The following is a 139,338-nucleotide window of genomic DNA, read 5'->3' on the forward strand; positions in this document are numbered from 1 at the left end:
AGAGAGAGAGAGAGAGAAGGAGAGAAGGAGGGTGGGAGTGAAGGAGGCAGAGAGCCCTTTATCCTGAGGATTTAAGCAAAGCTTTATGGAGGTGACAACCTTGAAGTAAGAGGATTTTACCAGGCACAGAGGAAGAGGGAACTACAGTTCAAGCCTAGAGGATGGACTGCGTGAATATAAAGAGGTGTGAGAGTGTAGATCAAAACAAAGGGCTAGCTTGTTGCCCAAATTTGGCTGGAATATGGAACGAGGAGAGGGAAATATTATGAAATAAGGTTGGAAAAATAGGTTTGTAGTTGAATTTCTAAGGGCTTTCAATGCTAAGCTAATTTTCTATTTGATCCTTGAGCCAATAAGAAACCCAAAAAGGCTTGTGAGTAGTGAGGCAACATAGTCAACGTCTTAGGAAGATTGCTTTGGCAGGGGCATGGTGGATGGATTGGAGGAAGGAGTGACTGGTGGCAGTGAAACCAATGAGGAGGCTAGCATTGATGCCCGTGTGAGAGATGATGAGGGTTTGCACTAGGGCTGTGTGAGTAAAGACAAAGGAGTATCAGATGCAAGAGGTATTGTGGAGGATAATCAAAAGGACTTGGAAACTGTTTGTATAGGGAGTTGGTAAGGGAGAATTAAGTATCCTAGGTAATTCCAGGATTTCAAACCTGTGTCATTGGGATAATTGTGGTACCATCAAAGGTCAGCCAACACTCATTTTTTAACACTCATTTTTTAACAACACTCATTTTACCTTGTGCCAGACACTGTGCTAAATTATTGTTGTTGCTGAGTTGTTTCAGTCATGTGTGACTCTTTGTGACCCTATTTTGGGGTTTTCTTGGCAAAGATACTGGAGTGGTGTGCCTCCAGCTCATTTTACAGATGAGGAAATTGAGGCAAACAGGATTGAGTGACCCAGGTTCACATAGCTAGTGACTGTCTGAGATCAGATTTGAGCTCATGAAGATAAGTCTTCCTGATTCCAAGCCCAGTGCCTTATCCACTGGGCCACCTAGCTGCCCCCATGCTAAGTTACTAGAATGTAAAGAAAGGCAAAATCATGATCTCAAGGAGCTCCCAATCTAATGGTGGAAGACGACATAGACAGAATCAACAAAAATAGGGAAGATGATAGTTTCAGTTTGGGACACATTGAGTTTGAGATGCAACGGGATATCTAAATAAACATCTGCAGGAAGCTACTGGTTGCAGAGCTGGGGTAGGTTGTAGATAAACAGAGATGGACCAAAGGCTGTCGCATAGGTCCCCAGGACTGATGGTTAAGGTGGGGGGGCAGGGAACTTGACTTGGTCCAAGAGATCTCCTATTTCAGTCCAACCCTCAATTTCCCCAAAATAAATTCTCAGAATTGATGCCTCTTGAGCTCCTAGAGGAATAATACTGCCCTGAAATCTACCCCAACCCAGCCAAATTCATTAAGTATCAATTAGAAGGAAGAAAGGGATTGCCCAGATTAACTTGGTTTGGCAAAATATCTTCAGATTGTTTTCCAAATGTTTGATGAAACCCAGGATGCATTTTTCCCATGCATATTTTCCCCCAAAGTTGGAAACCCATATACATTTAAAGGAAAACTTAATCCTTATGTTTGGAATTCACTTATGCTTAGCTCATCAAGATGGAACTCTATAAAAGCCATTAGATGGCCAAGATGTCTTAGTAGCCTTTTAAGTCTTAGAACCAGATACTTCCATGTTGCCCACATTTAACAGAACTGCTATTTAATGCTAAAGCTAGTTCTTGGATTTCAAGTAAAGTGGGTCTGTACTTAGCAGATTTTTCCCCCATCCCCAATAAGTAAAATCAATATAAATCCTTTCACTGTGTCAGGACCAAAGAGTGTTGAATTTATCAAAGACAATGATTCTGTGATCAATCCTGGATTTGGGACCAGAGGATCTGGTTTCAGATACTGACTCTGCTGTTTACTTGCTACTGGTGATTTTTTGGGCAAGGCTCTTAATCTCACTGGTCCTTTGTTTCCTCACATGCAAAATAAGAGTATTTGACTTTATGACCATCAAGGTCCCTTCCATATTTAAAACCATCAGACTATAAGGTTGAGACTGTAGAGAGACAGCTATGAAAATCATCTGTGAATGTTTTAAAATGCCTAATTCTAGGGATAGAGATAAGTATAAAATTCAGTCACAGAAATAACAAACCCATGCATGCAAAGGTGACCTGACTTAGGCTTATAAAGAATCCTACATACATTATTTCAGTTGATATTTATACAACCCTATGAGGTAGGTGGTTCGAATATCCCAACTCATAAATGAAGACCTGAAGGCTAGAGAGATTCAGTGATTTGTCTCAGGTCTCACATAGAACCCAGACATCCAACTACAAGTACAAAGCTCTTTCTATCATACTAGACTGACTCCTACTTATTTCAGTTAGGCTAATGTGATCTTGGATTGAGTCAAAAGAAGCATAACTTCTCAGAATAAGATGGGGATAGTCTCACTGTCCTTTGCCCTGATCAATAAAATGTTACGTTACTTGATGTCTAGGAACATTTCATTTTTTGTCTTCATATCCCAGTACCTCACATAGTGCCTGGCATATAGCAGACTGGTTTTTTTAATCTTTTTTTAATATATTTAATATTTTAATATTTTATTTCATATTTTAATATATTTTATTTAATGTATTTTATTTCTTTCCCAATTATATGTTAAAACCATTTTAAACATTTTTTTAAAGTTTTGAGTTCCAAATTCTATTTTTCCTTCCCTTTCTCTCCTCCCCCCTTCCTGAGACAGTAAGCAATCAGATATAGGTTACACATAAGCAATCATGTAAATCATTTCCATATTAGTGATTTCATACAGTAGATTCTTAATGAATATGTAGTGACATAATGAGACAAGCCCCCTGATCTGCTCAACTGGGGCTGTCCCTGCAGCATTTATGGGAATGGGCCCATAGTCTGGCCCCTTGCTAAAGTCCATTCATGATCAGAGTTCCTAGTAGTTGGTCACCAGGTGGTTGGAAACACTGGCAAGGAGGAATGATTGCATTCCTCTGGGCTTCATCAGAATCTCATCATTATTTGAGGTTGTATCAACCCTGAAACCCACCTCGTCAGTACCCTTTGCCCCTGGGACCTCTTCCTCACTCTGATTGGAGAGGCGACAGTGGATAGTATAGAGCTCTTTCCATATCCACCATTTAAGGGCTGGGGGTGGGGGTGGGTGTAACACCCAGGGCAGCCATTTCTTCATCTCCCACCCAGTTGCATTCCTCTGAACTTCATCACGTCATGATGTCCCTCCTGCACACCCCTCACCATGCCCAATCCCTACCCCACCCCTTTCCAGATTCTTTTTATGTGTTGTCTTCTCCCATCAGATTGTGAGCTCCTTGAGGGCAGGGACTGTCTTGTCTTTCCTTGTGTCCCCAGTGCTTGGCACATAGTACCTATTTAATAAATGTTTATTGACTGTTCAAAAGGAATGACTCTGTCCTCTTTTGCTCTCTTTCTTTCTCTTTTTGGAGCATAATGCTTGGGACTGTGGCAGCCTTTCCTTATGACTACCAGTGTGGGAGGGCAGACAGGTGAACTTTTTACCCTCCTTTTAGCAGTGATGACTAATTACAAATGGAAGCAAGACTATGTGCTTACCTAGAAACTGCCTAGCCTGAGACTAACCCTCAATTCTCTGCTTTTCGTTTCTTCCCTTGAGTACAGGTAATGAACAATGATCCCAAGATGGATGTTTCTAGCCTTGTGAACTAAAGAATCTGGGAGCTTCTGGATCTGGGAGCTGTTTATCCAGCAAGAGGTAGTTTCTATAATAATTCCTCAGGGGAGAAAAGATAACCACCATTAAAAGGATGTTACAGATAAAAGAACTAAGAAAACCCAAGCAGTATGGCACCTTCACAGAAACTGACCATGTATTTAGAGCATAGAAAATCTCACAAAGCAAATGCAGAAAAGAAGAAATATTAAATGAATTCTTTTAAGACCACAGTGCAATAAAAATTACATTCAAGAAAGAACCTTTGAAGCACAGATTAAAAATTAATTGGAAACTAAATAATCTAATACTAAAGAATGAGTGGTCAAAGAACAAATCATAGAACCAATCAATAATTTCATATAATAATAGTGAGACAACATATTTGTGGGCTACAGCCAAAGCAGTCCTAAGGGGAAACTTTCTATCTCCAAATAGACTATTACATTAATTAGTTACAAATGAATTACATTAATAAAAGAAAGAGCAGATAAATTAATTGGTATGCAATTGAAAAAACCTAGATAAACAACAAATTAAAAATCCTCAATCAAACATCTAAATAGAAATCCTTTAAAAATCAAAGGAGAGATTAATGTAATTGAAAAATAAAAAATTCAACTAATAAAACTAGGAACTAGTTTTATAAAAAAATAGAGAAACATTGGCTAATTTGATTTCAAAAAGGAAAGTAGAAAATTAAATTTCTAGTATCAAAAATAAAAAGGGTGAATGCACAACCAATAAAGATAAAATTAAAGCAATTATTAGGAGCTATTTTGCCTGACTTTAATCCAATAAAACTGAATGAAATGGATGAATATTTACAAACAATATAAATTGCCCAGATGGTCAGAAGAGAAAAATAGGAGACTTAAATAACCCTATCTTAGAAAAATAAATTGAACCAGTCATAAATGAGCTACCCAAGGGAGAAAAAACCCTAGGACTAGATGGATTAAAACATTAAAAGAACAATTAATTCTAATACTATATACACCGTCGGAAAAAACAGGTGATGAAGATTGTTGTTGTTCAGCCATGTCTGACTCTTCCTGACCCCATGGACCATATTGTCTAGGGGGTTTTCTTAGAAAAGATAATGGGGTGGTTTACCATTTCCTTCTCCAGTGGATTAAGATAAACGGAGGGTAAGTGAGTTGCCCAGGGTCACACAGGTAGTAAGTGTCTGAGGTCAGATTTGAACTTAGGTCTTCCTGACTCCAGGCCCAGCACTCTACCTCCAATAATGGAGCCCTACCAAATTTCTTCCCTGACACAAATATGGTTTTGATACCTAAACTAGAGACAGCAAAAATAGAGAAAGAAAACTACAGACCAATTTCCCTGATGAATGTTGATAAAAAAAAACTTTAAATAAAATTCTAGCAAGGAGATTACAACAATATATCACAAAGAGCATACACTATGACCAGGTTGAATGGCTACCAGGAATACAGGACTGGTTCAATATTAGGAAAACTATAAATACAATTGACCAAATCCATAACAAAAACAACAAAAATCACATGATTGTATCAATAGATATAGAAAAGCTTGTAACAAAATACAACCCATTCCTATTAAAAACATTAGAAAGCACAGGAGTCAATGGAGCTTTTATTAAAATGATAACTGGTATCTACCTAAAACCAAGAGTAAGTATTATCTGTAATGGTGATAAACTAGAAACCTTTCCAATAAGATAGGAATGAAGCAAAATGTTCATTACCACAATTATTATTCGATTTTGTACTAGAAATGCCAGCTATAGCAATAAGACAAGTAAAAGAATTTGAAGGAATAAGCAGAGGCAATGAGGAGACCAAGCTATTGCTTTTTGCAAATGATATAATGGCATACTTAGAGCGCCCTAGAGAATCAACTAAAAACTAGTCAAAACAATGAACAACTTTAGCAAAGTTGCAGGATACAAAATCAACCTGCACAAACCATAAACATTTCTATATATTACCAACAAAACCCAGTGGGAGAAGATAGAGAAAATTCACTTAAGACAATTTCTGGGTCATATAAAATATGTAGGAGTCTACCTGCCAACACACACACACAGAAAATGTATGAACACAATTATAAGACATTCTCCACACAAAGACAGATCTAAGCAATTAGATAAATATAACTTGCTCATGGGTAGGCTGAGCCAACATAATAAAAATTATAATCCTAAATTAATTTATTTATTCAGTACCATACCAATCAAACTACCAAGGAATTACTTTACAGAGCTAGAAAAAAATAATAACAAAATTCATCTGGAGGAACAGAAGGTCAAATATATCAAGGGAATCAATGAAAAAAAGAAATGAAGGAAAATGGCCCAACAGTACTAAATCTCAAACTATACTACAAAACAGTAATCATCAAAACAATCTGGAACTGGATAAGATATAAAGTTGTTGATCAATGGAATAGATTAGGTAGACAGTGTATAGAAATAAATGACTATAGTAATCTAGTACATTATAAATTCAAAGATCCCAGCTACTGGGGCAAGAACTCACTATTTGACAAAAAGTGCTGGTAAAACTGGAAAGTAGTATTGCAGAAACTAAGTAGAAACCAGAACCTCGCACCTGTAAAACAGCATAAGCTCAAAATAGGTACATGATTTAGAGATGAAGGATGATATCATAAGCAAATTAAAGGAGCTTAGAAAAAATTACCTGTTAGATCTATGGCTATGGGAAGAAGTTGTGACCAAACAAAAGATAGGATCATGAGAGGTAAGGATAATTTTTATTGCATTAATTTAAAAAGATTTTGCATAAACAAAATCAATGCAGCCAAAATTAGAAAGAAAGCAGGAAGCTGGGGGAAATTTTTATAGCCAGATTTTCTGGTAAAGCTCTAATTTCTCAAATATATTGGGAACTGAACCAAATTTATAAAAATAAAAACTATTCTCCACTTGGTAAATGATCAAAGGATATGAACTGGCAGTTTTCAGAGGAAGAAATCAAATCATATTTTAAAAATGCTCTAAATTACTAATAATTTAAAAAATGCAACTTAAAACAACTCTGAGGTACCACTTTCCACCCATCAAATTGGCTAAGATGACAGAAAAGAAAATGAGAAATACTGGAAAGACATGAGAAAATAGGTACTCTAATGCATGAATTAGTCTAACCATTCTGGAAAACAATTTGGAATTATGCCAAAGTGTCTATAAAACTGTGCATACCCTTTGATACAGCAATACTACTACCAGATCTGTACTCTCAAAGATATCAAAGAAAAAGAAAAAGGACATTTTTGTACATATGTATTTATAGCCGCTTAATTTATTTGTAGTGGCAAATAATTGGAAACCTAGAGGATGTCCATCAACTGGAGAATGTCTCAAGTTATGATATATGATTATGATGGACTATTGTACTGTAAGAAATGATGAAGGGCATGGTTTCAGAAAAACCTGGGAAGACTTATATGAACTGGTGAAAAGTGAAGTAAGCAGAACAAGGAGAACATTGTATTCAATAAGGACAATACTGTAATGATAATCAACTGTGAAAGATTTAGCTGTTCTAATCAATGCAATCCGAAGGACTCATGATGAAAAATTCTATCTACTTCCAGAGAGTGAACTGATATATTCTGAGTACAGATTGAAGCATATTTTTTTTTATTTTTCTTGTTCCCCCCCCCAACACACAACATGACTAATGTGGAAGTATGTTTTGCATGACTTCAAATGTATAATGGATATTGTATTTCTTGCCTTCTCAATTGAGAGGGAGAGAGGGTAAAGGGATGGAGATAATTTGGATTGAAAAATTTTAAAAACAAAAAACCAATAGTACCCTGGCATGCCAGGAGATTAGACTTCTGAGTTGGGCAGACAGCATGTGACAGACTTGAAAATAAATTATCTGTTCAGTAGTTCCATGAGTCTCCTTAGAGTCCACCCTACCAGGATAATAGGAGAGATGGGTCACATGTTTCATGTTTTGTCAATATGCTTATGAGTTTTTTGTATTTTGATGATTTGTTTTGTGGTAAGAGAAATAAATTACTGTTCTATACCTGGTATAGACTACTCTGTACATTGATTAACTTTCTAGAAGGGATATTTTTTAATTCTTTAAGATGAAAACCTAAACATGAAGCATAAGTAAGTTTCACTTAAAAGATTCCTCCCAGAGTTCTGATCTAGGGGGTAGGTCAAAATGCAAGAATATGATCTCAATGGTTTGTGATCAGGCTTCTTTTAGGAAATAAACTCAGTCTATGTGAGTCCATCACTTGGGACCTTTGGTGGGAAGGTGGCTCCCTCCCCAGGCTACTGCTGACAAAAGAATAGAATGGATTTTTTTTGGATCATTGCATTGCTTAAAATAATTAAGTCATTCACAGTTGATTATCATCACTGTATTGCCCTTTTTGCATACAATGTTCACCTGGTTCTGCTCACTTCACTTTTCACCAGTTCATATAAGTCTTCCCAGGTTTTTCTGAAACCATGCCCTTCATCATTTGTTCACATCTAGTGTATTCTATTCACTTCTGGGTACCAGATTTTCAGGAGGATATTGATAAACTGGAGAGCAACCAGGATGGTCAGTGGCTTCATGATTATATCATATGAGGGTCCATGAAAGAACTAAGGGAATTTAGATCAGAGAAAAGAAGGCTTAGGGAGAAAGTGATAGCTGTCATTCAGTATTTGAAGGACTGTCATGTAGAAGAGAAAGCAGACTTGATCCATTTGATCTCATTGTGTATGAAACACAATGGGCAGAAGTTGAAAAATTCAAATTTCAGCTTCATGTGAGGGAAAACTTATCTAACAGCGAGAATGATCCCAAAATGATTTCTTCTCATTTAAAGTTTTTAAGCAAAGTCTAGATGACTGCTCCTCAGGAATGTTGCAGAAGGGACTCTTGTTCAGTTACAGCTTTGATTAGTTGGCCACTGTGGTCCTTTCCAACCCTGAAATCCTCTCATTCTGCTTGCAAGTGGCAAAGACTAAAAGACCTGGAGATGTAGTGGTGGAGAATGAGTTCATTAGAGTAAATATTGTGAATAAAAATTGTTATAGACATAATGAGTAACTTGGTGCTTAGGACAAATAGTGAATACTGTGTTGGTCCTAATATAGGCCACACTTTTCCTCCAAAGTCTGGTTTGCATAAAACCTTAGTGTAGTCTATAATCAGAATTATCTTTCAGGACAAGTCTGTGCTTCTTTTTCCTTTCAAAGAGATCTTATTTTAGGGGTCTGAATTGTAATCAGACCAACATGGTAGCTTATTGGTCCCAATTTGGTTGCCCCTGAAGTCAGTCAATCAACAAAAATTTATTAAATGCCCACTATGTGCCAGGCACTGGGATACAAATATGAAAAATGAAACATTCCCTACTCTTACATAGCTTACATTCTAGTGCCCTTGTCTTTCTAACAATTTATTTAAGACTTGGTTTAAAAAGTACTTCTTCTATTTAACTATGAAGACTGTATTCCAAAAAAAACATTGGTGGGGGAGGGGAGAATAGGATAGAGGGCCTCTCTGTACCAAAGTATTAATGGTTGCTTTATTTGTAATGGCAGGAGAACTGGAGCAACAACCTCAAAGAGCATGAGTGGCCCAGTAGAGAGAGTCTTGAGTTTGAAGTCAGAAGATCTTCATCCAGAGCCTGTCCCTGCCACTTAACCCCATGTGGATTTAAAATATTCCATTGCATTGGTGATTTCATTAAAGGGAGACTTGAGCACTGAACTTGGATTCAGAGGACCTGAGTTCAGATCCCGTCTCTATTATTTACTGCCTTGGGCAAAGTCACTTAACCCTCTGAGAATATGAAAAATGAGAGAGTCAGACTACATGGTCTCAGAGATCTCTTTCAGCTCTTGATCTCTCTGTCTCTCTTACCCAGGGTAGATCACAAATCTGCTAATCCTAAACTGCTGTCCCCTTTTTGCAAATCATCTACAGGGGGTTTGACCAAAGCTTCAGTGACCTTCCTCTGATTCTTTTCATATTCTTATGGATACTCCTGAAATAAATCAATGGCTCAGGGGTCTGTGGTTTCTTCAGTGTGGGAACTCTCTACACTGACAAATTATAACCTTGCCATAATTCAAGAGATAGTGTTGGAGTGTTGCTGTGGCCAAAAGATTCATCACTGCCACTACCAAATTGGTGATGTGCTGAACTTGGCTAGGCAGACATTTGGAATATGGAAATATGGATACTGGGCTTCCAAGTTTATTCATTTTTTTTTTGTTAGGGGTAGGGAAGGAGAGAAGAGTCTGTTCTGTGCTCTCATCAGGAAACTCCTTCTACCAAAGCAGAGTAGCAATTCTTTGTAATTTATCATCTTAGTGTGTTTCCCCTGTGACACTGAGAGGTTGAGCCTCACCCATCATCATACAGCTAGAATCTATCAGAGACAGGTGAAGTCAGATCTTCCTTATTGCAAGGATGACCTTATATTTGGGTCCAATGGGAAAAGCAAAGCTTCTGGAGCCAGAGGACCAGGGTTCAAATTTCACCTCAAACTTTTATCACTTGTATGAACTTGGGTACGTTGCCATATGTCCCTGGGTCTCAGTTTCAACTGTAAAATGAAGGGTCTGGACAACCTGGTCTCAGAGGTACTTTCCAGTTCTAGAACCATGTTCCTCTAATCCTCTCCAAAAAGCCAGGCTCCTTCTGTAGTCTAGATAATAAACCTCTGGTCTGTCACTGGGTCTGTCCTAGATCCCTTAAATCCCCATTAAAAAAACTCACGTCAAGGGCCAAATTTTATATAAGGCCTTTCCAGACTTCCCTCCCAAGGTCCTAGAGCTTCCACCAAGCCCTCCCTCAAAAATCTCCTTCCATTTATTTAGTATATACCCACATACGTACATTTCACCTCCCTTTAGTCAGACTCTAAGAAGCTGGAGAGTCAACTACTTCATTTTTGTCTTTTTGTCTCTGGCACATGGTAGGTATTTAATAAATGATTATTTGTTGATTGTTCCTCCATGCCATGCTGCAAATGAAAAATAACTTGATTTGGGATTTTGAAAACAATTATATAATATTCAATTGGCCATCTTCCAGGATTAAAAATAGAAAGTCAAACCTCCTTTGATACTTGAATGGATCTCTGATATCATTGATATGGCTATTGCTTCCCACAATGCAGATACCAACCCATCCATGTTTGCCCATCCTACAACCCTAATTTGTGAGTTCACCAAAGGGTCCACCAAACTGAAGTTCTTCCATTTTTCTTAACATTGAAACACTGCTAATGGAGCTCACAAGACAGCTATTGTTTTATCCTTTGCTCTTGTGAGCCCATCTTTTTCACTCATGCATATGAATGAATAAAATTTGTTATAGACATAATGAGTAACTTGGTGCTTAGGACAAATAGTGAATACTGTGTTGGTCCTAATATAGGCTACACTTTTCCTCCAAAGTCTGGTTTGCAAAAAACCTGAGTGTAGTTTATAATCAGAATTATTTTTCAGGACAAGTCTGTGCTTCTTTTTCCTTTCAAAGAGATCTTATTTTAGGGGTCTGAATTGTAATCAGACCAACATGGTAACTTATTGGTCCCAATTTGGTTGCCCCTGAAATCAGTCAATCAACAAAAATTTATTAAATGCCCACTATGTGCCAGGCACTGGGATACAAATATAAAAAATGAAACATTCCCTACTCTCCAGTAGCTTACATTCTAGTGCCCTTGTTTTTCTAACAATTTATTTAAGACTTGGTTTAAAAAGTACCTCTTCTATTTAGCTATGAAGACTGTATCCCCCAAAAAAACATTGAATATGTTTCACATCTGTTTTGTTTGCTTCCTATTTGTTAGGGGGTTTATAAGGTTATACACATCTACCCGTTGATTGTTCATTGCCCTTTTAGTTAAATTCATTTTCAATTCTTCAGTGATTTTTCATAGGTACACACTCATTCAAAAATTAAAATAATTCTAAACGACTTCATTTCTATGGTATGGTCCATTAAAGGAGAGTGACTAGGAAAGGCAGTGAAAGGGAGAGAGGAGAGGAGACAACAAGGAAAGGGAGAGAGATTACGATGGGAAACAGAGGGAGTAGAAAAGGAGTCTAAAGGGGAGTGTCTTAGAAATAGACTCGTCACATTCCACTCGTCACTTGGGCTCATGGGCATCAAAGTCAGTTATTGCTTGTTACCATTCCCTTTTGAAATTCAGATTAGGATCCAGTAATTTAGAAGACTCCTTTTAGAAGACTAGGAAACAGCTTGTCTGCTTTGATTTCCAACTTCAGAGTTTATTTTTGAAATAAAGTTTGCTTGCTGGAAGTTTTTCCACTCTGTGATGGAGCGACAGATTTTAGAAATTAACTTTGGAACCTTGAAGGTGTCTGTCAATTTATAAGCTACGTCGAAAAATGTCTTTGACATCCAAAAACTGTCTGGTCGTCTTATTTTTGTTCTTGGGGAAATTTTGCCTTTTTCCAAAATGCCTTAAGGTTACCTTCAATTTTAGTATTTTATTCTTCTGAGGCTTTTTGTTCTTAACTCCAAATTATATTTTATTTAGTTGAATCCTGTTGGGCATAAAATATAATGGAAACCCCTGCCTCATCCCTCTAAAAATCAATAATGAAAAAAAATCTTCTGGATTTCATGGGTTAAGGACTGTTCATAACACTTCCATTGTCCTCACTAAACAAACTTTCAGAGGCTTACCTTAATAAGGTAAGATTTTCTGGTCCTCAGCATTGTGGCCAGAGACTACATCAAATTAAATCAAATTAAGAACTAGCCAAAGGGATAATTTTAGGAGCTGAGGTACTCTGGATAGACACACTATGGATCTGGAGTCATTCAGACTTCTGTTCAAATCCTGACTTTGCTGCTTACTAAATGCATAGCCTTGGACAAATCACTTAACCTTTCTGGACCTCAGCTTCCTCACCTACAAAAATAAGTGAGCTGGACCAGATGACCTCTAAAGTCCCTTCCAGTTTTAAGTTTGTGTGTGTATGTGACCAAGCAACTGATGGACTGGATCTTTTGAACACATTCCTGTCAACTCTCCATTCTTTTGAGACATTTGTTTTGGGTCGTGGCAAATTATGGATGTACTAGACTTTTTGCATATTTTCGGGAAAACGATTTTATTTTCTGAATCAGCATTGCCAAAGTAATAAAAGAAGATTTAGGGGAGCCCATAAACGCTAGGTGCTTGAGTCTGCTTGCTTGCAAACAGCAATGGTAGTGGTCTGGAAAATATTGTGAAAGAGACTGAGATGGCTACCATGAGTCGGCACGTTCATGTGTTTTATATTTGACTTGGAATATATAAAAACCAAAACCCCTTAATTTCACAAGTGATCCATTTACGAAAATGCTCTGTCCTACTTAACTGTGAGAGGCAGCAAAAAAGATGATGTCATCCCAAACATTGAGCAGGCATTTGGTTTGAGTATCATTCCTGATTTCAGTCTTTCTCTAGTGATAATGTTAATCTTATAAAATGCTTGATATGTATTCACTTGTAATTTAATAATAGCTTTAATAATAGCTCCACATTATAATAGCTCCTGCCTGGAGGCAGAGGTTGGAGGGTCATATAGAAAGAACACTAAGTTTAGCTGGCCATCTTCCTGAGTGGAGGAGACTGATGTCTAATAAGTTTGGAATGGTAGGTTGGGAACAGGTTGAGATAGACTTTAGAAGCCAGAGAGGAATTTTTATTTGAATCTAGAGGTAATGTCGGTCAACTGAGAAAGGGAATGATGTGGTAGCATATGCACTTTAGGAAACTCACGTTGGCAGTTGCGTGGAGGATCGGTCGAGACGGGGAGAGACTTGAGACGATGAGACAACAATTAAAAAGCTACTGCAATCATTGAGGCAAAAAGTGATGAGAGTGTGCACTAGGTTAGTAGCTGTGTGAGTGGAAAGAAGGGGCCAGATGTAAGAGGCACTATGGCAATGGAACTGAGAATATGTGAAGGTAGAGAGTTGAAGGTGATGCCAAGGTTGTGAAGAACCTGATTGACTGGGAAGATGGTGGTGTCCTCAGTGGAAAAAGGGAAATTCAGAAAAGTGGTGGGTTTGGGGCGGGGAAAAACAAAATGAATTCTGTTTTGGCTAGTTTGAGTTTGAGATGACTTCCAATTAGAAATATTAAGGAGACATATATATGTGTGTATATATAGAGAGATAGATGGATAGATATTAGACAGATAGGTATAAACATATATATGTATATGCATGTATATATACATATACACACATACCTATATATGAATTTTGTATATGTGTATACACACATACACTACTAGCATTTTTTGGTTATAGAAAAAAAAACTGGAAACTGGGGCAAGCAGGATTAAGTGATTTGCCAAGTAAGTAGACATTTGGTAATGGGCTATTGGAGCTCAGGACAGAGAAGAGGGAAGGAAATACAGCTCTGGGAGTCATCAGCATAGGAATGATCATTAAATCCATGGAAGCTGATGAAGTCACTGAGTGTTGAGAAAAAAGGGCTCTTGATAGAGGTTTTGGGGACACCCAAAGGTAGAGAATGTGATGTGGGTTTAGCAAACTGCCTTGGCAGATCAATTCTGGCTTTGAATCAGGCTATGGAGGATTGAAAAGAGAGTGATGCCAACTCTCAGTGCCCCTCAGGTGCTAGAACTCTGCATTACAGAAAATGGTAGAACTGCCTGCATGGATGAAACCACAGGTCTGCCCCACCCCACCCTGAATCCCACCCCCCAAAAAAGTGAGAGAAGAGAAAGTGAAGGCAAGGAGAATCAACAGGCTTGGGGTTTTGTTTGTTTGTTTTAGAAGTTTGGCTATGAAAAGGAAGAGACAAAGGATAATAGTTTGAGGGGACGGTAGGGTCCACTGAAGGTTTTACGTTTGTAGGCAATAAAAAAAGAAGTCGATAAAAGAGGAGAGACTGAAGATTAGAAAGGAGAGGAGTATGACTGAGGAGACAATCTACTGAAGAAGATGAGAGTAGGGATGCGACCATCAGTACATTGAAGATTCAGAATAATTCAGCTTGTCTCATACGTGACATTTCTCCATTAAAGAATGCAACTGAAAATTTAAAGACATAAACAGTTGTTTCCTTAACCTGTTTCTGAGAGATTGTGTGCAATAGTAGAGAGTAGCTGAATTTAGAGTTGGGATTTGATTCAAATTCTGGTTCTGTCACCCACGTGACCTTGAACAAGACAGTTAATCTCTCTAGGTCTCAATTTCCTCATAAATGAAGTAGAAGATTCCAACAAATGGATAAAGATAATAAAAGACAGAAATCATAAATCCCAAAAGGGCTATAGGCAAAGGCACTAAAACAGCTAGTGGAACTACGAATTTGTCCAACCTTGATAAAAGAACAATTAAAAATTGTGTGAGAAGTTAGTAAGTTGTTCTGACTCGGGGATTCTACTACTGGATATATATGCCATAGAGGATATCTATTTACATATACACATATATATGTATATGTGTATACACACACACAAATTTTTGGCTGTAGCAAAAAAAAAGCAACCCTGGAAACTGAGGCAAACAGAGTTAAGTGACTTGCCCAGGGTCACACAGCTAAATAGACAGCTAGATAGCTAGATATCCACACCCATACACACATACATACTACACACGCATAAGTATATGTATATATGTGTATGTGTATATGTGTGTGTGTGTGTGTGTATGTATTTATGTACGTGTATACACACAAATTCCTAGTGGCATTTTTTGGTTGTAGCAAAAAAAAATGGAAACACAGTAGGTGCTCATATTTTGGAAATGACTGAATAAGTGGAGCATGAATGTGATAGAGTGAGATTCTAGTGGAAGTAACAGTGACTATGAGGAATTTTTCAACACGGAAACATGTTTGAACCTCTACAGAATGAAATAACCACCTTCTTACCAAGTGTAACCCCCTGCACTTGTGTTCTGGATGTCATCACCTTGACAGCTCTTCCACCACCCCATGCCCACATCATTTCTTCTCTCTCCACTTTAGTCTTTTATTCATTAGCTCCTTCCTTGGTCACCCACAAATATTTCTGGGTCCCATATTTCATTCGTTGTTTGTCCTTTGTTCTCGAAGAGGACCATGACATCAAGAAAGTGATGCCATTGATGGGGATGAGATCTGAAGCCCTAAAAGGAAAAGACCATGTTTTGGGGATCTAGACCCCCAAAAGGAAAAGCCCCTGGGCTATCCCACACAGCCTAGATCCCTGGCGTTTGCCTGAGGCATCGCCCATTCCAGTAATTCTTTCAACTGTTCTTTCATTGTGGCCCCCCCACCCAGCTCAACCCTCAATTCTCTACTACCTCTGGACCACCCCAGGCTATTCACCACTCCTTAATCTTATCCAAATCTTCCCACAATACTTTTCCCTATAAAAACATCAGTATGATTCCTATTAAATGCACAGATTCACTAGGAATATCAGCCACCCCAATCAGTGTTTTAATAAACTACTTAGACTGAAAGAAGGCTTGAATGGTTGAATTCTTTCCAGACTGACTCATGCCCTTTGCCAACAGGAAGCAGTCTCAGAAGCCAAAACCTTCACCCTTTACCCCAAAAGATTTTTGGTTCCATTTGTTTGAGGGAAGAATGATGGGAATGGGATCTGAACCCCTAAAAAGACCATATTTGGGGGATCTGGACTCCAAAAAGGAAAAGTCCCTGGACTTTCCCACACAGCCCAGATTCCTGGTATTCACCTAAGGCATCTTTTTCCTTTTAGGGGTTCAGATCTCATCCCCATCACCATGACTTGCAAATGAATTGGATTTAAGTGAGAGAAGGCTGTGCAAAGTCACCAGTCTCACTTTCTCCTCTGGAGCCATCTGGGTCCAGTGGCAAGATAGAGATCAGGACCAACTGGAGTTGGTTCCAGATGCAGTGGGAGACTTTGGCCTTTTTAAGCTAAGGTCTTTCCCAGGTCTCAGTTTGACTGAAGCAACACCTATTCAGTGATTATGGCTAGGTAAGAAATGAGGCAAAGAATGGCCTCTTTTACTTAGTCAAAAAACAAAAAACAAAACAAATCTGTAAAGACAGGACCCTCAGGGTTTCAGGCCAAAACAGAAATTGTTGCAATTTTCACTCACCCTGAGCCAAGAAGACCAAACAATGCCCAAGTGAGGCTTGGGCAGGGACCCATGGTTGGCCAATCAATGACAGCCATCTTTAAAAACAGAACTGTGCTCCCCAAACTTTCACCTGATGCTGCCCTTCCCTTAAGCTATACCTCTACAGCCCTTCTTACCTTTCCTATCTGAAATCCCAGAAGAAGTTCTCTACAGAGCTCCTCAATCCTTTGTAGACTGGCTTCCTCCACAGTTACCAAAGATCTTTGTTATTAAATGTCCTTTCTCAGTCTTCAATCTACAGATTTTTTTCCTAGCTTTTGATCTTGTCAACACTTTCTCTGGGTTCTTCCTTCTGGAACACGGCTCTTTTATGTTCTCCTTGCTGTCTGGCCTCTCCTTTCTACTCTCCTTTGCTGGATCACCTTCTATCTTCCACTCATTAAGCGTGGGTTATTGTTCAATCTTATCCAACTCTTCGTGACCCCATTTGGGGTTTTCTTGGCAAAGATTCTGGAGTGGCTTGCCATTTCCTTCTCCAGTTCATTTAACAGATGAGGAAACTGAGGTAAGCAGGCTTAAGTGACTTGCCTAGGGTCACACAGCTAATGTTTAAGGCCAGATTTGAACTCAGGTCCTCCTGAATTCCAGGGCTGATGCTCTATTGAGCACACTACTTAGCTGCCCCAAGCATGGGTTATCTTCCCCCAGGTTCTGTTTATGACTTTCTTCATTTTCTCCCTTGATAACCTCATTAGCTTATGATTGAATTATCACATTTATGCTATTATCATCCTTGCGCAAATTTCTCTCAAATAGGTATCTGGTCTCATTCACTGCATCCTACCCACTCCAAACCATCCTCCACACAGTTGCCAAAATGATTTTCTTAAAGCACGAATCTGACCCCATCACTTTACTACTCAGACTCTAAGTGGTTCATTGTTCTATGGTTCAACACAAAGTCCTCAACCTGGCACTAAAAGACCTTCATTGACTGACTCCAACCAGTTTCTAGCCTTTGTTAATCCCCTTCACACTCTCTATAATCCAACCAAACTGGTCTTGCTTTCCTCATGCCCACAATCTCTCACCTTTGCACAAAACTTTGTCATGGCTTGAATGCACCCCTCTGCCTCAGTCTTTTAGAATCTACAGCATCATTCAAAGCAAATCTCAGGCTCATCTTCTATATGAGGCTTTTCCTGACTCCCACCTTCAACCAGTCTCATATTTATGTTTACTTTGCATATACTTATACATTGACATGTTTTCTCTCTGGAAAATAAAGTAACTTCCTCAAAGTCAGGGATTATTTCTTTTCTTCATATCCCTGAGTGCCTAGCATATAGTAGGCACTTAATAAATACTTAACAATTGATAGACTACATTATCTCCTCTCAGGAAAAGATTTTTTTTTAAAATGTCATGAAAACAATCATAGAACTACAGATTTAGAGCTAGAAGGAAATCTTAAAGAGGTCATGGAGTCCAATTCCCTCATTTTACAGGTAAGAAAACTGAGGTCAAGGCAGCTAGGTGGCGCAGTGGATAGAGCACTGCCCCTGAAGTCAGGAGGACCTGAGTTCAAATCTGGTCTCAGACCAAACACTTGACACTTACTAGCTATGTGACCTTCGGCAAGTCACTTAACCCCAATTGCCTAAAAATAAAAAAAGAAAAAAAAAAGAAAGAAAACTGAGGTCAAGAAACTAAACATCTTTGGACGGGAGACTTCATTGAAAAATAATTTGTATTGATGTCTTTTGTTTTGACATCCACCTACGCCCTTCCAGAGAACCACCATTCTTTATAAGAATAAAAAGAGGAAAGAAATAAAAACAGCAAAAACCTTTGAGCTTAACTAACATAAAAAAATTATTATATATATTTTTTCACATGGACCACCTCTGTAAAGGATTAGGTGTGGCAGAGGGAGGTGTTTTCTAATATTTCTTCTTAGGGTCATCATTTCAGAGCATTCACTTTCACTCATTTTTTCATCCTCATTTATTTTCTATTCACATTGTTGTAGACACTGCATATATTTTCCTGGTTCTGCCTACCTCATTTTGTAATAGTTCATCTAAGTTTTTCCATATTTCTCTTTATTAATCACCCTTGTCACTTTTATAGCACATTATTCCATTATATGTACATGTATCAATTTGTTCAGACACTCCCCTATCAATAGGCATTCATTTTGTTTCTTTGCTACTACAAAAGGGCCAGTACAGTTTGGTGTATATGGAAGATTTCTTACTGGCAGTGACATCGTTAAGGTATATGCCTAGCAGTGTAAATTCTGAGTCAAAGGATATAGATGTCTTAGTAATTTTGCTGGCTTAATTCCAGAATAGGCATACTAATTCTAAGCTCCATTCACAACAAATTCATGTACCTGTCTTTCCACAGACCCCCCCAACACTAACTATTCTTAACTTTTATCATCTTTCCCAATTTGCTGGGAAGTAAAACCTCAGGGTTTTCATGTGCATTTCCTTTATTATTAGTGATGTGGAACATTCTTTCACATGATTGATAATAGTTTGAAATTCTTCTAAGAACTAATTTTTCCTGTCCTTTGACCACCAATTTCCTGGGGAGTGATTTTCAGTCTTATTTGTTAGATGTCTCTAAGTCTAGGATATCAGAACCTTATCAGAGTTATTTAATACAAAGATCTTTTCCATTTGATTGATTCTTATTAGAACCACTGATTTTGAGTAAGAAAAAGCTTTAAAATTATATACCCTCAAAATTATCCAGTTTAGCTTTGGTAATTGTCCCTATCACTTGTTTGGTTAAGGATTCACTCCCTAAACCACAACTGTGAAAATATTTTTTAACATCTCCATTTCAGCCACCTTCTCAAGCTGGAAAGAGGTTTCAAGCATGGAAGGTCCATCCATGAACACTGACTTTCTCTTGCTATTTAAATTCTTTATTTCTTTAACAGGTGGGTGTTTCGTAATTGAACCTACAATGATACTGAGTGGACCTTGGTAAAAATGAATTCCCAATATTTTATTCATTGTTATTTTGAGTGGAACTTTCCTTTCTATTAATGCCTCTTGGATTTTATTATAAAGAAATGCTGTTGACTTTTAGCTGGTAGTCTGCAACTTTGCCAAAATTGTCTCGATTAGTTTCTTCACCAATATCCTAGGATTTTGTAATTAAGCCATGTATGTCATTAACAAATAGAATTGTTTTGCCTTCTCTTTGCTTATCTTTATGCCTTTCTTTGACTGTTTGTTATTACTAACATTTCTAGAACTCTATCAAATAGAGGTGTGAGAGTATATGCTTGTTTTATCCCTCCATTTATTGAGAAAGCTTTTGATATTTCTCTATTGCATATTGTGCTTGCTTTTGGTTTTAGATACTTTGTTAAAAAAATGATATGCCTGTAACTTAAATTTTTTTTAATAAAAAAATGAGTTATATTTTGGCAAAAGACTTTTTCCGCATTTATTGCAGAACCTAACTTGATAATGATTTTTGACAAATTACTAGTCTTTTTGCCAATATTTTATTTACAATATTTGTATATTCACCAATGATATTCATCTATACTTCTCTTTGCCTTATCCTTCACTAGTTTAGATATTAGAACCATGTGTCTCATTAAAGGTTATTAAAAATCTAAATTTTTTTTTGCGAGTAGTTTGTGTAGTACATACATGGATTCTTTGAAAGTTTAACAGAATTCTCCAAAAAAAAAAATCCATCTGGAGGGACACAGGTCTGACTCAGAGTTCAGTTACACCAATATGTTGGTGTTTATCATTATCATTACTATTTAATATACATCCATGTCAACTAAGTATTCAGTAGCTCCTAAGGATAATAGAAACAAATCATCTAAAAGGTGGCATATAATAAAATTAAGCATAGAAAACAAGACGATTTTTTTGGTAACATCTTTAAAATTTCCCCATTCTTAATTCTGATTAAAAAAAGCAAAGAAACCCAAAGGGAAAATTCTGATGGCAAAACTTTACAAATTGAATCATAATTCTTCGAAACTGTGGAAGGAACCTAAGAGACTAATTCTAGTCCACTAGTGTCAAACTCGGACAGCAAGTAACTCCTAAACTCCCCCATTCTGACCTGAACCAGATTAAAATGAAATTGGGAAATGTTTAACAAAATAAATAAAAAACGTAATACAACACAATGTTTCTTCAATACGCTACTGTAGGGATGCCTTTCTTTTTGAGTTTGACCCTACTGCTCTAAGCCATCCTTCCCCAAATTAAATCTCAGGTCTGACATTTACGAGTTGGGTAAGTCCTATGACAGATTAACAACTGGAAAGTCATATAATTCAGCCCCCTTATTTTGCAGATGAGAACACTGAGGCCTGGAGATGGTTAAGTGACTTGACAGAATCACAGGATCACAGATATGAAGCTGGAAAGGGCCTCAGAGGTCATGTGATCCAAACTCATTTTAAACTTGATGAAACTGAAGACCAAGGAGATAAATGATTTGCCCAAGGTCACAAAGGTACTAAGTGCCAGATTCAGATTTTTAATTTAGATTGTCTAACTCCAAACCCAGCATTCTATGCTGCCTCATCACTTCACCTTTGTAACCTTTACTTTCCTTGCTTGTAAAATGGGGATAACATTATTCAAACTACTTACCTCACTGGGTCAGTGTGAGGAAAGTACTTTATAAAGGGTATATGAATATAAGTACCGCCTCAGAAATTAAACAGCCCAGCAGCCAAGATAGTTTAAATTACCTTTAATGTAAATACAATGACTTAAAATATAACTTGGGAGTTGATTGCATGGACATTTTGAGCTGTAAAAGACCATTCTGACAAAATATCATCTTTAGCAAATAAGCATTTGGCTAGTTATCCTGAACCATGATCACAGCATACAAAAGGAGGAATTAAAACAGGAATATAACAATCTTGGACCTCAAATACAAACCAAAAGGCAAATTCAAAATTTATATTCCATACAAAATTAAGTACTTACCAGTGTTTTAAATAAATTCATCTTATAGACACGCATTTCATAGAGAGAAGGGTAGGGAGATGTTTAATTAATTATCTTACAGGATATTAAAAGAAAAGCACTGCAGTGATGGTGGCAAATTAGTTCTACAAAACAATTTATTTCCTTATAAATGGCCAGTCCCAAAAGATAGCCATGTTTTGTTTTGAAAGCTCTGGAAAGAAACTGTTTATAGTGCTATGCTTTAAGTAATATATATGTTGTGTGGTTAATTTTTTATGATTAGTTTTAATCAAATTAATTTGCTTTAAATGTCACAAAATAAATTACAAGATAGTTGATTATTAAATACTCTATCTTGGGCTAAGGATGAATTTTTAAAAATTAAAATATGAAAGTAACATCACTATCATTCATATCCATTATCTTATCAGTGCTTTTCAACGATAAGCAAATAGTCTCGAGATGTCACTTATGTTCTCAACATAATGATTTCAACTGGCATTTTAATCTTCATAGAGAACCAAGCACATGAGAATGCATCAGAGGAGGGGGTACAGTCATCCACTGTACAAAGGAGGAAACTGGGGACCAAGGAAGTGACTTGCCCAAGGTCACAGATAGAATTAATAATGAAGCTGGAATTTGAACTTAGGTCTACGGATGCCATATCCTATGGCCTCTTTCCACTATGTTACACTACTCCAGGCAATGAATACTATAAAGAGAACTGAACTGGAAATCAATAGACCTAGATAATCTGCTAGTAACTGGTGTAGCCTTGGGACTTTTACCTTTGAACCTCTATTTTTTCATCTGTAAATAGGGGTAAAAATTGTCTTATTAACTCCCAGCGTCATATGATAACCCACCCTAAATAAGAGTAATCACTACTTTTTGTCTCTGGGCCTCAATTTCATTGGTAAAATGAGGCTTTTGGACGGGATGATCTCTAAATACCTTTTGCTATGGCAAATTATCTGTTTCTCCCCTTATCCTCAGATAAATTGTTGCATTTTCCAGCCCACTTCTGATGTCATTTGCTGACAATCATATACTAATCCCTACTCAAGGAAATGTTAAATAATTATCTAGTTGATAACTAATGTGCCAAAACAGGCATAATTCACTTACCGGTAGGGATGGAAGTAAACTACACACTCTCCAAAATACATTCTTTTATTCAGTCAATTCAACAGAGAAAAATCCAACGGGCAAACCCATCTGCAGCCAACAAAGGTAAGTCAAAACCAAATCAAATCAAACCACCCGTTGATTGAATTTTTTTCCTTTTCAACTGGCTGAGCTGGTGTCAGGTAGAGGGAGCCTATATAGGAGTTACATATTTCAGTTTCGTTACAACTTCAATGATCTAAAGTTTCCTTCAGCTATTACAACGAGTAAATAGACTGATTTGAAACAGTTTAAATTAACTATAAAAGATTTTACTATCAACATCCTACCTTACTAGGCACACAGGTTTTTTCTTAAACCAATGAAAATACAAATCTGTGTCATTCATATTCACTAGTATCCATGTATCGTCCTAATACAGTCAGCAACTGATACAGAACGAAAAAGACAGCGTCCCCTTCTGTGGAAACAACAAAACACTCGATTCCATTAAACGTGACAGATAGAGAGAATAGAGGCCCCGTGCACAAGTGTGGAGATTAGCTTTCCCCTCACCCCCCTTTTTAAAAATAAAACTTCCAAGCCCAGTCTTTCCTGGACAGTAAATAAGATGTATCTTGTCTGTTTTATGAGCTGATAATCATTTCAACTTAGTTACCTCATCATATTCTTTCACTAGAGTAGGATTATATTTAAAAATGCACTAAAACGTCTTCTTTTCAGGAAAAGTTTAAATATTAAAGGAAAACAATCCAGTCACACACATTTTAAGATCCCTTTGCACTCATACTGGGAGTCAGGAGAAGGTTACAGTGTTAATTTACTACTATGGGAAGGCAACCTCACATTTTGAGTGCAAAACAAGAAATTGACCACTATGAAGAGGTCTACACTAGGTTAATAATTCACTTCTGGGATTCTGGAAATCTTTTGTCTAGACTTCCTGACAACAAGAATGAAATGCTGTCAAGTACTGGAATGTATAAACCAGCGGTTCTCAAACTTTTGGTCTCAGGACCTCTTTACAAATTTAAAAATTGAGGACCCCAAAAAGCTTTTACTTGTGTAGGTCCTATCAATAGTTATCATATTGCAAATGAAAATACTTCAGTATTAGTAAGAATAGTTTTAACCCGGAAGATCCCCTGAAAGGTTCCCACGGATCCCAGGTTCCCCCAGACCACACTTTGAGGAACTCTGGTATGAACTATAACAATCCATTGGGCAATCAATTCTCAATCATGTTAGCCAGTTACCCACTTTGGTAATCAATCATCTGTGGCTAATTCTTAATTCCAATCTACCCATTCAAGATATTTCTAAACTCTGTTTGCTTGTTAGCAATTGGTAGACATGTAGGGAATAAAAACTCATTTCACTTTCAGGGTGACCAGAAAAGCATATCCAATTCTAAATAACATATAAGGAATTCCAAAGTTAAGTAGCTTAAGATTATCAACCATTTTGCTGCCTCTATTGGTTGAAAAAATCCCAAATCAGCATTTAAAACAAAAAAATAGAGAACCTAAGGGATAGATACTAATACAATCCAGATCACTGGCAGGAAGGAAACACTTAATTCTGAAACTCTTATCAAATACTAGCCTTATTTCTCTTGTAAGAAGAGGCCCTCTATACGGGAAACTAGGGGAGAAAAGATAATCTACTGACTGCTAATTGGCTAACTTAATGCCCAGATGAATCAAATGATGGCAATAACTCTAAATACATTAATTAGAATTTGGTGGGAACACTTTTAAGTTTTTTTGTTTACTATTCTCAAATTCCTGACATTTTGCCATCATTTTTTTCTTCATAGAAAGTGATATTTAAGCTTCTAAAACAAAAAAGGAGGTAAGGGTTAATACCTTAGGGAATGACTTTTGCATTTAAATGTATTTCATAAAGCCTCATCCTAGATGTTTCCTAGCTGTGTGCACACATGCATGTACACATGCAGAGTGTATAAATAATGATTGATATGATTCACTAACAATTACTCAATAGCCAGCTGAAGTTTTGGAATTGTGGGAAGATAGTGGCATGAGTGAAAGCTGAAAAAGGACAAGGATAAAGCAAACCAGATAGACAGCTATAATGCTGAGGTTAAGGGACAAAAACCACCCTCAGATTACACAGGATGAAACAAGCTCTCCACCACCACATCCATGAGAAACAGATTTAACCCATATTACAAAAGAATTTATGGTTTAATGAAGTGCCTGAAAACTGGATTTTACATGATCTTTGGCGGAGCTATTACTATTATTGGCTTTCCCTACAAGTAATTTGACTTCTAAGCATCATTTAATTCTTAAGCTTTAAGGAACTGAATATGGCATAATTTATAATTCAGGGAAGAAAACCAGAGTTGGCCACAGGTGTTAAATTTGAAATGTAGTTACCCATATATTTTTTTTTCAATGAGGAACACAGGATCTTTAGGCCAGCGATGTCAAACTCAAATAGAAGTAGAAGCCACTAATCCATTCATAAGGATCCCTGCAGGCCACATATTGACTTAGTTTTAAAATATAATGTTATTGACATTTGATTATATTTTTGTTTTGCTAAATATTTCCCAATTACATTTTAATCTGGTTCGGGCCATACTTGGGAATGTTTGCAGGTCACATGTTTGATACCCCAGCTCTAGGCTGTCACCAGATCATAATTAGAAACCACAAGGAACTTTTACAGGCTCTTAAAATAAAGTTCGGGACGATGGTCCAACAAATTACTCAAGCCCCAAGTGGTATGGGAAGCCCAAGACGCTGGTGGCTAAGGGGGGAAGGGGTGTTCAGTCACAGCTGGTGACACGCCATTATTATGTTCACCTTCCTCTTTATTCCTTTGCTTCTCTGATAGTGACACCTCAAGATTTAATCCCACCTATGACACTCCAGGCTAAAGAAAAGTTCTCAACTTCTATAAGGTTTATTTTAAATAACACTGGCAGGTAAAAAAATGTAGATTTTATAATCACTTTATGAACACTCTCTTGTGCCTTTATTTATCCAAATCACTATAGCTGTAGTGAAAAGTACGGCTCAAGTTCTAGTCAGGCTTTCATAAACAAGAAATAGGATCTAACATTTAATACATGTGTGACCTTGGGAAAGCTAACCTCTTGGTCTCAGTTTTTCCATCTGTAAAATGGGAAGAGTACTAACCCTGTCTACTTTGTAAAGTATTATGGGGAAAGTATCTCATAAACATCAAAACATTGAAGGAGTTATCATTAGATTAAATAGGTGTTCATTTTAACATCAAGATACCCAATTCTCAAAATGAATCCCCTAACATTGAGGTAAGGCGCTTATATTCAAAGAAACACGCACCTTTTTAAACCAACTTTGTGATTTTTATTGATGGGTGGTAACTTCATATTCCTAGATATCACTAAACTGTGTACAATTAGAAACCCAACATTAGAGACGAGCAGACAGCAAAATTGAACAAAGCAGACAAAGAAATATCAACCTTCATTATCTTGCCCATTTTAAAATCTTGTGTACACAGAAGCATAAATGCAGTTCAAAATCTTTCATAGCAATAAAGTTACAATCACCCATCTATTTAGCCTAACATTTTAACTCCAAATATTTGATCTGCAATGTATACTCCAGCAGTTTCCCATCGCATAATTATTAAATTTTTTTTTCCTATTTAGAACCAGCAACTTATTTTTTGTTCTTTCTGTACATTTTCTTTTAAAGTAAAAACTCTTTCTCCTCTAAGAACTGGCTCATATTTTTATCCTTTATGAAAAACTAAAGGGGGTAGGGAGAAGAAGGTGTTGCATTTTAAAAAGTTTTTCACTTTTATAAGGAAAGATAAAATTCATTCTCACAGAAATTCACAAGTTGTGTTGCTGGTGCAGGATTTCTTCTATTAGGCAATTAAATTGGGAATCAGATGCAAATCCCCCTTTATCATCACAGGAATCAGCATTATTCAGAAATACAGGGGTTTTTATATATTTTTTTAAATCAAGCAATAGTCTTTCAACTAAATGATTTTGATTTGGAAGTTAAAAATCAACATAAACTATGCTGTGCACAAACTCCAAGGGAGTTAATTTCTTTTCCATTCTATCCCACAGGTGCAAAGGAGAAATAAAGTTTCACTCAACAGAGCCATTAGAGAGAGGAAAAAAAGTTAGTCAGAGTTGGTATCTAGAAAGTAGGGATCTTGCACACACAGCACAGAGAAAGAAGTTTTAGAGCAGGTCAACTCGGCGATAGTACAGGAGGTAGGCTGTGCGCTCAGCAGAAGGCTTCACCACCTGGTACTGGTTTATTACTTTGACTGCCTGGTCATCAATACGTAACCAGCCATTCAGACCAATCTGGAAGACATCTGTAGTATAATGACCACCAGTTGCACTGTTTCCGTGATGATAGACCACTGTAAAAAAGAGACAGAATGATAAGCTATAGCATTTCTGATTTCAATCGATCATATTTAAAACAGAAAACAAAGTGTGAGAAAAATTTCTCAATTTATAAATCCTTTATAGTGTATGAGAGAAGCAGACTAATAAAAATTTCTGTACTAGGATTTTTTGACTCAAAACCAAGAAACCTGAATTAATGAATTAAGATGTCTACTATTCATTGTAATACTTCATTACAACTTACAAGAGGAAATTCTCTTCCTCCTCCTCAAAATAAAACACACACAAACACACACACACACACACACACACAATAGTGGCTAGTCTGGAGTAGAAAAAATGCTGGACTTGGGATTCTGAAGACCAGTTCTTGTTATATGGCCACATAAACCTCTCTAGGTATTTGCTCATTTGGACAATAAAGGGGCTGGCCTAGATCACTTCTAACGTCTCCTCTAGCTTTAAATCTATAAGCCAAGGAGTCTTTTTTAACCAGAATATTTAATTAAGCAGACATTTTTATCCTCAAACATGAAACCTCAGGGAAAAACAGTCATACAAAATGTTAGGCTGTGACACAATTGGGGCTGAGAAAAGGACACACAGAACTCCGGCTTCATCTATCACTATTTAGTTAGCTGATAATGTTATTTTAGTAATACAAATCTTCACCTAACCAGATCTCACCTACAACTGTGGCTGCGACTAAATATTACTTACAAATTAAGCCTGGGACAGTAAGCTCAAACAGTAAAAAGCACAGCACTTGGGCGGTTATGGTTATGGTTTATTCATGGTACAAATCACTTTGACACACTTTGCCCTATGGCCTCACATCAGGTACATACATGAGTACTACACAGCTCTTTCACAAATAAGAACTGGTCCAAAGTGGGACTAGGCAAAAATATGGATGGCACAGTGAAATTCAGCAAAACATCAAAGAAAACAATTGTAAAGTACGCACGCGTGCGCGCACACACACACACACACACACACACACACACACACACACACAGAGCAACTTGTTTAAAAATCAAGCTGGCCTACAGAGCAGCAACTGCCACTCACTCCTCTGTGCTATGAAAGCATACTCAAATTCAGATTCACCTTTGTTTTTTTAAACACACACACACACACACACACACACACACACACACACACACACACACAGTTCAGTTTGGGAACTTTGGTGTTTTCTGGTGTTGTGTTTTTGTCTTAACCTGACAGTACATCCTGACATCAGATGTGGCAATGGGAACTACAGCTTAAGGCCAGGATGGGACAAGTTTTGCTCATTCTACCACTAACCAATGTGTATAACAAAAAGCTCTCATTCATTTCCCATACCATGCTGTCCACTATGTAACCATCATCCTCATACCTTCCTACCTTCACCACATCCCATGGTTGGGGTGTGTGTGTGTGTGTGTGTGTGTGTGTGTGTGTGTGTGCGTGCGTGCGTGTGTGTGTGTGTGTGTGTGCGTGTGTGTGTCTCTTTCTAGCACTTTTATGTCTTATCTCCCTTCACTGGAATGTAAGCTCTGTGAGGGTAGCAGCTGTTATACTTGCTGGTATTTGTATTCCCAGTGTTTAATACAGTTTGGCATGGATATCCTATCATATCAATCCATCCTACAGTTAAGCATTTGTGTCTTGCAATGTCCTCTCTAGAGATATCCATCACCTCATAAAAAACTGCAACTGCAATTACCATGTCACATAGCCAAATGACCAAAAAAATTAAAATTTTGAGATAGATCCTATTTTGAAACTAGCACGGGGCTAAGAATCATTTTCAAATTACAGAAACCTAGGTTTCCAGGTGAGGTAGACCTGATTTAGTGATTCCTTAACAAAATAATTATACAAGCTGTATTGTTGAATATATAACACAAATTTACATACCTGCAAAAAGTCGATAGTTTCTGTGGCCTTTAAAATTTTTATTTTTTACACCTGGAGAAAGCAGCTCTGAAAAACAAAACGCCAGCAGTTCTAAGGCGCTGGAAGATTTCCAGACACTGAATACATTAGAAAATTATCAAGATTTCAATATAATTTAAGAACACCAAGGACCACCCAAAAAACTAAAATATTTCAAGTGGCTTAACAATTGAGCCATGACCAAAGTACCCCTTCTTAATATAGTTATATTAGAGTTTTTTAAACTGTTTAAAAACTCTCACCAGTTAACTAAAACGCCAAGAAACCAGGCACCAGAATAAACTAAGAAGTCCATGTTAGATCTGTCTCCTCAAGAACAGCTGTTCAGACCGTCAAAGGAAAAGCAACTTTAGAAACTGTCCTCGTGTACTTTTAACTCAGAGGTCATAAAGCAAATCTACTGTCTGTGTCCACTCAGGCCGCCAGTAAAAGAAGTCTTAAATCTAAGATGCCAACTAGATTTATTGAGAATCAAAGTTAACTTATTTGCTGGACATCATGTAAGAAATTAAGTACTGAAACTTTCTACTACCTACTTCTATAATTGTGTTCTGAGGGGCATACTTATCAGTTCAGATCATGTCTCAGTTTGTCTGCCAGTTAAATGACCCCAAAGCAACTTCAGATTTATATTTGTTTGCTTTTTCAATTGCCTCAACATGTTACCAGGATTACCTTTACATTTACAATTTTTCTTCTGGGAAATACATATATTGTAGATTCTGCTGATGCCTCACGTTTTCTTCTAGGTGAGGACTCTTGGGGAAAGATTTTGTATTTCTGTCTAGATGTGTATTCGCCAACAAAGTCATCAGGACAACTCTGTTACTTTGTATTTTCTTATATACCTTTTAAAATGCATGGGAACATGACCAATATTCAATGACTATACTAATCTATGGTTTGAAAAATCCAAAGTCTCCAGCTTCTGGGATAAGAATTCATTATTTGACAAAAACTGCTGGGAAAACTGGAAAACAGTATGGCAGAAACCAGGCATAGTCCAACATCTTACACCTTATACCAAAATAAAGTCAAAATGGGCACATGATTTAGATATAAAGGCTGCCAGTTATATGACAAGCATAACTGGGAGGGCAAGGAATAGTTTACCCGTCAGATCTATGGAGAAGAGAAGAATTTATGGCCAAATAAGAGATAGAGAACATTATGAAATGCAAAATGAATGACTTTGATTACATTAAACTGAAAAGTTTTTGCACAAACAAAGCCAATGCAACCAAGATGAGAAGGAAGCAGAAAGCTGGGAAACAATTTTTATAGCCAGTGTCTCTGATTAAGGCCTCATTTCTAAAATATATATAGAACTGAGTCAAATTTATAAGAATACAAGTCATTCCCCAACTGATAAATGGTCAAAGGATATGAATAGGCAGTTTTCAGATGAAGAAATTAAAGTTAACCTATAGTCATATGAAAAAATGCTCTAAATCACTATTGATTAGAAAAATGCAAATTAAAGCAACTCTGAGGTACCACATCATACCTATCAGATTGGCTAATATGACAAAACAGGAAAATGACAAATGCTGGAGAAGATGTGGGAAAATTAGAACACTAATGCATTCTTGGTGGAGTTGTGAACTGATCTAACCATTCCAGAGAGCAATTTGGAACTATGCCCAAAGGACTACAAAACTGTGCATAACCTTTGACCCAGCAATACCCCTTCTAGGTCTGTATCCCAAAGAGATCATAAAATGGGAAAAGGACCCACATGTACAAAAATATTTACAGCAGCTCTTTTTGTGGTGGCCAAGAATTGGATACTGAGGGAATGCCCATCAACTGGGGAATGGCTGAACAAGTTGTGGTATCTGAAATGATGAGCAGGCAGACTGCAGAAAAACCTGGAAAGACTTATACGAACTGATGCTGAGTGAAGTGAGGAGAACACTGTGCACAGTAACACCTACACTGTGCGCTGACTAACTTTCACGGACTTGGCTCTTCTCAGCAGTATAGTGATCCAAGACAGTTCCAAAAGACTCATGATGGAAAATGCCGTCCACATCCAGAGAAAGAACTCTGGAGTCTGAGTGCACGTGGAAGCAGACTATGTGATCTTTTTCTTTTGTTGTTTTCTTTTGTTTTGTTTCTTCTTTCTTGTGGTTCCTCCCATTGGTTCTAATAGTTCTTTACAACATGACTAATATGAAAATATGTTTAATATGAATGTACATGGAGAACCTATATCAGATTGTATGCCATCTTGGGGAGGGGGAGAAAATTGAAAACTCAAAAGCTTATGGAAGTGAATGCTGAAAACCAAAAATAAATAAATTAATTTTAAAAATGCATGGGAACTAATGATTATTTTGGTTAATGGATTAAAAATGTCTCAATTCGTCACTATAGCTATAACTCCCACAAAAGAGCCCCAAGGACAGATTCCACTGAGTAATTAGCTGGCATTCACTTAGTCAGAACACCCCATCCCTCAGTCACGCTGTTTCACTTAAAACTGGATTTAGTGTATTTCAAACCACATGTGCTTTTACTGTTGTAGATACTTTCCCCTTTACTGACACAAACAGAAACACCTTAACAGGCTAGCTTTGTGAACAAGTATGACTAAATCTTCAGTGATGAGACTCTGAACTTGGATAGTCTGGTTTTCTCAGATGGCACACCCAAACTGGAAGCCTTTCCAGCTTGGTAGGGTAAGTAAAGCTTCAACCATTGGCACAGCTTTCAAGGACTCAGGATTACCCTAATCACAAGGCATCAGAATAGAACTTCACTGGAGGGCACTTAGATGTAGAATAATCAAATAGTTACTACTATCAGAAGTTATCCTAAAGTTGAAAATACTAAATTCTATCAAAATAAAAATAAAAACTAAGCAATGAATGATAATACACAAAGTTAAAGCACATTTACAACTTTCCCAATATCTGCCACTAGAATAAAATTAGGAAAATAAGAATAACAAGCTCTTCTCATAAAGTTTTCAGTTTTTTAAATGAAAAAAATGCAGGATTAGAGTAAAAATTAATATTGTATAATGGTGAACGATAACCAGACATTTTCCTAATCTAATTTTGTACTTTTTCAAAGCAAAAAAAAAAAAAAAAAAATGCAGACTGTGGTTTGCTAACTTAAAAAAATTTTCCTCTTTGATAAAACTTAGGACATACCCACTGATATTCCTCTACACAATATCCAGTATTCAATCAGAACGTTCATGTAAAACCTAACGGGATTTAAAAAAAAAAAATACAACTTTTTCCCAATGTTACCATGAAAGGGGCAAAACCAAGGTCTTAAATCAATACATCTTTAAAGTATCATATATTTTAAAAATATCTTTAAAAATTTTAAGAAAATATGTTTCTCATATTAAATATTACCTCTGCTAATTTCCAAGTCCACAGGATACTCGATATTCTTAATAAGCTTTTGACATCCACCAGTCTTCTCATACACAAACCGTTTGAGGTGTAGAACAAGAACAGGGGGGAGCTTTTCCAGGGTTACTCTCCGACTAATCTCAACCTAAGACACAAAGGGCACATGAACACATCATGCCTGTCTGAAAGCAAAAGACAACCTGTTTGCTAACTGATCCCTCATCTACAACTGTCCCCTTTAAAATGAGATGTGGAACAATCCCCCTGTGTGTTTGAGTAGCCTAGGGCAATAATGAATTTCAGAGAAGGAAAGTAACTGAAAACTGAAACCAAAAGGAATCACAGAGAGAATGACTGAAGATTCTCTTTGCTAATAAGAAGTCTGTCTACTTTAACAATCCCATGACCTGGCCTCTCCCTTAAGTCTACAGACATAGGGGGAAGTCTTCCAGCATTATTATGGCTGAAGAATTAGTCACCCTGCTGCCAATCCGGGGGTAGACAAGAAGTCTCGACAGAGCAACACAGGTTCTCACATGACACCCATTTGCTCTGTCACCAGTTGCACACGCTAAGCTTTTCCAGAAGTTCACATGCCACAAATGATTTGGACCCTGGCTTCTGCTACAGCTGAACGAGCAGCACAATTGGGAGAGAGGGTTTCCACAGAATAAAATACCAGGTGTGAATCTTTCTCTTTCCTGCTTTCTTTCTCTCTCTCTTTCTCTCTGTCTCTTTTGTTATTGGACCTGTGACTTCTTTGGTCTGGGGAACTGCCAGCAGGCTCCTGTCATCTAGTCTTAAACTTGTGGGGCTGGAGCTTTGATGGGGACTTAAGGAATTTCAGTGACTTGACTGGAGTCACGTGTCATGGGCAGGGTTTGACCTTCAAGACCAGTCTTCTGCATACCATGCCATGTTCCTTCTCATAAATAACTAAACTTGTTAATAAGAACAAAAGGTGACCGCAGAAGGGAACGGGGAGGAAATGGGACAGTGCACTGTGAGTTCCAGCTCTGCCACCAAATGCATGTGGTCACTTAAGCAGTCATTTCTCCGGCTTCAGTTTTTTTTCTCAGTAAAATGACAGTTGGACTGAATGATCTCTGAGGCCCCACCTGGACTAACCTTCTAGGTCTAGGTCTAACAATGACTGCCACTTTTATACTTGGCTGAGTTTCTATCACATTTCTCTTTAAGATACACCTTTTATATTCCAGTAACATTTCTGCACACCTACCAATTCAATAATTAAGTTTTTTGTATTTTAAATGATTTTACTGCTTTCTGATGTTTTATTTTGATCAAACCTTTACTCAAACTTTCAGATGGTACAATCTAAATAGAGAACAGAAATGGCTTTTCAGATGACTACAACACCAAACTCCAAACAAACAAACCAATAAAAAAAAAAAAGCCCTTTAAAAAGATTAGCTGCCAAGAGGAAAAGGCCTCTCATTTAACATTTACCACCAGTTTTCTTTATTGCTAATTGAATAATCTGTACATCTAATACCTACAACTAAAGTGGGAGGCTCTTGGAATCAAGCTTTTGTGTTTTCTCATTGTCGTAATGTCTTACACAAAGCAGGTGCTTAACACAGATATACTGACCAATGAAAAATATCGATGCATTTATTTTACCAGTTAGTAAAAGATACAGACTACAATAATTAAGTTATAAGAACTGAATAATGAATAACTCCCATATCAGTTACATCACCTGAAAGGCTGGTTTGAAAATGTTTAAATGTCTATTTCATATCTTAGAACTTCTTTTTACTGAAATATGTTTGTACCCTATAATTCAAATTATTTTATACTGAACTTTTTCTCATTTTCTTATTGAGTTTTTCATGTTTCCTTAAGTCTCATGAATTTCAGACAGCAGCCAGGTGGTGCAGTGGGTAGAATGCCAGGCCTGGAATGAGGAGGACTCATCTTCTTGAGTTCAAATCTGGCCATGAACACTTCCTAGCTGTGTGACTCTGGACAATCACTTAACCCTGTTTGCCTCAGTTTCTTCATCTCTAAAATTAGGTGGAGAAGGAAATGGCAAAGCACTCCACTATCTTTGCCAAGAAAACTCCAAATAGGGTTACAAAGAGTTGGACATGACTGAAAAACCATTCAACAACAACAATACGAATTTCAAGTTAGAGTAAACAATTTGTAACTAAAGTGAAAATGGTCTTTTCGGACGCAATACTAATCATAGTATGTAATCATATAATCATATATAATCATATATGTAATCATATAATCAATATACTAATACATAATCTTACACTGGGTCCCAGATTCTCACATTTATGAGATAATTGTTTTAGAGTGTAAAGTATACTATCTATTCAGTTCTCAGCTAGATTGAGTGCAGTTTGTACCAGATTAAAACATAAATGGGAAATGTTTAACAAAATAAATAAAAATACAATATATCATAGATAATGTTAACCTGTGGTTTTCTAAGTCAATATGTGGCCTGCAGTAACCTATTTCTATTTGACCCTACTCTAGGCACTAGAGACAAAAAGATACCATAAAGGACCTTACAGTCTACTGATGGAGAATATGACATGGCAACAAATAGCATGGGAAAGAACCAAAGTGCTACAGAAAAACTGACAAGGGACAAAACAGTTTCATAAACACATGTGTAAGTTTCAGGTATGTATATGTGTGTAGCGCATACATGTAGATATAACAATATATAGCATATTATATGTATGCATATGTGCCTATATACATATACTCATACAGATATACAGACATATATGCATGTGTGTATCATCCCCACCCCCATTTCTGCTGGGAGCATCTAGAAAGGTTTCATGTAAAAAATTAGACCTGAGCAAGGCTTTCAAAAAAAGAGGATTTTAATAGGTAGAGATAATGCACCTGGGCAAGGCCTCTAGGATAACAGGGATATTAATGATGATACTAATAGTTAGCACTGTTTTATTTCTAAGGTTTGCAAAGTGTTTTGCAAATATTATCTCACTTGATTCCCACAATCTTGGAAAGGAGGCACCATTATTATCCCCATTTTACAGATAGGGAAACTGAGGCAAACAGCAGTTAAATGAGTTGTCCAGGGTCACACAGCTACTAAGTGTCTGGGGACAGATTTGAACTCAGGTCTCCCTCACTGCAGGTCCAGCACTTTATTCACCACATCAGCAGCTGTCTTTTGAATACACAAGATTCAAGAAAGCATTAATACAGAGAAAGGACATCAAAGGATGATACTATAGAACAACTAATAGTTCACTTTGACTAGAACATAAGCATTAATGAAGGGAATAGTATGAAATAAGGCAGGAAAGATGGCTTGGAATCAGTGTAAAGAATCTTGAAGGTCGGGCTAAGGAGTTTGTAGTTTTATCTTGCAAGTACTAAATAAGAAGCTATTTAAAGCAATTATTGCGTAAACAATTAACTATAGGCCACATCACATTGAAACCACTATAAAAAGTAGCAGCATCTTATTCTTGTTCAGCAGTACAGATTAAATTATAAATTTCTTTTTCCCTCACTTTCCATTTTTCATACTTTGAAGTAGTCTTCTCTCCCAAAACTGTTACAACTTTAGAGAACCTTAATGATGGAAACATCAATTTCTTCACGTGGGTTAACTAGAACGAATCACCAGGTTTGCAGAACTTTTTAAAAAAAATCAAGGATTTGTTTTAAAGGATTACCTAGCTCAATCCTCTCCTTTTAGAAAAGAGAAAATTCTCCCTATTTCCTCTGGGATAAAGTATAAATTCTTCTGTTTGGTTGTCAAAGCCTCCTACAATCTCGCCCCCATCTGTCTTTCTAGTTTGATTACACGATAAGCCAGCCCCTCCTTGTGTTCTCTGGCGACGCCATGCTGACCTTTTCTGTCCTTCACACAGGGACAGCACTCTATCTCCATCTCTGTGTTCCTGCACTGACCATTCCCCAAACCAGGAATGCCCTCCCTCCTTACCCATCATCTTAGAATCCCTTTACTCTTTTAAGACATAGCTCAAGCAATCCCTTCTTTCTACCTGAAGCCTTTACTGATCTCTCCCAACTCTAACACCTTCAGTAATCACCCTATATTTATTTGTATAGCTTTAATCTGTATATACTTATGTAGTTTTATCTCTGATAGTATGTAAACTTCTTGAGTAGGAATTAACTCATCTTTTGTATCTGTACTTCGACGGGTACCACACTGCCTGGAACATAGTATGAGCTTAATAAATGCTTGTTGATTGACTGAAATACAGAAAGGGAAGGTAATTTAGCCAATGTCTCATAATACCATGGGATCACTGAATGCTAGGAGTCTAAAACTGAATGCACGTTTAATTCATATTAAGGAAAATATTAAATGGCATTTTAATGAATCCAAGGGAACCTGAATCTATTGGGTTCAATTATCTTAGTTTAGGCTAAATTAGTAAGATAATGATTAAATAACTGACAAATTATCATTAGTCTTAGGAGGGAAAAGTGAACTCAGACATTTATCTTGGATAGAAGAATTAATTCTTTCGCATTCTCTCTCCTGGGGATCTGATTTTTAAATTTCAACACCAATGGAACTGCTTTAAACAATCTAGTGTGTGAAGCAAAAAATCAATCAGGAGTTGGATTCGGGGACTTTGGTTCAAATTCTTGCTCTGCCATCTTCCCGTGGCTAGCCTGGGGCTCTCTTCCTCATAGCCTGTTGTCTCTATGAAAATACCTCTTGCTTGGTTTTTGTGGTATATCCTTGGACAGACTCTCTTGCCACCAGACTTTCCAATGCATCCTGGACTGTGTGGATCTTCTCAGACTGGATATCCAATTGTAAGGTAAAAAATGGCTGCAAAGTGGCAGATTCCTTTGAACTCTGCTGGTAAACTACAGATCTAAAAGAATAGAAAAACAAAGATTATAGAAAATATAACTTCTGCCACTACCTCCTGAAGCTAATCATTAGGGTGGACAGAAGATAAAAGTTATTTATTTCAAAAGACCAGATGACAAAGATAATCTGAAATACAGCATGTCATTTCCTCCAAATTGAATGTTATATGACTCTGCCAAGCACTTTTAACATACTTCATCACTAGTTTGCAACTCTTTCCAGTTAAGTTTAACTTTGTCAAAATGTTTTGAAAGAAAGTAAATTTCCTGCAGACAGTATGAAATACTTGGGAGTCTATCCATCAAGATATACCCAGGAATTATATGAACACAATTACAAAACACTCTTCACACAAATAATGACAGATCTGAACAACTGGAGAAATATTACTTGCTTGTGGGTAGCCTAAGCCAATATAATAAAAATGACATTTCTGTATAATAATAATAATTACTCATTCAGTGCTTATATCAATTAAACTATGAAAGAATTACTTTATAGAGCTAAAAAAAATAAACAAATAAAAATTCATCTGGAAGTAAAAAAAGGTCAAGAATATGAAAGGAATCAATGAAAAAAAAGTAAAGGAAGGTAGTCTAACAGTACTAGATTTCAAACTGTATTATAAAGTGGTAATCACTAAAACAAGCTGGTACCGGTGAAGAAATACAGTGGTTGATTAGTGGAATAGATTAGGCACACAGTACACAGTACTAAATGACAACAGTAATCTAGTGTTTGATAAACAAAAAGATCCAGGTTTTTGGGACGAGAACTCACTATCTGACAAAAATTGCTGGGAAAGCTAGAGAGCAGTTTGGCCGAAACTAGGCATAGACCAACATCTCACACTGTATACCAAGACAGAGTCAAAATAGATACATGGTTTAGACACAAAGAGTAATGATATAAACAAATTAGAGGATGATGGAAAAATCTGCCTATCAAATATACTAACTAGGGAAGAGCTTTATGACCAAACAAGAGCCATAAAGGATCATGAGAAGTAAAATGGATAATTTTGATTACATTAAATTTAAATGTTTTTGCACAAACAAAACCAACGCAGCCAAAAATCAAAAGGAAAGCAGGAAACTGGGGGAAATTTTTACAGCGAGTTTCTCTGATAAAGATATTTTGATATTTCTCAAATATATTGGGAACTGAGCCTAATTTATAAACAAAAGCCATTCCCTAATTGATAAATGGTCAAAGGACAGGAACAGTTCAGAAAAAGAAACCAAAGCTATCAATAGTTACAAGAAAAAATGCTCTAAATCATTATTGATTAGAGAAATGTAAATTAAAACAATTCTCAAAGGTATCCCCTTCTACCTATCAGATTGGCTTACATGATAGAAAAGGAAAATTATAAATGTTGGAGGGGATGAGGAAAAACAGGGACGTTAATACATTATTGTTGGAGTTGTGAACTGATCCAACCATTCTGCAGAACAATTTGGAATTATGCCCAAAAAGCTATAAAACTGTGCATACCCTTTGATCCAGCACTACCATTTTTAGGTCTATATTCCAAAGAGATCAAAGGAAAAGGAAAAGGACCCATAAATATAAAAATATTTGTAGCAGCTCTTTTTGCGGTGGCAAAGAATTGCAATTGGGAGGAATGTCCATCAATTGGGGAATGGTTGAATAAGTTGTGGTAAATGATTAAGATGAATACTATTGTGCTATGAAAAATGATGAGGAGGATGGTTTCAGAAAAACCTGGGAAGATTTATGTGAATTAATGCAAAATAAAGTGAGCAGAACCAGAACATTGTATATACTAACAGCAATATTGTAAGGATGATCAACTGTGAAAGACTTAGATAATCTGATCAAGACAAAGATCTATGACAATTCCAAAGGAACCATGATAAAAGATGCTTTCCATCTCCACCGAGAGAACTGAACTCTTGAGTGCAGATTGCAGAATTTTTTCTCCTTATTTTTCAAATTTTTTTGCAACATGGCTAATATAGAAATATGTTTTACATGACTTCACATTCCAGGAGGGTAGATGAACACACTCCTATCCTTCAAGTAAAGAAGTGCCGATTCTACCATGTTTTCTTAGCTGTTTTCTCCATTATATTTTTTCCATTTCTGATGGTTGAGGTGGCAGTGGAGGGGCAAGGATGGGTGCCAGCAGTTGACTTGATTTTAGATGCTCCCTATCTCTTATCTTGCCTCAGAGAAAGAAACATTCTGGTAGTTCACCATGTAATACTGTTTCTGTGGTCTGCTGGGTGACTAAACAGAGCATGGTTTTATGTACAGATATCTCTCCCTTTATAAAACAAACATGATGATGAGATAAATTAATTATTTTCTTTGATTTGTTTGACATTTAAAAGTGCCTTGTTCATTTGAGATTAGTGTGAGAGAATAAGCTAACTTGGTTCCATCGTGTACAAAAAAGTTTAAGCAATAGCTGGTCTCTCACATCTGAGCTACTTAGCTAAAGCCACGAGGACAGCTTTGACTTTGTATTTTCTAATAATTCTATAAAAATGCACTGACATTACTGATGCTTGTCTTGGTTCCGAGATTGGATTATAGAATTTTGACCTAGTAAAGGGTTTAGAGGTCTTCTAGTTCAAACTTCTTATCTAGATAGAGAAACTGAAGTTCTGATAAGAAAGTGACTTGCCCAAGGTGACATAACTAGTAAGTAGCAAAGCAAGAATTTGAACATATGTCTTCTCATTATAAATCTACTACTCTTTCTGAATCAGCTACATCTCTGGGTCTTGTCATACACTGTAAAATCAGAGTTCAGCTAAACTCTACACTCCTTTCCAGTCTAAATCCTAGAGTGCCTAGTGAGACAGAATTTGATTTCAACCTAGAGGGCCCATTGGCATGCCCCAAGGAACCATGTTTAGGCCTGTGCTATTTAATATTTCTATCAATGGTCAGCACTCTTAATGTTTACAAATTGCTTTACAGACATCATGACCTACCCAACCACCCTGGAAAGTTTCCTCATTGTACAGACGGGTAAACTGGTTCTGAAAAAGTACATTGTGCAGGGTGGCACATTTAGTGTCTGAGGAGGGGCAGAGACTCAGATCTTCTTGACTGCTATGCCCATAGGTCTACCAACTTTGCCAGAATGCCCCCCTAAATGGCAAATTTCCAGGTGACACCAAGCTAGCAGGGAGAGTTAACACACTGAAGCAGAGCCAGGATTTAAAGTTGATGGGGATAAATGTAAAATTTGGGTTCAAAAGAATAAAATCCCCAAACTTAAAGGGGTGTGGGGTTGGTATAGTTGCCTGAAATGTGTATGAACAAGGCCTCAACTGCAAGCCTCCCAGAAGCCCACAATGCTACACTCGCGGGGGCAGATCTTCTAAGATGAGGTGGCAATGTCTGCCCAATCTTCCTGATCAGGTCACACCCAGAATACGGTACTCTATCCCACACACCACATTTTTTAAGGAGCACATTGATGAGATGGGCAACATTCAGGAGATGGAGCAACCAGGCCAGTGGAAGGCCTTGCCTCATGAGGACTGGCTAGAGACTCAGGGGAGACAGGGCATTTGTGGAACAGGAATTAGACTTGTTCAGTTTGGCCCAGACAGAAGACACAGGAACAATAAGTGGAAGCTCCAGAGGTCTGACACTGCAGGGAAATATTCCCCAAGAATTAGAGCTCCGCTGAGCAGAAGGCCAAGCCATTGAGGTCCCTTTCAAATCTGCAATTCTGAAGAGCAACAAGAGGACTTTGGAGCCAAATAATACTAAGAAGGCAAAGTAGTGAAGTAGCTATATAAATGGTAAAGCTTTTAAAAAGATGACATCCAAAAAAAAAGAAAAAGACGCACCTTATGTGTCCCCCAAAGATGCCGGTAATTGGGGTCTGAATAAAGTCAGCCTGCCGAGTCACTGAGGTTTTGTTCCGGGGTCCAACTTGTTCCCATTCATCTTCACTACCTTCTCCTTGTCCTTGTTCATCTTCAGGTATAGACTGTGTTTCAGGTCCATTGGAAACTGAAAATTCTGAAAGGGAAATATAGCTTATATTTTCATCTATAAAAAATGTTAGCAAAATTTTTAGCTACTTAAAGGTTTCTAATTTAAATCTTTTAAAACTTTAGTCAATACACAAACTACTCAGGTAATCAAAATGAAAAAAAATACAGTTGATGTTTCTCCTTGAATTTATTTTGGGTGCATATATTATTTTTAAGGTAGAGGTGCTAGAATTCAAAAGATAATCATGTGGAATATGTACTTAGTTTGGTGGAAAAACATCAAAATTCAACTTTAAAAATTTTGTACATTAACTAAAACTGGTTTAAAAATACAAATATTTTTATAAAAGCTCTGGAAAGTATTAATACAAAATTGGTGTTCAGATTTTACTGACCTATGATATTACCTAACGTTAATACCTTACATGTGGCATGTACTTCAAGTCTGTCAATAATGATGACAGCATCTTTATGTTTCTTGAATATAATATTTCTTCTCCAGAAATAACATCCCTTTTGAATACCCTGTAAGACAATTTTCTAGAAGTAGGCCCATAGCTAGGATCACCAGACATTTAATAAGTAAATTACTGTTTTTTTAGGGAGGGAAAGAATGGTGGGAAAAACAGCCACTAAACATTTATTTCAAACAATTCTTAGGAACTTTCTCAACACAGTTTTGTGGCCAAGTAAAGCAATTCAGATAGCCTACTTTCGTTATTTGGTAAAAGAAGTTTCTTTAGGTTCAACATTTCTTCGTGTAGTCCATTTAGAATAAATCCTAGATATTCTTCAGCATCTTCCTGTCGACCCTAAAAAGGAAAAAAGCAAACTTATCATTCTCAAAATATTTGCAAGGTATACAGCAAACTATTCACCTTCCCATCTCTCCTTTTTGATATCTCTTTTGGAGAAACAAGGTCACCTATCTTTAGATTTTGAGTACCCCTTTGGGAACTGATATCTCTATCACAACAGAGTATGGGGAAAGTATGCAGACCTTGTGTCAAGGATTCAGGATTATAAAGTTAGAGATGGAAGGAACCTCTAGTCCAACTTCTTTATCTTTTTTCTTTTAAACAAATGAGGTAACAGAAAAATGGAGAGGTAAATGGGTTGCCGAAGGTCTTACAGGTAATAAATAGTAAAAGCTGAGATTTTAATATAGTTTGACTCCATTTCCATCACTCTTCCTATGGCCCCATTGTAAGAATATAGAAGGAATAGAAAGGATACAAAAAGGTGGTGAATGGTGATAATCAGCTCCATTTGAGGTCAAATATCTATGAAGCAATGTGGCTTAGTGGAAAAAGTACTGGACCTGGGTTTCACCTCTGACACTTACTGGCTACATGAGTAAGGGAGCACACATTCTGAGCCTCACTTTCCTCAACTTTAAAATAACAATATATCTGTAATATTTATCTCACAACATCAGTATATAGCTCTAACAAGATAACTTATGTAACCAGCTTTGTAAGTGCTATGTAAATATTAGCTATTAGAAACCTAAAAATAAATGCAGATATAATGTGTTCAAAAACTGATTTCAAATGCCACCATAGTTCCTTACATAATTAGGTTTTTAAAATTAAATTCTGAGCAATCCTAAAGCACTAAGTTCTACACTGCGCCAGGTGCCTATTAGGGTCCTGTTACGTTACTATGAACTGTACCTCCATCTTTCTATATCACTGCATACCCTGATCCAACCTCAGACTGGAGGAATAAATCTGTTTTTCTTTTCCTGTGAATAAATTCTCCTTAAGTGTCACTGATACCACACTGGTGACTCTAGGCTACACTTGAATCTAATCCAAATTCCTGGTATTCCTAGTATTTTATACAGTGCCAAAAAGTACTGTTTATACAGTAGACTGACAATCAGACTGGTAATAAATACAATTAATAATCATAATGGTTGGCATTTACAGGGCACTTTAAGGTTTGCAAAGAGCTTTACAAATGGCTCGTTTTATTCTCAGACACCCCTGGGACATAGATGCCATTATTATCTCCATTTTACAGATGAGGAAACTGAGGTAGACAGAGGTTCAGTGACTTGACTAGGGTCATAGAGCTGATAAGTGTCTAAGGCTGGATTTGAACTCAAGTCTGCATTACTCCAGGTCTAGGTTCTATCCACTGAAGCACCTAGCCGCCATAACTTAATAGTAAATACACTAGAGAAATCTCCAACCTTTTCAGAGATGCTTGACTTGATAACGGTCAGTAGTCTATATATATAAGTGGGTTCAAAGGCAGCTCCAGGGCGGATATCCCTCACTATCTTGTCACCAAGAGCTACAAGAGAAATAAGACACAAGATACAAAAATTAAAGCATATTCAGAAGTAGAAAGAAACAGTTATAACATGTGTTTTTAAAACTTTGGGTTGCAAATTTTCTCCCTTCCTCCCTCCCCACCCACCCTCATTGAAAAGACAAGCATCTCGGTACAGGTTATAGATGTTTAGTCATGCAAAACACTTCCACAGTAGTCCTATTGTGAAAAACTAAGTATATTTCCCTTCATCCTATCCTACCCCCCATTTATTCTATTCTCAGAAAGAAACAGTTATAACAAAAGAAGCTTGGTGTGCCTATTTCTAAACTGGGCATGTAACAGATACTTAATAATTGTTGACTGATATGTACCTAGATCTCTTGATCTAAAATGAAATATTTTAAATAAAATGAGAATATTCTGTTTTATAAGAAGTTTAAATTAAGCCAATTTAGTCCTTATCCATCTCTATTATTTATTTTGTATAGTGGTAAGAGGACCACTTAACTAAGGGACTTACCTTGTTTGGCTTTTGGAGGTATTGGCATATTGGTGAACTCATTCATTAGTCGAACACTAGAAGTAAATGAAAATGATGCAAAAGTGCAATGGAAATAGTTTGTTTTTCTTGATGAAGTTTAACTCTAGATCACAGAATATCATATTAAATGATATTTACAACCAAAATATTCTTTAAAAGACCAAAACCAAAAGAAACATGGCCTTCAATTGCTAATTCTTCAGAACCATCTCCCCTTTATGGCTATTTCTGAACATGCCACTTTTTTCCATAATGGCTTCAAACACTTAAACTCTGGACACATTAGCCAAAATTAATCCATAAGCTCATAAAACAGGCATCACAATACTCAAAAGAAACACATATTCATTTTCAGAAAGCACATAAGCCTGTTAAATTACTTGGTCTCTTAGTATAAAAGACAGACCACAACAATAAACACTCCTCAGGATACTACTTACAAACTGTCTATCATGGGTGTAGATGTGCATGGCCGCTGCACTTTGGAATACAATGGAATGAACTTCATTAGATGATACATTGGGGGGCAAGCCACCAATGCCTGCAGAGTCTAGATAACAGCATTAAGGAAGAATAAAGGAAAAACAAGAAACGATTTTTCCTTAAGACAAATCAAACACACAATCACTTAAAACTTCTGTAAAATAAGAAAATCATAATGGTTCCATTTTTGGGCACACATAAGGAATTAACCAATCACATAATCTTTTCCCTTTCTCATTCAAATCTATGTAGGAATTTATTATGAAAACAAGATTGTACATACAAAATGTTCTTAATCAAAATCCTAGCTGATAAAAAAGTTTTAATTCCATTTCAACCTGATAAATCCACTCTGATTACACATAACTACTGAATAGTAAATCAGACTTTGAGTGGACTCCAAGCGGAAGGAACCTCAAAATTTTGGTTCAACTCATCAGTCTTGGTTTATTATCATTTACAAGGTAAAGGAAATCAAATTACATTGAAATAGTTAACAAAAATTTTTTAAAAATAAGTTCATAGTCCTCAAGTTAAGAGCTCCTGGATTAAACTGAATAGAATGATGACTTAAAAAAAAGGTAAGTAAACTTTGGGAAAGGATACAGCATTGATGTAGCACCAGTTTCCTTTATTGATCAGCCCCCGGGGTTGCAGAGATACTGGTTTATGTATTAGCGTTACATTTTCTAGTAATTCTGTAAATTTAAAGATAACACATATTTAATAATGAGGACAAGTGCCATGTAAGTCAATTCTTTCATTCCATTTTCCAAAGTCTTACCTTTAATAAATACATAAACAAAAAGAAAAATATTAGTTGAGTTGCAATTATTTTTCCCTATAAATTTTTTAAAATACCAATTTTTTTGGTAGAAAAAAATTGGAGTTAACTAAAAGCAGAATGAGATTACCCATCTTTATAATCTTTGTAACTATCCTACACTAATTCAATTTTATTTTCCTAATGAAAGGTATCTTTTTTCTTTTTCATAAATGCCTAGTTATGTCTGTGGTGACAAACTCAAATAGAAACAACAGGGACCACTAAACCACACATAAGGATCCCTGTGAACTGCATACTGACTTAGAAAATCAAATATTAATGTTATCTATGTCCTATTTTGTTTTTATTTATTTTGTTAACTGTGTCTCTATTACATTTTAAAATAGTTTCCCCCCACACTTCTGGTCTATATCACAATAACATGCCTAACAAGATTTCAGATGTTCAAAGAGCAAGCATCAAAACTGCTAAAAAACAATCAAAAACTATCAAGCCCTTATTATTTCCCCTCAAAAATCTAGGATCACAGGACTTTACGCTATCAGGGATCTTACAGATCCTTCAGTAGAACTCCCTGAAAAACTGGAGCCCAGAAAGGTTAAAATCATTTACCCAAGGTCACACAGATGGTCATAATTCAAACCAAAGTTAGGACTCCATGATCAATGGTATTTCCATTAAACCATGCTGCCTCCCTGTTTTAAAACTGATTTAGAAAAAAGTTTAAATAGAAATATTCCTGACACAGCCATACACAGAATATTATGGAATTAAAGATCAACCTTTTTTTCTAAGGACAAACCACTCATGTAAGGCAGCCCACAATTTAGAAACAACTGGCTTTCAGATCCCATCATACAAAATTTTGAGTCCAAAGTTACCATCATTTATAGCAGTAACTTTTCCTCACTCCTCAATTCAGAATGCATAGAGAGTGCCTAACCTAGAGAGATTAGTTCTACCCTACAGATGTTGGGAATATAACACCTTCTCTCATACAGATGTATAAAAAATTTATTGGTTCTTCCTCCACAGTCTCTACAACCTAACCCTAACTCTCAACAGGGTAGATTGAGTAGTGGTGTTTTGAATTTGAACTCAGAATGCAAACAGAAGATCAATATAAACTACTTTGAAATGTAGAGAAACAAATATAACTTAAAAGTTTTATTAAGCAATTCCCTTGAAAGTCTGTAGCTTTTTAATGCTGGGAATATGGGTTAATTATACATCTTCCCTTGACTCCTCCCACTCTAAGACTAAGTATAAACAAATATACAAATGTAAAATTTCAGTTATGGCAAATTTTAGAATTTCCATTACTAACATAATGCTTTACATTTTTCCAAAGCACTTTCACATGTACTTTGTCACTTGATTCTCAATGCTACAAAGCAGGCAGAGCAAATATCAGTATCCTTGGGAAGTTGACTTGATCTACATGGTAGCTAATAAGTGGAAGAGGTTAAAACACATGTTTAGCTTTTCTGATTTTAGCCCAATAACCCTTCCATTATGCCATATTTAACATGGGCTTTCATATTCTGCTGGGGACTGTAAAGGAATGCTTTCCCTATAATAAATATGCTTATATAAATTTTCCTGTGGTTACTAAGTCTGTGAAACTAACAAAGTAATACCACACAAGATGGTATCCAGGAAATGGAGTAAATGAGTAGGTGATGTGTTCGTGACACCTGCCACTTCCACTTAAATGAGGATGAAGCATTTTTCACTTGTTACTTTACAACTGGGAACTTGTAGGGTCAGTTCTATTGTACTCCCTGAGTCCTCCTCATTCCCTGGAAATTTTCTTTCCTTCTTTAGACCTTGGACAGAAATTTGTCTATCTCAGTAAACATTGAGTCAAACTAATTAAGAAGAAATTTAATAGGCAGAAATGCAAAGTCTTACGGTTTACATATCTATAAAAATCAACTTCAAACATATAAGACAGGGTAGCCAGGGTTAAATAATATTTGCCTGGAAAAGATCTGAAAGTTTCAGGGGACTGAAAATTCAATGACTCAACAGTGTGACATGGCAAACAATAAAGCTCATGCAATCCTAGGGTGCATGAAGAGGAGCTTAATGTCCAGGATTAGGGACATGATATTTCTTGCTATACTCAGGCCTAGACAGACCACATCTGTAATATTATGTTCAGTTCTTGGTACCACATCTGAGGAAGGAAAGCGATAAACTCAGAATATGTCCAGAGATGGGTGCCCAGGATGGTGAAAGGCTTTAAGATAATCCCACATGAGGGTTAGTTTTAGGAACTAGGGATTTTTAGCTTGTAGAAAGGAACAGTGAAGAGGGATATGACTTCTATCTGTAAGTACTTGAAGGGCCATCTCGTACAAGACTTGTGTAGACATGTTGCCTCTGGCCTCACAGAGTAGAACTAGAAACAACTGGTAGAAGTTGCAGAGATAAGGAACAACTTCTAGTAATGAGAACTACCAAAAAATGAACGGATGGCCTCAGAAAGCAATGGTTTCCCTCTCATTATATATCTTCAAAGACTAGATAAGCACTTGTCAAAAAAACAGTAAAGAGAATCCTTGGTTCAAGTATGGGTTAAACTACATGGCCTTCTGAAGTCCCTTCCAACTGTTAGGTTCAGTGGTAATTCCTGTATTTCAGTCTATTCTGCTTTATAACAATGCTAATTTTATGTGGAGTTACATATAAAATACAGATCTCTGAAAGCATTAAAACTACATTATGCAATTATGGTATAGGTTTTCTATAACCATACATGGGCCATAGATTTACCTTAACCCCACTCCCATTAGATGGAGTTCCATGAAGGCAGACAGGCTTTAACTTCTATCTTTCCCAGAGTCTAACACAACACTCTGGACATAGAAGGTATTTTGCAAATGGATACTGAATTTATCTGAAACTTCTATTAACTAAATGTGACTTTTAGAAGCATAGGTCAAAATATTCTACTATAATCTAACAACTGGATATCCCATTCTCAGAAGAGGTATTTATCAATGAAACACACTCAATAAATGATAACTTCACAACCTACTTCTCTCTCTACAACAGGCTTAGTCCAATTGCAGTCTAAAAAAAAATTTCCATCTTTGTCCTAACTCAATCCCTTTTAATTCTCATTGGAGCATTAGACTAGAATAAATTTTGCTTTGACTAGACCAGCATTAGACTAGAAGATATACTACACATGAAAGTAACAAAGCCTATGTTCTTAAATTCTATTGATTCAAACTTAACAATTTAGACTCTTCTCTCTTACTGCCTATTAATGAAATTTCACTTTTTTAAATAAATGATCACGTGGTCATTCTTTGATATATCCTTTTATATTGTCTTAGTAACAAAATTCTCCATAGAAGTCAATCTAGACATTATCTTCTATACTCCCCTTACTTGAGAAGGCTGAGGAGACATGATACTCTCAACTTCCCTCCAATACACGAAACTTCAAGAGTCAAGAAACAACTCTCATTCCCTCTAGTTTCAGACAAGAGGTGCCCTCCCTGCCAAAGCTAACTCCTCTATCCCCTCAATGGCCTTGGCTCTACCAATCAAGCCCTTTCTGATGTTTCTTAAAGTCTGAACCCAGGGCAGCTAGGTGGTGCGGCGCATAGAGCTCCAGTCTTGGAGTCAGGAGGACCTGAGTTCAAATCTGACCTCAGATACTTGACACTTAACTAGCTGTGTGACCCTGGGCAAGTCACTTAACCCCGACTGCCTCAGCAAAAAAAAAAAAAAAAACCGTCTGAACCCAACTTTCAAAGAATAGGAAGCACTAAAAAATTATTGTATAAACAAACATGCAACTTTTCTACACATAGTTAGATCATGTTACACTTTCTTCACAAAAGTAAAGTTCTTGAGATGATGTATGATAAGATTGAAATCTTACCAATTGTGTCCTAAATGGAGATAATAATATCCAGGATTAGTTATTTCAAATAGGATCCCAGTCTCCAGAAATATAAAAATTTTAATGTATATATGGAAAATTCCAAAGGCAAAAAGGCAATTTCTAGTTAAAATAAGATTTTTTTAAAAATCATCTGCATCGAAGAATACTATTCATTATTTTTCTTCTTCTGTTGAGTTTTGTTTCCTCTTTCTGGTAGTTCCCCCTATTGGTTCTAACTCTTCCTTACAACATCACTAATGTGAAAATATGTTTAATAGGAATGTATATGTATAGTCTATATCAGATTGCACGTCATCTTTGGGGACAAAGGGGTAAAGGAAGGAGGAGAAAAATTTAAAACTCCAAAGCTTATGGAAGCGATTGTTGATAAATCAAAATAAATAAATTAATAAAAAAAAAAGCTAAAAAAAAATTATCTGCAAACGCCTCAATTCTTCACAAAATATCTAAATGCAATAAAATGTCTATTTGGGAAGCATTACTTTTAGGTCCTAAGGGGAATGACAAGATGTAAATTCAATGGTTCTACAACATTAAAATCAAGTCTCTGGCATCCCCTTGTGGTTGCTTTACTAACTGCAAACATTTCATCCATTTCAAGAAGATGGTGTTAACGTACAATCTGACATAAAAAGATCATAAAATCATAGATTTATGATAACCAGAAAGAACTTTAGAAGTTATCTAGACAAAATCTAGAGATTAAGAGACATATCCAAGGTCACACAGGTAGTAAGTGACAGAGTAAGGATTTAATTGGACTACTCCAAGACAGATTTTTAAAACACTGGTTCATTTATTACAGTTATATAGCAAATGACTAACAACTCTAGTTTTTTTTTCATTTAGAAGAATCTTCAAAAAGAGAAAATTTGCTTCATGTAAATACCATATGAATCAATGTAAAGAGGTGTTTTGTAAAATGTCAAGAGCCACAGGAATGTGACTGTTACAATCACCTAATTTCTTAAATCACAGGACTCAAATAAGGAATATCTATCAGTTACTATTTATATAAGGCAGCATGACATAGAAGAAAGTTCTCTGGTTTTGGAGATTAAGGATCTGAAATGATTCCAAGTTCTGCAATTCATTGGTTGTGTGACCCTGGGCAAATCACTTCCCCTCCCCAAGTTTCTTCGACTTTTAAAATCAGGATAATGCTGCCTATTTCCCAGGAATATTGGGGAGGATTGTGTATACCTTAGAAGTTAATAGAAATGTAAATTAATTAAAACAGAGAAGAGATTGTCCCTACTCAACTTTAAAGCACAAATTCAACTTAATCACTGTACTATGTACTCTGAAATAACATATAGGACATACCTACCCTTACAGAAGCTTAGAGATTCTCAACTACTGATGTCTTATTTAGAGCATTTGTTTCTTTACATTTCTTATTGAACTTTGTCTCAAAGTAAAAATACAACTACTCATATATCGGAAACAAAACTCCTTATACACCATTTATCTTTCAATGGAATATTTCTACTTCAAATTGTATGAACCCTTAAATTTTTCCTTCCTTCCTCAAAGCAAGTAATCAAATAATAAATGCTCATTTGCACGGGAGGAAGGGCAACTATAGAAGCAAATTTCTTTAAAGTAAATGGAAACATAAGGGAATACAGTTTACAAAAGGTTTTCATTTATAATGTAATCAAAGAAATGTAAGATATGAAAAAAGAATGGACTAATCATGTAGGAAGAGCATAAATCACCTAGTTCAGTCCATATGTTCTCCTGGTAACGTCAAAGGACATAGAGGAAAGCCTCCACTATATCTGATGAATATGGACGAGAATCATAGAGAGCAGGATGGGATTGGTGGAAGGGATGTCTTCATTGATAAAATCATAGTATCAAAGTTCATTTATACCATAATTTTTATTTGGTTCTCATAACAACCCTGTGGCAATGGCAGAGCAAATAATAACAAATAATATTCCACTTTAGAAAGGTAAGCTTGAAACTTTAAACAAATAATTTGTTCAACTTCACAGAAGCCTAGAATAACTCTCTGACCAGCGCTCTTTTCATCAATTTTCAAAAGTTTAAAGAATAAAATGTCTACTTAATGAAATATCACAGGAGAAATATCAACTTCAATTCTTTAAAATTAAGCTTTTAATTTCTATAGCTTTCTTATGGATCTATATAATTTCCCTTTCAACAAAAAGTAAAGATTTAAGAGTAGGCCAAAAGTTACTAACCTATTTAAATAGTATTTTAAAAGGTAAGACCATTCAGAAGATATTATGGTCTAATTACACTTATGATGTCCACTTATTAGACATTTGCTTGGCAAAATAATTACAAAGGCCATGAAATAAACAAGCTATGGATTAATATTTTACAGTGTTCACTAATGAATGTCTTCTTCCACCTTGTGGTCAAAAACTACTACTGCACAAAAAGATTAAACATTCTCATGTTACCATTCAAAATACTCCATTACTGATTAGAGGCAAACTAAGGTAAATTTTGCTTAAAGTTTGCAGTATTATTGTTTACTCTGCTTAAATGAAGCTTACTGTTTTACTGTGTTGAGCTTGTAGTTCAGGGAAAGATATCATGAGTCTGAACATACAGCTAGAAACAGAAGGCTGAGTGACACAGGCTAGGAAGTCAGAAGAGAATTAGTCCATAGCAATCAGGTGGGAAAAACATGAGAAAAGGCAGAGGACACAGGAGAGGGACTGAGGAGCACTGGCATCAGAGTCAAAGAAAAAAACAGGTAAGAATAGGAGACTTAATGGAGCAAGAATAGGGCAAAAGAGTGGGGAAAAAAAAGTAAGGGTAAGAACAATTCCATACAACAAACATTTATTAAACACCTAACCACGTCTAAGACGTGGTTCTAGGTGCTAGAAGAAAGTCAGGGAAAGGGATGTGGGACAGAAGACATGGGAAACATCAGTGATTATGAAAAGGCAAGGAAATAGGAGGGAGAAGAAATTAGAAAAAGAACCCTAGGTCTGAAGTTAGAAAAGGCTTATAAACCTTCAAATTTAAAATGAGCAGCTCTCAAAAGAGAAATTTTCCTCAATTGTCCCCTGACAAGTGGCTGCTTGGTTGGTAATCTTATTGATAGGGGAAGAATAAACTGTGATATGGCTTACTGTATGACTATGAGACTTCTGGCATGATAATCTGATATAGTTTACATTTGTATAGCACTTGACAGTTTATAAAATGCTTTCTTAACAGCCTTGTGAGGCAGGTAATTCAAGTATTATTGTCCTCATCTGTAAAATGAGGAAATGGTAGCTCAGAGAGATGAACTGACCTATACAAGGTTACAGAACCCAAGTACCTCAACATCAAGTCAAGGTTGTTTCAGCAGGCTCTGATGTGTGTTCTTATTCAAAGATGATGCAATCATTTGTGTCTAAAAAGTAATGCATTCCTCCAGCCATCACTACCCCCTTTCACCCAACTCTGCTCAAATAAAGAGACTACAATACATTAACTTCTGTGTGGAATTACATACTTTGTATGCATCTTTTGGCAACTCAGAGTCAAGCTACTTGGGGAATATATTTAAGGTAACAAAGTATCCCCTCATATCCCTAAGTCAACTATAAACCCTAAGCTATGCCACATGATTTGTACCTGACTTTGACCAATGCAAGCAATCAGGAGTTGACTGTATTGACTTTTTATTTTGTTTCATTTGAGAAGTAGCATTCTTCCATTAGTACGCATTTCTAATACTTACTGGTAACCCACACTACAATTTTAATCAACAACTCTATGTAGATGATGCCCCACATCTGTCCAGCCTTTTTGTGTGCAATACTACCTAGCTGCAGAGGATTTCAGAATAAACTATAATTAATAGAATTACTTTATACTATATAAGCAAAGAAAATGAGAACTTAAAAATAATCAGGAACACAAGTGCTGCCTCAAACTATACTCAGTGAATGAAAGAGTTCAAACTCTGAAATCTGCTGAAGCATAAAAAAAATGCAGTCACTTAATGACCTATTTTTTTAATGTATACCATACACAACTGGTATATATTAGATTTCTATATATCATTTAACTAGTTACAATGAACTCTGTATCACTTCTCAAGCACTGTACATTTTCTTATACAAATAGTAACATTTTGTTATTATGCATATTTTATGCATCTAAAATTGGCTTCCCCATCAAAATTAGGATTTAAAGGTCATATTACCATTTAAAAATCCATGCAAACTTCAGATGAAGAACTTTCATCGATTCATAAGACTCATTAATTGACAGGTAACCGACATTCAGATGTTCTTGACCTGCTTTTCTGTGATCTTCCTAACTGTCCAGATAATGCTCCAAGTCTCTTTCTTTTCCTCATTAACACACATTTGGTAGAACATGCTATCTTGGTCACCTGATCTGGTGAAGGACAGCAAAGTGACCAACATTTACTACTACCTATTGGCTACAGAAATAGCTTATGTCTTACGAGTGGGAGAGCTGAATTTTAGTTCCCACAGAATAGAGACACATTGCATAATTATCTTTTTGGGCAGTTTTCAGCAAAAGAACACAGTATGGCTTTGGTAATGTCTTGAACTACTATGACCTCAAATCTACAAGTGATTTTTTCTAAAAACCACTGAAGCACTTTGGCAATGTAATGCCAAATTACCAAATTACTTCACTGTAAACAACCTATTCAAGTTGAAGATTTAAAATGAATTTGAACTGCTTTACTTCTTCATTTTTAAGCCAAGAAGATAAAAAAATCTGTTTACTTTTGAGGCTATATAGGTTTTTGAAACTTATACCAATGTGTAACACACGCGAGTAGGTTTTACCAAGGTGCAAAGGCTTTTAGTCTGTCCTCATGGACAGACTATGGACTGTCCAAGGGCAAGCTTTAGCTAAAGTGGAAATAGAGCATGGCATTTTCATCTCTAATGATACAAATAAAGATAGGACATCAAAGGCATCATTTAGTGAAAAGGTACCCTTTATTAATTTCCTTCTCTGAGACTTCACTAACTTACTTGTAGGTGGATAGCCTCTAGCCCAAGATAGTCAGACTGAACAGTCTCTAAGGTCCCCCCTCACTCTGACATTCTAAGACTGCATGAGCTTTATTAGGGAATTCTGGTCTCAAAGATATACAAATGGGCTTTAGTTAATGATGTACTGTCAGCACTCTACCTCACATTATAAATGACATACAGAATAACAAAAACTAAATGATCAGTTATATTTCTTTACTGAACAAGTAGAATCATCATTTTTTTTTTTAACATCAAGAGGGACCTTGCGAGACCATCCAGTTCAACTCATTTTTAAGATGAAAAGATCACAGCCCAGAGAAGTGCCTTGTCCAGAAGTCATGTGGATAGTTAAATAAGGGGCAGAGGCAGGGCCAGAACCACAGAGTTAGCCAGACACTTTTCCTCCCAATTTTGTTCTATTTCATTTAAACATTTACCAAATTATAGGTTTCCTGTTGGCTACACAGTTGACAACAATTCTTTTAAAATAATCCTGAGCAAATTTTCGTCTAAAGAAATGTAAATTACAAAAGAATACCCTTAACAAGGTTAAGACACTTTACAGACTTGCTATGGGATGATGTGTCACGCCACCCTCCCCCCACCGAAAAAGTTCACCTCTATGGTTATAAATAAAGCAAAGCTTTAAAGAAAAAGCCAATTTTGAAAAAAAAAAACTTAATAAAAAATCAAACTCTAGTAAATATATCAAAGGTATAGCAAAATCTTCATTATGCCAATGGAAGAATCAGTAATCTAAATAATACATTTTAATTATATGGTTTACTTATATATCAACATAAGTGATACAAAATAATTGACTTGGGACTGTATTAAGTTCATCTGGCTTCTCTACACTGAACACATGTTCAGCTGCTTCCTATTCCCTGCTGACAAAAATACAAGTGATTACCCTCTGAAGCTCTATCCTTTCCTACCTTTCCCCATTTCTCTTCTTACTGGCTCACACCTTCCCTGCATATAAGGGGGAAACCTGGTGTTGTGCTTTCTAAAAACCTTCTCTTCCAGATGCTGCTTCAATGCAGACTGCATAAAGAAAGTAACAGTAAACAGACATAGTTGGTAGTGTTAAGGAAGGACCTAAGAAGAATGAATGACGTCAACAAAAAGATGAAAGCAATACTTGGCAAGAAAAAAAACTATCAAAAGTTGATTGTAGCTGGCTTCAGGACACTTTGTGTGGTTCTTATTTCTTTTCCAAATAGTATACCTTTTTATTTCGCCTTTATCTGGCCTCTGGTGATTTTAAAATTAGACTGTATTCCTTCCTAAGCACATACCACATAATGTCAGAATGGTGCTTACTAGACAGTGGGGAGGAGTAATGGACTGTAGAAAACTTACAAAAAGGATAGCCCACAAAGATAGTTCACTCTTTACTTCAAACTAAATATATACAACAATAAACATAAAATTACAATGCAAGTGGCATATCCATCTTAATAATTTAATACAGGTCAAATCTCATTACAACAAAGTGCAACAAACTTTCTAAGTAATTAGAATTCAATATATTATTTTAGATAAGTGGACCTGAAAATCTTACACAGATTTTTGATGTTATGACCTTTACCTAAAACAACTTAAAATTCTGTTATAAAAATTGGACCGTATAAAATTTTAATGAAATATGGGGAAATTTTAATGAAATATGTTCATGCTTTTCATGTCACTAGGGGAGAATTTAACATAATGGGATAGCCATAACAGGCCTTACTTTAAGAGAAATTAGGAGAATATTTTGAAAATTGCCGTCAAGTCATTACATGTATTTCTAATAACTGACACTGAAAGACAAAGCCAGGGGTCTATGTGAAAAAGGAACTGTACTTTTTAAAACACATTAGAGTTTTGTTGTCATATGGCTTCCACAATTTGCATTACTTTGAATGAAGCTGAGTAAATTTTTGTAAATTGCTACCAAGTATTTTTAATATCTGACAGAAGTATCAAATCAAATATATATACACATGTATATGGCTCTTCTCAAGAAGTATGTTACAGAATTAGTTCACAGGAGTAATCTACTTTATCATAAAAGTTATTTAGGTTAAGTAATTTCCCTTGGCAAAGGAGTGACAAGGGTGCAGGTCCAAAGATCTCCATGGGGTTTCCAGTGTATTTCTTCATCATGACAATCTCTTAGTGGACTCATTTCAAAAGAGGAAGCACCATTAGTCTATTTCTTAATTATCTGAATGTAGTGAACTCTGGACTGGCAATACATATATTAAATGAAAATTTTTAAATCTCAAGCTGACTTCCCCTATATGTGCTCATGCTTCAGGGGTTGTCTTCTTCAATTGCTGGTGTATATCCAAGCATTAAAAAAAATTCTAATATTGGTCTAAGCAAAACATGAGAAAAGAAGTCAATTAAGAACTGTTAAGAGAAAGGAAGGGGAAAAAATTAAATACATGCCAAATCCCACAGTGAACTTTAATAGGGATATCTGATGATGTTTTTGACTCTCAACCATGGATAACCAACATAGATAATATGGATCACAGCATTATAATAAGATTTACAGATGGAAAGGACTTGAGAAATCATTTAACCCAACCTCATTCATTTTAGAGATGAAGAAATTGAGGCAAAGGAAAGGTTAAATGACCAGCCCAGGATCAGAAAGGTAATAAAAGTAGCTAAGCCAGAATTTAAACCCAGTTCTTCTAACTCCGAAGGTCACATAAAAAATTTAAGACTGAATATAAAGCATTAAAAATTGAATGCTTCCACAACTAAACAAAAAAATGCAAAACAGAAAAATGAAAGTTTATTTCACCTCAAAGGCACCTAGTTATGGAAATAACATTTGTAAAAAGTGATAAAAATAATAATTTTTTAAAAGTAAAAGTAAAATATGCTTGGGAACAGGTTTTTTCCCCAGGACCAACAATTCTGCTATAGGTAATAATTTTTACTTTGGTATCAGAAAGTCTTCCCTGGTTTTAAAGGATTTTTTAAATATTTGATTCTAAGAATGCCACTGTGAAAACCAATGCCCTTCTAAGTTTTACAAGGAGAAAAAATAAACTTTTTTTTGTTTCATGTGTAATGACTGACACTGTGTTAACTCAGAAGTATAATTCCTTTACTGATTTGGCAATGAAAAACCTCACATTCACGTCAGTATTCTCTGCAACTCAATAATGCTAAAAGAAGGGATGATATGCAGGTTGTTGTTGTTGTTGTTGTTTTTAAATAAAGTTTTACAGCTAAACTAAACAGAATTAGTTGACTGAAAATGAGGGATCTTTTTAACAGAAGTCTAAAATACCAAAAAGAAGCAAGTAGCTTTTGTATATAAGGTAAAATGCCCTAAAAAAATTTTTTTGGGGGAAAAACCTGATTTTTCTCTTTTCACAAAAACTTGTTTCAACCAACTGTTACATGAAGAATCTCCTTTTTAAGAAGATAAATTCTTTGTTGCTTTCATTGTTACTCTGATATAAAACTAAACTTTTGAAATTCTGGATCAAAAGAAATTTACTTAAGGCACAATAATTTGATTTTGGGGGGGGGAAGGGGAAGCGATCGAGATTAAGTGACTTCCCTGGGGTCACACAGCTAGTTAAGTGTCTGAGGTCAAATTTGAATTCAGGTCTGACGTCAGAGCTAGTTCTCAATCCCCTGTACCACTTCGCTGCCCCAGAGTTCAATATAACAATGGTGCACCAAATGCAAATTTATTTGATAGGGGCAGTTACATAACAAGGCAGACTCAATTTTGGATACAATGGAATTCTTAAAAGAATTATCTTTCATTTTGTGTGTATATATGCCCTCAAAACACAGTAAATTTTGAATATTTAAACAGAAAGGAGCCTTGAAAATGAATTGTGTCATTACTATAATCACATAAAATCTAAGCTCTGATTTTTTTGTATATTGGAGATTTAAAATAAAAAGTTACCACTGGACAAAAATTTCCCACATTTTTTTTTTCCTGTCCAAATCTGATCTTTGGTTTGTTGAAATTCTGAAGAAAATCAATTTCAATTTCTCATATGTAGGTATTCCAAAAGAGGTACTTTTAAAAAGCCAACTACTTGCTTCATGAAACTTTCTTACAATTAAAAAAAAAATGGAAACAGACTAAAATGATACAGTACAAACTAGAGAAAGAATATATTAAGTGTACATAACCCTTATAGCCTAACACAACAAGGCTACTTCACTACACTACCACAAAACCACTAGGCAACAGAACAGGAACACTCAATAAAAACTAGAGAAAGAATTTGTTTGCTTTAGTAATAAATGCAACTTTAAACATTTAACACTGAATTGTAATTATTTCTTTGTGCTTAGTATATATTATTTCATTTTCATCATGTGACTTATAAGTATTCTTCATAAATTCCCATAAAATAGGTATATGATTTAAAATTGCAATATTCCAGAATTTCAACAACTTCATTTTGGCCCTTCGATCCCAGCCTCAATGTTTAAAATATGATGCTGCATTTTATTTATAAAAACTTTAAAATCCTTAATCAAAGGTCAATCACAATTGCTCACGTCTTCACTTTCAGTTGTAATCTTTGTTAACTATACCTGCAATCTTTATGGCTACAGGATCTTCTGAAACTGGAACAAGCCCTTCTTTGACTTCAACCTGTTTTTCAGGGACCAGAGCAGATGTGGCAGGAGGGGAATATTTAGTTTCAACATAAGCCACAGGTGTGGAAGCAGAGGGCTTAGAATTGTGAAAAAGGCTAGCCCAAGATTTAGCAGGTTGATTAATAGAAACTGATCCTGTAACAGGGGTTGTGACTTCAGCAGTAGGCGAAGCATTGTCATGCTTAGCTGGATCTGAGTCAGTGCTTTCCACAGTGTACAATTCTACCCCATTGGCAGCTGGGCCCTCGACAGAGGATTCAAGTGTTTGTCCATTAGCAACTCCAAGATTTTCAGTAGTACCAGTAAAAGGCTGTGCAACAGCTGTCCTTAATGGGCTACTCCTGCCAGCCTCCGAAGGGATGCAAGACTGTTCAAAATTAGTAAGATGGCATACCTCAGGCTGCCCTGCAGTCCTGATATTGTCTAGTGCTCTAGGAAAAGAATCATCAGTCACAGTGTCACCGATGAAGTCCACAGAATTTTCAGGGCTATTACAAGTCCTTGGTATAGCTGATGGTGGTATATTTCTCATAAATTCTGTTTCCTCTGTGCTTATATTGTTCAGTACTGATGAATTTGCATGACCATTTACAAGGGTTTCTGTAGGGATAAGGTCATTGCCATCTTTCAAATAACTGTAGTATCCAGGTGGCCTTTTTTTCTTCTTTTTACGTTCTCTTTGTCCAAGGCCACCAGACAGGCTGTCATTTTCTACATTTTCGGCTTCGGCATTAGAACCATTATCCAAAGCAAGCACAGGGCTTGTAAACTGGCAGTCGATGGAGTTATAGTTGGTTTCATTGTGTATATCATCATGGTTCTTTTTGGAAGTTGTGCAACCAAGAATAAATTCAGGGGCCTGAGGATTCAGTGTGCTTGAAATACTGTAGTCAGTGTTATTCAGTAAAGATTCATCTTGTTCAATAACTTCGGTAACACCAAACTCAATTCGCTGATACTCTTCCCCTATTTTAAAAAAAAAAGGATAATAATGCCCCTAGTTAAGCTCAATCTTTAATTAAAAATCAAAATTAGTTATCCTTCATATTATTCTTCTTTCCTATCTTTTCTGAACATTTATAGTATGTTCTTTTTTTAATTAACAAAAATTTATGTGATCCATCATTACTGCAAGAAATGCATCTTTTGTAACTAAACAAAATTATTTATAAAGTGTTATGGTATCATGAAAAGCACAATCTTGTGTTTTGATTCTCAATTACCATGCTATCATAAATTTATATTTTTAGAAAACATAAATCAAAATGAATTTCTAGTCAAATTAGCCAATTGGTATCATGCTAGTTTCTTTCATATATACATACCTTCAAATAAATTCCTATCTTCACTACACTATTCTATGTAGTAGTAAATGTGAATTTGTACAATTTATTTTTTAAGCATTCAAAGTAAATAACCTAGGAAAATTCAAATCACTATTAACAGAAACCAAACCAAACCCCCACTTACCACAATCAACACTACTTCTGTAAAAAATTTATAGACTCTGTGCCCCCAAAAAAGTTTTAAAATTTTAAGAAACTACATAGCTTTTATAAAAATGAATAATATTTTGTTCTTTCACAGGTCCAGACCAAAAATCTTTTTTAAAAATGAAAAGGAATCAATTTTAAAAGGCATACTTCTGATAGAACAACATGAATTGCATAGAGGATTCAAAGCCCTAATCTCATCCACTAAATTCCTCAGTGTGGAACTGACCTCTATAAAGTACTGAGCAAAATTATTCTGAGAAGAACCTTATTTGAGTCACTCAGTCTTCATGCCATGTGATCATCATCTATATACATGCACAATTTAGACACATTAAAATTTATAAGATTTGTTCAGTTAGCCTTTATGATAAAAGACTATTCCTTTGAAAATCTGTATCTACTCAGATCACTAACTGAATAAAAAAAGTTATTTCCCCCACTCTTTTTTACCTTGAAATACACTAAATTTAAAGTAATGAAACCTGTTTCATTAACTGTCACAGTAGTTCACACAAAAATCAAACTATTCAAATAAACTAACATAATCAATGATGCAAAGTACCATAATTCAGCTTACACCCACCTAATTGTACTTAACCATCCCTTTTCACTAATATAAACTTACACGGGAGATGTGAAAGCTTAGATGTAAAAATGCACTTGGTAATTAATCGACAATTATTTTGAGTGCCCAACAAAGGCAATAAAATATATACAAATCCTCACAGCTGACATAATTTACTACATTATCTTCTTTATTTTAATACCTCCATCAAACTCAACAAATAACTTTTAAAAATACACAATCAATTCCCTCCCTTCAACCCAGGTATAGTGTAAGTCACTGTCTGGTTCTTTCTAGACTAAGGAGTTCTTCACTTGGGGTCCATGGACTTCCAAGGTGGGGGGGGGGGATGTCTGTCAATCATCAATTCAGGGGGTCAATGAACTTAGGAGAAAAAAATGCTGCTTTATTTCAGTATAATTGCTCTCCTTTGTAATCTTATTTTATGCATTTAAAACCATGATTGTGAAAATGGGTCCATAAGTTTCATCATTCTGCCAAAGGGTTCCACAACACAAAAGGTTAAAGACACCTGTTTTAAGGTGATGTCAGCTCCCGTATGGATGTGTGACAGGATGGGGAAAATGGGTAACATAAGTAGATTCTTCCTGAGGCAGGCTTCTTTATTTTAACTGCTATCAATACTGAGGTTACCATATAGATAGTATTCAAATGGAACACCAAAGTAGCCTAATCCAATCCTCTTTTCACACAATGGAAAACTGACAAGAGTGTTGCCTATATGCACACACATATATGTATGCAGATGTGTTCATGCATGTATGTGTATGTATTTACCTATATACACACACATACAAATATACTTGTAAACATTTTATAAACATGCAGCTCTCAAATGATGACTGAATGATTTAATTTGGATCAACTTCATGAAAAGACAAGGCTATTTCCTAATGGGCTATAGTACTGAAAACAAAATGTCTCCTCTGTAATTTTTTGTTGTTGTTCAGTCATTCAGTTGTGTCCAACTCTTCATGACCCCATGTACCATAGCTAGCCAGGCCCTTCTATCCTTCATACACTTTAAACAAATATGCTCTGTAAACCTATGACAAATTCCTTGTCCTTAGCATATATAACCTATTACTTAAATCCAGAAGTTGCCTAAGAATGTATGTCTTCCCCCATTTCACTTTTAATACCTAATTCTGAAGAAAGAGGTGGATGCTAAATTCTATACTTTTTCTAAGTCTACTTATGAAACAGTACTATAATGTCAAAGGAAATGTGTCTCAACATATACTGCGATGTAATTTGTTTATAATACATCAAACGCTGAAACACCCGATGACTCGTTATTTCTCTCCCTAACACCCAAAATGTACCAAAATAAATATTCATGCCTATACAGATAAAGTTTAAATATAAAGCAGTCACTCTGATTTCACTGCCAGTGTTCATCACTTCGGTATTTAGTTGCTTTTTTAAAATGGATACTAAAGGAATGACTATTCAATGAAATCAACTTTTCATTATTGTACCTATAAGTTGACAGTCCACTTTGCTTCCACGCATCTTTGTTTCAACCCATTCCGTGGTGTTTCGAGGATGCAATGTTGCATGGACTGAAATGGATGTACCTGAAGGTATGAAGAATACTACACATTGACAAGATACCCCTTGGAATGGTTATAATGTATCCTGTCAATGCATTATGGTGTATGCTGCGAATGTATATTAAGAATTAGTATGCACTGTCATGCAGCTTGAGCAGGATTTGGATTATTCACAAGAGGCAGAAATAGCTCCTTTAGCATGTGTATTCTCAATTTTAAAAGTGGCTACTGTATAGGAAATACAGATGTACAATGTGGTCTAATATTAATGGAACTTTGTGACCATTTCAATATGCTGGTGCATCATTAAATATTGACTGAGCACTAAAAGTGTTTAGATTATTAACACTAGAAGGGAACAAGACACACCTGTCCTGCCTAGTTAGCTTGAATTGCTCATCATGTTTCTATCACAATGGACATACTCATGCACACTGAAGGGCAGGAAAGTTAAGACAAAGCCCAATTTATCAATCCAGTATTGGACTGGAAAGAAGGAAAGGCGGCTAAGAAAAATCTTTCTAAAAACCCACATTTTGGGTAAAAGTTAAATGAGCAAACAAGATAGTTAGGCAGTCAGTTTTCTAGAAAATAGAAAGACACCTCAAGTACTGACAAAAACATTTAAGTTTTAGTGAAGTCAACTTTGATGGTTTATCTAGTACTAACTTCTTGTAAAATGATTTTTTATTGAAAATTTTTTTCTCTCTGGAGGAATTAAATGTAACAAATTCATAGTAACGAATTTCAAATGGGGTTACAAAACAGCAGTTTTCTTTCTTTTCAAAAAAAAGTCTTAGAGCACTTTCAAAATACTAGAAAATTTAACCAAAAGCTGATTTAAAATTTCAGAATAAGAATTGTACCATGCTTGAATATAACACAATTTCAAACAGTGCTATATTTAACTCACCACTAGAAATTACGTATCAATATACAAGGTACCCCAAAAGTCTTAGCGCATTTTAAAGTTACTAAAGTTCAGAGGTTCCCAAACTTATTTAGCCTACTGCCCCTCTTTAAAAAAAAAGAAAAGTTACTTAGTGACCCCCTGGAAATCTACTTTCTTTAACCGTTTAATTTTTTTTTAAATATACATTTCAAAAATATAGAAAATATTTTTAATGACACCTAAAATTTAATAATTTATTGTAAATTTGTGGGTTTTTTCCTGCATTGAAATTTTGATGACACAATATTGCATCATGCAACCATTTATATATGGTATCGAATTATAAACAAGTCATTGCATACGTATATTTCTGCCAATGCATGCTGGACTTTCCTACAACGTGCACCACACTTGCCTACCAACACTTGCTTGGTGAGACCTGCTGGCAGACTTGACCACTGATCAGCTATAATTTGCCTTTTGTATGTTTATCTGGAAAATAACATAATCACTACAACTTTAACTCTGTTACACAACAGATGAAACATGTATGAATGGTTTTTCAAAATTTTCTTATCTTCTCTTTCCTTATGCTTCCACCACTTCGTTATTTATTCAACATTCTCCAATTTCACCCAAGGCTACTACTGCACCCCTGGATCATCCCAGTGCTGTCCAGGAAGTGGTATCACCCACTTTGGGAACCTCTGCTAAAACTGTGTAATACATTTAAGCTACTAAAACTTAAAAACACACTGAGAATTTTGGAGTACTCTGTAAATGTACCATTTCCTTGAGTCCACTGACAACAGACTCATTACTTTTGTAGAGAATATTAAGACAGCTGAAAGCCAATAAACCTGGCTTACTACAATATTACAGGATCTTTAAAAAGGACAAAAAGATCTATATAAAAAGTCAGTTTGGGCTTATCTATGTTCTTTTAAAAATATGACTTTTAAACTGTGTAAGAAGTAATGTTTTAAAGAGTACCATGTTAAAATGTACAAAATAGGAGAGTTCCCCCTCTCTCTTCTTCCCTAAGCTTGAGACCAAACTGCTAAAGGCCTCAAAGAATTTCACATAAGTGATGCCATTGTAAGGAAGCCATTTATACCTGTATTTGGAAAAATCCATTTAGTCACATGAAGCTTCAAAAGGTAGTGATGTCCAAGCAAGTTATTTAAAAAAAAAAAAACAAAACCTAAGTTTGGTTTTTAATTAGGAGAACCTTCTCCTTTACCGATATGTCTTTTGATTGACATTCCCACAGTGTAGGGGGATGAGATAGGAAACTTACAAACTGAACAGTTTAGTCAGTGACTATATTATAGCAATTTAATGTCTCTTGGCACTCCAGTTTTATTTTTTTGATTTATCAACGAGTAGAATGTCTCTTATAACTCTGACTTCCTAGAACTTCATACAAGCCAAGTAGATATCAATAAATTTGCTTTTCCTTTTTCTTTCATCTCATTTCTTGCTTCTTATAAGGTTGAATGACTTTTTAAGATGGAGTCACTTTCAAATTTTATTTTAGCCCAAGAATTTGACCTGACTTAAAAATGTACACATCAAGAGTTGGATAGTATACATTTATATCCCATAACTCTGAAAACTCCATATAAGTGTAAATTCCTGGTTGACACTTTTTTTTGGAGGTCAATAGGAAAGTTAAAAGTGATCCAAACTAAAAACACTAGAAAAATTAGAACTATCTGCCAGCCTCAAAAGGGACACCAGGCCTACATCACCTACTTAATGGCGTACTATAAAGGCAACAAGGTGTTCCTATCTCAATAAACAAGGTCTACAAAAATCAGCTCAGGTAAAGAAACGAAAGACCCACACTTAAGTGACAAGACAGCAACAAACTGGCAGGCCAACAAGGTACCAAAATTCCCAACATGGCAGTAACAGGTTCAGAATGACTTTAATCTATGAGAACAGCCAACCCAAGCTACCACTCACCAGCAATATGAACACATACATGCTCCAAGATTAGCAAGCCCCTGCACCTGGCAACATCACCATCAATGCAATAAACCCTGTGGCAAACCTTGGAGGAAGAGGAAAGGTGGCAATGAGAGATGATACATACCTGTGACACCGAGAACTGTTAAGGGAAAAAGAAAGAATTAACCACTACATGCTTTATTCTAAAGCAAAAGTTGTTTTTAAAATGGAACGAACAGTAATAAGACATCAAATCTGCCCAGGTACACAATAAAAATAGAATACTGATAAGTAAGAAATATTTCTGAAGCAACCTGCCAAGCAAGAGTGCAGAGTATGTAAGTGGGGAAAACTTTGAATGAGTTAAAAAATAAAAAGTAAGCAATTAACTTACCATCACGTAGTTCCTCTGGGGTTTCAGTGTCACACAAAATTGTTTCGTTATACGGTGGAAGCTGCAGACATATTTGAAATATTTTTAAATTCAAGAAATTTCAACACTTTTTTATAACATAATTATTTTATCACAACTAGAAAACCTGGGTTGGCTCCCATGTACATTCCTATATAACAGCTGCATTTACAATTGCACAATCATTTAAGGAAGCAATTTTATAGGACTACTCAATGCTTTAATGTTTTTATCAAATAAAATCTTGTACTATTAGAATACCACTAGATACACAAGCTGCTTGTTACTGAATTTTGACTAGCTACTACTACTTATATGAATATATATATATATATATATGCCATAACCAACCCACCACCAGTAGGATATGTAGTCATTTTTTTGTTACAAAGTGTTATTCTGAAGCTGATGCAGTCATACTTTCCTTCCCAGTCCTGCACCTTCAAGACCAAGAGTACAAAGTCACAGAACAGCTAGCAGGGGACTGGAAGTAAGAGAAGAAGTTAAGCAGCAATCTGGAAGAGGCAGTGGAGTGGGAGTTACAGGGCCTGGGACTGGACCCTGAGGCTGCTACTAATGTGTGGTCTTGGGCAAGTCATTGAACTTCTCTGCGTCTGAGTTCCCTCATAAAATGAGGGTGCTGGACAAGTATGGGGAGCTTTATTTAGGTGGTTACAATGTCTGAGGTGGAAACAAATGAGGAAAACCAAAAGAAAATTGCTTCCCATAAATAAGGCACTCAATGTACACAAATAAAAAGATCTATTGGATAAAAAATAAAATGTAGGTGGAAAAGTACAAATCTGTACACATCAGTGTGATTCTGTTTATAACCTAAGTGTCTTTTTTTTTTAAAATGAAGAGGTAATAAGGTACTACATGTACTACATATAAGGGATACTACTCTCAATTTATTGCTCAATTCTCATTCTAACAGGATAAAAAACACACATGGAAGGTAAATGATACATGAAATGAAGGAATCTGCAATAAGGGACTAAAGTGAATCCTACATAATTTGTTCACAAACACATGTAGTAAGTTTGCTCTGCTGGGCTGCCACTCTTGTCTTTGAAGAAGTAACACCAGCTGACATTCATCCAGTGCTTTGTTTACAAATTATTTCTGCACACATTATCTTACTACTTGAATCTCATTACAACAAGTATTATCCTCATTTTAGAGAAGAGGAAATGGAAGCTGAAAGAGGTTAAGTGGATTGCCCAGGGTCACAGCAGCTAAGTCTCTGAGGCAGAATTCAAACCCAGGTCTTCAGGACCGCAAGCTCAACAATCTATCCACTTCCCAACATGTTTTATTTAGAATCAAATTGTCTAATTAATGCTAGCTCCAGTTAAGTGGGTATTAATTCTAAAAGGCCATGTGATTACAGAAACCAAGATTTCAAGGAGAATTTTCTTTTTAATTAAAATTTTCCTACACAAGAATTTTAGGACACAAAACCAAAGGGGAAATGTGTTTTCACTGTTAGACTATCTTATATTTTTAAGCCAACTGCAAATATTAGAATTATGCAAATATTAAAATGTATGATAATTTTACTTTTTTTATATTAGTTTAAAATTTTTTAATTAAAATATCTTAGTCTAACTTAATTATTTTATATTCTTTAGTTTCTATCATTCTAACTTATAAAAACCTGAGTTTGACCAAATTTTTAAAAAGTGTTCCTAGATAAAAGGTGAAACCTGTTTTTTTTTTCCATTTAAAAAAATTATGCTAATAGTTATCATAGAGGACGTTAAGATAATAATGATAGTATGTTGGTGAATACAACTATCTCTTGCTGAAATAAAGAGAAAATTGTTTATTAAATATGTTTAAGTTTAAGAATGTGAGGTAAAACCTTAACCAACCAAAATCCTTGGGGAATTAATGCTCTATATGATTATAATCAATAGTTAACTAACAATCTATAAATGTATCTTCTTTATTTCAGGTACTATAAATCTTTCCATGTATAGGTTCATTTTCCCACTTTATATACACAAATTTAATCTTCCCTGATTCAACTTCCTGAAATCTCTCTGGGTCATTACCATAACCACCATTACTGTAGAAGACTGCAGATTGTAGAAGATCACCATAATTGTAGAAGACTTTAAGAACCTAGACTAAACTGAATGTGTACTGATACTCAGGCATTCAATCAAGTTTTGACTAAATCCTTCATGTTAGTTTGTCTATAGAGGATTTCCTTCTTTTTCCTTAAAGGAGAAAATACTACTGCATGTGTGTCTATGTATATGTCTGTTTGTATGTGTATATGCACACACAAATGTGAATACATACACACACACACACACACACCCACACCTGTTTTCATCCAAAAACAGATCATGTCACCTCCATTCACCAAATGAAATTTCTTTGGAAAACAAAAAAAACAAACAGCTAGCTATACAAATGAAGGGGAAAGAAGTACATAGCTAATAAAACACAATGGTTTTCTATAAGCCAAATTGAACAAAAAAAGTATCCATGCTCAGACTACGACTAAGATAGGTATTTGTACACATATTATATATACAAGTTCCATGAGTAGAATATATTGTGTATTTTTTTATTATGATTTATCCAGTTTTTCTTCTTTTTTGTCCAAATTTCAACCAGTTTTCATGTTTGGAAAATAAATTAAAATATTTTCAGACACTTTTAACCAAAAAAGTAAAAACTGAAAATAAGATCATTAAACATGCCTAATATACAAAATAGAGATCTTACCTCAACAGAAGAACGAGGAGTCACAAAAAATTGATTGAACTCATCAGGAGTAAAATCTCCAAAAACATACTGAGAAGGAAAAAAAAAACTGATTACATAAAATGTAAAAGTTTAAAATGTTCGCAAAATTATGAGATAAGCTTTGGTAACCAAATTCTTGATTTGGTTACCAAATCATTTCAGCAGGCTAAACCATGGAAAGGTCTGAGACCTAGGATCTCTTAAATAGTCATTGTGCTGCTAAATTCTCCCAATTTATAAAACATCAATAAGAATATTTAACAAATTAAATGAGGAATTCTCCAAAACTGAGGTCTACTAATAACAATTTTGAAAACATACTAAAACTTTATACAACAAATTCACTAAAGGTGTTTCCTAAACTAACCCTATTTCTAAACTAAATCACCAACTAAAGACTATTGTTTAGCTTATTAATTTCTGACTCTCTTCTTTACTCTTCTGGTTCTCTATGTTCACCTTTGCTTCCAATTTTCTCTAGCAGATAACATAGGGAGTCTATGGCAACACATGATAACTGTAAAAAGCCATGAAATAAATCTTTAAGCAGTAGCAAAAAAAAAAAAAAAAAAGCAAATTTTTAGATAAAAAAGGAACAAATAAAAGTTATTAAAATAAAAAATTCTTATAGAATCATAAAGGCATTCATCTAGCAAAGCTTCTTCATGAAACAGTTAGGAAATTAAAATCCATGAAACATTAAGTAAATGTCTTGCTCAAGGTAACACAAAATATGTAGGATTAGAGCACATCCAGAGAAAGAACTGATAAATATTCATATATATAGGGTGATTGTACAAATATGTGTATGTGTATACACACACACACATACACATACATTTGTGACTAACGGCAGCCATGGCGGGAGGGAGGAGGGGGAAACGGAAAGAAAGAAAGTTACATGATAACTTTATTATATATTTAAAAGGAATAACAAGTTATACACAATAGATTTGCAGTTTCATGTGCAATTAACTTTTTAAATTCTACTATGTTGTGGAAATGTTTGTTCCACTTAGTATAAACACCTTAAGTATTTATATAAAAGATAAACCACAAGATTCTAAAAGAAATGAAATACGTAAATTGGGAAAGTAGAAAGCAATTTAACTATTTACAGTTTCATGCATATATATGAGTGAAATATCTTGTGTAACCAAAAGATGTTATGTTTGATTTTAACAAAGTCAAATCAAACAAGAATTTATTAAACTGTATGTATTGATCCAGAAAATATTGGCATTAGCTCTGACTCCTCCTTCTTCCTAACATCTCATACTCAGTCACCAACTCCTGACTATTTCACCTAAGTAACATCTCCATACTCCTTCACCCCTACTGCAAGCACAGGCCCTCATTACCACTCACCCAGGCTAATTGAAACAGACTTTAAATCTCTCATCTCCAACTGATTCTTTAGATTACTACCAAATTATATTCCCATGACATGCCATATCTCTACTCAAAAGTCATCTTGCCTACAAGGTAGGCACTTCTCTAGAGCTCCTGCCCCGGGCCACTGTTCCTTGACTAGTGACAGTTCTCCATTGTTGATCTATCACAATTCTGTTCTGCCATCATCATTCCAATGCTTCCTGCCTCCAACTCAGCTCCCACCCTGAGAGACTTCTCCATTACTAAGTCACCCAGATAGGCCTCCCACCACTGGCCTTTCTGCCTCTTTTGGGGCCTCTAGATATCTTCAGGACATATAGCCCTGAGTAACCCCCCACTCCCCGGCTGCCTTTTTGATCTCTAGCTTTGGTAACAGTAATCAAATCAACACTGTCATTTTACAGATGAAGAAACTGAGGCTGAGAAGTTAAGGGACTTGCCCCGAATCACACAGCTAGTATTTGAGGCTAGATTTTAACTCTAGGCTTCCTAACTCCAGGCTCCACTTTTTACTCACTTTGATATCTAGCTGCTTTTCTTTGTATCCCCAGTACACAGCACCCGACACAGTAGTTGCTTAATAAACTCTTAGTCACTGACTGACCTTCTCCAAACCTTAAGACCAAAGCACTCCTCCCTTTGTGTGTGGTCTCCCCCATTAGAAAGTAAGCTCCTTGAGACTAGGTGATTGCTTTTGTATTTGTATCTTCATTCACTATCGCAGTGCTAGGCATAAAATAAGTCCTTTTTGATTCTTTTGTTCTTTCAAGGTCCTTCACAATCTGGGGCCAGTTTGTTTCTCTACCTTACTGCCTAGCACAGTATTCTGCTTAATAATTAATTTTTGGACTTGAGCTCATTGCTACCTACTGTAAAGCAAAAAGTGTAAAAGTTCTTACACTCAGTATCTTGAAACAAAATACTTTATATACTCTCATTATTCATTATTATCTAAAGCAATGTATATGTCCCCAACCTATGTGTGGGAAATTTAGAGACAATTGTCAAAGTTCACAGAACAAGTGGTAGTTAGTTGCTTTAAAGAAAAAGCTCCAATACTAACACACACAATTAACAAAATATAGTTCACTTTGTCACACAACATAAAACCTTCAAAAAGGACCAAATCAATTTTAAGCTAATTTTAAACTCTAAGTCTTTAACAGTTAAAGAGAACTTAGAAGGCAGGTAGCTCACGTATTAATAGCCCACTTTAAAGATGAAGGAAGAGGCTCAAAGAGCCTGTCGAAGTGACATATGAAGTATATGAAGTAAAATAAAACAGGAAGATCTGGCTGGAACATGTGTGGAATGATATTCAATAAGCCTGAAAAGGTAGGGCAGAAAAAGAATGTGAAGGACTTCAAATACCAAACAACGTATCGGTTAGCAGAGGTAAGAGGTATCGATTGGACTTTTATGAGTATGGAAGTGAAATAGTCAGACCTATGTTTACAGTCAGCCCTGCTATGTGTTTCAAAAATGATTTTTTTTCTTCAACACAATCGACATATTAGGGAATATTTTGGACATAATGCAAATTGTGAGTTTGCTTCTATGCTATTTCTTCCTTGTGAAACAATGAGAATGCAGAAAACTGCACCATTTCACAATAACTCACAAGCTATAACCCTTACAAACAACCACTTCCACAAGTAAACTTCAGATCTGTATCAAGGTAAAGTGACATATTTATTGTATATTTTTTGGTGCAGGAGGAGTTGTGAAGGAGGAACTGGTCTGAACTACACAATAACCACTCCCACTTACCATAGACTTTAGCCTGTCCAGGACCCAGCCTGGTCATGGTGGAAGAGTGAGGGATACTTCTTGCTCACCATTGCCACATCCAGATTTTACCTCTAACTTCTTCACTTAGTAACTCATCCTCTTTCAAAAGTTATTCAAAGAGCAGCTAGATGGAGCAGTGGAGAGAGCACTGGCTCTGCAGTCAGGCAGACTGAGTTCAAAACTGGCCTAAGACATTTCACACTTACTAGCTGTGTGACCCTGGGCAAGTCACTTAACCCCACTGCCTAGGTCCCCGCCAAAAAAGTTATTTAAATCCAAATTTATTACTCAATCAAGACTCTAGCAGCTGTTATTTACTGCCCTCTCTTTCCCCCTTCTCCCCCAGAATACTATCTTTCCTTTCTCAATAAGTCTAGTGCCTGGCTCAGTCTCTCCACCATAATTCCTGAACTAATAAGGGACTTCAACATACATACTGATACTGCCTCAAGTATTCTAACTTCTAAATTCCTCAATTTACTCAATTTCCTCGAGACTATTCCACCTCATATTATTTTATTTCATCCCAGCTACACAGTGATAGAAGGTCATACTCTTGATCTTGCCATCACTTCATAAGTATTCCATCCACTTCAATGCTTAGGAACTCCAAAAGTTTTTTTTATCTGATCATAACCTTTTAATATCCCATCTTTTCTTATAACCCTGACTCACTGTGACCTCTAATCCCTCCCTCTCCCAGTTCTTTCCTAGGCCATCACCTCTTATTGACTATACTTTCCTCTCTTTCCCATCTTGACCCTTTGTGAATCAGTTCAACTATAAATTATCATCTACATTTGGTACTTTCTCTTCCTGTCCTATTGCTGATCATGCCTTGTTAAACCTCCATCATCCACTAATTCTGCTGCTATTCACACACTGCTGAACATCATGAAACCATGTTCATTAGGTCTGTTATTAATGCATACATAATTTCAGCTGGGCCCTCACTGTACTCCACCTCCTGATTCTGTGCTTTTTCACTAGCAATCTCCTATGCTCATCTCTGCCTCTTCACTTCCTTCAAGACTCTGCTTAAATCCCACATTCTGCAGGAGATTTTTTCTGGTCCAGCTCCCTCACTCCACTGTTGCTCTTTTCCTCTGAAATGACCTTCCATTTACACAACATAAATCTTATACATTCAATTTTTTTTGCATGTTGTCTCCCTCCATTAGAATATGTGCTCTACAGCAGGGACCACGTTTTTGCCTTTCCTTGTGACCCTAGAATTGAGCAGTGTCTAGCATATAGTAAAGGCTTAATAAATTCTTGCTGACTGACATTTCCTTTAGCATGATACTAGATTTGACCAATGAGTATTTCCTCTAACTTCCAGACAAGAAACTTTTGGCTACTTGGCATGCCAACATTCAATTTTTATTAAACAAACATTAAGTGTCTAATATTAATACTTACAAGGAAACATAAGCTGTATATAACAGAGATTCACAGTTTCATGTACCATTGCCTTTTTCTGTTCAACTTTGCATAAGGAAATACTCAATTTCTTACGTGCTGAACTTAAGTTCAGAATACAAGAAGTGTCTAATATGAAATCCAGTATACTTTGAGTTGGGGGCAGTGTAAAGATAAACATGACATGGTCACTTTCCTTAATGAGTTTACCAACAACTACAAAATATGTTTAATAAAACTATATGCGTATACTGTGCTAAGAAACCACATAAGGGGAAAACCGTTCCCAATTGAGGAAAACAGGAAAGGGTTCCAAAGGAGATGGGGAGGAGGGTAACATGTGTATTTGTGCTGAGTCTTGATTCCAGGCACAAGAGGTACCTATGAAGTATGCCTCCATGAAACAGCAAGAAATATTAAAAGAAAAATCAAAAGACCGGGGGTGGGGGGGAAGAGAGAGAGAAGAAAGTATAAAACAACTGACCTGGAAAACAGAGCAAGGAGAAAAAAAAGTCAATGGACTACCTGACCACAAAAAAAGAGCCTAGACATTGTATTTCAAGAAATCAGAGAAGAAAACTGCTCAGCTCTCTTAGAACCAGAGAGTAAAGTAGAAATACAAAGAACCCACAGTCACTTGCTGAAAGAAACACCAAAATGAAAACTCCCAATAATATCACAGTCAAAATCCAGAGCTCCCAGGTCAAAGAAAAGATACATCCAAGAAGCCAGAAAGAAAGAATTCAAGTACAAAGGAACCACAGCCAGGATCACACAAGATTGAGCAGTTACCACTATAAAGGAGCATACAGCTTGGAATATGATATCCCAGAAGACAAAAGATCTAGGCTTACAGTCAAAAAACTTAAACAGAAACACCGAGTATAATCCCACAGGAGAAAAAATAGCCCTGTAATAAAATTGAAGATTTGCAAGCATTCCTAATGAAAAGATCAAAGCTAAGTAGAGAATCTGACACATAGAGGAGTTAAAGGTAAAGCAGAAGTCTATACAGAAAAGAAGGCGGGAGTAGGGGACATACGGAGACATTTGCACCTCATTCTTATCTAAAGTGATTAAAGGAAGGAAAAATACATATACACATACACATTGAATACAGAAATCTCTTTCACCCAAAAGGGTAACAGGAGGGAAAGAAGAGAGTGGGAATAAGAATTAGGAAAAAGGAAAGATTAGTCAGAAGCAAAATAAATGAAAAGTAGAGGGAAAAGAAGAGAAGGAAAAATATAAGAAAATAGGATGGAAGGAAATATACACAGAAGAGTTCATGACCAAACAAGAAACAGGAAGTAAAATACAGTTTTGATTATGTAAAATTAAACAGTTTTCCATAAACATAACCAAATGCAACTAAAATTAGAAAAGAATAAATTGCGAAGAAATATTTACAGCCCTCACACCTATCAAACCGGCTAATATAACAGAAAGGGAAAATGATAAATGTTGGAGATGATGTGGGCAAACTGGGACACTAATGCATTGTTGGTAGAGTTGTGAACTGATCAACCATTCCAGAGAGCAATTTGGAACTCTGCTCAAAGAGCAATCAAACTGTGCATACCCTTTGATCCAGCAATACCCTACTAGGTCTATATCCTGAAGAGATCATAAAAAAAAAATGGAAAATGACCCACATTACAAAAATATTTGTAGCAGCTCTTTTTGTGGTGGCAAAGAACTGGAAACTGAGAAAATGCCCATCAACTGGGGAATGGCTGAACAAGTTATGGCATATGAATGTAATGGAATATAAGCTAGCAGATTTCAGAAAAAGTTGGACTTACATGAACTGATGCTGAGGGAAGTGAGCAGAACCAGAAAAACATTGTACACAGTAACAGCAACATTGTGTGATAATCAACTATGTTAGACTTAGCTCGTCTCAACAATACAATGATCCAAGACAACTACAAAAGACTCATGATAGAAAATGCTATCTACGTGAAAAGAAAGAACTAGGGAGTCTGAATGCAGATCGAAGTATACTATTTTCACTTTTTCTTGTTGCTTTTCATGGCTTTTCCCTTTTGTTCTGTTTCTTCTTTCACAACATGATACTTTATAAAATGATATGCCACTGTTCTAAACATTTTATTATCTTACCTACAGATAAATTCTTAAAACTTAGAGCAGTGGTAGACTAAGTAGGTCCTAACCACAAAACAAACATAGTCTCTCTTTCCAAAGAGATGGATGCCATAGATGACACAATGACGTACTTACTGCTTGTCATTCTACAAAACAGTCAAGAGTAGAGTCATAGACAAACCTTTAACTCCAAGTACAGGCATGGCTCCTCTTCCAAGAATGTGGCAGTATAAATAATTTTATATAATCACAAGAAATAAGTGTGACCTCATTTCCAGGAATCAGGAAAATGTTGTTAGTAGCCCACAGGTGGTAATGAAAGGAACTATAAGGAGGATCTTCTGGAGGGAGAGGAGAAATGCCCACTAGGGGGTGTGGGATATAAAGAATACAATACACAACATACCTAAGAACCAAAGAACCTTTTGAGAAATTAATATTTATCAATAAACATTTATTAAGCCCCTGCTATGTACCAGGCACTGTACTAAGCTAAATCAAAGAGATATATATCCAAAGTGGTCACTAAGGCTTTCTTTACAAAAAGGGAAATCATTGTAGCAGTTTAGACCCAGATAAAATCAAGAAGTTTTTTTTACACTATTTAAAGCACTTACACAAAAGTATTCAACTGAATTTATCTCATTTGATTTTTTTCCCCATGAATAAGACCTTTGATTTGGTATAAGGAACTCCCTGGATGGGAAAACTCCCTCTTACCAACCAGTGTAGGTCAGGTCCTCACCTTCTCTGCAATTTAGAATCTTGGAGAGTTGTCTAAAGCTATGAGAGGTTAAGGGTCAAATAAGGTGGACTGTTTCCTATTTTAGTTTATTCACTAGCTTGTAAAACACAGATTTGACTTAATACAAAATTGTCTATTTGGTGCTCGTGTTCTCTAGAACACCAATCTGGAAATGCCAGCAGCAGAAAATAGGTCTGGATATAACCTTCATCAGTCTGACCACGGCCTTTGATAGTGTCGGTCACAAGGGCACGTGGAAAATCACTGCAAAATCTGGTTCCCTGGAGAAGTTCATCAGTATTGCACGTCAGCTTCACGACAGCACGCTTGCTCAGGTATCGGATAATGGCCAACGCTCTCGTGTTTTCCAGGTCACCAATGGAGTAAAACAGGAGAGCTTGCTCCTATGCTTTTTAGCATGATGTTTTCAGTGATACTGTCAGATGCCTTTATCAAGTACAAAAAAAGGCATCAAGGTCAGCTACTGCACTGATGGTAAACTCTTCAACTTGAAAAGGCTAGCCAAGACTAAAGTGGAGGGAGAGTTAGTGTGTGGCTTTTTGTCCACAGATAAGGAACTCCTGATAAACAACTCCTTGCACCAATGGCGAACAGCAGCTGTTCATAACCTGGAATCTTAAAGTTACCTGGAATGAGAGGGAAAGTGACTCTCCCACAAGCACATCATCAATCAATCACTCAATCATCAAGCATTTACTAAGTGCCTACTATGTGCAAGGTACTAGATAAAAGTGTTAGATTTATTCCAAAGAAAATTGGTTAACTGAGAATAGGGGATTGGGAGGGGGAAGGAGGCACTGCTCCCAAGAATAAAGATGACTTCTAAAGACCCTTCTAGTCCTAAATCTATGATCCTAAACAAATACTGCATAAAACATAACCATTCCTACCACCAAGTATTTGGGATACAAAGACAAAATTAACTACATTTGCAAAATGAATGGATAAGCAAAGCTGAAGGAGAGTGAGTAAGAAAATTCCCAGTACATGAAAGGGATAAGACAACTTTCTTTGGAATAAATCTAACACAGGGTTTCTTAACCTGGGGTCCATGAACTTTTTTTTTTAAATATTCTGATAACTCTATTTCAATATAATTAGTTTGCTTTGTAATCCTATTTCTTTTCATGTAATTAGAAACATTATTCTGAGAAGGGATCTGGAAACTTCACCAGATTGCCAAAGAAGTCTACGATACTAAAAAAGGTTAGGAACATCTGGTCTAAGGGAATAGGAGGGAAATAAATTCAGGAAGGGTGTTTGGGAGAAGAATCTGGAGGGCCTTGCATTTAAGGCTTAGTAATCTTATGAAAGCTGTCACCAAGTCAAGTCAATTCTTTCCTCAAAAGCTTCCTTGGAAGGAGTCCTGAAGACTGGCTAGGATGGAAAAACAAAAGGAGACCAGGTTGATGGCTATTAGTAATACAGACAGGAACTAAATTCCTGGTACCTATGGAATGGAAAAGAGATGAATTAAAAGAGACAGTAAGAGGGTGGAGCCAAGATGGTGCAGAAAGGCAGCTATCGGCCAGAACTCTCCCCAAAACCTCTCCAAACACCTTTAAATAATGCCATAAAACAATTCCTGGAGCAGCAGAAACCACAAAAGGCCATGGTGAAATAATTTTCCAGCCAAAGACAACTTAGGAAGTCAGCAGGAAAGGTCTGTTGCACCTGGTTGAGAGAGTGGAGTACAGTCTAGCAACAGGCCATACCTGCTCAGGCCATGAGTGGGCCTTGGGAAGAGGAAGAAGTGGAGGAGGAGGAAGAGCAGCAACAGCTTCCACAGCTCTGAGCCCACACACTATTAAGAGGGCCAAACTACTGGTCAGAATGAGATTACAGGGTCCCTTTGCTAGCACTGAGGACAGGACTGTTGCTCTGCCCATACTCGGATCCGGGTCACAGTCCTGGGTGGCAGTCCCAGGATGAAGAAGAGCGCTAACACACCAGACCTTGTGGCTACAGTGGAACAGGGATTCTCCTCACAGTTCCAGGGCAGAAAAGAGCGCTAGTGGTCGCTCATAGACCAGAACACAGGCCAGAAGAACAGTAAACACACCTCTCCTTAAATCATACTACTTTGGAAGAACTGAAAACTTACAGGTCCCTAGAAATATCTCTGAAAAACAGCTGCACAAAACCCCTGAAGCTTGGGACAATGTGCCCTCTACCCTGGAAACAGAGCATCACTTTAAACAAAGAGTTAAAAGTCAAGAAATAGGCTGGAAAAATGAGCAAACAGAAAAAAAAAAATTCTGACCATACAAAGTTACTATGGTGACAAGGAAAACACACTCCCAAGAAGATAACAAAGTCAAAGCTGCTATATCCAAAGCCTCCAAGAAAAATATAAATTGGTCTCAAGGATTTTGAAAATCAAGTAAAAAAGGTAGAGGAAAAATTGGGAAGAGAAATAAGAATGATGCAAGACAATCATGAAAAAAGAGTCAATCGCTTGGCAAAGGAGACACAAAAAAATACTGAAGAAAATAACACCTTAAAAAACAGATGAGCCAAATGGTAAAAGAGGTTCAAAAAGCCAATTCGGAGAAGAATGTCTTGAAAAGAAGAAATGGTCAAATGGAAAAAGAGGCATAAAAATTCACTGAAGGAAAAAACTCCTTAAAAGTAGAACCAGCCAAATGGAAAAAGTACAAAAGCTCACTGAAGAAAATAATTCCTTAAAAAATTAGAATTGAGAAAATGGAAGCAAATGACTTTATGAGAAATCAAAAGAATGAAAAAATAGAAGACAATGTAAAATATCTCACTGAAAAAATAACGGACCTTGAAAATATATCCAGGAGAAATAATTTAACAATTACTGGAGTACCTGAAAGCCATGATCAAAAAAAGAGCCTAGAGATCATTTTTTTTTTTTTGGTTGCAAGGCAATTGGGGTTAAGTGACTTGTCCAGAGTCACACAGCTAGTAAGTGTTATGTGTCTGAGGCTGGATTTGAACTCAGGTCTTCCTGACTCCAGGGCCAGTGCTCTATCCACTGCACCACCTAGCTGCTCCTAGAGGTCATTTTAAAAGAAATTACCAAGGAAAACTGTCCTGATATTCTAGAACCAGAGAGTAAAACAAAAATTGAAAGAATCTACCAATCACTTCCTGAAAGAAATCCCAATGCACATTCTATCAAAAATTTAATGAATGAGTAATCCTAAAAGGCAACAAACATGGCACAGTAGAAAAAGCTGAATCTGGCACCGAAAAACCCGGATTCAGATTATAGCTCTGTCACTTATCTCTGTGAGACCTTAGGCAAGTCATTACCCTCTCAAGACCTCAGTTTCTTTCATCAATAAAAATAAGGCAAATGGTCTAAGTGACCTTATAGATTCCTCCCACCTCTAAATACAGACTTACAAAAGTAAGATACTGTACCAAATTCCTTGTGATTCCTAAGCCAAAAAGGAATGAAGCAGATAAAGAAAACCATCAATCAATATTGATGCAAAACTATTGAAGAAAATACTGGCAAAATAACATGCAAAAAAATTACACATTAAAACAAAGTTGCATTTACATTAGGAATGCAAGGATGCTTCAACATTAGGAAAACAGGATTAAAAAAAAACAAAAAACTATGATTTTTATCAATAAATGCATAAAGCCTTTGATGGAATATGGCATTCATTTAAATTAAAAATATAAAGAATAAAAAGACCTTTCCATAATATCATAATTAAAAATTATCTGAAACCAAGAGCTTGCATTATTTGTAACAGGAAAACACCAGAAACTATCCAAATAAGGTCAGAAGTGAGACATACACTGTCACCATTATTATTTGACATAGTAACAGAAAAGCTATCTATTGCGATAAGACAAGAAAAAGAAAAACAATGAATAAGGACAAAGGGACAAAATTATTTTCTAAGTATCAAAAAAATTAATCAAGGTACCAAATAGCTTCAATAAAGCAGGAGGAAATTTTAAAAAATCCACAAATCATTAGGTTTTCTATACTTACCAACAAAGAACAGGGAACAGATATAGATAGAATCGTTATTGAAAATTATGACCAAAAAAACCCACAATGAATATGTCTGGGAATTAATATACCAAGACAAACAGAGAATTTATGTAACTGAAATTCCCAAACAATTTTCACAAAAATAAAGACCCAAGTAAACAGAAAGACATTCAATAATAATGACAAGAATGTATCAATATACACATATACATAGCACATAAAGAGTTCGGTACAGAAATACATTTCACTAAACATTCCACTTTCTTCTATAACTCTCACTTCTTTTCCAGTTTTTTTTTTCTAGTGTTCTCATTTCATTGGTTAAAAATTTTTTTTACTTTTTTTTAAAACTCCGGCTTCATCTCTTCTAGAAATTCTGGTTTAATTTGTACCCAAGCTATGTTGTTCTTTCAGCCTACTTCCTAACTTCAGACCTGATGTTAGGAACAGGCTCTGAGCACTTGTGGAGGGAAAATCTGGGCTGATCCCATTGCTGTTTTCTTTGGGTGTTGTTTCCTGTGTTATTCCAGGATCTCAGGGAAACAGGAGGGAAAGAGAAGGAAGAATTAGAGGGAGGTAGACTAAGTCTCAAAACAAACTCATAACTAAGGACATAAAAAAAATTTATAACTTTTTTTAAAGGGGGCTAACAATAATAATAGTAATAGCACTCATCTAGCGCCAACTATATGGCAGGCATTGTGCTAAATACTTTACAAATATTATCTCTCATTTGATCCTCACAATAACCTTGGGGAAAAGGTGTTATCCCTATTTTACAGTTGAAGAAAATGAGGCAAACAAAGGTTAAATAACTTGCCAAAGATCAAATAGCTAGTAAGGGTCTGGGGCAGGACTTGATATCAAGTCTTCCTCCCCCCAGGCCCAGTGCTCTATCCACTGTACCACTTAGCTGCCTCATTAAGTTAAAGGGGTGCCCCATAAATTGGAGAATGGCTGAACAAGTTAAGAGTATATAAATATAATGGCATACTATTGTGCTGTAAAAAAGTACAAAGGGAATGGTTTCAGAGAAACCTGGGAAGATTTAAATGAACTAACGAAAAGCGAAGTAGACAGAACCAGGAGAATAATTTAGACAATGACAACCATAAAGACCAAAACTTCGAAAACTTTAGGAACTTCTAATCAGTGTAATGACCAATAAGGATTATGTAGGACTAATGATGAAACATGCTATCCTCCTCCTCATAGAAAAGTGAATGACTCAAGAATACAGAATGAAACATATATTTTTAGACACAGCCAATGGAGAAATTTATTTTGCTTGATTATTCATGTTTCTAACGAGAAGATTCATCTTCATGAGTTCAAATCTGACCTCAGACACTTATTACCTGTGTGACCCTGGACAAGTCACTTAACCCAGTCTGCCTCAGTTTCCTCATCCGTAAAATGATCTGGAGAAAGAAGTGGTAAGCCACTCCAGTATTTTTGCCAAGAAAATCCTAAATGGGGTCACAAAGGATCAAACAGGACTGAAAGAACTGATCAATAATGATTATAGAAGAAACCAATAAATGGCTATTCACCAGTAAGTGAATATAAAAGAGAAGATTATTAAGTGGGAAAGCTTTTAGAGGCAATGAGATAAAGGACACACACAGAAGAGTTGGACTTAGCAAGAAGAAAGGCCAAATGATTATCAGAGACAAATAAAGGAAAGAGTAAATAACCAAGTCAAGCGGTTTTGATGAAGAATTAAGAGAAGTAAGATCTCATGGCAAACATCTTCTATTTTCTCAGTAAAGTATTAGGTCCTGAGCTGAGAGGACACAGAAGAAAAAAGTTTAAGAAGAGAAGGTTCAGACTCAGAAGTGGGGATCCTGCAGCCTCGAGGCCACATTTGGCCCTCTACCTCAAGTGCGGGCCTTCGACTGAATCCAAACTTCACAGAATAAATCCCCTTCATAAAAGGATTTGTTCTGTAAAACCTGGACTTAGTGGAGGCCACAGGTTCCCCATCCCTGGTTCAGAGAACAGCTTCTGTGGAGAGTGGGATAAAGAATCAATTACAAAGTAAAGGGATTGCCTTATTTCAATGTTTAAATTGAGATTTAACAACAAATTTGTAGTGGATCCAAGTCAGTTCAGTTTCTCAAGCTCCTCCAACTCCATTAAAGCATATGAATAGGTGAAGCAGTAATAGATGGTGGGAGTAATTCAGGGTTGGGGTTTGGCAAATCCTGGACAAGGCATAAAGGAATTCTAAAGTAGAGGGCAGTGTGGGGCTAAATTGGTAAATTATAGGGTTGATAGCAGAAATGGAAATCACAGCAGCAGTAATGAGAAAGTACTAAAAGGGGAGGGACAACAAGCGAGATGTTTCTAAAAAGAGAATACTCTCCACTATTATTTCTTTAAAGAAAGTGATAGCTACCTAAAGTTTTTAGAAATGAAAAGCCAACGAAAACAGTTAAGATATAAAACTCTCTAGCTCATATATCTAGACTAAATTTAAATGGACAAAATGAAAATAAAAACATACTACTTATGTATTGCAAAGGATAATGCCATAGTTTTACACAAGAAAACCTAAAACAAGATGTAAATGCACAACACTGACAACCAGTTTTAAAAAGTAACAAAAAGAGTTTATTTCACTTAAAGACAACAAATGTGTTCATGAAAAAGCTGTACAAATCTATCTTTTTTTTAACAGACTATTTCACATGCTCCAAGGCTATGTGGTCCATAAGAAGATGCATAATGCAAGCTACAACAAATACCAACCCCCCAAAAAGGGGGGGAAGGGAGAAAAGTATAAGGTAAAGTAAGTCTGGAATGGTCAAATGGTCAATAAGCATTTTGTAAGTGCTTACTAGGTGCCAAGTGCTATTCTAAACACTAGGAACACAAATATAAGCAGAAAGACAGTCCTGCCCTTAAGGAGCTTACATTCTTTTTTTTTTTTTTTAATTTTTTTTGGCAATTGGGGTTAAGTGACTTGCCCAAGGTCACACAGCTAATAAGTGTCAAGTGTTTGGTTGGAGGCCGGATTTGAACTCAGGTCTTCCTGACTTCAGGGCTGTGCTCTATCCACTGGGAGGAGCTTACATTCTAATGAGGGGAACTCAACACATAGGAAACAAAGAAGAGATGAAGATGGAAGGGGTGTGGTTGCAAGAATATTTGTGAAAATAAAGAGTGCAGCTGGGAGGGGAATGAAGAAAACTATGGCTAGCTTAGACCTCCTTAAAATAGAAGTTCTGAGAGGAACCAGTCAATCAAAGAGCCTTCTTGCAGAAAGTAAGATTTTACCTAGGAACCTGAAGGAAGTCAGGAGGCAGAGTTAAGGCAGGAGAGTTACAGATATGGGAGATGGTCAAGGACAATCCCACGCCCAGAGCTGTGAGATAGTGGTCTTGCGTGAGGAATAACAAGGAGGACAGTACATGGAGGGGAGCAAGGTGTAAGAAGACTGAAAAATTGGGGGGAAGGAGGATTAGGGCACCAGGTTATAAAGAGCTCTGAATCCCAGAGGATCTTGGTTCTAGAAATAATATGGAGTTTACTGAACAAGGAGAGATGGGGATAATATGAGCAAACCTGTGCTTTTTAGGAAAATCACTTTGACTGCTTAGTACAGGGTAGACTACAGTGGGGAGAGACTTGAGGTAGTAAAACCATTTAGGAGGCTATTGCAATAGTACAAGCTTGGGATGATGAATGATGAGGGTCCACACAAGAGTGGTAGCAGTGTCACCTGACAGAATAGGTAATGTGAGAGATGTTAAGAAAGGTAGAATTGACAGGACCTCATAGCTGATTAGATGACACCTAGGTTGAATGTCCCTCTCAAAATATCCCCCCCAAATGCTAATGTTATCATAAAAATGGTTATTTCTCTCATGAAATCCTCTTTTTTTAGTAGAGGAAAGATGGCACACAAAGCCTCACTTGTATTTCAGTTTTATTGCTAAGTAACTGATTTTTCTGCTAGTCATTTCACCTTCTCCTTCAGTTTATCTCACAAGTGCTAGATTAGAACAGGGATTCTCTAACTTTGGGATTCATAAACCCCCAAGGGGTCTATAGATATATAGATTTCAAGGATTCCATGAACTTGGATGGGGAAAATAATTATTTTCATCTACTCCTACTTCATGAACTTATGGGAGTGAGTTGATAAGCAGCCTTTTTTGAAGCATTATGATCTGGAGGACATAAGAGTCATTAACAAATATGTATATCATTTTTTTAAAAATATAATGTCAACCAGTATTACTCCAATCCATTTGACTCCACATAACACAGGAAGCAAAACAATACTTGCTCCTTAACTAAGCAGAGGCAAACCAGAATCAGCTACCACTAGTCAAGGAATAATGATGCCAGATAAATGTGGAGGAGACCAGTTGAGCAAGCTACCCTGAGAGGGAACTAGAAAACTTACAAAGAACTGAAAGCGAATTACTCAAACCTAACTGTTGATCACCTCCTTTTGGATACTCTCTCCTCACTCGGTTTTCATGACCCTGCTTTCTCCTGGCTCTCCTCTATCCTTTGCTGCTTCATCTCCATCTTGGGCCCTCTTGTCTTCTCCATCTATGTCACTTGGTAATTTCATTGACTTCCATGGTTTTATCATCTCTATACAGATGATTTTCAGATCTACAAATCTAGCCCTAATCTCTCTCCTAAGTCCCATTCCCATATCATAAACCAACCTCTTTTTAGGCATCTACAAATCTCAAAACCCTCTCTACTTCCTAACTTCCCTACCAATGTCGAGGGTATCACCAATCATCCTCCCAGTTACCCATGCTCAAAATTTTAGTGTTAACCTCAATTCCTCACTGTTACTTCCCCCAAAATACAACCCATCACCAAATCATGTCATTTCTACCACTATAACATCTCATATATATATATATATATATATATATACATATATATATATATACCCTTCTCTCAACTAATACAACCACAACCCTAGTTCAGGTTATCACCTTTCACTGAACTACTCCAACAGTCTTATAACTGATTCTCCCCGACTTCAAGTCTCCCTCCACTCAACTGCCAAAGTGATTTTTCAAAAGCATAGGTCTGACTTTATACCACTCTGTCCATACATTCAATAACTTCCAGGGGCTCCCATTACCTTCAGGATAAAGAGCCCTTTGTTTGGTATTTTAAACCTCTTCATAACCTGGCCCCTTCATATCTTTTCAATCAACTTACAACTTATTCTCCTCTACACACTCTGCAACTGGCTTACTTGTAGTCCCTTGTAGTTTGTGTCTTTATACAAACTGTCCCCCATGCCTGGAATTCTCTGCTCCTTCATCTCAGCCTCTTACTTTCCCTGACTTCCTTCAAGACTCAGCTCAAATTTCACCTACTCTGAGAGGCCTTTCCAGATTACAACAGATGTCAATGCCTTTCCCTCTCAAAACGTCTATTTGTTCAGTATATACCTAGTTATGTGGTACAATGGATAGAGTATTGGGCTTGGTGTCAAGAATAATTCAGTTCAATCTGGCCTCACACACTTACTAGCTGGGTGACCCTAGGCAAGAAACTCAACTTGTCTGCCTCAGTTTCCTCAACTGTAAGATGAGAAAAATATTAGCATCTACCTCCCAGGGTTGTTATGTGGATCAAGTAAGATATTTATAAAGTGCTTAGATAGCACATAGTAGGCATTTAATAAGTGCTTGTTCCCTTCCCCTCTTTCCTTATTTATATATTGACTATCCCATTATAATTTAAGCTCCTTGAGGACAGAGACTATCTTTCTGCCTTTCTTTTGACAGTTGACACAGCACTGTGACTGGCATAAAATAAGCACTAAATGCTTGTTGACATGTCTTGACCCTAGGGAAGACTTCAGGAAATATAAGGCTGGCATAGAACTAGACCCAGAAGAATAGACTGAGGAAACCCTGAAACGGGGCCAGCAGTAATAAGCAAAAACCAAAGAGAGGGATCTAGGAATATTCATATAAAAACTAGAAAGGAAAGGTAGAAGAAAAACACCTCCCAAAGCCTCCATCTAAAAATTAGTTCACATCCAGCTAGCTGTTCTCCTTGGATTTGACTCCACTATCTTCATTTACCTATGAAAAGCTCATCGCCAGGAAATTCATCATCCCTGAGATTACATCAGCTTTGGTACTCACAGCTCCTCTGTACCCTAAGTAGCCTGAACCCTTTTGATTTCACATCCGGAGGGCAGAGCAAATAACTCCTACTTTCCATTTAAAGAAGGCTCACAGTCCAACTATTTCCCACCAGTTGCACTTCTTGGGACTCCACCTTCACTGGACTGAACTGAATTGAACTGGCCCCAAGAGAGAAGAATAGGACTACTTCAACCACTCATATCCCTAAACTCACACACATACTCATCTATGGAGGCAGGCTGATTTTGAAAAATAGCAGAAGGGACAGGGCTCATCAGCTGTGATTGAGATCAAATCACTCTCTACATCTCGGTTTAAGAACAAAAATACTTTGTAAACTATAAGGTACCACATAGGGTATCCCAAAAGTCTTAGTGCAGTTTTCAGCTCTAAATCAATATTGGAGCTATTCAAACTTATCATTAGAGACAAATAGCTTTTAAATAGCTCCAATATTGATTAGAGCTTAAAACTGTACTAAGAATTTTGGTACACCCTGTATAAATGTGAGCTATTATGTACCCATTCTACTACCTACATTCCCCATGCTTTTTCTCCTCACCCAAACACTCCAATTGGCTATTATCTCAGCAGTGTTCCCTCCAACAATATACATCACAATCCAGCCATGACTGATCATCCGTGCTCATCCATGTCCTCTGATAAATTCGACACAAGGTGTCCACCTAACATTATGGAGAGCCTATTTTCTCATTACCTGACTGGCCCATTATTTTTACAATTATATATTTCTCTGATGATACTCTTTACACCAGTAGCATCAAACTGAAATAGAAAGAGGGTCACTAAACTGTACATAGGGGAACTGAGGGCTGATATACTTAGAAAACCACATATTAACACTATCTCTATTCTTATGCATTTTCATTTATTTTGTTAAATATTTTACAATTATATTTTAATCTGGTTTTGCGAAAGTGTTGTAGGCTGTGTGCTTTACACCACTTTTCCAGAATAATTCTCCCTTTGTAATTGTTTTTAGCTTATTTACACTCACCACACACTGCTCTCTTCAAAGTTATCAATGATCTCTTAATTATTAAATGTCTTTTCTTAAGCCTCCTCCTTCTTGACCTCTCTGCAGCCTGGTGACATTATCAATCATCTACTCCTCTTCGATAAATCTCTTTTTCCTAGGTTTCTATGACATGGCTCCCTCTTGGTTCTCCTATAACCTGTCTGACCACTACTTCTCTGTCTCTTTTGCTGGATCTTCATCTAAGTCACACTCACTAATGGTGGGTGTCCCCCAGGACTGACTTGGGCCCTCTTCTTCTATGTACTATTTCACTCAGTGTTCCCATAAGCTCCCAAAGTTTCAATTATCATGTCTCTATGCAGCTGACTCTCAAATCTACTTAGCCAGACCTAACCTCTCTACTGACCTCCAGTCTTGCATATCCAATTGCCTACTAGACATTTCAAAGTGGATGTTCTGTATACACGTTAAATTCAAAATGTCAAAAAACTGAACTCATTGTCTTTCTCCCCAAACCCTCCTCTCTTTCTAATTTTCCTATTACTGTCCAGGGTGCCATCATCCTCCCAGTCATCTAGAAACTAGGCTAGAAACATAGATGTCATTCTCAACTCCTCACTGTCTCACTCCATCCTCTACCAATTAGTTGTCAAATACTGCCAACTCGACCTTTATAACCTATTTTGCATATGCCCCCTTCTCTCCTGATACTGCCACATCATACCTGGACTACTACAATAGCCTGCTGCCTGCTGTCCCAGCTGCAAGTCCCTCCTCATTATGGTCTAGCCTCCACTCTTCTGCCAAATGGATCTTCCTAATGTGTACGTCTGACCATAATACCGCCTTGCCTAAAGCATGGGGAGTGGGGTATGTTAGCTCTCTATTACCTCCAGGCACAAACATAAAATCCTCTGTTTGATTTTTAAAAGCCCCATCATACCTTTCCAGTCTGCCTGTGATCCAGTGACATTAGCCTTCTTACTGTTCCATGCATAAGATACTCTACCCCAGGACCCCCTTTCCAAGAACTCTCTCACTCCTCTCCACCTCCTACCTTTCCTGGTTTCCTTCCATTTCCAGCTGCAAGTAGCCTTTCTGGGTCCTCCTTAATTTTAATTACTTCCCTCTGAGATCACCACCAAGTTATCCTGTATATATCTTGTTTGTAATATAGTTCTTTGCATGTCATCTCCTCCATTAGTCAAAGAGTTTCTTTAGAGCAGGGACGGGCTTTTGTCTTTCTTTGTACCACCAGCACTTAGCACAGTGCCTGGAACAAAGTAGAAACTTAATAAATGCAAGATGATTGCTTAATTGATTATCTTCTAGACAGCCCCTTCGAAGATTGTAGTATTCTATGAGTTACTGCCATCCAATATCACTAGAAGAATACCAGTGTTAAAAAGATGGATCTTTGTTTTAGTTGAAAACTTGAGGTCCTTTCCCAACCTACTCTCTTCCTCCTGTCTAATTCTGGATTCAGCTCAGTCTACCTGCACTGTCTGCTGAAGATATGTATACTAAAGATCAAGCTCTTCAGATTGTCCACCAATCCAAATGCATAGCTTACTCTAGACTAGAGGTGTCAAACTCATGGCCCACAACACTCCCGAGTGTGGCCTGAAGCAGATTAAAATGTAGTTCCTATCTGATTTTAATGGGTTGATGTATTAATAAAAAAAGAAATATTTAAACATGTGTGGTTCTCTAAGTCAACATGCTCTAAGTCAACATATGGCCTGCAGGGGATACTTATGTACAGTTTAGAAGTCCATTTCTATTTGAATCTGCCACCACTGTTCTAGACTAGAGGTGTTGAACACGTGCCCACAACATTCTCACAACACTCCTGAGTACAGCTCTAACCAGATTAAGCTATAATTGGGAAATATTTAACAAAATAAATAAAAATACAATAAAACATAAATAACATTACATTTTAAAACATATATGGCTCACAGGAACTCTTATGTATGAGATTAGTGTGCCTCATTTCTATTTCAGTTTGACACAGACAACAGACTTTTTTTATCTATTTGTTTTTAACTGTATGGAAAATCAGGGATCTCATTTAGGAGGCAATGTTCCAGGGTTTGAGGCAACCAGCACAATGTCATGCCCAAACAGCAGCAATGAAATGGCTTCACTATCTATAAGAAATCCTTTGACTTAGACTGAAACACAAAAATTCAAGATGGATACAATACAATTTCAAGGGAAGAGTATTCAAGGTACATGATGAGGGATCAATTCTCTCTCCTATGCAAGGATGGATTCTACCTTTATCCTTTAAAAAAGGAGAGAATATTTAAATCATGGGAAAAGTATCAGATATTAAAAAGAAGGTACAACAAAGAAAATATCAATAACTACTGGCCCATAAATCTTTCCATTCCCAGATACACAAAATTTTTATGAGAATTATCTACATACACAGAGATAACCTTGGTGAGGTGATTAAAAGAAATGGACATGCTTTCACAAAAGAGAGTCCACAGACCACATCTTTAGAATCATACAAATGACTGTAAGAAATAAAGAATAAAAGATCTTACTGCAACGTTTGTTGACTGCCAAAGGCACCCAAATGCTACAACCAAAAGTCCTAAAAAAGGGATATGTGCTGTATGCATATGATACAGAAGAATATCTGTGTTCTCTAGCTTACTTGTCCATTAATCTTTATAACATTATCACCATATGAAACAAATTCCCCCCCATAAAATCTATATTCTAAAGATCTTTGCTTCATATACTATTCAGTAATGACCCATCCACCCCCATGTGTATGTTCACACAAAGTCCCAATAAAAAGGAAAACTGCAATACAAGCATATGTAATTCTTTGGAAACTAACATCCATACTGCTGAAGTGGCACTAAAGTGACAAAAGACTGTAATCCAATGGTCCAGGGCCAGCAAATTCTATTATAGATTTATCTGTTTTTCACAAAACAGAATGTTGCATATGTGGTAGGCAACAGAAATATACCAATAGAGTTAAAAAACTTATAACCAAAATTCCTCTGGTTGCTTTTCAATTCTTTAATATATTAATGTAAGAAACAAGAATTTGGCAAAATATTTAACATACAACTCTAAAAGCTCATGCATAACAAAATCCTCACTATACAATAAAGATTGGTTAATGAACCAAATCCAAAGACAATTGACAACTTTCCTCAACTATAAAATCTGAGAATTTACAGAGTTTGAAGGGCTTAGCAATAGTCTAGATCAAAAGAAATATCCACTATAACATACTGGTCATCCAGTCTCTGCTTGAAGATCTCTAACTAGGAGAAATCCATTATCTTCTGAGGCAATCCATTTCACTTTTGGATGGCTCTAATTGTTAAGAAATTTTCCTAAAATTGAGCCTAAGCTTGCCTCTAAATTTCTACTCTTTGCTCCTGGTTTTGCCCTCTAGGGCCAAATAAAATAAATTTAATCCCTCCTTCCAAGACAGTACTTCAAATACTTGAACACAGCTATCATGTCTCACAAGTCTTCTCATCTAGGGACTCAAGGCTCTTCATCATGTGACCTCTATGCTCACTCAATTCAAATGGCTTCCTGATGGTTTTAGGAAGAAATATAAACTCTCTTTAGCTATCTTTCCCAACCTATCTTTCCAGCCTCATCAGACATTACTCCTCTCTCACACTCTGTGATCTAGCCAAAGCAGCCTTCTTTCTGCTCCTCACATGGGACACTCTACCGCCTTTCTTCAAGACTTTGAGTTGGCCATCGGAAATAGCTGAAATGTGTTCCCTCTTCTCACCTCAGCCTCACACTCTCCACCTTCTTTTAAGAATAAACTCAAGCACTATTTTCTGCGTGACCTGACCCAACTGTCAGCTTCCCTCCCTCTCAAATTATGTTGTATTTTACTTTGTATACATTTGTATCTGTTGACTTTATATTTATGTAGTTGTCTCTCCCATTAGAATGTAAGCTCCTTGAAAGCAGAAATTGTCTCATTTTTTGTACTTGTGTTCTTGGCATGTAGTAAGTGCTTAAAACTTATTGACTGATTGATCGTTACTCTACTCTGAACTATCTCCAGCTAATCAATATTCCTCTTAAACCACAGTGTCCAGAACTGAACATAATTTTTAATACTTAAGCCACATCTAGGGTTTTGCTTTTACTCTTCCATCACTTAGCAATAAATGTGCAGAATAAATCATCCCTTCTTTGATATTTTTCCCTCTAAGGTCCTTTATATGAAACATTTAAAATTCAATCAATTTTAAATAAAATACATACAGACTCAAGGAAGTACTTAGGAACCCCACTACAAGACTACATGTAGCAGAGTTGAATTTAGAATAGGGCCAGGTCAATATTGGACCCCATTCCAAGGGGTTCCAATTACCTAAAGAATGGATCTCATCTCATCATGTGACAGGCACAAAAGTTTACACTTATAATAAAGATCCAGTTTAATCTACTGTGAAATTTCATAGAAACTATTTTTAAAGTAGTTAAAATGGCCAACTTCATAAATTTAATATCTAGGTCTTTTCTCAGAACATGTCTAAATTATGGTTAATATTAAAAGAAAAATATATACCAAATATTCCAGAACGTGACTGTTCACTATGTCTGAGAAGCCAACAAAGGTTTATAAACGATATGTATAAAGAATACATCAATAAAAACAGTTGTTAATCATAAATCAAGGACATTAACTAATGTCTGGCTTCAGTGAGAGGCAGTATGATGTAGTGACCTAAAAGCCAAGAAGACCTAGGTTTCCATCCCACCAGACAGTCATTTAACTTTTTAGCACTTTAGAAACTGCAAAACTTAAGTTGTAGAGAAAGTACTAAGTTACCTGCAGTAATTTCTTCACCCACCAATCATAAGTCTAGTCCCTATCCCTATCCTTGACTTCAATGATTACACAATCTTTACACTGTATAAACATACAACTTTGGGGGTGGGGGTTGAGGAGGAGTGGAAGTAGGGAGTACAGAGAAGTTTTTCCAACTTAAGAGCAAGAAAAATAAAATTTTTAATTAGTGGTTAATTTATATTTCCAATTATAGAAGCTAACCATTTTATGTACTTTCATATTAGCGTCCAGAAGTAAATTTAAAATGTTTTAAAATTCCACATTAGAACTTATTTTATAGTTTGCACCTGGGCTCATGTCAACACTTTCCTATTATCAAAGCACAGGTTCTAACCAATTTAAATTCGAACAGCTCTCCAGCCATCTTCATGCCATACCCCCTGGTTCCACTCTCTGCCTCAGTTCCAAAGTGAAACAGAACTCTAGTTCCTTACCCTAGGGCCACAGGCTCCAGGTTGGTTAGAATTTTCCATATTTAGCCCTACCCAGGCATAGCATCTTCATACTGCCCTTCCACCCCTACTCCCTGTTTTCCACCTGTAGCTCTGAATAAGTAATCAAATCAATACTACCTTTTGTGGAAAAGATATGCCAGATTAATTGCCTCTTCCTCTACTTGCCATCCCTGTGACTTCCCCAACAAAACCCACTCCCTGTCTCAACACTTTATGAGTGTTGGTCTTCTCCAATTAGAATGAAAGCTCTTTGAGGGCAGGGACCCTGATGCTTTCATAAATCTGCATTCAAGGTGCCAAGAACATAGTCAATGCTTATTAAGTGCTTTATCATTAATTCAGAACTTGTTATTCTTCAAAGTTGAAGTACAAATAGCAAATGTATTTGTTCTTTTTTCAATCTCTAGTTTAAATAACTATTAATATTAGGCATCTATTAAGTAAATCATTAGATACTTAAAAAAAAAAACCCAACAACCACCTTGATTTGCAAAGGTTAGTAAACTTTGACAGAATCTTGAATTCAGGACTTAAGTGTTCAAATTACCACTTAATAAGTAGCTTTATTTTAATAAGATGAGTTATCTAGTAAAACTCCGGATAACAAAAAAATAAAATCATGAGGAATATACTAAAGATTTCCCTTTACTGCATTCTCTATAAGTTTAATATTTTGTTTCTTCAACTATTCTTAAAGCAAAATGTTGTAAATATTTTAACAAATATTTCCTTTATAAATGATGTAACCATATACCAAAGACAAGATGAGCCAATTAATTCAAATTAAATGATAAAAGTAATTAATCAACTTTTATTTTCTCACAAACTTACTGAAGATGCATTAAAGAGGACTCTATTTGGGGCAGGAAAACTCAGTTTACTTCTTGTATAATCTTAGGCAAGCCACAAACTCCTGGGGCATAGGTTTCCTCATGTGTAAAATGAGAGATTTGGACCGGGTAACTTCCAATTCTAAAACTATGAATCTAATCATGTCTAGCACAGGGCATAGACAGAACCAATCTATGCCTAATAATGCTTTCCCATTTTAAATTATGTTAGGTGAACAGAAATGTGAATTACTACTAATAGTATCATACAAGAAAACACGCTCACTGTTCCATTAGGAAAAATAAGCTGTAATATTTTTGCAAGAACTGTGGAAAAAACAAATGTGTTAAAATGAAAGCAAAAAAGGCTTTTTGAAAGAGAAAAAAATCTTATGCCATAAGATTTCACAGAATTTCAGAATCCCATAAATGTTACCTCCTATAAAAATTTTTTTTCTACTTAAAAAAAAAAAGCAAAGAATATAAAGAAGATAAGATGTCCATGTTTTCCAGTTTCACACTACATACAACTTCATTATTGCCAACAGGTATTAAAATCATTATCATATAAAGAAAACATATAAACACTCCGGATTAACTTCATACTTTTAAAAAGAGGTCCTATCATTAATAAAAACTTATTCCCCTTGTTATTGGCTTCATAGTTTGATTTTTAAATGTTTGATATAAAATAAAATTAAACATTTCAGAAACTGCAATCCCTTCAAGGGTGCATGGCAATAAATCAGGCTCCAGAAGTAATACCTATTACATGCTGCTTTTTATCTAGTGCAATTTTAATTTTTAAAAAATATAAAACGTCAGGTAAACATTTCCTCTTTCACAACGAAAAAACACCCTCTTCTAGCCTTAGCAAGGAAAATAGGTAACATTTTAGTCTTTCCATTATTTTTTTTTTCATTGTATCACTGAACTACGTAATTAAGCTTCTAAAACTTAAAAGCTTACAAGGTACTCTTACAGGTAGGTTCTTATTGGAAGGGACCGAAGATCATCCAGTCCAAAGCCGTCATTTCAAAGGTGAGAAAAGGAGGGGGCAGTGACTCATACAAGGTCACACACTTTAAGATTTGGGGCCCCCTTTCCTGACAGCAAATCCCGGGAGCTCTCTTCCATGACTTCATTAGTGTCACTCAACTACTACTTATTAAGCGCCCACTATGTGCCAGAAGTGATGAGTAAGCTTAATAAGGAGAGCTGGAGGGCAATAGATGAAAACTCAAAACCAAGTTGCACTACACGACCTATGCCCTCTATCAGTGAGGGTCCTTAACCTGTAAACTTAGGTCGGGGAGGATTTGCCTCTGAGATGTCACTCACGATTCAGTTAGTGCTGGGGACTTCTAATAGTATCCTTACAAGAGACGCAGAAAGATAAACTTAGTTGGGAAAAAAAAAAAAAGAAAAAAAGACGTGGGGGAAAAGTAGCAGCTCCCCAGGTGGCCATGCCCCAACGAGCTAGGGGCTCCCCTGCTCGGGGACGATCTAGAGCCCCCCAGGCAGAATCCTAGACACCCTACACGCCCCCTCCCCTCCCCTTGCTGGGAAGGCGGCTGCGGCTGCTCTTGGGGGGATGATGGATTCCCGGGTCGCCCAAATCTCGTGGGCTTTCATGCAACCTCTGGGGCGCCCCAAAGGAGAGACTTGCAGAGGAGTCCGGGGGTGGGGGTGGAAGGCGACGCGACCCTCCCCTCCCCCCCCCCCCCGCCCCCGCGGGAAGGGCGGATGCTCTTTCCCTTCGGCCCCGCCCCAGCCTCCCCCCCCGCCCCCCCGCCCCCCCCATCCTCCTCCTCGCCCCCCGCCCCCCAGGCCCGGCGCCCGGGGCTCCTCCCTCCTCCCCCTCGGCCGGCTGGGCCGCCCGGGAGCGTGGCCGGCCCGAGAGTGGGGGCCCGGGCCTGCGGCGGCGGGTCGGAATCCATGGGGCCTAGCCCGGGCCCCCCTCTGGGAGGACGAGGACGCGCCCCCGGCCCTCGGTCCCCCCGTCCCCCCCGCGGCCCGGCCGCAGCCCGCTCCGTCCGCCAGCTCCCTCACACGCTCCCTCACACGCCGCCCGCCCTCCTCGCCGGGCCCGGCGCCCCCGGCCCCCAGCCCGCCCCCACCACCGCCGGCCCCCCGCCCCCGCCCCGGCAGGCGCCCTGAGTCACCTGGGGGCCGCGGAGGGCCATGTCGCCCCCGCCTCAGGGAGACCCCGCTCGCCTCCCGGGCTCCTCACGCCGCTTCCCCCGCCGCCGCCATCTTCTCCTCTCGCTCTCATGCAGGCACACTCGCATCGGCCGCCGCGCCTGCGCACCGGCGAGGCGGGGGAAGAGGAGAGCCGGTGCGCAGGCGCGGCAGTGGTGGGGCGGGGGGGCAGGGAAGGCACTCAAGGCACTCCTGGGCTCGCCTGGCTCTCAGTGGGGAAGGAAAGGTTGCAGTATGAGCTACCAGTTCTGACAAGCTGTCGGGTATTGCAGATAGCAAGGGAACGAGATCCCCAGCATCGCGCCGGAAGGAGAAAGGCAGGGAGAGATAAGAGGAAGAAGTCCTTTCTGTTAGCGCGGGACTTTGGAGTGCCAGGACCTGGGTGCGAATCCAGTGGGGCAGAAGGCGTTGGGCTGGATCTCTCTGGACCTCTGTTTTATTAGCCCTGTTGTCTAATAAGGGGTTGAATCAGATCTATAAAGTGACGGAAGCCGAACCGGAGAGAGGTGACTCCCTTGGTTATACAAGTCCCCTTTTTGCCTAGACCTCACGTGTTCTGTCTAGACTACTTGTTGCCTGAATCGTAGCAACTTCGAGGAGTTCATTGCAGCCTGGCCCCGGGGGTGAAGGTATGCCCCACGTCTTTATCTGTGCACACTCAGACACAACCAATTCCGAGCACCCTTTCTCCACCCCACCCACCGCCACCTCGATACGTTTTACCATCTCCAAACCATCTCCAAAAGAGGGGAAACAAGGTTTCAAACAAGGTTTGAGAGTAATCTCAAAGGTTTCCTCCAGGGCTCCCCCAGTGATTCATTGAAACAGACTGGCTACCGAAATTAAGCGTGGGCAGCTAAGAGGGCACCAGGAAGGGGTCGAAAAGGAGAAACGAGGGCAGCAAAAATTGGAACCGATGCCTAAAGTTAAAGAGGGAATGAAGAAACTAAGAAATACGTCGAAGGAGAAAAAGTCTGGTTCTAAAATAATTTTTTAATTCAGAGAGTAGTGGGAATTTAGACGTAGAAAGTGAAAGGAGAAAGACTAGCACGAGGAAATGCCAGTAGAGCAATCAGCTAGCATTTATTAAGCACCTCCTATATTGCCAGGCACTGTTCTAAATGCTGTAGAGAGAGGCGGCAGTATGTAGTAGTTGTCAGAGAACCTGGAATTTGGAGTAGAACTAGGTTGAGTTGGAATCCTGCCATTGCTATTTGCCAGTTGTGTGACCTTAGAATGAATAGATAGATAGATCATTAATCTCTTACTATGTGCCTGGCACTGGCTAAGCCCCATTAATATCTCCATGGGCCAATTTCCTCTATTAAATGAAAGGATTGGACTTAATGACCATTAAAGGCCCTTCCCAGCTCAAAATTACATTATTTCATATTATTTATTTAATATTAATCTACTTATTTAATATTTTTTTAATTTATTTTTGCTATCATATGAAGTTTGTCTTGTACCAATCATCTCTTTGATATCAGTATGCTAATTAAAGAAAACAGCCTTAGTTGATGCTAGACTTTTACATAGGTGTTGAAGTAGACAGAGCCCCTGCCCTGAAGTCAGGAAGACTCCTCTTCCTAAATTCAAATCTGGCCTCAGAAACTTACTAGCTATGTGGCCCTGAAGAAGTCACTTCATCCTGTTTGCCTCAGTTTCCTCATCTGTAAAATGAACTTAAAAAGGAAATGGCAAACCTCCAGTATCTTTGCCAAGAAAACCCCAAAATGGATCATGAAAGAGTCAGACATGACTGGAAAATGGCTCAACAACAACAAACTTTTACCTAGTATTTGTTTCTTAATTTCTTTCTCCTTTGGTTTTTCAAAATCAAATTACTAAGTAAATAATAATTTGGCATACTGACCTAGCATCCTTTATCAAGCTGTGGCAGCTAATAAAGGTGCCCATTTTGATATAATAAAATGGAGACAAATTAAATTATGTTCCCCAGGTCACACAGAGTTGAGTCAGTATCACGGCAGGAGAATCTCCTCATTATTCCTTGGACACTGATGGTGATAACGACTTAACACCAAATATTTTGGGATATCACTTGCTGAATAGGTCTATTACAAAATAAGTTTGAATGGCAGGTGGAATTTTAGTTTGAGGGAGCAAAATAATTCTAGAATCTCAAAAGTCACCCTCAAATTCCTCTGATTCTTAGAGTTCCATCACACATTCCCAAGTCCCTCATTAGACCTCAGTTTCCTCATCTAGAAAATTAGCAAATTGGACTAGATGACCAAGGATACTTTCTGGGTTGTGATTCTCTGATTCTAGAAGTTTGAAACTGATGGGATAAAAAATATATTATTGAACCAAATATAACTCCCCCAATCTGTCTTGTTTAAAATTTGAGCTTGCCCTACATAATTATATTTTTAAAAAATGTTTACCTATCCTTTTTTTTCCTTTCAAGAAGATCTCATTTTAATGGTATTGGATATATCTGGAATTAGCCTCAAAGCCCAGAACACCTAGGTTCAAGTCCCAATTCTGACACGTAATGGCTATGTGCGTACAGACAACTCACAAAATCTCTTAGCGTTCTAGACCAATAGTTCTCCTACTTTTTTGGTCTCAGGACTCCTATAAAACTCTTCAAAATTAGGATATACACCCCACCCATAAGAGCTTTTGTTTATGTGGATTATAACTATCAACAATGTATTAGATATTAAAATGACTTAGCATTAATATGAAAATAGTTTTGAACTCAAAGTTCATCAGAAAAGGTCTCAGGGATCCCTGCTGAACTCTAGGCAACTCTATAAGAATAACCTGACTTGCATTAATAAAGGGCATTTCTTTACCCAGGAGTTACTTATATCAATGAAGTCAAAAATCCAGACCATATGCTCAGCTTATATTCAGATTTAGATGGTATAGAATTTAAGGAAATGGGCCATTGAACCTGTAACATGATGAGAAAGGTGTTGGAGGATTACTCTTATAAATAGGACAGGTTAGAAAGGATGGGGGGGGATACAGTTAAAATTAGAAGGGAAACAGTTAACTGGAAAAAGATCTTTGCAGCACATTTCTATGGTAAAGTTTTCCTTTCCAAGCTACGTTAGGAAATGATTCACATTTATTAGAATAAGTGACATTCCCCAATTGATAAACAGTCAAAGGATATGTATAGGCAATTTTCAAGGGAAGAAGTCCAAGCTATCTATACTCATGTGGAAAAATGCTCCAAATCACTAATGTTGTTGTTCAGTCATGTCCAGCTCTTGGTTGACCCCATTAGGAGTCTTTTTGGCAAATATACTGGAGTGGTTGACCATTTCCTTTTCTATCTCATTTTACAGATGATGAAACTGAAGCCAACAGGGTTAAATGACTTGCCCAGGGTCACCCAGCTAGTAAGTGTCTGAGGTCAGATTTGAACTTAGGAAGATGAGTCTTTCTGACTCCATACTTGACATTCTATCAACAGCACCATGTAGCTACACCATTACAAGTTAGGAATGTAATAAAGAAGAAAGGAAATACACATTTATTAAGCACTGACTATTGGCCATGTGCCCTCACAGTCATTCTACAAGTGTCATCTCATTTGATCCTCACAACAACCCTGGGAGGTGGATGCTATTATTATCCCTATTTCACATTTGAGGAAAACGAGGGAGAAAGAGGTTAAATGATTTGCCAAGGGTCACACAGCAAGTGTCTGAGGGCAGATTTGAATTCAGGAAGATGTCTTCTTGAGTCCAGGCCTGGCACTCTATCCACTTCACCACCCAGCTGCCCCCACTAATAATTAGAGATGTGAAAATTAAAGCAATTCTGAGGTTCCATCTCTTGTCCATCAGATTGGCAAAATTGCCAAAAAAAAAAGGGAAATGGCAAATGTTGGAGGGGATGCAAGAAAACAGACACCTTGGTGCGTTGTTAGTAGATTTGTAAATTGGTTAAAAAAACATTTTGTAAAGCAATTTGAAATTATTACTATCCTCATCATTATCATCATCATGGCTAGCATGTACATAGCTCTTAAAGGTTTGCCAAGTACTTTACCAATATTATCTCATTTGAGATAATAAAGTTATTAAACTGTGCCTACCCTATGAGTGATCCACTACTACCCCTATATCCCAAAGAGTTCAAAGAAAGAGGAATATATCCTATGTGTACAAAGATATTTATGGTAGCAAAAACCTGGAAATTAAGGAGGTCCCCAACAATTGGGGAATGGTTAAACAAATTATGGCATATGAAATGGAATGCCATTGGGCTGTAAAAAATGATGGAAGAGATGATTTTCAGAGAAACATGAGAAGATTTGTATGAACAGGTGATAAGAACCAGGAGAATAATTTATACTATAACAATAACATTGTAAAAATGAGTAATTTTGAAAGACTTCAGAACTCTGATTGATGTAAAGATCAACCATGTTTCCAGTAATTCAATAAAGATTTATTAAGTACCTGCTACGTGGAAGGCACTCTTCTAAGAGCTGGGGATATAAGTAAGAAAAAGACAGTTCCTATCACCAACGAGCTTACAGTCTAATGGGGAAGACAACACAAAAGTAAGCCAAAAAGGGAGTACGGTGGGAGAAGTGGGACTAGGTAATATCCTGCATAGAGGTATTATGTTCCATAGAGTTGAAACCAAACTGAGCTGCTGATGGAAAATGGAGAGTTACCTGTAAAGTTCTGAAAGTTCTGAGCCCTCTATAAAGGAAGACCTTCGAAGAAATTTACTGCTCTATCCTTTAGTCCTTGGAAGAGAAGAGGCAATTGATGGAGTTAAGTATCAGAAACTGAGTCAATCAGCATGGGGATGAGATCAACTTATCCTGGAGGAGGTGTGGTGCTCTGTACCCACCTCCAGACACAGATATGATATACTAAATATTCAGAATGAGACACACATTTTTGGACAAGGTCAAGATGAGGATTTATTTTATTTAACTATACATTTTGTTACAAGGGATTTTTTTTTTTTTTACTTTTTAAAAATCTTTGTTTTTTCCAGATTTGGGGGGGGGGGCAGTGAGAGGGAGAAAACTAAATAATTGATCATTTAAAAAAGAAAATATAATTTAAAAAGGAAAAGAAATCTCTAAAAAGAAAACTCCAAAGAACCTGTAATTTTTAAAGCTCTCAATTCAGCAGAAGAAAACTGATGTCATTTAAAAGTATTAAGGCTGGAGCATTTGGTGTTCTTGAAGGAACAGTACCTTCTAAAAAATTAGAATCTAGGTAAGTGTTGCTTTGGGCGATTACATTTTACCCAACTAAATGGGATCTCAAGAGATGATTCTGTCTATCCTACTGGGTGCTATTAAATAATGATTGCATGTTTCTCTTGGGGAAAGATACATAAAGCTGCAGAACAGGATACAGTAATACCAGGAAGAAGACATTTGTAGTAATCCATGAATGAAATTTATCTTGTAGATTTCATGTTTGTACATAGTTGTTTGCAGGTTAGATTGTGAGCTCCTCAAGGGCAGGTGCTGTCTGCCTTTCTTTATATCCCCAGTGCTTAGCACAGAGTCCTAGACATAGTTCAGTTATTTGTTGTTCATTTTATGGGGTTTTTTTTCCAGTCCTGTCCTACTCTTCGTGACCCCATTTGGGGTTTTCTTGGCAGAGATATTGAAGTGGTTTGCCATTTCCTTCTCCAGCTCATTTTACAGATGAGGAACCTGAGGTAAACAGGGTTAAGTGACTTGATCAGGGTCACACAGCTAGGAAGTGTCTGAGGCCAAATTTGAACTCAGATCCGTGAACTCAGAAGCCAGGCTTGGCACTTTATCCACTGTGCCACCTTGCTGCCCCTAGCACATAGTAAACACTTATTAAATGCTTATTGACTAACTTATTATTAATAATAACTGCTTATTGACTAACAAAGGACTCTACTGGTGGGCTGTGGAAATGGTCAATAATGTCAAACACTTAAGAAAAGTTAAGAAAGGTAAGAAAAGACCATTGAATGAATGGATAAATAAATAAAGAAAAAGCATTAAATTTTAGGCATTTATTTTTTTTTCACTATGTGCCAGCCCCTTTGTTAAGTGCTAGAAATAAAAATTTTTTAAAAGTAAGACATTCCCTGCCCCCAAGGAGTTTACATTCTAACAGGAAAAGGTAGTATGTGTAGGAGATGATGGCTGTGTTGTTCTGGGAAGTCATAGGGTGGTCAGTGGAGTCACAGGACAATTGACATGACCATTCCAAGAATGCTAGTATTGATTTGATTCCTATTTTCAGAGTTCCTCTCACATGGAAATTGGGGGCAGGGTCATGCAGCACCTTGGCAGGAAGATGGCCAGGGTGCTGCATGGTGGGTCTGAGCCAAACAGTGAACTCTTACCAGTAACCAGAGTGGTGCCAAGGTAGGAGCTAGATTTGATTAGAAGCAGAGGGTAGAAAAAGACATATCCAAAATGGAAAAGGAATTGTCAGGCTTTTGTTACAACTCTGATGTAGAAAGTGAAGAAGGAAAATTTAAAAAATTACATCTCCAAATTTGGCTTAGAGGAATGGTGGTGCCATTGACCATGATGGAGAAAACTGATGGAACTGGGTAATAGAAAGGGCTCACCTCTTACAGGAGGACATGACAGCTTCAATTTTTGTAGATCAAGGGTCAGTTGTTAGCAGGACATCTAAGAGATGTACAATCTATAACTGGGTAGAACAGAGGCAGAAGCAGGAGGTAACCAGAGGAGTAGAGAATTTACAGGTAGAATTCATGGCTCAATTTAGCATTTACTGAGCTCCTCTTGTGTGAGAGGCACCAGGGAAAATACTTCAATACATCAAGGATTTGTTGATTCCTCAGTGTTACCATTCCCTGCATTGATAGAAATTACAATTCCTCTGGTGTGCCACCAGAGTTTTCATGGTGGGAAATAATCATCACTTCACCATCAGCCTACTGATGAGCCTGTTAAGTTAGCCAGGCTGCTTCTTAAATATCAGACAACAGCCATCTCTGGATCCATCCTTGAAGCTCTCTTGGCTTAGACCATCCTGTCAAAGCATTGACATGACCTCTGGGAATCCAGAATCACCTGCCGGCCATGATGAGGCTGTGGAAAAAGAGATACACTGATGAAAGAAAAGATAAGCCTTGCAGTTATCATAAAATCATGTATAACCAGACTTCCAAACAAGTTTAGGGGCTAGGAAGGAAATGTGATTCAGGATAGGTAGAAATGGCTGCATATAATACTGTGTACCTACATAAAGGGATAATGAAGGGAGGGCTAGAGCTTCTTTGGTTAGAGACATATGTGGTTCTTAAGATTTTTGTGTGTCATGGACCCCTTTAGCCATTTGGTGAAATCTATGGCATCACTTTGGACAAAGGTCCATATAGTGAAAGCTATAGTTTTTGGGGTTTTGCTGTAGCAGTGTGTGACTGTGAGAGCTGGACTATAAGGAAAGCTGAGCGCTGCAGAATCAACACTTTCAAATTGTGCTGGAGATTTTTGAGAATCCCTTGGACAGCAAGGAGATTAAATCAATCAAGACTTAAAGAAATTAACCCTGACTGATCATCGGAAAGACAAATACTGAAGCTGAAGCTTAAATTCTTTGGACATCTAATGAGAAGATAGGACTCATTGGAATAGACTCTGATCCTGGGAGAGATTGAAGGCAAAAGGAGAAGAGGATAGCAGAGGATGTGATGGTTAGATAGTGTCATGGACACAATGACCATGAGCTTGGACAGACTTCAGGAGATAGTGGAGGACAAAAAGGCTTGGTATGTAATGGTCCACGGGGTCACAAAGAGCCATACACGACTGAACAATGGAACAACAACAAGAAATGCACCCCTTCTCAGATTAATGTTTTTAAATGAACAAAACAAACACAAAAGAGTATAAAGGAAACTATTTTTTAAGAAATGAGTTCGTGGACCCAAGGGTAGAAACCTCTTGAGAGAAATAGAAAAGTAACAGACACATAGAGGAAGTCAGCTCCTCAATATATCTCTGATTACCAGCCTGCCTCCCAAGGGATCACTATAATGGATCTCCTCCGGTGAGATAGGGCCTCCTCTCTTGGTTTGAGCTGAAATCTCAACTTGCTCCCAGTTAGAGAACTCATTCAGATTTGTGTATTTATTGATCAATTCTAATCTGCATGACTTCTCCAATTTCCATTTGTTGTTTGCTTGGATGGATGAATTGACTTGCTTTTTGTGATTATCTTTTGTGTAGCCAGAGTCCAATGGGAAGGAACTAATGTATGGAGGGTAAGGTAAGGATTACAGTTCCTTTTTTTTGTTTGTTTTTTGGTGAGGCAATTGGGGTTAAGTGACTTGCCCAGGGTCACACAGCTAGTAACTGTCAAGTGTCTGAGGCTGGATTTGAGTTACAGGCCCTTTTAAGAGCAACCAGAGGGGCAGCTAGGTGGTACAGTGGATAGAGTTCCAGCCTTGGAGTCAGGAGGACCTGAGCTCAAATCCAACCTCAGACACTTGACACTTACTAGCTGTGTGACCCTGGGCAAGTCACTTAACCCCGATTGCCTCACTGCAAAAAAAAAAAAAGTACAACCAGAGAAGCACCTTTTCTTGTGAACTAGACCCATACCCCTAGTCCACCAATATTGGGGAGCAGATACAGATAAGTCTAACCTACTATAGATAGATGAAGCAAGGGCGAGTGCCCAGTCATAGACTTTTTCTTGATCCCCTCAAATGGGAATCTAAATCTCCTTTGGAGAAGGGTAGGCCAGAACCAGAGACATCCTTCATTCAATCCAAAGGCCTTATCTAATTATATTTAGATAACCCAAGAGGATATACCTATATTCCATGAAAATAATGTAAATCTTTTTTTTTTTCAGTGAGGCATTTGGGATTAAATGACTTGCCCAGGGTCACACAGCTAGGGAGTGTTATGTGTCTGAGGTCAGATCTGAACTCAGGTCCTCCTGACTCCAGGGCTGGTACTCTATCCACTGTGCCACCTAGCTGCCCTGAGAATAATATGTCTTAAAGATATGATCATAGATCTAGAATCTGAAGAAACTTCAGAGTCAATTTGGCATGAGCCTCTCATTTTAGAGATGAGGAAACGGGGACCCAGGAAGACAATGTGTCTAGTCACAGTTCACACAGGTAGGTCAGAGGTGGGATCTGAGGTCAAGTTCTCTAGCTCCAGGGTCAGTACTCTTTCCATATTAAAAAGTGTTCATCTAGTACTGCACATCAGAAAAGTATGCAAATAGCGGATATGAGAATTTAAGTGGAGAGGAAATAAAACAAAGTGATATGAGTGAAGAGATTGCTTCCAGAGAGAGCCAGGCAAAGCTTCTCTTTTGTTCCCCCAATAGAATGTACAGTTATCCCTTCTCCGCTGCGACTTTCCCTATCAAGGTTTTGATAAATCGTGGGTCAGCATAAGAAGTTAAATGGGAATTTTGAGGAGAATTTTGCAGAAGCCCTAGGCAACATGTGAAGGTCAGCAAATGACACAGAAAAGGTTGAGAAATTCATAAATTCATAAAATGTATGTACATGTATGCACATATATATAGATATAGTATTATATAACATCAACCCAAATTTTACAATAAGGTACTGTAAACACCCCATAAAAGAAAAAGAAAAAATTCAGACTTCTTCTCTGGTATGAAGAGAGGGCCAAAAAATTTTATGCAAATTTTCCAGATTGTAGGGGTGCCAAGCCCCTAACCCCCTTAATGTGGAAGGGATAATTCTAAGCTCAGTCTTTTCAGTGAAGCAAGACAGGCTATCAGCATCAGGTAAGGGAATTGAACAACTGGATGAAAAATGAAAAGTTTGTGAGTTTTGGTTTTTTTAATTTGTTTTTTTTCTGAAAAGGCAATCAGGTTAAGTGACTTGCCCAGGGTCACATAGCTTGTGAGTATCATGTGTCTGAGGTCAGATTTGAACTCAGGTTCTCCTGAGTCCAGAGCCAGTGCTCTATCCATTGTACCACCTAGTTGCCCCTCACATCCAAGTATTTGCAAAGTAACTTCAAGGGTGTAAATGTCAGATTCAATCCTATTGAAACAGGAATCATATTTATAATTCTCTGTGAATTAAATAAGTAAAAAGCTGCATGCCCCTCCACAAGAAAACGTCAAAGAAAATAGGTGTCATTTTACCTAGAAAATACAAAGGAAAAAGTATCAACCAAAGAAGCAGCAGCTTGACTAATCAGTAGAAATTCCAGAGATGGATTTTGGCTCAATAAAAGGGAAGAATTTCCTAATTATCAGAGCTGTCCAACATTGCAAAAGGATACCTTATAAGGTAATGAGCTTCCTGTCCCTGGAGATCTTCAAGTGAAAGCTTTATGATCACATGGGAATGGAAGGATTCATGCTTCTTCCAGTTCCAGTATTGTAAGATTGGTTTGCGCCTCCTCTCGGAGACTCAGTTTACTTGCTCGACTAGGAATCAAGAGACCTGCTTTCTTGCTCCAACATTATCCCTGTATAGGCATGTGACTTTGTGAAAGTTGTTTCCCTCTTCAGGCCTCAGTTTCCATCTCTGTAAAATGAAGGTATTGGATTAGGTAACCTCTAAGTTTCTCTAGCTCTAGTAATACTGAAAGAATTTCTAGCATATCACAAAGGGCTTTTTGAGTAACACCCATGGAGACTTTTAGTAGGAAAGAATCCAGTGAAATGAGATTCTTTTGAGGATTCCATAATACATGGACACCAGAAGGTGCTCAGTGCTCAGTTTCTTTTTTCTGATATTAATTACTCATCATTTGGATGGGGAAAGGGAATATTTATCTCTTTGTGCATATAGATACAAGGGCTAATGAAGCTTTTTTAAATTAACATACTAAACTGATAGCTAGCATGTATATAGGACTTTAAGGTTTACAAAGTGCTTTACAATATTGTCAGATCTGGTACTCACAATAACTTGGGAAGTAGGTGCTGTTTTAATCCTCATTTTACAGATGAACAAATCAAGGCAGATAGAGGTTAAGTGACTTGCCCAGGGTCACACAGCTAGTAAGCATCTGAGACCAGATTTGACCTCAGATTGCTATATTATTTCAGTTGGTGATCTCATAGGCTCCCAGAGGTCCAATTATCACCACCAAGCTGATGATTTGACGTCTTCCAGGTCTGTGGTTGGCTTTTCTCCCATTTGTGGGATGCTCACTAGGCTTGGTGTAGTTTCTTTCCCAGGCTCCTCACAGTCATAAATCTGCATCCAATCTGTCTTCTGTTCAGAATACAGACATTGCCATTGACCTCTCTAAAGGATGCTGCTAGGACACTCATGTGAGATCACCTGGATCTTTGCAAGCTAGAAAAGTCTTCCAGACAAAAGAGGGTAGGGAAGGGAGATCCGAGATAAGGATAAAACTGAAGCCTCTTCCCGCACCATCTCCTTACCAGGTGGCTCCTCCTCGGAGGTTGGAGGAAAGGCTCTTCCTCCTGGCTTGCCATTTGCCAGAGCTCCCCTGATTCCAGCTGACTTTTTATACAGGACCCAGTGGGTATGACAAAATCCCTCAGCACACAGTAGGCACACAAATGCTTATTAACTTGTGACACAGATTACTGTCAACTGGAGTGAAACATGCTACGTAACTGCCATTTGAGGGATGATTATCACACTGGGTTTACTTTACAATTAAATAAAACTGAGTTCTGCCTAATCATTTGCCTTTTGTTAGTGTGGCTGATAAATGAGTTCTGCAGTTCCATATCTTTCTAGTCAAATAAATCTCGGTAAATTTCCTACCAGGCCAGGGGAAAGAATATGTCTTCTTCTAGCAATGGCAGCTCCAGTAGGGGCAGAATCCCAGATTAAACTGACAACAGAATAACAACAACATGGGTGCTTTTGGGGGCCCCCTCTGATTTCATCAAAGTAGGGAAATGGGAATAGAAATCCCCCCTCTCGAACCTGCCTGTTGTAGATTAGGGAAGTCAAACAGCAAGCCAATGTCAGAAGCAAACCTGAACCTTGATCTTCTCGATCCCAAGTTGGCATGCTGCCTCTCAGCTGATTCCTTGATAGTTCTAGGATGTGCCAACTGCTTTCAATACAGCATTTGTTTTATTTGAGCCTTATAAGAACCTTCTGAGGCAGCTGCTGTAAATACTATCATTCCCATCTTACAGATGAGGAAACTGAGACTCAGAAAGAAGAAAGTGATTTGTGCAGCATCATAAAGTGTCAGAGGAAGAATTTAAAACAGGTTGGCCTGCCTCTAAGCCCAGTGCTGTATCCACTCTGCCAAAATGATGAATAGTCTGAGGCAAAGGGCTGGCCCAGACTATCGCTTGAGTTACTTTTCAGCTCTGAGATCTGACTCTTTGATGAAATCTGGTAAAACAAGGATCGCCATGACAACAGGATGCCGGGCGACATTAGCAGCTCCTCAGTGTTTGCCGCCAGCTGCCAGGGAAATAGCATCAGTTGTCTGCTGGATCACAGCAGACTAAAAGGCCCTTTATGCAGAATCTTAAGCTCAGATAGCTTCCTGCACACGACTGTTAAAAGAAAGCAACAGAAAACCAGTAAGCAAGCTGGAGCTGGGGGCTGGCTTCCCAGGACTGAGCCAGATTAGGTTCAGTCTCCAACTCCACCTTTGGCACAATGGTAATCACTGTTCATGATGGTGATCCCGAATCCCTGAAGATAGTAAATTATCTTCATTGTGGCAGCATGGTGTCAAATAGTGAGCTGGCCTCAAAGCCAAGAAGACTTGAGTTCAACCCCTTTCTCTGTCACATACTAACTGTGTGACCCTGGGCAAGTCACTTAACCTCCATTTGCCTCAGTTTCCTCATCTGTAAAATGGGGGAGAATAACAGCTGTGTGACCCTGGGCAAGTCACTTAACCCCTATTTGCCTCAGTTTCTTCATCTGTAAAATGGGGGACAGGGAATAGCAACTGTGTGATCCTGGGCAAGTCACTTAACTACTATTTGCCTCAGGTTTCTGATCTATAACACCTGGAGAGCACTTTGCAAACCTTAAAATGCTATATAAGTGCCAGCTATCATTATTCTTCATCTTAAGGTCCAGCACTTTGCCCACTATACCATACTTTCTCTTCCAGGAATCTTTCCTTGATTCCCCTGGTCAGTAATGATCTTCCTGCTTAGATTTCACATGTCATCTCTTTCTGTAACTAATTCACTAATAATACGCTATTGCATATCACATAATGATATGCTATTAGATATATCCATATTTCTGGATTTGTGATATACATTCTTAAAAGACTGCAGGGACTCTATATAAAATTAATATCTCTCCAAGGACTTAGCACAGTATTCTGCATACAGTTGGTGCTCTGTTAATTTTATCTGTATGACCTTGGGCAAGTCACATTGCTTCTCTTAGCCTCATTATCCTCATTGGTAAAATGAAAGCATTGAACTAGATTATTTCTTAGGTTTCTCCCGGCTCTGATCTTTGTTATAAAGACCCTTCCAGCTCTAACATTCTGGGATCCAGGGTTTCTTGAACGAATGGATTGAATGAAAAGCGTGTCCAAGAGAATGACTTCAAAGTAGGCAAATTTCAACAACATGGTAGGGCTGGTGGGAGGGCAATTCTTCTGGGCAGGTGGTTCTGCCACTTCCTAGGCAGCTACATTGTATGCCACTGATATACAGGGCCAACCTCAACCAGGACCCATTGCCAGATTTTGAACAGCTGGGATCCAGTTTGGTCTGGAAGTAATATGAACTGTATGGTCACCCTCTGGCTAACCTAGGAGTGACCCAAGAGCAGCACACACACACACACACACACACACACACACACACACACCCCTGCTGCTCACAATCCTGAGCACACAGCCTAGGAGGTAAAAAAATAATCTCTTCTGAGATCTTCCTCTTGGCTACCAGCAATAAGAACTGGGACTCTAATCAGCCACTGGAAAATGTCTTCGGCAGACACATACTTCATGCCACGAGACCATGTTATAATGGTATCACATTACTTTAGGTCTCTGCATGCTCTATTAACTAGGCAATTTCCCTTAATGGGCCTTTTCATGTCGCCCTCTATGCAGGATGCTAAAAATATACAACTTTTTTAATGTACCAATTCCAGGTAGACAAATTGCTACCGATTTTTATTTTGGCATGAGAAATTCAGGAGCTCTTAGCTCTAATCCTGCACGGATCATGGATTAGCTCTGGCCTTAAGCAAATGCCTCCATGTTCTCAAAGAATGATGAGTCATAGAATCTCAACAAGGAAGGCATCTCCAGAGATCACTCAGTCCAACTCAGTGGTGAATGAATCAACTTTACAATATCCCTCCTTCCAAATGGTAATTAAGGTTATGCTTCAGTAACTCCCACTGATGGGGAATTCAACAGCACTGTGAGATGAAAAGAATCCTGTACTCTTACCAATGGGAAAGACCTTGGACAAGTTTACCCCAGTTTGAGGAAAGACATTTGAACCTCAGTTTCCTCATTTAGAAAATTGGAAAAATAATGCTCATACTATCTACCTCAATCCAACTCAATTCGATAAACATTTGAAGGGCATAAAGACAAAAATAAAAGTCCTTGCCCTCAGGGAGCTTATGTTCTACTACCAGGAAACACTATCTACACAGATAAGTCAATACAGAATATGTACACAAAATAAATGCAAATCAATTTCAAAAACTGGAAGGACCAGGAATGGCCTTCTTTAAGAAATGGCACTGAAGCTGAACCCTAAAGGGAGCTTTGGGTGGCAGGATGCAGAGGTGAGGAGGGAGAACATTGTAGATATGAAGGTTAATTTGTGCAAAGCCATGGAGGCGGAATTTGGGGTACAACCTTTTTGGTCAGAATTGGGAGTGGAGAATAATTTGTAATCAGCCTGGCAAAGAGAGGTTGGAGCCAGATTCATAAGGGCCTAAAGTACCAGTCAGAGGAATTTGTAATTTTTCCTAGGTGCAATAGGGAGTCACTGGGCCTTCTTGAGCAGGGGAGTGTCATGGTCAGACCTCAGCTTTCAGACTTAATTTCACAGAGTGGAGGATAGATTAGAGAGAGGAGAGGCTGAATTCAAGGAAGACCAATGAGGAGGCTGACAGTCTAGGCAAGAAGTGAAAAGGGCCTGAACTAAGGTGGTTGTGGTTTAGTGGAGAGAAGACAGCTGCTGTGGCACTAATCCTGACATCACTAGGATGGGAGGAATATTTCTCTCTTTCAAATGGAAAGGGAGCAAGGTATGATGGATGGAACAGGAGACTTGGATTTCAAAGATCTGGCTTTGACTATCCAAGTATGTTACTTCCTATGTGACTTTGGACAAGTCACTTTTTTTCACTTTTCATATTTACATTTTATTTTTTGCTGTACAAGGTGAAAATTTTATGTATCCTTCACATTTTTCATGAGTTATCTAAACATTATACAGATATATACAGCATATCCACATTTAATTTTACTGTGTACACCTTTACTATTTATTTTATTTATTTATTTTTTTTGGCAATCAGGGTTAAGTGACCTGCCCAGGGTGGCACAACTAATAAATGTCTGAGGTCACATTTGAACTCAGGTCCTCCTGACTGCAGGGCCAGGGCTCTATCCACAGCACCACCTAGCTGTCCTTACCTTTACTACTGAAACAGTTGACTTCAAGCAATACAAATAGTACTCACACGATGTAAAGCATAATTTCAGTAGGTGCATATTTTACATTGTAAAGAAAGTGAAGGACACACTTCAATTTCAGATTAGTCCAAATGTTTTAGTAGTAATTAGTAGTATTAGTAGTAATAAACTTGTGTTTTGTTTTCATGAATTTTTTCTGTTGGGAAAGTCTTTGCTTTACTTAAGTAAATGCCAAATTACATTTTCATAATTATTTGTAAAACGAGCCATTTTCCCACAATAAGTTGATTATAACTGTATACAAGAGAACTACTTAAAATATTGACCTTAATATTGATGTCAAACTGGGTATAGAAGTCTTCTATGGCTGATTTTTTTTTAAGTCCAAATTGGGGAAAAAAATGAGTCTCAGAGGAGATTGAGTCAATTTGACAAAAATTGTTGAAATCATTTTGAGTTTTAATGTTCAAGACAATTCAGGTTGTTTTTTCACTTGATTCCCTCAGTTGTAGATTTCCTTCTTGATCAGGATGAACTGTAGACTTACTTTCAGATAAAGTAGTGCTCTTTTCTTCAAATGTTTTGGTACTTATGTTATCTTGTTCCATTTCACACAAACAAACATCAAGGACCCTTTGTGGTCCTTATAGGTATTCTTATATAGTCTTCTTTAGGAGTTGGCACTTCCAATTTGGTGTCTTCTGGAGCTTTGACAATTTGTTCAAGGAAAACTTGAATACTATGGATATCTTGGTAGGTCATATAAGCTAATCCTTCATTTTCTTTGTTATCTGTTAGTTCAAACAATTGCTGAGCATAATCCTTAATTAACTCATTCAAAGCCTTTTCCATTGCTGTTAAGTCAGTAAGTTTCATCCCTCATCTTCTTTTTTCTTTTCTTTTTCTTTTTTTTTGGTGAGGCAATTGGGGTTAAGTGACTTGCCCAGGGTCACACAGCTAGTAAGCGTTAAGTGTCTGAGGCTAGATTTGAACTCAGTTCCTTCTGACTTCAAGGCCAGAGCTCTATCCACTGCACCACCTAGCTGCCCCTCCTCATCTTCCTTTTTTGGGGTACTTTTGATCTAATACCCCCTAGATCAGATCCAGTCCATTGAATATGGTTCTTAGATTTTTTTTTTTAAAGGCAATTGGGGTTAAGTGACTTGCCCAGGGTCACAGAGCTAGTAAGTGTCAAGTGTTTGGTCTGAGGCTGGATTTGAACTCAGGCCCTCCTGACTTCAGGGCCAGGGCTGTATCCACTGCACCACCTAGCTGCCCCTCTTAGAACTTTTTTGAATGAGGTCGATTCCATCTAATGCATTGAGGTTGTCATATACTCTTCCTTTCTGTACTCCCAATGTTGTTGCAACTTCATGAGGGGCAGATTTGATGAGCTCCATAAATTTACAAGTTAAATAAACCAAAGATACACCATAAATGAGGTTTTGCCACCCAGTGCATCAGCAGGCTGTCTATGTGGACTGGGAGCTGAGGGATTCCACTCATGGATTCCAGCTTCCTTTGGTGAGCCTCAGTGTCTGGAGTGGTGTCCAGTCCCAGGCCTAGGCTCCAGACATTATCTTAGACAGGCTAAATTGAGCTGTTCATGGTCCTCCTCCACCTGGCTTGGTTCTGGGGCACCCCAGTTTTGCCTGCCAGATTAAGTTGGAGCCGCTCCTGACCCCGCTTCCCAGGGCATGGCACCCAGTCCTCCTGGACTCCCTGAATGACAGGTCACTTCTCTGAATTTCAGCTTTATCATTGGCAAAATAGAGATAATAATATTGATCATATACTCAGGGCTGGAAAGGAGGCAGATGGGCCAAACCAGGTTGAGGACAACCAACAGACCTCAAACCCATTGGTGAGTTTGGGAGATGTTTACCCCAAGCATGTGAAGATTTCCCCTGGCAGAATGAGTGGATGAGAACAATTTGTTCCAATGGTCAAAGGCAGCTGAAGCTGGTGCTACGGAGAACTTAGAGCTTGGTCAAACATCAAAGATATCAAGGTCATCTACGGGCCATCACCAGTCGTCTTGATTTTTGTTTTGCCACTGAACTTCAATGACTTGGGAAGAGACAGTGAGGCTGACAGCTTTTCCCAACTCTGCCTCACTTAAATCCAATTCACCCAAACTCAAGACATCACCCATGACGTCAGTGGTCCTCTTCAAAAACAAAGGATGAACAAGAGCTAGAAAGGATGTTTGAAGTCATCTAGTCTAACTTTCTGGTGATACCAAATGGGGAAAGTGAAGCTCAGAGAGATGAATGGCTTACCCAAAGCCACAAAGATAGTACTTGAGATTCAAACCGAGCTTCTTTGACTCCAATTCAGTGCTGGTATCCCATCATGGGGCTCAAATGAAATAATGCAGGATGCTATGTAATCATACAATTTATAAAAATACAAACAGTAATGGTAGTTGAATATTCCACAGTGCTCAAAGCACAACCATAGGAAATGCTAGCATAACTATCTGATGGGTCTGTCATTTGAGGACCAGGACAGCTTGGTTAGTAGAGGCTCAGAACTAGGTGGGCTGTAGGTTGATGAAATTTTCAGGCTCAGCAACTCACCAACCCTATTTACCACATCATAGAAGGGCGACAATTTCTGCTTCTAGATTGACTACCTACATTGATGAATTCACTATTCGTTGAAGTATTAAAATGTTATTATGTATCTGTGAGAATAAATAGGGCAAGAAAAGCATCAACCAACAAATGAGATGAAAAAGTTCCTGGAGAATATTTTAAAGTTTACGAGAATAAAACTAATTCCCAATTGTAGAACACGCTAAGGGTTTTCCCGTTTACAACAGTCTGTAAATATGCCCAGAAAACTGGTAGTATAAATACTACCCCCCCCCTACAGTATTTAGCCTTTTAAGACAAAGAACATCTCCCTTTTATGGATGGAAAAACTAACAGAGATGTAGGTGACTTGCTGAGGGTATCAGAGCTAAAAACGGCAGAGGCAGATCTTCAATTCTGACTCCAAATCCTGTACTGTTTTCACTCTACCACTGCTGCCCCATCCTAAGAAACCAGAGGTCATAAGTGTTATTATGCTGAATTCTTTTCTTTCCAAATCTAATCACTTTGTCTAAGCACTTAAGCACACGCTTTTGTTTTTCAGGCTCATGGAATTAGAATTGCAATCAAGGTTTTGAGTGAAATTTCTAACAGAAAATATTAATTAGAAACACATGTACATGCAAACAAAGCAAACAAATTCTGAAGCTCAGTATCCCAACATAACAGAACACTGAACAGTAATATAATAGGGGTTTGAGACCTGACAGCCATTCTGGGATTTGCTGTTCAGAGGGACAAGCATTCCCTTTCGTCATTGAGAGTGATTAGGACTATCAAGATCTTTGACCTGGAAGGCTGAATTGAGACACATGTGGGAGTTTGGAAGACAGAGTGAAGGAGATCAGCCTAAGAGAAAGGAATGGAGATTACATTAACTGAGGAGTAGTGATAGTGGGGGAGGAGGTATCGTCAGCCCTACCTGAGGTTTAACAAACTGAGCTAAAGAGGGTCAACAGTGGAATGGGGCAATGCAATTAAGGGAGAAATGAGAGGAGGAGGAGGAGGAGGAAGAAGAGGGTGGAGAGAAGAAAGAGAGAGAGCGAGAAAGAGAGCGAAACAGAGAGGGAAAGGGAGAGACAGAGACAGAGACAGAGAGAGACAGAGAGAGCTGCTGTTGGGTTCCTGCAGGCAACCTTGGAATCCAGAAATCGGCCGTAAGAGAAGGGTGTAATTGCCTCTTCTGGGACTAAAGGAAGTTCTCAAAGGTTGCATCTTTCCCCCCCTTTCCTTCCCTGTGCTAGTCCAGTAACAGGTACTGTTAAATGCTCTTTTCCCTTCTTTTGTCTAAGCCTTTCTTAAATCTTTATTTTGCTTCAAGTACAAAGAAACCTAGGGTGAGCATGAAGGCTTCTGTTGCATACTTACTTGGCCCATGCTGAGAAAGGGGCCATAGAGGAAGTCAAGCACTAGTTGGAAATGCAAAATTTTAATTAGGACAAAGAACCAAACTTTTCTGTGAATCTTAGGAATGTTCTTAACTAGGGGCCCTGAGCTATTGTGATTGTATTAATAACTTTTCTTCTGATGATAAACTCCATAATACAACAGGAGAAAGAAACCAAGGGGCCTGAATTAAATTGCTCCTAGGCTGAAGTCAAGTTAATTGAAGACAAAAGGGTTTGACCCAAGAAAATTCACATCCTAAACTAGGGATGAGCAAACTGCAGACCAACAGCCAAATCCACATGCCACCTGTTTTTGTACAGCTTGGAGAGCTAAGATTTTTTTTTAAACATCTTTTATCAGCTTAGTGACTCTCTTCCTCTCCCTCACCTCTCTGGGGTTTCCTGGCTAGATTTATCTCTCAATGATCAAGCCTTAAACCCAATTCACTCAGGAGCACAGAGATTGGACAACAAAAGGTCCCTGCCCAAGCGCCACTTAATGGTTATTTTTTGGGCCCTCCTTGCTCAGAGTGAATGTAAATAGTAACTATTTCTCTTTTGACCAGCAACCCTGAGCATCTTCCCCTCCCAGTTTGATTTTTTTTTTTTGATCAAAGGGGCCATCCTTTGACTCACTTTTTAAAGAGGCCTTTTCACTGAATGGGCTTTACCTCACTCAAAGTGAAAACTTGAAAAGACCTTGGCTTAAAAAGGCCAGGGTCTCTCATTGCATCCTGGGCCATCTCCAGTCGTCCTGATGAATATCTGGCCAGTGGACCCAAATGGCGCTGGAGGAGGAAGCGAGGCTGGTGACCTTGCACAGCCCTCCCTCATTCAAATCAAAGTCAATTGCAAGTCATGTCATCACCTCCCTGAAGTCATGGTCCTCTTCGGGGATGAAGGATGAACACAATAACTACCCCTGCCCTAAAACAACCCCCATGGAGAAGATAGGCAAGATCTAGGAAAGATTCAGCTCTACCTCTTCTGAGAATAAAGAAGGGAGCCAAAGGATCAAATACTGGCCTACCAAACTGGTCAACTCTACCCCCTATAGAGATACTCATCAATGTTAGTCATCCAGGTAATACAGAAAATCTACCTGATCTAAACATGCAAGGAATCCTTTTTTTAAACACTCTCCTCTAACAGGGTGAAAGAGTGTGATAACCAGCACAGAAAATGAGGAGACCCGTTTGAAAAACAAAAAAGCCAAAAAAAACCCCATGTTCTGACAGGCAAGTGATTTTAATGTGTTTCAAGTATTTAATACTTTGTTATACAGTTAGCTACAAAGAAAATACAGCAACATGCGGGAAATTAATCCAGACAAAGAGAGGTAAAATGCAGAGAAGCTCAGTGTGTTAAAAGAAAAAACAGTACAAATACAAAAATGATTTTTGAAACCACAGCTTCCCCTCCCCCCGACCCATCCCCCACCACCAGATTTGTCACTTATGGACCAACACAACTCCAAAGACTTACCTAACCACTCAATATCCTAAAAAATGTTAGGGAAGTGAGTGGTGGAAGAAGAGATTAGCATCTCATTCAGTACAAACAGCATCCATGTCATTGTTTCCACCATTAACAGAAATTAGAACCTAAGTGTTTAATAACTTTCAAATATTCAAGACATCTCTTTCTGTTGTTCATTCTACAACAAACCAAGTTGGACCACCTCTCGCGTGGCCCTCTTCCTCTCCCCCCTAAGACTTTATGTTCTTGTAACCATTCAAAGAAAGCCCTTCCTAGTGGCAATAACTTCAGAGACCAGGGCCACCTCAAGCCCTCCATCCTAACCCCGTTTAAAAAAAAAAAAACACAAAGAAATGAACAATTTTTTAAACCTAAAGATGTAGACAATGAGTCTGTGAAGGGCAAGCAAGTTTTATCTTCATAACTTTTATTTTCACATTATTGAGACTGAAAAAAAAAAAAGGTATGTAAGATGTGTAAGACTATGCCTGTTCACAAAAAGTCAGATCCTGCACAGAGAGGTAAACATATATGAGAAACATGATGTGCCAATCAACTGAGCCATGAATATTTACCGAGTGCCCAACGTGCTCAAGGCACTGAGCTGGGTGCTGGGAAGGTACTGAGGAAGTAGTTGAAAGAAAGAAACTTCTCGACATAGTAGCATTTTATGGTAGTATAAAAAATCCTCTTGGCAAATCGTCAACGGCCATACAAGTAAGTGGCATTACAAAACCGAATTGCCAGGGTCAGGCCCCTAATGTAATCATGCACTTTGCCCCACCTGGCATCATGGGCAGGCTGCATCACACCACAATAATTAGAGCCAGGGAACAAACCACTAGACAGTGGGCTCCAGGCAGGGCTCAAAGGGTCCTCAATGCTGAGCGGCATTCCAGGGGAGAACTCAGCAGGCAATCTAGAGGCAAGGTATTAGCAAAAGGTGTGTTATACAAAAGTATCAAAACATTTCAAAAATTCTAAAACCTGCTGGGCAGACACACAGTTTGTGCTCCAGCACCTTAGCTACTCGTGTGATCATGAGTATTTCCTACAACACAGGAATTTCTGCTGGTGTTCTGTACGGATAATCTGCACCCCAGCAAAAAAAGAATCAAAAAGCAAAACCCAGCTGTACCATCTCTATCTATGGACATTCATGATCTAACCTGGTGAGATTTATTAAACAGTCAACTGCATCTAATAGCTGTGACTATATCTCAAAACTGGGTCCATGTTCTGAAAATAGAGCTGAGAAGTTAGAGGAGCGAAGGGCTTTTAAGGTGGCGCTCTAGCATGTACTGGATAAACCCCTGTGCTACTGATGGTCATAATGAAATATGAGAGCCTGTTTATATACCTTAATAGCAAGATCACAGTGAATCCTACCAGATCGGAAGGGTCACTTCTCAGAAAGTTCTGAACTGTCACTGAGATGTCACTCTATACAGATCATAGGATCTAGAGATGAAAGAGACCTTGGAGTCATTCGAGTTCATGCCACAATCCTCCACCCCGTCTGCATGATTTTACAATAGAAGAAATTGATGCTCATGACTACACATGTATAACCTATTTGAATTGCTTGGAATGGGAGGGACAGAATTTGGAACTCAAAGTTTTAAAAACAAATGTTAAAAACTGTTTTTACATGTAACTAGGGGAAAAAATAAAATATTAAGCAACAACAACAAAAAAAAGAAATTGATGCTCATTAGTATTCAATGATTTGCCCAGGATCATATGAGTAGTAAATAACACAGCATGAACTGAAATTCAATGGCTTTTGTGACCATATGCAATGCTCCTACAGCTAGGTTGCATTGCCCCTCACTAAATCACACGTACTCCTTTGGCAAGCATGCTAGCCCCAGATCTCATAAGCAATGCTGCTCTTAAGGAAGTCATGAGTTTGCAATGAGTCTTGTTGAATTAAATTGAATCAAAATCTGTGCTTTGAGAGCATCTTTTGTCGGTCCCAGCTTGTGGAATTGAACATTCACACAACTGTGAGGTTTGGGTTCCTGCCAAATGTTGGAATCATCTAATAAGGTTGTTTTGTAAGATCTCAACTTGTTTAGGTTCATGAAGGGCTCATGAATTGGAGTCAACTCTTTGGTAGAGGGTCATAAAATAACACCCATGGCTTATCATACATCCTGAATATTTAGTATTGCTTTTGGGCCAGACAACACTGGGGTCTATACTTTGTGGACCAAGCAAAATAGCAGCTAGCATTTTGGGACTAAATGATCTCCAAGGTCCTTCTAGTTCTAAATACTATGATTGCTTTTAGAACAACTCTAACCTGATGAAACGGATTAAAAAAATTTTTTTAAGCTTGGAGACAGAAAAAGCTGTCCAGGCTTTTCCCCAACATATCATTGCATTTAAGTCTTAGGCATCTCTCTAAGACTGTAAGTCATGGAGTCCAATCTTCATTGGTAGAGGGAGGCCCCACCCTGATAATTATAAATCAAAGGTCTTTAACATATTAACTTCTTGACCCAAAACCTGTTCAAACTTATATTTGAATATGGACTTTGAATGCATATCTGACACCGAGTTACATTCCAGGACCTCTGAAAACAAAATAAGATAAAATATAATCATTTTAAAAATCCACAAAGGATCCACTTGTTTTCAAAGTCAAAGTAGTGGTAAGAGTTGACTTTTAGAGAATGTAACTGAAAAATACTGTCTTTCCTTAGAGATGGCAATTTCCAAAGAGATAAGTCTGGTGGGGAATATTTGTTAACGTGAAGTGGCCAAGATTTTTTGGAATATGCATATACGCCACCTATTCTCCAAATCCAGTATATATTTGAAGCTTTGTATGTTCTAGTTAATATAGAGCTGCAGTATTCAGAAATGCTACAAAGTAGACTTTGAATTTGTATTTTAAAAGAAAAAATTCAACCCAAGTAGTTTATAGAAGGGAACATTAAAAAACAAAAACCAAAAACAAATAAAGCATGCCTTAATACTGTCAAGGGAGATGCCATAAGATATTAGGCTAAAGTCATAATAGCCCCAAATCGAGAGTTCACAACCAAAGCTAACTAATATATGTCATCTTTATTCTAAATAACATACCTAGTTATTATAGGGTCATCTGGAAATAGCTAGGAAGGCTGCCATAACCTTTCTGTATTTCAAAGGGATAGACAGCTTTCACTGCTCACACACAAATCTGAGAGTAGGACTAAGCCAGATTATCTCCCAGTTTCCACAGTCATTCACAGATCCTAAGCTTATGGCCTTCCTCCCCACCCTTGAGCCTTAGTAAGGTGCAAAAATTCATGGCAATGGCTATGGTACTTGATCATGACTGAGAGTGAGATTTTGAGTGTAGAAAAGAAGGGAAGGGGAGGGGATGAGCATTTCTACAGTGCTTATAATGTGCCAGGCTCTGTGCTCGATAATTATTCTGCTGAGGGGTCAGCAGTGCCCTAAGGAAGATCATGAGAATGCTGATCCATTTTGACGCAGTCTAGAAGTCCAGTGTTAGCACCATCAGGCCTTTTTATAGAAAGGAAGGGGCCTGCTTAGCTGTTTTAAAAAGCTGCTAAATCACAACTGACCAGTAGAGGGCGGCAGAATCAGGTACTGTAGGCTACCACTGAGTACCAGGCTCCTCTTGTCAATGCCACTGGACTCAACAGAAAGAGGGGCCTAAAATAGATTTCACAATACATGAAGCTACAGCACAAGGCCTAATGTGTATTTTTTTCTAGGGCTAAGGAGGGAAGTAACATAAAAGCAAAATTAAAAGGAAATAAATTAAGATTTTTCTTCCTTTTTAAAAATTTTTTTTTTTTTTAGGTAATTGGGGTTAAGTGACTTGCCTAGGGTCACACAATTATTAAGTGTCTCAGGCCAAATTTGAACCCAGGTCCTCCTGACTCCAGGGCTAGTGCTCTATCCACCACACCACCTAGCTGCCCCCCTTTCTTCTTCTTCTTCTTTTTTAGGCAATTGGTGTTAAGTGACTTGCCCAGGGTCACACAGCTAGTAAGTGTCAAGTGTTTGGTCTGAGGCCGCATTTGAACTCAGGTCCTCCCGACTTCAGGGTCAGTGCTCTATCCACTGTGCTACCTAGCTGCCCCCTCTTCTCTTTTTTTTAATCAGATTTGTGATTTCATGGGAAGCTCTGAACCTTCTTTGGAACTTATAAGCTTAGAGAACTGGCTGGGGGCACTACTTAGTTAAGTGATTCACACAGCCAATATGTGTCAGAGGCTGGATTTGAACCCAAGCCTTCCTGCCCCCAGGCCAGCATGCTCTCCAATATTCTATGCTGCCTTTCAAGCCTTTTGTTACCATGTTTTGATATCAATAATAATCCTTTTTTTTTAATCATGACTTTTCTTATCCCAGGCAACCTGAGGTCTTTCAAGAATTACTACACCCTCTTTCTTCCCTTACTTGGACTCTTGGCATCAGGGCACCAGCCATTTCTAAAAGTTATCAAAAATGCTTGGATATTTCATACTAACCCTTATAAGGAAAATTGACCTAAGGGAGGGATGGATCATGTAACATTTAGTAGCAGTTTATATGGAATTGTAAAATTATAGATTTATTTCAGCTGGAGAGGTCTTTAGCGATCATCTAGCCCAACCTCCTCATGTTAAAGATGCGGTAACTGAGGGCCCAGAGAAGTTATATGACCTGTCCATGGTTGCAAAGATGAATGATGTCAGAGCTAGTAATTGACATAGCCCAGTTATGCTTCCCCCTACAGGAGGTGCTAAGTATTCATTAACAGTTTACATCAGAATCTCTGGTCAGTCCTTCAAGACCAGCGTATGTATGAAAAAATAAGGTTGCTTGTGACATTTACCAGAGTTTTCAGAGAAAGGAACGTAAGTTATGTTAACTCAAGGCATTAGAAACCTATGAAATTTAATGAGTCTGAGAAATGAACATATAAAGAGAGGGCTTCATCCATTCATTGCACCTGTTTGGATTTTGTGTTTGCTTTTCAAATGACTCCCTATTACCACTTCAGAGTCTGAGGGGATGGCTTTAGAAAGTTGTGATTGCTAATACATACTGGTCGCTTGATAGTCTTAATATCATCCAACTGCATTAAGAACCTATAAGGCATAGTGTGGTAGGGTCACTGACAACAATGTTACCCCTATGGTTTTGTCATGTATAAAGTTGCACTATAGGGCAATTCCTCTAGGAAGAAACCAGGCCAGGTGAGTATCTAGACTGAAAGGCAGCAGAATCGAGGGCTAGTTTCAGATTGGCCACTAAGCTGCTATGTGAAAATGGGGGAGTCACCACCTCTCTCTGGGCCTCAGTTTCCTCATTGGTAAAATGGGGATTAGATGACCTTCAGGGAACCTTCCAGATCTATGATCTTACTGCTCCTACTCTGTTTATTTATTCTGCAAAAAAATAAGCTACATTACATAGATCTTTGAAAAATTGTTATTAATTGTTATAGAATAAACCAGAAACACAAAAGTAATGAACTGTAGCTAAATGTTACCTAATACGCATTTCTAACTTAAAACTGTAATAGCACTTTTCTCTCTTGTAACTCACTAAACTGTGCCAGAGGATTTTGCCCAAGTTCCAGATGTCTTAGCATCTGTACTTCTGTCCCCAAAGTGCTGAAAAAAAAAAAGTTTGTCATTAAAGAAGACATTCTTGAAGATGACTTGATAAAGAGCAGGATCATCCCAGCTCGGTCACCGCCCTCGATCCTGATGCCTCTTAGTTTTAGTCTTTTTCTTTTTATCTTCTGGTCTGGGCTTCAGGGCACAAACGCAGGCAGATACTCCGGCAATGGCTTTTGGGAGGTCGGTCCCTTTGAACCACTTGTTCTTTTCGCGGTCATAAACCTGGACCGTTTTGGAGAAGGTGGTGTTTTCCCAGCTGTAGCCTCCTAAGATGTAAATCTTCCCTTCCCACACAGCCACACCAGACTCACTGTTGGCCTGCAGCAGAGGAGACACTCGTGTCCACTGGTTGCACTGGGGACTATAGGATTCCACACTCAGGATGTCAAAGCGCTCCATGGACTCGATATTGTCATCACTTCCTCCAATAGAGTAGATGCTGTCCTCCAAGCTGCACATACTGTGCCAACCCCGGGCCGTGATCATGGGCCTCTTCTCTTCCCACACATCTGTACGGTGATCATAGCAGAGGAGATTTTTCCGATAAGGGCCAATTTGGTAATCGTGACCTCCAGAGATATAAACAAAGTCCTTATAGATGGTGCCAGCATGGCCATATGTAAATCTAGAAACAGAGAGAAGCCAAGGTCAATATCTTGTCTGTTGCACTCTTAGCATCGACTCTACAATAGAATGGAAAATGCACCAGACTTGGAATCAGGTAACCATCATTTACTATCGCCTATATTAGTTACCTTGAGGTTATCTTTGACATTTCCTTTCATTTCCAGTTACCAAGTCAAATAATGTCCCTTTCACCTATGAGTGTGACTATAAGCAAATCAGGAAATTTAAAGTTAGAAATGACCTTGGAAATAATTTAGTTCCATTTATAGATGAGGAAATTAAGACCCAGAGAGGTTAAATAACTTCACCAGGGTCATGCAGATAGGAAATAGCAGAAATTTGAGCAAGGTTTGAGCCCAAAGTCTGACTCTAAATCCATTATGTCACACTATAGCTCATTCCATTATATCACTCTAAGCTTCAGTTTCCTCTTTTGTTATAGTTGATGATAATAACTGCATTAACTACCTAAATGGATTATTATGAGATCATTAGATAATTATATATGTATATATAATGATATAATCATAATATAATGAATGTAAAATACTTTGTAAATCCTAAATCAGTATAAATAAGTAAGCTACTATTGCTAATAGCTATTACTGGTGGCTATGAGTCACTATGAGTTTCAGTGTGTATTTCAGTCATTTATTCTAGGTGGGAGTAATGAGAGCTTGGGCAAAGGGAGTGGTGGCAGAAATAAAGATGAGGGGATAGAGCATACAGTGGAGACAGAATTGACAGGACTCGGCAACTGACTGGAAATGAGAAGAAAGTCAAAGATAACACCATAGTAACAAATGTTCTTTAGTCATTCAGTTATGTCTGACTTTTCATGACCACGTAGTCCAAAAAGGTTTTCTTTACAAAGACACTGGAGTGATTTGTCATTTCCTTCTCCAGTAGATTAAGGCAAACAAGATTAAATGACTTGCCCAGGGTCACATCGCTAGTAAGTGTCTGAGGCCAGATTTGAACTCAGGTCTTCCTGATTCTAGGACCAGTGCTCTACCCATTGACCCACCTAAGCTCTTAGCTGACAATATTTAGGAACACATATAGGATAGAGTAAATGATGGTACCACAGCCAGAGAGAGTGAAGTCAGAATTCATGGCTTCTTTATATCTACCCATAGAGCTGAACAATGCTGTGCACCCGGCAGACTGTCAATAATTATTTGATCCATCAACAAGTTCAGGGGTCAAGTGATCTCTTTAAACATAACCACCTCTCCTAAAATATGTTTAGTAGGGTGCACCCCAATCTGGACTTACTGTGTCATGTTAGATCACTGGGGAAGGAATGGATGTCACTTTTATTTATGGTGGAGAAGCTACCAAAAGGATGTACAGGAAGGAACATTTAGCCAGGTCGGATCTGTTAGTCAAGGGTTTATGTCACTTTGGGCAAATCACCTTCACCTCTGTGACTGTCTGTTTCCCCATGGGTAAGTGGAGAAGACAGTTCCTTCTCACCACACCTGGGGTTATATGAAACTCCCTATCAGAATGTAAACTCCTTGGTTATGCTTTTGTATTTGTATCCCAGTAATTAGAACAGTGCGTGGTGCAGAGTAAGTGCTTAACAAATGGTTTTTCTTTCATTTACTCCTTCATTCATTCACCCTCTGTGAACTGATTATTAATTATTCATAATAAATTAGTCTGGCCATTTCAAAATGGAACATTCTCTTATACATTGCTTCCAGTCAGAGACAACAGAGCTGGGGCTTGGGGGATGGGGGGAGGGCAGGGCACATTGTTGCCATTCTCTTGGGGTATGATAATCACCTTCCCTGTCATCATCACTTAGATTTTTAACAAACTTTGTAGCTTTAAAAGTGCCTGCACATATATTGATCCTCACAAAATCCTTATGAGAAGGGGAGGTAGGGGCGAGGGCAAGAGGGAACAAGGATTTATTAAACATCTACGGCGTGCCAAGCACTGTGCTAAGCCTTTATAAATATCATCTCACTTGATCCTCACAACAACATGGTAAGGTAAGTGGTAAAGGCAGGTAGTATGGGGGTAGTGTGGCATGATGGAATGAGTAACTGATTTGGAGTCAGCGGCCCTGGGTTTGAATCTTGGCTTTGCCGCTGACACCGTGGACCTTGGACAATCAATCAGTCAATCAACAAGTATCTACTAAGGACTCGCTATGTGCCAGGTATACAAATAAAAGGCAAAACCAGTGCCTGCCCTCAAAGAGCTTACACTCTAAAGGGCAGACAACATGTATATAAATGGATACATACAAGATACGTACAGAGGGGCTGGAAAGGAGGGCATAAGAAGCTGGGGAACCAGTGGCATTTGTGACAAATCTTGAAGGAATCTAGGGGAGCTAGGAAGTGGAGGTGGGGGGCAGGCATAGGGGACGGCCAGGGCAGAGGCAGAGAAGCAGAAGATGAAGCATCATGCTGAACAGCCAGCAGGCTGGTGTGGCTGGACCTCAGGGTAATAAGTAAGAGCAGAGAGGTGCCAAGGGACCAAGCTGTGGCGAATTTTAAATGGAAAATAAAGGAGGTTATGTTTGATCCTGGAGGCCAGAGGAAGCTACTAGTATTTACTGAGTAGGAGGTCTTTGAATTAGGTCACTTAGTTTCCCTCAGTATCAGTTTCCTTGACTAAAAAATAAAAGGGCTGCAGACAAGATGGACTTTGAGGTCCCTTTCAGCTCCAGGGGTAAAGGCCAAATCAAGACCTCTCCATCTCAATGCCAAATTATGCAACAGACGTACACATGGCTCTCTTTGGTGCGTGCCAATCATTCTCCACATCTCCTCGCTTCACATCCCTGGCTTCAATCCCATCTCTCTCTCTGCCTTGAGACTCCAAAACGGATGGGCTGAAAGGTCAAAATAATGGCTCCAACAGATACCTGTTTTATAAATATACATGGCATCTGGCTTTGCTGAATCTTGGTTTTTTTTTTTTTCAATTAAAAAGGGATACCATCCTTAGGATGTCCTAAGCTCAGCCTCACTGAAAAACCAGAATGCCCCTTCTTTCTTTCCAGAGACAGGGAACTATGGGAGCTAGAACTTTCCATGATGGAAGAGAAGGAGAGTAGGGTAGATTGAGAACTAGTTTTAAGGTCAGAAAGACCTGAGTTCAAGCCCCACCTCTGACACATACTGGCTCTATGACCCTGGGTAATTTAACCTCTTAGCACTCCAGACAACTCAACTACAGCTAATATTTACGTTGGTAAGGCTAGTAAAGAACTTTACACATTATCTCATCTGATCCAAGAATTAAATTGAATTGTGCCCGGGTAGAGGGAACTTCCTCACTGGGAATTTATTTTACCAATGAAATGGGAAATCTAGTGCAAAAAAGTATAACAATTGACATTCACATAGCATTTTCAGGTTTTTCAAGGGATCTAAACAGATTATCTCATGTAAGCATCACAATAATCCTATGAGCTAGGCATGATAGATATACTTTTTCTGGTTTTACAGAAGAAATCGGGGCTTAGCCAGATTAAGGTGATCACACCTCTAAAAACTATGAGAGGATAAATTTGAACCCAGGTTTTCCTCATTTCTAATCTAGCGCCCCGAGCCAGGAGGCAACACTGCTTTTGTAAAAGCTCCCATTGGAGTCTAACACTGATCATGCAATTACCTTGGCAAACCTGCTACATATGACCAGGAGTCACTTTTGGGACTATACGCTTCCACGGAAGAAAGTGCCCCATTTTCATTTCTTCCACCGACAGCTACCAGCATGTCTGAAATGGAGGCCAAGTAGAAATCCACTCGGCGCTGGTTCATGGAAGCCACCTGCAAAAAAGCCACAGGAACTCACTTACTGATTAGGACTCAGAAAGAGATTTAACCCCTAGGCATATCCTGCAGCAGTAAAGAGGAGAAGGAGCAGTAACAACTGGTATTTATGTAGCAAATTAAGGGTTTGCAAACTTTACAACCACCCCAGGAGCATTATAGATATTATTACTGTTGGGTTTTTTTTTGGGGGGGGGGTGAGGCAATAGGGTTAATTGATTTGTCCAGGGTCACACAGCTAGTAAGTGTTATGTGTCTGAGGCTGGATTTGAACTTAGGTCCTCCTGACTCCAGGGCCAGTGCTCTATCCACTGTGTCACCTAGCTGCCCTTCTTCTTTGCCATGTAGGCTGAGGGAGAAGCAAGGATCGCTTTTACAAGTGTGTGCTTATAAAGTGACATGGTGGCGTACAAAGAAGGTTAGATTTATAGTCAAAGGACCTGAGTGTGAATCTCAGCTCCTCTGCTTGACTCCCCGTGTGACCCTAGGCAAGTCACTCCAACTTTGAGGTTCAGTTTCATCATCTGCAAAACCTGCACCCTGTCCCATTCCCCCAATTTGCAAGGTGTTCCTGAAGAAAGCACTTTGTAAACCTTACCATGGGATAGGAAGGACAGTCATTATTACTGTAGTTCATGCCCACCTCAAGTACCCACATTCTTTACTAGAAGCCAGTTTCCCCAGAAGCACGTGGCTAGGAACGATAAGAACCAGGATTCTAACCTAGGTCTTGGGAATCCAAGCCCACTGTTTTTGCTAGTAGTGGCTCAAAAATGAGGCTCATGATGTTACTGGCTGTCTTTTGGGGGGCAATTTTCAGAAATGAGGCCCCAGAATATTTGACAATATGAAGGCATCATTGGACCAAGGGTCTAGACTCCCAAGGGGACTACTTTAAAGGAACCACAAGCCAACTGGAAGCTTAAGTCCTGGAGGGGTAGTTTAAAAGTCAGTCGAATGACTTTACTGATCTGTCTCCTCTGGATAGGGGGGATATGACAACACTCAGAAGGGTAATCTCCCCAGGGAAAAAGAACCAGGGCATGTGTGCACATGTACATGCACACGCAGACACACACATACACACACACACACACACACACACCCCCCCCACCTAAGAAGGGGGAATTGCACGGGGTAAAGAATGTCAGTCAACAAGCATTTATTAAGTGCTTACTATGTGTCTGGTACTATGCTAAATTTTGGATTTATAAAGAAAGACAAAAACACAGTCCCTGTCCTCAAGAAGCTGAGATTTGAGTGGGGGAGACAACATACGAATGACTATGTATACACAAGACATAGGCCTCATAAGTGGACGGTGATAATCACAGCGATAACAATAGCTCCTATCATGTGCCAGGCACCGTGCAAATAGGATCTCATTTGAGCTTTACAACAACCCTGAGAGGTAGGTGCTGTTATTTGTTATTACTGCTCAGTCATTTCAGGCACGTCTGACTCTTCGGGTTTTCTTGGCAGAGATACTGGAATGGTTTGCCATTTCCTTCTCTAGCTCATTTGATAGATGAGGAAACTGAGACAAACAAGGTGAAGTGACTTGCCCAGAGTCACACAGCTAGTAAATGTCTAAGGAAGGTTCTGAGCTCAGGTTTTCCTGACTCCAGCACTCCATCCACTGTACCCTGGCTGCCCCATAGGGTAATCTCAAACGAAAGGCACCAACAGTAGGGGAGTCTGGGAAAGGCATCTTGAAGAAAGTGGGATTTATGCTGAGTTTTGAAGGAAGCCAGGGAAGCTAGGAGTTTGAGGTTAAGGAGGAAGGTATGGGAGATGGCCAGGGGAAATGCCAAGAAGGAAGATGGACTCATGGGTGAGGAACAGTAAGATGAGAGAAACTAGAGGGGAAAGAGGAGGATTTGGCTCCTTTGGCAATTGCCCACACTCTGGTTTTTTACCCAAGAGCAGCACAAGAAATAAAACATAAGGGAAGGACTAAAGGTAGGGATGAGCAGCTAGGTAGCACAGTGGATAGAGTGCCAGGCCTGGATTCAGGAAGACCTGAGTTCAAATTTGGCCTCAGACATTTGCTAGCTGTGTGACTCTGGGCAAGTAATTTCACCTTGCTTGCCTCAGTTTCCTTATCTGGAAAATGAGTTGGAGAAGGAAACGGCAAACTATCCTAGGATCTTTGCCAAGAAAACCCCAAATGGGGTCACCAAGAGTTGGACAAGCCTGAAAATGACTGAACCACAAAAACCAAAAAGGTAGCGATGAAAAGAATCCTTCACAAAAAAAGAGAGAAGACAAACCCGGCTTTAATCTCACCTTTATCCACTGGTTCCAGCGGGGATCATACCTGTAGAGAAGATTCGAAGCTGCATCCCCTCCATTGTCCCTGGAGAAGCTGCCTCCAGCTATGAAAATGAACCCTCCCAGCACGGCCACACAGTGATGGCTCCTCCTGGCTGGGAGGGGCGTCTCCATGACCCACTGCTCATTTTTGGCATCCAGAAAGCAGGTGTCGTCGCTGAGCTCCAGGCAGCGCTCCGACACCTCCCCGCCGACGAACAGGAGGCGCTCCTCGTTGGTGCGCAGCGAGGTGCGTTTGTTCTGCAGCACAGGCTGGGCGGCGACGCTGTTGTGGTAGGTCACAGCTTCCTCAATGAACCCCTCGCAGTTGGCCTCCTTGGGCAACAGCGAGCAGACGGCAGGCTTGACCCTGTGGAGGAGGTCGCTCTTGGGGATCAGCGGGAAATGGATGTTTTCTAGCACCTGGAAGGCATCTGCCTCCCGCTCGGGATACTGGGTCAGCCACTGGAGGGCTGCCTGCAGCAAGTCGTGCTCACATTCGCGCTGCACCAGGCTGCTTCCCAGGTACTGGCAGAGCTTCTGGAGGGAGACGTTTTGCAGAAAGTCTGGGGTGAAGGACAACGTCCCAAAGTTACGCAGGATAAAGGAGTCGATGTAAGAGTCCAGGCGTTTCAGACTGTAGATGGACGCTAGCTCTTGCAGGTACAGATAATTCTCCTCACTCACCTCATTCTCCAGGTACTCACAACAGAAATCGACCACCTTCCAGATCTGCAGGAGGTGAGCAGTCTCTAAGACATAGTCAATGTTACCACCATCTAAGGAAAGCTCGCTGCCGTAGAGAAAGTCAATGACAGCTCTGAGACCGATGTAAGAGGCTCCCACCAGCTCCACCTCCTTCTGGTAGGCCTCCCGCATACCGATGGTGAACATGGAGTTGAAGTAGTCACTGCACACGGCCAGGAGATTCCGGTGGGCGGGGACCCTCTGTTCATCAGCAACCAGGACAATGTCGCAGAAGAGGCCTCGGTGCCTCTGCTCATTCAGCCTCTGGAGCACCATGTTGGGATGGTCAACCCATCTATATACCTGAAACAAAGAGATCACATCAGAGCTCTTCTCCCCAGCAGAGGCAGAAGAACATTGCTCTGGGAAAGGAAGAGTGAAAATCCTAACACTTCTGAAATAAGTTCACTGAGAGTGAGGAGCACATTTTCTTTAAGCTCCCCAAAGGACAGTACTACATAAAAGCAATGAGTGATAAAGGTGTCTGGTCACCTGATGGAGCAGCGGGTTCCCAAGATCTAAGCAAAAGCCAAGCAAACTTGGGTGTAGGAATTCTAATCGTCCTCACCAAGGGCATTTTTTGTTTTTGTTCAATCATTTTCAGTTGTGTCCGACTCTTCATGACCCCTTTGGGGTTTTCTCAGCAGAGACACTGGAATGGTTTGCCATTTCCTTCTCTACCTCATTTTACAAATGAGGAAACTGAGGCAAACAGGGTTACGTGACCTGCCCAGGGTTACACAGCTTGTAAGTGTCTGAGGCCAGATTTGAACACAGGAAGATAAGTCTTCCTGAGTTCTGGCCCAACACTCTATCCACTGCCTGCCCTGCCTGCCCTCCTAGAGCGCAAATTTGGATTCCTGTCTGCATACTTTAATTCAGCAGTTCTCAAATTTTTTGGTCTTAGGACATTTTACACTAAAAAAAAAGATAAGGATACCGTAAAGAAATTTTGTTTATGTGGATTATATTTACCAATATTTATTCCATCCTGAAATAAAATGTCTTAGTGTTTCAATCTGCCTCTTGGACTCACAAAAGAGTCTCAGGAATCCCACTGGGCCACACTCTGAGAACCACTGCTTTCTTTTACCTTTGGTTAAAAAAAAGTGCAATACACTTTGAAAGGCCACTCCCTATCCTCACCATCAGAAGAGTGGGATCTGGTGTTGCCTCCTCGGTGAGGCCTTTTCTGCTCTTCCCCCTATCCTCAGTTCTTAGTGATCCCTTCCTCCAGAAGTACTTTGTTCACCCCTACCTACGTACATATGGGATCATCTCAATAGAATCTGAGCTACTTCAGGGGAGGGATCGTTCAGTTTTCAAATTTTTATTCCTAGAGCCAAGTACGGTGCCTTGCTTGCTGAACTTTTGAACTGAACATGTTCTGGCCCCACCACTTGCTAACTGTGTAATCTTGGGCATGACAGGTCAACTCTCTGAGCCTCAGTTTTCCCACCTGTAAAATGGGGATAAACATATTTGCACCTCCTACCTCACAGGGTTGTTGTGAAGATCAAACTGACTGAGATAAAGATGAGCTGACATGTACAAGGCTTTGAAACCAGCAAGGGTTCTGTCAGGGCAAGCCAATATTATTACAGGCTTGGGTTCTGAGGAACAAATAATGATAACATCTTAACAATAACAATAAGAAGTCACATTTCCACAGGGCGTTTGGATTTATATAGTGTTTCCTTCATGATAACCCTACAAGGTAAACAGTACAAGTATTATCCCCATTTTCCAGATGAGGAAACTGAGGTTCAGAAAAGGGGAGTTAACTATCCCATGATCATCAATGCTAGCATGTATCAGAGTGGGTGAACCCAGGTCTTGGGACTCCCAGTCCATCTCTTTTCTGCTGCAACAAGAGGCTACAAAACCATAATCTGCTAAGTGATCAAAAAATTTGACTTTTATATACTTTTTTAAGGTTTATAAAACCTTACCCTCATGACACCGTGAATTGAGTTACACAGTACAGGTATTTTTTTCCCTTTTCCAGATGAGAAAACTGAGGCTCCCAGTGGTTCAGTGACATACCCACAGTCAGGATTCAGACTCAGGACACCTGATTTCCAGCCCCATATTCTTTTTCTTTTTTGTGAGGCAATTGGGGTTAAGTGACTTGCCCAGGGTCACACAGCTAGTAAGTGTCAAGTGTTTGGTCTGAGGCTGGATTTGAACTCAAGTCCTCCTGACTTCAGGGCCGGTGCTCTATCCACTGCGCCACCTAGCTACTCGTCCAGCCCCATATTCTTTTCTACTAGGTCACACAACCCTTATCAGCTGAGGTATGTAGGTGGCACAGAGGATAGGGTTTTACAGTTGGAGATGGGAAGTTAAGTTCAAATTCCATCTCTGACACTGTATGACTTTGGACAAATCACTTAACCACTATCAGCTTCAGTTTCCTTATCTGGAAAATGGGGATAATCATAGCACCCACGTCCCAGGGTTGTTGTGAGGACCAAATGAGATAATTTTTGCAAACAGCTTAGCACAGTGCCTGGCATATAGCAGGCACTATACAGATATTAGCTTTTACTTACATGGCACCTAGTTCAGAAGGCTGCTGTGAGGATTAAATGAATTAAGATTTGTAGGCTTAAAATGCACTGTTAAGTGCTGGCCATTATTAACCTTATTATCAAAAGATCACAGATGTAGAATTAGAAGGAAATTTGGGAGTCACTGGGTTTAAGCTCCTCATTTTATGGATGAAGAAACTGAGCCTCAGAGAGGTTAAGTGACTTGTCCAGGGTCACTCAGCTAAGGACTAGAATGTAGAGTACATTAAGGTTTGCAAAGTGCTTTACATAGATGATCTCATTTGACTCAGCTGGAAAGTGTCTGGTGTGGAATTTTTTTTGGGAGGCAATTGGGGTTAAGTGACTTGCCCAAGGTCACACAGCTTGTAAGTATCTGAGGGCACCTTTGAACTCAGGTCCTCTTGAGTCTAGTGCTGGTGCTCTATCCACTGAGCCATGTAGCTGCCTTTGGGGTGGGATTTGAACCCAGGTTTACGAGACTCCAAGGCCACACCCTATCCATATCTCTGTGATGCTCTATAATAAGTACAGTGATTTGATCTTTTTGGGGGGGTAAGGAAAAGCTTGGGTTTTACATGTCAGTTTCTTTGCCATAAAAGCTGCTCACTCTCAGCTTATCACCTTCATTTATAATAGAAATAAAGCAATAAAAATGGGGGTGAGGGACAGTGTGGTCCCGCCATAATCCCAATGTGTCCAGGGAACAAAGAGCAAAGCCACTCTCTAAGCCATCTGCCCCTTTGACAGGAACCAACAAAAAAGTGAGAGCAGATCTCTGCCAGGTCCGTATCTGTCCACTCTGTCCATAGCAGCTGCTGCCCCCTTGTGGCTGTTAATGACACCCACAACTTCTCTCACTGTTTTTAAAGCACTTTATTAAAAAAGTTGATTTCATTTAACCTTCCCTTCCATGACTGTTTCTGTGACTCAGGGCGTGTTTATCTAAATGTGCAATTCTTGACACCTGAAAGCAAAAGCCAACATTACAGTTTCAGACAAAGGCCTGGGAGGATTCTTACTGGCTTGGGAAGGCTCTGCTGCCACAGGCTGGCTATGAGTCATTGGTGATGGGAGATAAACAAGCCAACTAAAGGCTGCAGTGAGGTGGCACAGTGGATTGAGCACCAGCCCTGAAGTCAGGAGGACCTGAGTTCAAATCCGGCCTCAGACCAAACACTAGCTGTGTGACCCTGGGCAAGTCACTTAACTGTAATTGCCTAAAAAGAAAAAAAGAAAAAAGGGCTGCAATACAGGAGGTTAACCTGACTCTGAGGGCCTGAGCACACATGGAGAAGAAAAGTAAACTTCTAATTTGCTCCAATGTAGTGAGGGATGTCCGTTACAGTATTGTGGGATTTCAGAGACCGATGAGGAACACCACAGAAGACAACTCAATGGCCTGGGAAGAAGCTGAGGTGTAAGTCTTGGGTCTTTCTATGCCCCGGATCGTGATTTTGGAGATGGAAAGGATGTGAGGCCACTGAGGCCTCATTTTATAGATGAGGAAACTTAAAAAGGTTAAGTGATTTACCCAGAGCCCATCATGGAAGAGGCCCACAGTTAAGGACTCTGAGGGCAACAGAGACCTACAGTCCTCACCCTTTAGAAACGTAGAAACAATCTGTGACCTCCTGGTGGCTAGTTAGACTGTAACAAATAGAAATGGCCTGACTTTGAAGATAGTTACAATGAAAACTTCCATAGAATCAGTCTCAGAGCTGGGAACTTAACAGCTGTCTAGTCTAACCCATTCAGAAAAAAGAATTCCCACTATCAGGGGTGGGGAATCTGCAGCCTCGAGGCCACATTGTGGCCCTCTAGACCAAAAATTCCCCACCCCTGCACTAGATGGTCTCCTGAAGCCCTAAATCTTATGATCCCACGAACAGGAATGCCCAGGGATGGCCCTTCTAGAAAGGCAGGCTGAGTGTTGAGGTCACATTCCAGGTTCTTAGAGGTGCTGCCTGAAGCCATCCAAGCTGACTCAGCTACTGTTAGGTAGACAGAGCTTTCAGTGAGACCTTGTCAAGTCTCAATCTTCAAATCAGGGACCAAAAGTAGTCTTTCCACTGACTCCACATTCGTGTTGAGTGGAGCTGATGTTGGGCCAGGGAGGTGCCCAGAGTTAAAGGAGGAGAATAGTGGACCGAACTCTCAGTGTTAATATCAGATGGTTTCCTGGGGCTCTGCTCCTCCTTGTCTACCCTAGTAACAGGAAAGAGAGAACTCTTCTGCTCCTCCAGGATTCCTTGAATTCCAGCCTTTGTAGGTAAACCACTATATACCTAGGATCCTGCCTTAGACACTTACTAGCTGTGCAACCCTGGGCAAGTCACTTAACTAACCCTATTTGTGTCAGTTTCCTCATCTGTAAAATGGGGATAATAATAGCAACGATAATAATATATTACTATGTAATGTTATATAGTAGCAACAGTAATAATATATTGCTATATAATATATCATATGTTATATAATAATAGCAATAGTAATAATAGCACCTACTTCACAGTGTTGCTGTAAGGATTAGATGAGATAATAACTGTAAAGCACTTAACTCAATGCCTGGCACATAGTAAGTACTATATAAATATTAACTATTATTATTATTATTATTGTTAGGATGATTATATAAAGTCCTACTTTTAGGCAGAGTAATTTACTCTGAAATGTCTTAGATTTCTATGAACCTTGGGCATATTATACTACTACTACCTTTCAGTATGACATCAAATGTTGCAGATATTAATTATTTAGCAAGCACTTGCTCTGTGTAGAATACTTGTGAAGTCCTGGGGGACAAACAAAGTTTAGATAAATGTGGTTTCTTCCCTCATGGAAATTATAGAGTCTAGTGGGGAGATAAGCTGCAACAAAATGGTGAACAAAGTATCTGTTCAACTGATACTTACTAAGCGGTGTGACCCTGGGCAAGTTACTAAACCGCTCAGTTTCTTCATCTATAAAAAGGGCTGGAGAAAGAGATGGCAAATCACTGCAGTATCTTTGCCAAGAAAACCCCAAAAGAAGTCATGAAGAGTTGGGCATGACTTAAATGACTCAACAACACCAAAATGATCATTTAGTTAAATTAGTACTATAGTCTGCTAGTCCAGAGGTGTCAAACTAGCTCCTAAGTGTGGGCCCAAATTAAAATGTAATTGGAAAAATGTTTAACAAAATTAAAAAAAAAACACAACATAGATAATGTTAAGTTGTGCTTTTCTAAGTCAATATGCACATCTGTTTCTATTAGAATTTGACATCACTGAATTAGACAATAGGTAAAAATCATACCCAATGTTAAAAATATCAGTCTGGGAAAGTAGTATGCCAGCAGTGGGGCCTGGTAGAGTAGTATGTCAGGCTTGAAACCAGGAAGATCAGAGTTCAAATCCTGCCTCTGACACTTATTAGCTGTGGGACCCTGGCGCAAGTCACTTAAGGTCTATGTGTCTCTGGCAGCGAACTAGGATCAAAGAATCATAGCCTTAGAGCTGAAAGGGATTTCATCTAGTTCAGGGGTCCTTAACGATTTTTGGTGTGCTGGCAATCTGGTGAAGTCTGTGGATCCCTTCTAAGAATGTTTTTAAATGCACAAAATACATAAAACCAATTATATTAAAATATAAATTATTAAAATATTAAAAAAACAAGTCCACTGATTCCTAACCTTTAGGTTAGGAACCCCTGATTGAGTCTAACCCCTTTATTTTACAGTCGAGATACTGAGGCCCAGAGAGGTTGAGTGACCTGCCCTGGGTGACACAGCTAGGAAGTATCTAACGTGGGATTTGAACCCCGGCCTTCCTCCTTCTAAGCCCCATACTCTCCACTTCACTCTGCCAAGTGATAGTTCTCTATCTGCTTGGTGGAGGGAATAATTTCCACACGGAAAGTTCCCTACAGCTGATCAAATCACAGAATCTTCCTACCTTTGCATAAGCTATTTAGATATTGTTCCTTAAAGAAAAATTATTCATAGAGTTTTGAAATGGAAATATTACAAGTTGAATTAGCCAAAGCATCGTTAAGTGACTAACCAGTCCTTTCCAAGCTCCTACAATTTGTTTTAAACAGCCATTTAAAATCGTTACTGAATGAGTCTTACAAAGTGGTATATTTTACAAAGTCTGGTTCGAAGAGAGCTTGGAGGGAATCCAGTCAAACTCCAACTTTTTATGGATGAGGAAATAGTCTAACTTGCCTTAAGCCATACAGGTAGCAAACAGCTGAGCTAGTATCTGAAGCCAAGTTCCTTGAGTCTAAAATCAACAAATCTTCTGGTGAGCTGGGCCTGGTGGTGTGGGCCTGAAGGCCCTGCTACTGAGGAGACTGGAGCTGGTGGCTGACTTGATCTGGGGAATTCTGAGCTGTAAAGTAGAGCTAAAACAGATGCCTTCTAGCTGTGTGACCCTGGGCAGGTCACTCAACCTCTCTGGGCCTCAGTTTCTCAACTGTAAAATGAAGGGGTTGGATTCAATCAGGGGGTCCTAACCTGGAGGCTAGAGCAGGCTAGGAATCTGCACTCTTGTTTTGTTTTTCTGTCCACACAAAATTTGGCACCAATAAAGTGAGCCCTTGGGAATAGGGGCCAGAAAGCTGGCTGCCCAAGGAGGGATAAACTCATCTAAGTCAAAAATAGAGCATGTTGAAGCTTTTCTGCTGACCAGCCGTGAGATAGGGCCCATGAGTGGCCACTGCACTTCCAGCCTCTGTTAGATAAGGAGATCTAGTCTCCAAAAAAAAAAAAGTTTCTCCTGCTTTTTCAAATAACTGGAAACTACTTCCCATATTTATAATCTGGTTTAAATTTAAAGTATACATCCTCTTTTGCTTTAAACACAATCTCTTTTACTCTGTCCTTTAGATAAGTTATCAGTGGCCAGTTAGGGCAGCTAGGTGGCGCTGTGAATAGAGCGCTGGGTCTAGCATCAGGAATACCTAAGTTCAAATCCCGTCTCAGACACTTACTAGCTGTGTGACTCTGGACAAGTCACTTTATCCTGTTTGCCTCAGTTTCCTTATTTGTAAAATGAGTTGGAGAAGGAAATGGCAAAGCACTCCAGTATCTTCACCAAGAAAACTCGAAATGGGGTCACAAAGAGTCAATCACAACTGAAATGACTCAACAACAATAACAAAAATCAGTGGCCGGTATCTCTCCTTCTCTTTCTCAACCAGGCAGAGCAACTAACATCTCTTCAAATAAAACTTTACTCACTGGTCTTAGTGAAAAATGGGGGTACTTCCAAAAATGAAAATTTGAATCCATTTTTCACTGTGTCAGAAAGCAAAGACTGGGGCAACATTACATACAATGCTTGGGAGGGGGAGGAAATTGGGGTTAGGTGACTTGCCCAGGGTAACACAGATAGTAAGTATCCGAGGTCACATTTGATCTCAGGTCCTCCTGATTCTAGGGCCACTGTTCAATCCACTGCACCACTTAGCTGCCCCATCACTGCATATAATGTAAGACTCTTCTAGATCTATTGATTAGTTTTGCTGAATTGTTTTTTCTCCCCCCTTAATTTTTTTTGTTATAAGGGCTCACTTTCTAGGAAAAAGAAAGAGAGGGACATACTGGAAAATATAAGAAATGGCAAAACAAAATATATTAAAAATTTTTTAAAGAAAAAATGTTAAAGTCATGCCTGAGGTAGAGAAGCATTCCAAGCATGTACCAGTCACCATGCATAGCTAAGCACCATGCTGTCTAAGCAGCCACCCTCAGTGTCACAAGCTAATCAAAGGGAAATCTCAGTTCACATATCCCCAAAAGCCCTAGGGGCCTTAGGGACCTAACTTTGGAGTGGAGTGAGTCAAAGCTAGGAGGGCCATGGATAGCTACAGGACTCCAGGCAGGGAGGAGAAGAAAGAGTCGGAGAAATCCATTGTCCCCCTCCTTTCTTCAGGGTGGCAAACTGCTTTACTGGGTTCTTGACTGCCAGGGAAAAGCATTTTCTATATATTTTATATCTGCTTATATGTGTACATGTTGCACAATTACTGTGTATCTGTTCTTATGTGTACATGTTATCTCTTCCATTAATAGTAAACTGCTTGAGGGCTTGCCTGATTTATTTTTGTCTTTGTAGCCTGATTGCCAAGCACAACCCCTGGCACATAGCAGGTGATTAATAAATGCTTATTGATTGATTGGTAGCTCTCACTCTGCTTTATATCCCTGGGCTTTCCCTCTCTGGGCATCAGTTTCCTATCTATAAGATTAGAGGACTTCTGAGGTCTCTCCCAACATTCTATGATTCTCTTCCTTCTGTTCTGCCAAGCTGGATATGAAAACACCTCCAGTCTGCACTTTAAAGATAATAATCTAAAATCAGGTCATAGGGAGATTGTTCATGTCAACTACTTAACAGAGAAACAGTAAAGCACAACGGGTAAATGTCTGGTCAGTAAGAGCAGGGTTCAAATCTCACCTCTGACAGATAATAGTTTTGTGACCGTGAACAAAACAATCTCAGTTGTTTTGTCTTAAAAGGCTATATAGCTGAGTAACAAATTTGCATCAAACTTCTGAAGGAAGTTTCCAGACCAAGAGCTCCTTATGCTGATGAAATCAGCATAGTACAGTAGAATAAGCACCTCTTCTGGAATCTGAGGATAGAGGTGCAAATTCTGCCTTTGATAAATTCCCATTTTGAATTTATTCAATTAATGTTAAAAAAAATTACCACATGACAATAATTTAAA

At 38.2% G+C, this 139,338-nt stretch overlaps 2 protein-coding genes and 1 pseudogene across 7 annotated transcripts in view; all 3 read right to left on the minus strand.

The window, feature by feature from the left end:
- Positions 1–26,319: 26,319 nt before the first annotated feature.
- USP10 (ubiquitin specific peptidase 10) lies at positions 26,320–95,941 on the minus strand. Of its 4 annotated transcripts, XM_027846421.1 has the most exons (16): positions 95,851–95,941; positions 68,893–68,961; positions 66,130–66,190; positions 65,881–65,895; positions 62,813–62,911; positions 59,184–60,215; positions 45,488–45,579; positions 44,839–44,948; positions 44,378–44,433; positions 43,772–43,875; positions 42,284–42,383; positions 41,422–41,596; positions 37,418–37,583; positions 32,698–32,842; positions 29,285–29,350; positions 26,320–27,387 (listed from the first exon to the last, which is right to left on the minus strand). In XM_027846421.1, the coding sequence occupies exons 1-16, from the start codon at positions 95,869–95,871 to the stop codon at positions 27,200–27,202; spliced, it is 2,499 nt and encodes an 832-aa protein (XP_027702222.1). In that variant the 5' UTR covers positions 95,872–95,941; the 3' UTR covers positions 26,320–27,199. The 4 variants fall into 4 exon arrangements, with proteins under 4 accessions (XP_027702222.1, XP_027702227.1, XP_027702232.1 ...); XM_027846426.1 differs by lacking the exon at positions 65,881–65,895; XM_027846431.1 differs by lacking the exon at positions 62,813–62,911.
- Positions 95,942–111,946: 16,005 nt separating this feature from the next.
- On the minus strand, positions 111,947–113,497 carry LOC114031274 (annotated as a pseudogene).
- Positions 113,498–121,005: 7,508 nt separating this feature from the next.
- KLHL36 (kelch like family member 36) overlaps positions 121,006–139,338 on the minus strand; it is a 20,791-nt gene continuing 2,458 nt past the window's right edge. For all 3 annotated transcript variants that reach the window (XM_027847747.1, XM_027847745.1, XM_027847746.1), the window contains 3 exons: positions 129,296–130,369; positions 126,846–127,003; positions 121,006–123,201 (listed from right to left, as the gene is read on the minus strand). In XM_027847747.1, coding sequence (XP_027703548.1) covers positions 122,646–123,201; positions 126,846–127,003; positions 129,296–130,369 — 1,788 coding nt within the window. In that variant the 3' untranslated portion in view covers positions 121,006–122,645. The remainder of the gene's footprint in view (positions 123,202–126,845; positions 127,004–129,295; positions 130,370–139,338) is intronic.

The sequence above is a fragment of the Vombatus ursinus genome, unplaced genomic scaffold, assembly GCF_900497805.2.
Source record: "Vombatus ursinus unplaced genomic scaffold, bare-nosed wombat genome assembly UNPS02005286.1, whole genome shotgun sequence".
Lineage (NCBI taxonomy): Eukaryota > Metazoa > Chordata > Mammalia > Diprotodontia > Vombatidae > Vombatus > Vombatus ursinus.

Excerpts from the sequence above, each read along its gene's own strand:
- USP10 (XM_027846421.1), bottom strand. The coding sequence starts at position 95,871 with ATGGCCCTCCGCGGCCCCCAG. Across the intron at positions 66,191-68,892 it reads CTCCTCGTTCTTCTGTTGAG|CTTCCACCGTATAACGAAAC; the intron begins GTAAGATCTCTA and ends ATATGTCTGCAG. Across the intron at positions 27,388-29,284 it reads AAACTATCGACTTTTTGCAG|TGGTCTATCATCACGGAAAC; the intron begins GTATGTAAATTT and ends TCTTTTTTACAG.